Genomic DNA, 144,179 nt, shown 5'->3' with positions numbered 1-144,179 from the left:
CTGCAGACTGCTCCACTCTTGATGGGGGGGGGTACATATTAGGAGGGGCATCTGCAGGGTCAAATATACTGGGGACAATTTTACTGCTGCACTTTTGCAATGTAACATTAGTGCTTTAAAAAAAATTATAAAATGTGAGCTAGGGAAAGAAACAATCACTATAAAAATTTGAATCCATGTAATCAATGTTAAGTATTGTTGAAGACACAAAATGTGAACAATAGTTATAAAAAAATGTTTCCATACTAAATCATGTGTTACATACGGTTTATTGAGAAAAATACTTCTTCTTCTTCTTCTTCTTGGTTATTGTCCAACACCCCTTAGTAGGGGCCAAGTGGACAGGGGGTGCTCTGGTGTTATATTGCGCGGAGAGAGAAGTGTGGGATCTAGTTGCTTTGCTCCTGGGTGTACTGAAGGATTGCTGCTTTGAAGGATGTCGGTAACTGTCAATGGGATTGTGTTCCAGTCTGTGATCATTCTTGGGATGAACAAGTATTTATAGCATTTTTGTATATGGTGATTGGGATGAAACTTGTTGAAGATGATTTCCGGAGAACCCTTCGGACCGGATGCAGGACATTTTGAACTGGGATAGATAGGCGACCTGCAAGCGCTTCACGGAATGTGGTAATGAGTCCTACTTTGCGTTGATGTTTCAGCAGTTCCCAGCCCATCTCACGCTTCATATTTGTTACGCTACTGTGCCTAGAGTAGTCACCTCTAACAAATTGCGCTGATCTGTTCTACACAGCTTCCAGCCTGTCTATCAAAGTCTTAGTGTTACTGAGATCATGAACATAACATTTAGTTCCATGCTGACATTTAATATCTCCTCATATGTTAGGCTTTATTGCAAAAAAAAAAAATATATGGTACGATGCTTTGTGATACAACAGACCTACACATCATATGCATCAAATATGATATCTTGAACATTTTTTAAATCACTGTTCCCAAAGGTAAACAGGGCCTTTAATCTTATCATTTCAGCTGGGTTACCTATCATCAGCTGCAAAGGAAGCAATTGCAATGGCCAGTGGAGACTTTCAGTCAGTCAGTCAGAGGATGGAGGATATTTCTCAGTCCTTGGCATCAGATCAGGGCAAAGGAGCTTCGCAAACGTTGCAGGAGAACATCCAAACCTTTGCAAAGTATGCTAATTTTTCTTCTGTATTGTTTTTGTCTCTTATACTCTGCACTTAAAATTGACTTCGTATTGATAAATTCACAGAGATGACATGTTTGTTGTTGTATTGCACAAATTATGTACAATATTACAAACACCTATAGAATTGTTCACTTTGCAAAGGAATACACCTTTTTGTTAAAAGAAAGGAAATAGCCTCTTTCAAAAACTCATTTTGCTCTATCATCCTATGGGAGTTTGAATAGAAATGTCAGCATGAGTAGTTACTTACCGGTACTGCAGGATTGATGTTTGTATCTTGAAAGCAACTTTGGCGATATGTTCAGGGATTGTAATGTAATTTTAAGGAGGATTGGATCTCCTACTACAATTGAATCATTGTGGGCCAATTGTTGTTTTTCCTGTGTGTGTTTACATGATTTAACTCCAGAATGGGCCAAATCAATGCACATCGCTATCCACAGGCAATTTCCAAATGCGCCACAAGTTTATAATGCACTATTTTCTTGACTGTAAATGGTCTGCAATAAGGGTAGGGTACAACTCTTAAATCTTTGACTCACAGTGATATAATTTGATGCCACCCAATTATGGTTCAAATTTAGGAGGACTGGTTGAATAATGTTATCTGAAAATTATGGTTTTCCCCTGAGGTGCAATGGTTGGCTTCAAACGTTGCAACAGATGCAAAGAGGAGCAATACGAGTGTCTGCAGACAATAATTCTAGTACAAGTGAAAATGACCAGGCAGAAGATCTAAACAGCAAGTAAGTATTTACTACCTTAACCCTATACATAATTTTATGTCTGTTCATATTATCAGTCATGATGTTGATGTAACAAAGCATTTCATTCACCTGCTCCCTCAAAGTTAAGTTCCTTGGTCAGGAATTCGCTTAAAGGTGCATGGTCCCGGTGTTTTAGTCAAATGCGTACGCGGGCGCACGGCGCAAGTTTCCTATAGAGACCTACGCTATCAACTTCTCTTTGGCGCTTACGCTTTGGCCCACTTTCCCGAGTCCGAATAAGTCAGATTCACTTTAGTCAGTGGTCCGATCACAGTTCGGCTCATGATTCGGCTGAGGGGGATGACAGCTTGAGCAAACTTCTTTTGTGATGTCATAATAACAAGCACATATGCACGCACCCTGGCATTACTACAGACTGCGCGATGCGCAAAGAAGACAGCAAAGGCAGCGTTACTTGGCAACATCTACGCACTTTACTCTTGATGACAGCTCAACTTCGGTGATCTTCGTATCAATGCTAATGGTGATCGGCAGCATCATCAACAGCGCCATCTACACAACCGGGACTATGCCCCTTTAATTGTTGCTAGATGGAGCAAGCCTCTGGCAAGCGTAGTGGCTGTGTGATGCAGGATAAACGCACTCACAGAATATAGAGTTACATAAACTCTACTCACTGTCTAGAAAATACATGCATGTTGATACAAATGATCTAAAAAATCAACAAACATCTTTATGAGACTCACCCTGGCTACCTAGCCTGTGCCCATAAGGAATGTACAGTAACTGGCGAGTGAATGTCTAGTTACAGAATTACGAGAATTCTGCTGGCTCCATGTTTGCAGAACCTTGTAAATTAATAACACAGCATGAAATCATAAACATATGGTCAAATTGCAAGTGGCAAAGGACATCAAAACTTTTACTGAAATCACATGCAACACAATACCACTGTTTTGGAGATTATATGTGACAGTGCACCTCAAAACGAACATAAAGTCGCACACACTGATTTTGTGTGAGAACTGAAAATAAGTGAAATGGGTCAACCTAGCCGAACTTGACTTTTTCACATTTTCTGAAAGAGCGGGTCTTCTTTTACATTATGCTAAAATTTGGTATCATAAAACGGACAGAAAAGTGTGTTTTTTAGCAGTTTATCTCGAACATTTTTGGTAAAATAGTGTGATTAGGTGTGTCTTTAGAATCCCTTTTTCATTTCTGAAAAACCTTGTCCACACTCTTCACTTTCAACTCTAATAACTTTTGAAAGGATAGTGCTACTGCTTTGAAAGTTGGCATTAATTATGAACAGAATGTTTCAATGAGGCATGCCTAATTTCAGATTAATCTGATAATCCCTTCATTGTTGTTACTCTGGTGGTTTACTCCCTGTTTTTTGTCCCATTCATCGCACAGCCAGCACGGTTTGGTATTAAGCGCTTGAATAGACACTGTACTTTAAAGCCTCTTTTCTCAGTTCACACTTTTCCTGAGTTTGTGCTTTCTTTCCAATATTTAGATAGGTTAGGAGAGTCCATTTGATTTGAGTTATACATCATTTTTAAGCTTAAAGTCTGCTCTTTCAGAATATGGTCTTAACTAAAAATGCATGTCTGGCGACTTTTTGTTTGTTTTGAGGTGCAGGGTCTCATATGTTGTAAACCAAATAAGTCGTTAAAGGGATCGTACAGTTTTGGTTGAAACCTAATTTCAGGTTTCTAACATTTTTTGGTGAGATAATGAGAAACCTCTTATAAAATATGAAAGAGCATGTAATTCTGTGAGGAATTCAACATTTATTTGATGAAAATTGGTTTTGAAATAGCTGAGATATCCAAAAAAGAGCGATTGTAATAAGTGTGGGGCCCACACTCTATTACGATCGCTTTGTTTTACTTTGTTTTTGGATGTTTCAGTCATTCCAAACCCAATTTTTATCAAATAAACTTTGAATTCCTCTTAAAATGGTATGCTCTGTACTATATCATAAGTGTTTTCTTGGTATCTTGCAAAAAGTTAAATGCCCAATTCTCATCTCCACCAATAATGTACCATTCCTTGAAACTATTCAGTGTGACAGAAGGATACACAATAGCATTAAGTTAAGAAATGCTACAAAAAGCCATAAATCCAAATTCATGCTAATTCTTTGACTAGAAATCATGCATCTTGAATTTGCTTCATGAATACATAAATGGCTAATCTTATTCTATACTCCTACTAAACGACTGATTATATACAATTAAGGTACATGTGGAATCTAAAACACTAAATGAAATTGGCAAACTAATATCCAAGAAAGTATTAACATCACCTGTCCACACTCCTTCCTTGGCTCTACTGAGTCTTATCTCGTTGCCATAGTAACAAGAGGGACTGGTCAGAGAGAGTAGGCACACAAAGTCACTGCACTCTGCACTACTATGCCCTATTACCTTCCCACACACACTGAGGTAACCAATCTCTCTCTCTCTTCCTCTCTCTCTCATCCTGTCTCTCCATCTCTCTACCAGCTTGCACTCTCCACACACATCCAAGCTTCCACCTAATCTGTATATACTTCTCCCTAATTTGCATAAGCTTCCATGTAGTAATCAGTAGGCCTACACATATAGCCCTATGAGGCAAAACATATACACACTCTCTTTCATACACACAGATACACACAGCTTAGCATCAAGCACAAACAATCCTTTGTTCTTGCATCTCAAAGTTCCTTGCAACTTAGCATGGTGTACCCTATGGGACAACTCTTTAAACTCTTCAAAAGTTTCATCAACTACATACACATACTCTACTAGCTACAAATATATATCGCATTGGCATACATTTTTCTACTACTATGTAACACACTAATATATATGACTAACACACATATTCAATTTTGTTCGCTTATACTCTAGTCATATAACACATAACTATACACAGGTTTTACAGCACATCACTCAAACTTGCATGAGTTGGAAACTTTCATCATTCATACTTGAAATGTTAAGTTGAACAAGTATACAACTTTCAGTATTCATACTCTGTTAATGGAACTGACAGATAATTAATAAAAAGATACAGAAGCATACCTTCGGGCTGCAGATTTTCTGGGCAATTTTCGAGTTTGAGGAGATGTTCTGTGGGAGATGTTCACCTTGGTAGAGCAGCTAGAACAATAGCAAATTACTGGGGTCTTTGTGCACCCACAAAGAACTCTCTAGCAGCTCTTGGCTGGCTTGGGATTAAATATGCAAATTAAGCTACTTGCAGACTGCTCCACTCTTGATGATGGGGGGGGGGGTACTTATCAGGAGGGGGCATCTGCAGGGTCAAATATACTGTGGACAACTGCTGCACTTTTGCAATGTTACAGACAGTTGTTATGGGCAACTCTGTGAACAAGGCGTGCATAGAATTTGAACACATTTCAGAAACAGTCTTCTTACCATGCTGCCTTTTAGAAAATGACTTTCAAACCTTGTTCATTCTGTTTTCTTATTTGTGATTTTTATTTTCCAGCAAACATGTTTGTACTATATTTTAATTGTTACAGGTAGGCACCCTACTTAAAGCCCTTTATGTTGTATTACCTCACTCACTGGAATCAGGCCTGCATTTCACCCAGTCTGCCACTTTGTAGTAAGATTGTACTAAATCTAATCACAATAGATGTTCAAATTCCAACTGAATGTCCACTGGTTAACGAAGCTAGAATTAAGTAATTGCAGAAAGATTGTGTCATTCTTAGGGTACGTGCAAGGGTTTGAATCTTGCACCTACTTTTCAAAAGCACAGCTGGGAACCTTTTTGGGCCACAACAGGTCTTACTGTAATCAAAATGAAGTCAAACCTGTCTAGAGAGGCCACTCTATTTATCTCTATTTGATGGCTGCTATAGACAGGTTTGACTATAAATCTGTCCCAGATTAACCCATCCATTGCAGAAATCTGCTAGACCCTTGAAAAGCCGATAGACATTTTAGAATCTTGTTCATGACAGCTTAAAAGTAGATGTTGTGCATTGCTGAAAGACAAGCTCATAGTCCAAAGGGAGCTGCTGGAGATTTGCCAAGGCAAGAGGTCACCACTAATCCACCAGTTTGCAAATTTTAAGCCTCTGGTCTCTGTGTCTATTGTTTGGAATGCTCAGGCTGGTAGCCCTTGAAGAGGAACTCCTTACTGCATCCATGAATCATGGAGTCAAGCAGCAGATTATCACAAGGTGAGATGAGATTGCTGTGCAGAGTACAGTAAAACCTGGGCCCTGTTGCATAAAACCCTTACCGCTGGACTTACCGCTCCTTTCCAGCGGTATGTATTCAAATCAGCGGTAAATTTTAGAATCCTTGATGCTGATTGGCTGTGATGCCTAATTTTGACGGTAGTTACCATTGAAATTCAATGGTAAGTTTTATGCAACAGGCCCCAGGTCATAAAGAGGTTTGATACAACAAAGCTCTCTTTACAATAAAGTGATTTTGCAGGTGACAACTCAGTATGTTTCTCTGTGTTTGTACCTTCATGTTATTATTATTATAATTATTATTATCATAATTATTGTAATAATAATGAATATGATAATAATGATAATGATAATAATAATAATGATAATAATAATAATAATAATAATAATAATAATAGTAATAATTAGTATTGTTATTATTATTATTATTATTATTATCATTATTATTATTATCATTATTATTATTATTATTATCATTATCATTATTATTGTCATTATTATAATTATTATTTGTATGGCTTCCATTACAAATATCAACCTTACGTAATACAAAATGATAACATACAATGGAGAGTTATGGGTGCGCCAAGTTGGGCAGCCTAGGTCTGGAAGGAGCAAAATAAACGACTTGGGCCCTCAGGCCATCCTAATGTAGTGAGAATCCCGATAGTATGAGGTAATTGTCATAGTTTTTTAGGTCCTCATTATAATGAGTATCCCCTGTACGAACAAAGTGGCCAAACCCACAAACGGTTTGAGTTGCCATGGAAATTGCACTTTATCATATACTGCAATTCCTTTGCTACACACTGTATAAGAAGTTGGACTCTCAAGAACATGATTTTGATCAAGATGGATGCAAAAACCTAGTGTTAAGTTGAAAGGATCTTATGAAATTCTGTATAGATGCAAAATGAAATGCAAAACGCAATTTAGAATGTGGGTTCCTTGTCCATGTCCGTCATGTCTTTTCCTTATTTTTGTTTGCCTTTTTTTCAGCGCCCAGCTCTGCAGCAGACTTTTGGAGTTGTTATTTCCACCAGCCGATGCCAATGCTGCTCCTGATGTTGATCTCAATGTCGATGTCGATGACGATGCTAAAGCTGAAGAGAAGGAGAAGAGAGCGTGGGCAGGAGAGCTGGTAGATCGACAGAGGACTCTGGCTTCAGATGTCCTGGCCCACCACGAGTGCTGCCAAACTCTTCAGGACAAGATCGACCAAAAGAAGAAAGAAATCAGAGGTGTGTGTGTATATTTGTCTGTCTGTCTGTCTGTCTACACATGTGTGTATATGCAAATGTGTGTGGGTATATGGGTGTGTTTCTGCTTTACAGCAGTGTTTCTATGCAGTGGTGGATCCAGAGGGGGGCGCACAGGGCGCGCGCCCCCTCTTTATTTATTGTTAAAAACAAAAGAAATACAAAGAAAAAATATGGGGGGGGTGGTGTGCTCCTCTTAATTTTGCAAAGGTGCCTCCCCTTTATGGAATTCCTGGATCTGCCCCTGTTATGTGTGTATACGTGTGTGCGTGAGGGTACCAGTGTTTTGTAACACTTCAAAAATCCATCCAGAAGGTTAGAATTACTGAAGTTTGTTCGCATAGCATTGATGCACTTAAAGCCAATTCTTAAACATTTGGGAGGTTGGGGCAAAGAGAAGGTGACAGATTGCTTTGTTCCTGCATGTCATAATGATGGAATATGTTTGGCGGTGCATTTTTGCATTTTTTTGAATAAAAATTGAGGAGCCCAAACGTTTTCCTGGTGTTTCTCATCTGCACATTTGTTTTGTTGTTGACATGGCAATAGTTAAATGTAGCAAAAAAAGCTGCTTAAAACTTCTTGTCCAATAAAGGCGAGCCAATGGAGTCAAATGGAGTCAAAAGGGGCCTGAGCTTTCGATCCTAGCAGAATCTTTGTCAGAGGCGAAATGACAAACAAGCAGGGAAAGCAATCACATTTATTATAAGGACTTCACACAACAAGAACAGACAGGGACAGGCTGGGTACACAGAACAAAGAAAACAAAGGAGAGGGTGGGAAGTCACAGGCAAGGAGCCCAACAGGTAAAGGGAGGGGGATTAGAGCAGGAGGGTGGACAGACAAAAGGCAGAGGAGAGCAGACAGACAAAAGGCAGAGTAGGGTCAGTAATGATCATGAGGATCAAGGGGCAACCATTGAAGGAAAGGGTGAATAGGGAGGCAGCATCAAACAAGATAAGGACACCAGAGGGATAAAGAAAGGGAAAGAGTGAAAAAGGCAACAGCAAGGGGAAGGGGGGGGGGGGGGGGGGCTGAGCAAACAGTGAGCCCTGAAAGGTGTACCAGGAGTAGGCAACAAAGGAAGTAATCAAACATATCAAAGTATATACACACACAGAGTCTACTACTATAATACTCGAAGTTGTTGTTGTTGTCGCGGCCTTATGTATTTCCTGTTTTATTTCGGCGTTGCTGGTTTGTCTATCTCCTCCCGAGCCATCGGCTCCGGGCAGCTGCGACCGGTGCCGTCGGCCGCAGGAGAGTATCCTACATCGAATGGCGCGGGTTTCGTCCCCTCTCCGCCTCCGTGTCGACATCGAGGACGAAAAAGAAAAATTAATTAGCTACATGCATAATGCATTTTTGTGCGTGACGAAAGAGCCGAGCGTTTCAATATTCACGGAACCTGCGCTGGCCTCCTGCTTTCTCGATCTTCCATCTTTTAGCTTGCAGAGACACTGGGGGATACTAAAGATGATGGTGCAGCGAAATCTCTGACATCTTCCGGCGGACGCGCACGCACACACACAATGTACCTCGCAGAACTCTACACACTCTACACTGTGTGTATAGTTCTGTGATGTACCTTTGCCTCCGCCTGTTACGTGTACTGAATGTATTGACGATGGTTACACGAATCTGTGTGTGCGTGATATGGACTACAAGGGCATTTACGTACAGTTCGCCATTATTGGCGTCCCCAAATGAAAACAACGAACGTTGTTATGTAATTGTATTTTGCACAACTGCAGAATACTATATGCAGCTCAGGTACGTCATTTAGTTTGCTCGCCGTTTGCTCTCAAGTCCGATGTCATTATACGCAGACTGTTTAGGACGCGGCTAAATATATTTGCCGATCGTACCCTTCCATATCAGATTACACGCGCAGCTGTGTCCATTCGTTTACTGCAGAGCTGCTGTAATCATACATATTCATAAGATGAGCGGACGTAGAGGAAAACCTCGCTTTGCCGACCGCCTATTTTTAAAATTGCAAGTGGAAATAGAATGTGTGGTTCTATGGTCTATCAAACCAAGTTTTGGTGACAAAAAAAAAGAGGGAGCAAATGAAGACGAATGCAGTGATGTATATATTCTTCTGTCTTCCATAACATGGGAAAAATATTAAAGAAAAAAAATACGAGGTCGTGAGACCCTACTCCCACGGGTGCCTATTAAACCTGATGACTATGATCTCCCCCTCCCCAAATAATAACAATGATAATAATAATAATGATAATAATAATAATGATAATAATAATAATAATTATAATAATAATAATAATAACAATAATAATAATAATAATAATAATAATAATAATAATAATAATAAGGATAATGATAATAATAATATAATAATAACTATAATAGGAGCAATAATTGTAGGCCTAATATTGATTATGATAATGTACAGTCTGAAGCAGATGTAGTTCTATATGATATATCAAGCCAAGTTTTGGTGATCAAAAACAAAAAGGAGGGAGCAAAATTATGAAGACGAAAATATCTTATTTTTCTCTCATAACGTGGGGAAAAGAAACATGAAAAAAAAAACCACAAAACAAACCGAGGCCTTGAGACCAGCCGTGGATTCCCGCGGGTGCCCGCGTGGATGCAAGAGCAGGGGGTAATCAAAGTCATTGTGTTAATATCTTCCCGTTTCGACGGGAACAACCTGTGGGCAGAACTTTCGGGGAATCTCATTTGCATTTTTGGTAATTTTTCCCTGAATGTTTTTGTTTTTTGCCCTGCGGAGGTGGAAATGTGTGTGTGCGTGAGGGGGGGGGGGGGAAGGGGTGAGGGGCAACAAGACAACTGTTGGACTTCAACGGGTGCAAATAACCCCTTGAAACTCAAGTTCTATAATAAAAGCAAGTAGTGGCGGGAATGATCCATACCAATGGACCGGATCGCCGGGCATATACTACAAAAATGTACTATAAAATTTCTGGGAAGGGTGGTCATTTAGAAGACAGCACAATTAACGAAAGAATGAGAAGACTTTTCTTTTTATTTCTTCAATAAAAATGTGCAAAATCGTATTATGAGAAAAAAAAAATAAAACCCCTCAGACCCGTGGATTTCCACGGGTGCTGCTAGTAATGATAATAATGACAGTGAAATAACAGTAATGAAAAAGATATTTAGCAAGACTTGCTTCATTTTCTACCAGTTTGTCAAGATGCCACTTCATGATAATCTCAACCTTTACAGACTTGCAGGCTTCCAATGTGGAGTTGATGACAAGATTACAGAGTATGGAAAAACAGCAGCAGGACAGTAGAATTGGCACTTCTAGCCGGTCCCTGCAAGAACAGTGAGTTCTTTCTGTGGTGTGGTGTTCATGGTTTAGTAAATGTTTTTGGTTGAAGTTTATTGGAAGTTTTCATGATTGTGTTACCTGAGGGGATGTACTTTCTGGGGTTCTCTTTTCTGATGTGCAGTTGTTGCAAGGACTACATACACATGGTCTTGCCACAAACCTCTCTTCCACAGTTTACATCTTTCTGCAAACTTAAAAAGAAAACACACAAGTAGAGCTCTTTTAGCTAATAGAAAATCTCTGTTGTAATCATGTTCACGAATCGAGATTGTAATCTTGATTTGAAATTTGGAGGTTCAAGCTTCCTGCTTGTCAATCAAACTCACAGTCTGCACTAACTACTACAAAGCAGGCAAATCACATTACATTTCACATGGTCTGTGAATGAAAGTAAATTTAGGATCGAGCTGTTAAAAAGCTGTGCCTCCTCAATCATGTTTTGGAGTGACATGACGTCAGGTAATGTAGTTCTACAATTTCACAGCTGCCATTAGGGCAAGAATGGAATAATGTGTATTCATTTAGACATTATGAAATAAATATTACCATGTCTATTGTGGTATAACACTTGACTGGTAGTCCCTGGGAGTTATATTTTCCCTCAGCGAGTGCTTCAAGAAAATATATTTTCTTGGAGAAAGTTTAAGTCCTGCGAGGATGTCAAGTGCACGATTTCACCTCTGAACAAGCATTATCTGAATAATGTTTCCCTCCAATGATTCCATCATTCCCCAGACAGGAGAAGCTTGACAACCTCATCTCCCACATCACCATGGAGAGGGGTATCCTCCAGGGATTGGTCATCGGGAGTGGTGTCAATTGGGCAAAGGACGAGCACCTCCGAAAAGTTGTCATAGGCCTCGGTAAACCCCTCCAGTTGGATTGAAGACAAGCTGGCGTAAACTTCCCTTTTAGAAGACAGTCAGTCCAGAAACTTATTTCAGAAATTGGACTCCCTGTGGTGTCTGTACATGTACATGTACATGGCACACCGTGTTCAAGTGTGTGGTGGACTTTAAAAATTCATGCAGGAATGGGAGACTGTTGGAGGGACAGACAGTTGGACTGCAATTTACCAGAGATGTGGTCAAATGATTTGATGAACTTTGAGAACTGGTCGAGGATTCATTGCTGAAGTGTTGTGGGAGGATTTTTTTCTATGTAAAGTGTGGTTAAGGATTCATCCCAGAATTGCTGAAGGAGGATCTTTTGATATAAAGTGTGATGATGCAGTACTGTACAAAGCCTTTGTGATGTGGACAATTTGGAGAATAAAAAGATGAGATAACGGTCAGAGGAAGTGATATTTTGGCCTGCAAGAGAGTCGTGTTGTGAAATGAGTACAGTGGAACCTTGTTATGAAGAGGTCAGATATATCAAACCCTCATATAATAGTAGTAATAATAATAATATTAATGATGATGATAATAATAATAATAATAATAATAATAATAATAATAATAATAATAATAATAAATGTTTTTGTTAATATTATTATTACCATTATCATTATTTTTATTTTTATTATTTTTATTGACAGTGCTTATATAATTTAGATCAAAATCGCATGAAACTTAAGGAAGTTATGGCATTTTAAAGTTTTGCTGTTTTGGGGGGAAACAATTCTTGAATGGTCAATATGAATATGCAAATAGAAAAGTGAGCATGTCATACCCTCACAACTTACCATATACAAATGTAGTTTGTACATTTACAGTTTTTCATTCAAACACAATTATGCCCGAGGCTCAGATCCTTGTATATTCTAATTGATTACTATTCTGAAGTAATTCAACCAGGATAACGTCATGCTTCAGACAATTCAATGACAGAAAAATTGAAATTTCTTCATTTTATTGTACACGATCAATGGAAAATTGTAAGGGTATGACTAGCCTTTTGTCAAGGCCCTCTCGCTATAATGGGCGAGCAAAGCGAGCCCAGCCGAGCGCGCCAGCGCGAGGGCCTTTTGAGATCTGCTTCACACATTATTATTCATGACATGTGAACCCTTCTGAATACTCATTTTAACGGGTTCCGGTCAACCAATGGAATGGCGCGCTTCCCGAATCCTCAGTCTTGGTGTTGTCATGCCTGTTTGCATGCATCACTGACCACCCGCAGAGGTCTGCCACAGAACTCTACACTCTGCGTGTAGAGTTCTGTGAGGTCTGCGGCATGCATTCGCTCCATTCAAATCGGGTTCGCGCAGACAGACACGCTGATTGGTCGACTTTTGCTCCCGAAATCGGGGAGCAAAAGTCGGTAATTCAAAGGGCTAACAAAAGGATGCGAAGCAGATCTCAAAAGGCCCCCGCGCAACCCCACTCAGCTGGGCTCTCTTCACCGTACAGCGAGAGGGCCTTGACAAAAGGCTAGGGTATGACATGGTTAGCTCATTCATTTGCATATTCATATCCACTGTACAAGAACTGTTTTGCAGAAATAAAATTAGCAAAACTTCAAAATGTCATAACTTCCTTAATTTTCATCCACTTTCAGTCAAATTTTTACCATTGAAGTCCTAAGATTTTACCCTTTTTTTATCAGACTAACTCACATTTGGACTGGATTTCCCCTTTAAGTCGTTGGTGCAGAAAGTCATTACCAATGCACACAGACACACACAATCATTCATACTCAACTACATATAACATGCATGAACTCACACACTTGGGCACAACATTCACAGTTCTGTTGACATAAGTAACTCTTCAATAGGAAACAAACACCCTTGCGATATATTTGAATATATTCTTTATAATCAATGAAACATAAATACATTGTATCAGAACTGAGAAAAATAAACACCAGCAAAGTCATATATTCAAAGCAAAAATATGCACAATATGTCCACCCTATTTTGTATATAAAAAAACATTTATATAAACTTGTATAAAATATGCTGTCTATGACTGAAAAATAAACCTACCAAATTGTACATGAATCCAAGCATGAGATTTTGGCCTCAGTTGATTACTGTAAAGAGCTATAAGTGCATGCTTACTGTATTTACTCATGTATCAACCACACTTTCTTTTGTTTCTCAAAACAGGGATTTGTCCTTAAAACCCCAGATTTAGCTGAATTACAAGAAATTTTATACTGACTTTTGCAGTTTACTTTTAGCATTTCACAATCTCGCAGCATGAAAGAATTTAATGTATATTGCTGGCACCACATCATGTGTTCTTTTTACCTGAAACTCCAGTTAAAACAATGAGAAAGTGAGAAGTGGCATATTGCACACAAGCACATATAAGAATACAAAAGACAATGCCACTTCTAGAATCTACAGTTAAAAAGCCCAAATAGAAATGTGGATTGAGTGAAGGCGGCATTATTAGAAGACCACTTCAGAGAAAGATTGAGAAAAAATTTGACAATCTGTTAAAAAATTAGGGATTTTGAATATTAAGTTCCATCACTGCTGAATAAGGAGACTACTAAAACTTAATATCATTTTGGAAAATGTACAGAAAATACATTTGTATAAGGAGAATTCCTTGAAAATTCATTTCTTGTGTAAAGTACATGTTCAAATGACTTGCTACTCACATACACTGTATGTAAATGGTAATATTATCCCCCCTGCTTTATTAAAGAGGTAAGCCAGGTGCTCTTTCATTATGCTAGAAACTGAAAATATGTTGAATTTTCTCTAAACTTTCTTTCTACTGTTGTCCATAATGATGTCATGGAGTGTAGTAGTCTCCTTATCCAGCGATGAAGGCACCAAAAATTTTAAAATTCATAACTTGAACAAATTGTACAATTTTCTTCAAAATTTCACTGATGTGTTCTATAAATACTACATGTAATACTCTCACTCAATCTACACTTATATTCAAGCTTTGGTTTCCTTTACAGTTGATCGATATGGTGCATGTAAATGTACTTTTGGTACCAAATAGAGATTACACGAATATTAGTCTGGGGCAGGTCCATAGCTTATGACTGTAACAAATGCTGCACGAGGTAGAATGTATTCATCAAACTTCATGACATCATCCTGTGAGACTTGGTAATAAATTTGTGATTAACTCTGTGTGCCACATTCACACACTTCATGACTGTGTGACATGTAAAATGTAAACATGCAATACATGTTTCTCACAAACTTTGTATAAGAGCAGTTAAACGCAACAACATCTAAGTTTTTTAAAAAAATTGTCACTCATTTGTGTCAGGAATATATCTTAGGTTAATTTCCTTTAAAAAAAAAGAAGAAAATAGCCCTGTTGTAATTTTCTTGGCCACCCAATGTGCTCTATCTCCATATTAGATACATGTACTGTAAAAGCTGTTATTTTCACAAACAGATATTTTCACAAATGAGGACATTTTTGTGATTATCATTTTACACTAAGGTTATCATTAGTGCACTAATGCCTGTCTGTTCACTCCAACACTTTGTGCGATCAAGATCAGGAGATATTATTTTCACGTGTTAAATTTGCAGCCTAACAGAGATAAATTAATTAAAGTTAAGCCTTCGCAAAAATACAGCTTTTAAAGTTCACTAATATCGAAGCCCTCATTATGCAATTGAATTGTTTTACTCTCTTCTATAAAAAAAACCCAAACAACAATCAAAATCTTACACAAGGAGTTGTTAGGGTTTAGAGATACTCTACTACCTCACAGACCACTGAGTAAGACTGAACAGTACTGTCATTATTTCTTCTGTTTGCACTAGTCACATTTTATCACTACACCTGTACTACAGTGGACTCCTATAAAGAACACCGATATAACAAATTCTTATTATAAAACGATTTTCTCTTGCCCCAAGTGCAGTTGTCTCTGCACTCTGTTGCCTTTTCAAGCCACTGAAAAAGGTTTAATACAAGCAATTTATTGCATCCCAATTAGGATATTTTTAATGAGAATTCACTCCCACAAAGGCAAGTAACAAATCACTGAATTCCACTACAATGCACCCCCGTCATAACGAACACGGATATAACGAAATTCCGGTTACAACGAAGTAAAAATTCAGGCCACAACTTAATTGGCTCTATGTTTTTTATTGTCTATGTGTTCCGTTATAATGAAATTTCGATATAACGAAGTAAATCTGTCAGTCCAGAGGACTTTGTTATAATGGGAGTCCACTATACATGTGATGAAATTCAGAGAATACCAGACACTACTATCAATACGAGCCAACATAATCATATCTCTCAGATCCATCAGATTACTCTTATAGCGGTTCCAGTAACAAATTTCAGTAGGATGAAAAGGTCAAGTTCTTTCTCAGTAAGGCTTATGAGCACTTATTTTTTTTTCATTTTGTACTGATCAAGACCACCATCCTGCAAAAGTTGCTCCCATCTTATTTTCTCGACAGACTTAGGGTTGTAATAGGGTTTTAGATTTAGTTTGATGTGAGGATCAGGATTAGGGTTGGGGTTATGTTTGTAGATATAATTTATGTTTGGCTAATCGTGCAGATATTTTAGATGGGAGCAACTGTCACAGGAGCAGTGTCATGGAACCAGTATTAAACACAGCTGAGAGACTGGATTGTTCCCCATAGGTAAAAGGTGTTCCACATACACCATGAATACCTGTGACAGGTGATAAATTAAGTTGTCTAAATAGATGCTGTGTTTGTTCCAGAGTTCCATGACAGAAGTCAACACACACACTGAGCAGACTCAAAATTAAAGGGAAGCACCATGTCACCTCAGGGAATTTCTGCTCGATAAATAAGCATTATCAGGAGTCAGGATCTGGGTTAACGATTGTCGGCCAACATAGAGAAATTATTTCCACCACCTCCTACATATCATTAAAGTATAGCATTTTTCTCTTCATTCATGGCATTTTGGTTGTCTTGTGTGCTGTAGAAGGCTTCCCCTGAAGTAAACATCTTTACACTCTATGGCATGTGCAAGTTACAATCAGATTTCTGATCATTTTCCTTAAAAAAAGAAAGCAAGAAATCGGAGGACTCATTGTTTTCATACTAAAAAAACCTCTATACACCAGCTGCCCAAATGAAACCACTTCACTCCCCAAACTGTATGCTATACTCTCTTTAATTCCCGCCACAAATGCTTACCGGTACATAATTTTACACCAGAGATAATGACTTGTCTTCAATACACCTTACACACAGACCATCGACACAGGACCTACATGTACTAGAGAGGTAAAGTCTCTGTGCGACCTGAGCCTGTGAGCTGGTACGAGCTGTATGGGGCGCCAAGTGTCGCATGGCCTCTTTCGTTACAAAATCAGTCATTTCGTAATGAAATGTCATTTTGTTACAAAATGATCATTTCCTTAACGAAATGACTGATTTTGTAACGAAATAGAACATGCTACACTTGGCGCCCCATACAGCTCGCACCAGCTCGCACGTTCAGGTCGCACAGTGGGCATTCGGCTTATAAAGAGAGTTCACTGCTTTTTTAGTGGCTGCATGTCCAGTGCCTACTGTCATCAGTATTCCCAGCCAAGCTTTCCAGTGGGTGGCAAGGGTTGACTGCAGCATGATTTCATGTCTTCTAGTGGCACTGGTCCTGTAGAAGACACTGTGAAAGAAATGATGGACAAACAAGAGAGACACATATCAAAGGGATGGTACAGTATTATATTGGTGGAGATGAGAATTGGGCTTTTAACGTTTTGCGACATACCAAGAAAACACTTATGATATAGTACAGAGCATACCATTTTAAGAGGAATTCAAAGTTTATTTGATGAAAATCGGGTTTGGAATGACTGAAACATCCAAAAACAAAGTAAAACAAAGCGATAGTAATAAAGTGTGGGTCCTACACTTATTAGAATCGCTCTGTTTTGGATATCTCGGCCACTTCAAACCCAATTTTCATGAACGTTAAATTCCTCATGGAATTACATGCTCTTTCATATTTCATAAGAGATTTTTCAATATCTCACCAAAAATGTTAGAAACCTGAAATTAGGTCTCAACTAAAACTATATGATCCCTTTAAGATTCATTTATCAGCTTGATCACTGGCACACGAAAGCCCTAATCCAACAAACATGATGATGATGATGATGATCCACAGCATTTGTATAGCACCATACATCTGTTTCAGAAACATTCAAAGGCATAGATATCATAGACGGTTTAAACTGAGATGTCCAAACTAACTTTATTGCTGCTACTTTACAGTTAATTGCAAAACAATTGAAAATAAAAGGTCCTAATAGGTTGACAGATGCTGCAGACAAGAGTCAAATATAATTACTTTACCGACAAGCTACTAATGGATGTGTTGCTAAGCTTTTCTATCCTTAATCTATAGTTCTACCAAAGAGGAAAATATGTCAACTGGATATTTCTTACAGAAGAATGCTTAAAAATTGTTCTAGTCCATAATATAGGCTGGAAGGAGAGTGGGATCACTCTATTTCCTGACCACTTCACAAGACAGGGGCGGATCCAGGAATTCTGTACAGGGGAGGCGCCTTTACAAAATTAAAGGGGGGCGCACGTGCCCCCAATTTTTTCATTTTATTTCTTTTGTTTGAAAAATTAATAAAAAGGGGGCACGCGCGCGCCTGGTGCGCCCCTCTCTGGATCCGCCACTGAATGAAGCGTGGCAAGTCCTACATGTAACAGTATCACGTAAGTGCAATAAAGTCAGTTTACAGAACTTTGCAAAATGCTGAGAAATGTCTATTTCCAATGACAAAATCTGGTGACATTATGCATCATTACACAGTGGGATTATACAACCAGGGAAGCTATGAAAAGGACATAGAAACATGTATTGAACATTAATCAGACAAACATACTCCCATTGCCTTATGAAAGCCAGAGACATTTTAGTGACTGCCACTGTATGGATAATGTATCAGACAAGCATAACAATGTCATTTTGCCTCTGATGAAGATTCTGCTAAGATCGAAAGCTCAGCATAAAAGCATAAAAATGCTATGTGACAGACACAGCCTACCTTTTTCTTCCTTGGACAGTAACAGCATGCCCTGAAGAAGGAAGGGGAAAAGTATGGTCCAAAATAATATTATTCACAGGCATTGACATTAAAGGTTCCGAGCAATTGTAAATCAGAGCTGAAATTTGTGTGTTTAGTATTCGGAAGACAGCCACAGCCCTTAACTCACTGAGGACTAGTCACAAGTATACTCAGGCAGGTGTTTATGGAAAATGCATGTTGCAGCAAACTCAGTCCGTCCTCAATGGGTTAACAGCTTTGAGGCACATACCAGTACTATGGAAAACATTCACTGGTATGCACTATGACAAATTACACCAAATTCACTCCTGCTACAAGACTAGCAAACACGCAGAGAACTACTTTTAACATATTTACCATTCTTGAGATTAAAGATACAAATAATTTTGCATATTAGGTATAAAAAGTAAAACTTTCAAACACTTTTACTTTATTGCACTAATTTCATGTCACACAAAATGTGTGAAAATTTCCACACAACAGAAAATTACCAATTGTACAGTAATTAATGGATCACCCGATCAAGTGTCTTTACACCACACAACCCAATCTTTCTACTATGCCCCGTCCCTTCCCACTGCAAACAATTGTCTCACCATGTCGGCTGGTGTCCCATCACGTATGGTGCAGTCTCATGGTCCTTGTGACAGTGCTCCTTGCAGGAGCGGCATATCCCTGCAGAGAGAAAAGGATTAGCATGGATGTGTTAAAGGGACTGTACAGTACTGGTTGAGGTGAGGATTCAGCTTGTAACGTTTTGTGACATATATAAAAACCACTCTATGAAATTTTAGAGAGCATACCATTCTAAGAGGAGTTAAAAGTTGTTTTGATGATAATCAGTTTTGAAATGGCTGAGATATCCTAAAACAAAGAGGTCCTAATAAAAGGCGAGACCCACCTTTTATTAGGGTCACTTTGTTTTACTTTGTTTTTAGATGTCTCGGCCATTTCAAAACTGATTTTCATCAAATAATCATTGAATTCCTCTAGAATGGTATGCTCTTCGATATCTCATAAAAGTGGTTTTTGATTATCTCCAAAATGTTAAAGCCTGAGTCCCATCTCAACCAAAACTATACTATCCCTTTCACCCTGTTTCTACCAAACTCTCAAATCGTGAAAGACTTTTGGCAGCATTCATTGATTTCCCATAGACAAAGGATTACACAAGATATCTTCTGGAGAATCCCACTAGAATACAAAAGGGAGGAAATCATTAAAGGAAACCAAAACCTAAAGAGAAACATAGATTGAGTGAAAGCAGCAACATTAGTAGAACACATCAGTGAAAGTTTGAGGAAAATCGGACAATCCGTTCAAATGTTATGAATTTTTAAAGTTTTGGTGTTGGAACTGCTGGATGAGGAGACTACTAGAGGTTATGATGTCATGTGTGGACAACAATATAAAGAAAATATAAAGGGAATTCCACAAAAATTCACTTTTCTAGCATAATGACAGAGCACTTGACTAACCGCTTTCAGAAAGTAGGGGGAAGAATTGCTACCCTTAACATATGTCAGTATCAAGTTGATGGAATAAGTAATTTTCATGAACAATGAATTTTTGTGGAATTCCCTTTATATTTTCTTTATATTGTTGTCCACACATGACGTCATAACCTCTAGTAGTCTCCTCATCCAGCGGTTCCAACACCAAAACTTCAAAAATTAATAACTTTTGCATCCATTGTCCGATTTTCCTCAAACTTTCACTGATGTGTTTTACTAATGTTGCTGCTTTCACTCAATCCACATTTCTCTTTGGATTTTGGTTTCCTTTAAATGGAACAAAATTTCCTACATACTGATACAGAGGGGTCCAAACCATGTAAACAGCACTGCAGTATTCTCAAGGCTAAAAAGACAATTTTTTGTGTGGAAAAACAGTATTTTCACCTTTCATGCAATAAACATGTGGTATGCAATCTGGGGAAAACAGCATTTCCTCAGAAACCAGCAAGTATTTATGGCTTTAAAAAATGCAAAATAGGGAAAAAAGGTTAAGAGTTGTCATCTCTGCATATACGCCATATGCTATTTACTCTTAGAACTACGAGATGAACTTTTGTGCTACCAATGTTCCTGCAACCAAGACATTGTAAGTTGTCTCACTTAAATGGTGTTGACAGTTAAACCTTCCTGAATTCAAATATGATCTCTAAAATGCTTGCCAAAGACTACTCCATATCAAAAATTGAAGTAAAGACAGAATTTTATCACCAATATAATCCAGGGTAAGATATCCTAGGCCATAATAAAGATATCTGGGAACTGCTGCATGACAAACTCTCGGGGTCAGAAAAGCAGTATTGACTAGTGTGATAACCAACTTACCTGTAAAAGGTATGAACTATGTTAGTTTTGAGTTATAGCTGTACTTGATTATCATCACATATAATTGCACACATTCTTCATCAATTAGAAGAGATAACCCAAAACAAACTGTCAGCAAAATAGACTTTGTATTCACCTAGTTCCTTTCATATCCAAATGGTCTTTTCATGGGAATGGCACAATTCTTATAACTGACAGGGTTTTGCAATTTTTTTCTTTGCCAAAGGTCTAAAGGCAGAGGAAACTGAGGATTGAAACAACTAGCTCTATAAATGACTAATAATTTGTTATTGTAGTCATGGTTGTACTACATCTGGAATTGTTGTACATCTTTGTACTTAGTGTAAATGCCATTGTTTTGTCATCTGTTATGCTTGTATGTGCAGGGCCCCCAAGAAGAACAGTATATGCCTACTGAGGGGGCTACCTTGTTGAAATAAGACTGAATGACTGAATTACTGAATGAATAAATGAATGGATGGATGAATGGATGGATGAATGAATGAATGAATGAATGAATGAATGAATGAATGAATGAATGAATGAATGAATGAATGAATGAATGAATGATTGAATGAATGAATAAATAAATGATTGAATGAATGAATGAATGAATGATTGAATGAATGAATAAATAAATAAATAGATGAATAAATAAATGAATAAATAAATAAATAGATGAACAAATAAATAAATAAATAAATAAATAAACAAACAAACAAATATCAAGCATCCATTACTTACAGTTGAATTTGCACTCTTTGCAGGAGAAGTAGTCCGTCTTCTCTTCACCCTCCTCAAAGAGAAATGCAAAACACGGCTTCGGAAGCTCACTGGAAAATGGAAATCATATCAGACATTTCAATTCCTGGTGTGGGAGTTGTGGTAAAAGCTGAGAAAGATGCCTAGAATATACTAATTACTCTGACATTGGGTGGCCATTTCAAACAGTGCATTGTGTTCAAGCGGGATACTGTTTACAGTAAGTAAATTCACTCACACTCCCTAACACTACAAGTATACTACAGTATAGATAGAAGATTGATAGGTTTTAATATCAACGTAATATTCATTTATTTAGATTATTTAGGTCCGTGCAGCAAAATGACATTAAGCTCTTGTAACACAGTAAAATACAGTTTGTGCGCTCAACAATGATTTCTTATCATCACCATTACAACCCATAGCGCAGAGAATTGGACCTTCATCTCCACTGTACATTAATTTTGACTTGTACAATGTCCATGCATTCTTTTATGTTGATTTAGAACGAATGACTAATGAGTCTATGAAATCTCATTAGAGTTTATCATCTCGTGCATTCCTCCCCCCTGAGAATTCAACATTTCTGCGGTACCTGCGCAGCTTGACATCCCCAAAGATGACGATGTGGCTGCCTGGCTGGATGCTGTACTCTAAGACAGGGATACTATCCTTGGATAAGAGGCAGACGAGATCCGAGGGGTCACTGGAGTATGGATTCGGTCTGCTCAGTAGCGTGGCCACCAGGGCTTCGTCCACCATGATGTGACCCCTGGCGTATGGTCTGGGGAACCATGGGAGGGGGTGGGGGGGGGGAAGAAAAACCAAGCAGCTGTTTCTTAACAATTCACACAGAAAGCTGGAAGAAGCTCATGCATGTACATGTATATCATTCAAGCACTGTACTTGCATTTGTAACCTTTAATGATATGAACCAAACTAGGATCGTTTGTGGTTTTGTTTATTTTAGAACATGAACAGGGAAACCATCTCACATTCAATTTCCTATCGTTACAATACACATAAAAGTTTAGGCAACCGTATTTGACCACAAACTACCATTCCAAGTTGTCCAGTCGAGAATGGTATGTTTCCTGATTAACTAGACTACTGATATAATGATGGTCACATAAATCCAGCCAAAAATATTCAAATTATTTTGTTGAAAGACTGATTCTATCCCATAAAAAAATAACGGGAACATACACGCTGTTTCATCATCATCATCATCATTATCATATGAAATCAAATTGACATAGCGAATATATTTTCCACTACCTGTTTAATTCCTTTCACACAATATCAGCTTTCTGACCACATGCAGTAGAAAGAACAGAGAGAAGACAATGGTATTTTACGAAGACCCAAATTTGCTTGGCTTTGTGACATGATTCTCACAACAAATCATGTATGGAGTGAATCAGCCATGCCTTGGGAACTCAAACAATTAGTAGCAATCTGCATATGCATCCAATCTGAATGTTTAGTGATCTGTAGGTAGAATCAAGCTGTGCATCACACCTCATATCTGCAAATGCTTGGATATTCTCGCAAATAGCAGTTTATCACAGTTTTTGCAATTGGCAACTTCACACTTTGTAATCTTCTCATCATAGTGATATGAAAAAGAAACGCAAACATTCAGAAGAAAGTGTGAATTTTCAAACAAACCATTTTGTTCAAACATTGCTTGAAATGAGATCAAATCACTACCTATATGTCTATGGCACAGAGCTCTACTACTAGTAGTCACTTGATATTGCAGCACTAGTGTGCTGGTCTAAGATAGTGCATGCGGGACATGTTTTTGTTTCCATTGTTGTCATTATTTTTGCAATCAGAATTAAAAAATCAACATTCCAGTCATACACAGTACTGCACAGCTTGGCTCCTTGTGAAATGATTTTACCTGATGAGGAGGTAATGGACGTTCTCATCCTTGTACACAGCCACTCGGTCTTGCTTCTCTCTGACCTTCATGAACAAGTCCTGTTTGATGGATGACAGACTGACACACACACAGACACACATACAAGGAGAGAGAGTAAAAATCATTAGAAATAATAAAAGGATCGGTGCAATGCTAATTCACATCAATTTGTATTCATTTATAATACCCCAATCATCACTTATATATGGTCAAAGTGATATCTAAATATGTGTTATACATTTTATAATTTGGAACCTATTTTTCTGCAGATTACTTGAATATGCAAAAAAAAGACCTTCCAAGCCAAGATTCTGTCAATGACATCATCTGTCAATCACTGCTAACACAAAAGACATAAACATGCACCTTTCCCTTTTGTTATTAGTGACATAGAAACATGCAAGTTATGCTCAATCTAGGGAAAGGTGCATTCTAATATTAATTTCACTACTAGACTCGAGTTAAATCAGACGTTCAAATGAAGAAAAAAAATAATGTATTCAGTCATTTTGAACTATGTTGTAATACAGACTGTCATAATAAGATGTGTCTGGAAGCTATGGTCATCTCACCTAGCATGTGGCTGAATGACCATGTCGCCAAGGGTCAAGCTTTTGCCGTACAGGCGGAAGAAGATGGTGACGGGCAGTGTGCCGAGGGTTGGTAGATGGTCAGTGAGGTACCTTTAGGGGGCAGAGAGGGAGAGAGAAACAAGGGTACTATGACACAAGCATGTACCAACAAATCTGCACATTCTGCTAAGTTTAGATCCCTTCCCTGCCTCACATACATCAGTCTTTATACAAATGTGTGTATACAAATGCAAAACCTATCAGATAATTTTGCCGATGTCTGAGCATGAAAAAACAGTTTCTACATGCACTTGCACACATAAACCCACTTTTTTTCCCAATGGTGTTTATTCAATTCCATTAAAATAGTACAAAGACAGTAACGTAAATTGGTATTACTGTACACAATAACAGAATTGCACAATTTGGGTACAATTAACAAAAATATTTTCTTTCTTGTGTTTTTCTCTTTGTTTACACTGTAGAAGTAGAAATAAATAGGTGATAATAACCACACACACACACACACACACACACACAAACTATAGTATACAACCTTGCAAAGGATGTGATACACAAAATCTCAGTGAAAAGTGATCAAAATCTTTCACTGTCAGGACTGGATCATAGGTAAGATATACAGTCAAACCTGCTTCAGTGGCCACCTGTCTACAGTGGCCACCTGTCGTATACAGGCACTCTTTGTTTCTCGCTTGAGTGGCAGACAGGTTTAACTGTCAATACAATACATGAACAATTCACGGCAGATGCACAATCTAGGAAGATGCACAATCTAGGAACATACACCCAATCTCAAATCCATGTTCTGACCATGGTCAGCCTATGTGTCTGTTATTAATAGCCTCACCACTGGTCAACAGCCTCATCAGTGGTCAATATGTGGAGGCATTTTGACACATACACACAAAAAATGATACTGAGAGAGAAATATTTTGCACCAATTTCCAGACACACAACTATAATTAGTCAAAAACTATTAAACTTAAGGTTAACAACTGACACAGAAAAAATAAGGAACAATGAGAGACCAGGAGCCTGTTTCATTAAGAGTTGCGATTGATCTTACGCTTGATTTATTGAGCGCAACTCAGAAAATCAAGCGTAAGTTCAATATTCAGCGTAAGTCCTGTTTCATAACAATACTTAGGCTTGATATAAAGAAAAATCAAGCGTAACTTACAGTAGATTGAGCGTCACTTGCAATCGATCACAAGTTGTTTATGAAACGCAATGTGCGATTGATCCGCGACTTACGCTCAATCTTATGAAGCAGGCCCAAGTCATGCTCATCATCATAGAATCAAAAGAAAAACTAGATATATCGCTACGGCGACTGATATGCCTCCGCCATAATGCATGGTTCTCCTAACAGGTGTATAGTACAATGTCTTGACAATGTGTGATGACAGTTTCACACAATTGGCAAAATATTAAAATGACAGGTTTGACACAAATGTGCTGAATGTTCACTTTCCTAGAACTAGGTTCAATTGGATGAATGATTAAAATGTCAGAGTGCAGGTATTTGGGGAACTGATGATTTTTACTTGACTTTTGACCCTTTTATAAGTTTATGCATTGAGTAATTTTCAAGGTAAAGAGAAAAAGTATAATTTCAGTATCAAATGGGAAAATAGCATTATCTAAACCTTTCGTTTGACGTTTGACCTCACAGTTCCACAGAGAATCACTGTTAGGTAGAACATGCATAAATATGTAAGTTTCATGATGATACCTTGAGTTACTTTCGAGATATGGAGGAAAAAGTGCAATTTAGCACTTTCACTTGACCTTTTACCTTTTGACCTTTGACCTTTTGGCAAGAAACTTCCCCCAAAATATATATTGGGTAATACATGCCATACATCAAGTTTAAAAAAAAAAACCTTCAGGCATATTGCATTTTAAGGAAAGTAGTGATATTTTGAGGGGTTGACCTTGACCTTTGACCCCCCTGACCTTTGACCCATGACCCCCAACTTCCCTAGATAATCACTGCCCATCGGTACAAGCATATATACTAAGTTCCATGGAGATACCTTGAACCATTTGCGAGATATGGAGAAAAACATGAAATTTCAAATTTTTTTTTCACAAAATAACCTGTGACCTTTGACCTTTGACCCTGTGACCCTAAAATCCACACAAAGTATTATCCCCCAAGGATATACCCTCATACCAAGTTTGATGTAAAACCACCACACGGTTCTTGAGATATCGACAAAAACAAAACGGGACGGACGGACGGACGGACGTACAGACGGACGGACGGACGTACAGACGGACGGACGGATGACCCGAAAACATAATGCCTCCGGCCACTTCGTTGCGGAGGCATAATGAATGACTTGTCGTGAATCTCTATCTTGTGGAAGCTGCTCTTACTTGTCGTATGTCTTCGCCAAAAGTTTGACGCATCTCTCGAACTCCTCTTTCAATTCTTGCCTCTTCATCAGCCATGAATTTTCTGTTCGAGCCAAAGAAAATACAGCAAAACAAGAAAAATATCAAACGATGAAGGGCTCCTCTGAGGGCAGATAGCAAAATTCCGGGTCAAGATCTTATTTACCACAGGGCGCTTTCATTCTTGTGGAATATAAAATCTACAACAAAAAAATGTGCATATGATGATATGACAATGGCTTATGAAATCTCAGCTGTACAGCGGTTGCCTTTGACTGAATGATGTGGATGAAATTTACAACAAAATTTTTCATGAAGTTTGAGAGTTGAACTTTGTTCATATTTCCCTTCAAAGTTATTTGTGTGTGCATGCTGAACACTCCATACCCTTCACCTCCCTTATATCTAATTTCAAATTGTGAACAGCACAGTACAACGATGAAGTCAAAGTACACTTTAATGTACTTTCCAATATATTTTCAACATCTCAAAAATAAGCAATCACCAAACAATATCCGTAGGACTTACTTTATCTATGATCTAATCCCACGACCTAAAATTTCTCAATGTTTGAACAATCTTTTGTTTTTTGGTCTTCAAGGCAAACAACTATTTAGAAAGACACTGCCACAAGAATCGACACTATGGGCGACATTTGCCACTTGTGATGATGCTACAGTGATTAACCTGTTGAGCTGAGCTCATTTTGCTGTAACACGCATTTCCTTTGTGTACATGGGACTAGTCTTCAACAAATTAATCTTGGGCAAATCTTACTTTCTGCAATGGCCGCCTCGTCCGTCGCATTTTCTAGTTGTCTGATCTCCATCTGTGCGTTCTCGAGCTGCCGCTCAAACTGGCGCTTCAGCTTACGGTAGTACCTCTCATGCTCGACAATCCCTATGCGTATGTGCTCTGGAAAATGGAACAAAGTAGGCAGGGTATTTTATTCATTTTAAACACCTGAGGATTTTTCAATGTTTGTGATCGAAGTACATGTACAATCAGGCGCGCATGTTACGTCAAAACCAAGTACTGTAAAAGTGGATATTTTCACGCGACTTATTTTTCGCGCTTGGCCAGGTCAGAAGAGTTTCGCGTTTTTTTAATTCCGCGGAATCAAGACGTCAAGCACAGGAACATTATGGCAAGCAAAAGTATTCGCGGGCTTTTATTTTCGCGCTAGTTTCTGGTTGTGCGAAATGCGCGAAAATTTCAACACCGCAAAATTTTCCACTTTTACAGTACTGGAAAGTTGATGAAAATTTTTGTACTTCAAGAAAACAAAACATAGTCACTTGTAGAATGAAATGGCATTACTTAGTGCATGCTCTCGATGCTAAAAATTACATCACAAGTAAGCATGTATACATGCAGATAGGTGATACTGTGGCAAATTAATAATGCATACAAAAAATGTGTGTTTCATTTAAAATTGTTCTGGACTTTACTCAAGGTACAGCATGCATACATGTTATAATGCTGAAACAAATCACTATGTGTGCTTAAGTTCAAAATCTTCAAAAGAAACTAACAATGTCACATGTGATTTGACTGCACAAACAATTTAACGGCCATCAAAGAAATAATTTTAACAAACATTCAGCAAATGTGTTGATTGCCTCCCCCTTGCTACTTTGGAATATTACTCTTAAAGCAGAAAAAATTCTCCAGAATTAACATCAATTGAACATGAAAAAAAAATTGCTCTGAATTGTTCTGTGCAAAGGTAGGTAAAGTGCGTATAATTCAGGTTTTCTGTGAATGGGTAATTTGAAAGGCCACTGTCAAACATGTCAAAGAAAGAAACATTGCCAAACATATAAAAAGAGACAGCCATCATTAATAAGCACTAAATACTCACTTTGTAAGATCTCTTCAACAGGAGACAGCTGTCGTTCACTCTTCTTAGGAATGTCATCATCCATGTCTTCTGTGTGTGACACAAAAAAAGGACAAAAAAATCATAACTGACAGCTGTTTCATCAAAACAACAAATTACATAAATTCCACACAGTAATTTAGCAGCCATGATGAACAGTACCAATAGTGGTCAATATAATGGAATAAACTGTGCATTTTTCTTTTCGTACCACTAACATGGTAGATTCTGATGTGTTTGTAATGCAGCAATTTTTCGTCTTTCATGAAATTGCTCAAACCTGGCATCCACTGGGGATTGGACAAGACATAGAGTGCATATTTACAGCTTATAGTAAAGACATATGACTGCTAACAGGCATACGAGAAAAATCCAAAGTTGGTGTAGAATTTTTAACTCTGTATCATTTCCTTATTTTGTCTGCCCTGATATCTAAACAGTTGTCAGAAAGTCATCCTGATTGTCCCAGTCCATGATTTTAGCATTCCTGGTGTGATCCCAAATGTGTCTGCTCTTTCCAGCTACAATCAGCATTTTGCTCAACAATTGTGCCCTGAACAACTGATTCCTTGAAAACTTCAAGGTATGTCTGTAGTCAGTGCGCAGTGATTCATAGTAATGTCCCATGAAAAAAAATGACTCGCCCACTTTTTCTGTGTCTAAAACAGAAGGATGCAAAAATGACATAATTTGCTTCCGCAATCTTTCCTAATCTTTTCAGTGCTCTTAGTGGATGCTAGCCCCTAGAAAGAGTGACAATATATTCTGATATCATCAGCATAGCAGCAAGAGCAAATTTTCTGAGATTTGCATGATTAAAAATGTGTAACCACATCCTAGTTCTGAACAAACACATTTATCAGTACACAGATATTAACTATACAGTATGTCCCAAAAAAATGACAATAGGATTTTTGCATCGATAACTTCCAATAGGATTAAACTGTCTGAATGCTATTTCAGGGTATAAAAATACAACATCTTACCTACATTTTGCAGAAAACACCACTCAATTGGTTAAGTGGTAACAGAGAAATATGAATCACTGTGAAGCATGTCGTGAATGTGATTCTTCCAAGTTTAGCACTTGGATGCTCTTGGAACGGCATAATAATGTGTGAACACAATAGACAGAACTTGGAGGGAAGGGGTTCCTGACATGCTCTACAAAAATCCTCATTTCTCTTTGACCACTGAAGTGAATCGGATGGGGTTTTCTGCAAGACGTGGGTAATAGTTTCATACCCTAAAATTGTATTTGGATTGATTCACTATTTTTAAAGTTATCATCGCGGAGGTTCCCGTTGTAATTTTTTTTTTTTTTTTTTTGGGGGGGGGGGGGGGGGGGGACAAACGGCACACATGTACAGACTTTCCTTAGTTTCTTCATGTCACCGGCTTGGCACGCAACATCAAAAATAAAATAGCATGGGAAGAAATGGACACTTTGCACAGAAGCTGGTGAGTGCTTTTTGTACCACCACCTGGACAAAAGACTTCTCCTATCCTGACAAAGTAATTTTCACCCCTTACCACTCTGAACAAATGATGCTGGAGCACCTGCTGATGTCCCCTCCCCATCAGAGCTGGGGTTGCACTTCTCGATGAGACTGGTGAAATACGCCTCCTCCGCCCGATCTCGTTCCTTCGTGATCACGCTGACTAACCCATCGAATCCCGTGTCTCGGACCAGACCGCTGATCTTGACCACTGCATTACAGCACGGGCATCGGTGCCTAAAATTGACGAGTTAACATTGAAATGGTATTGGGTTTTTTATTCATTTTCAAATTGTACTCTTCCATACTCAAGACAAAAACAACAAGCAATATTATATCCAATAAGCACTAAGACATACTATAGCATAATACTAATGGCCATTTTTACAATCAGTGGTGTAAAACACGGTTTTGGCACTAATTGGTGTATAACTTTCTTATACACTGACAGATATGCATTATTTTTTCTCATAAACTTACCACCCACAATGTCTACCTTGGGTACCTTAATGAACTTTCCTCTCTTTTTCTTTCAGATGTGGCATGCACTTACATGCTTGAAATCCAACACTTTTGGTGTATGCACTCTGACATGGTTTTTTTGTCAGACCTAGCATATTAAATTGTTTATTCCTTTTCATTATTTTTGTTGTTGTGGTGATAGACAGGTATCCAACATTAAGAGCTATTATGTTTACCAGGTTCTGCTTTGTCTTCTTTAAAGACTGAAATTGTCCAAACTTTATGTTTCGGAGGTGACATTTTCCGTTAACAATTAACCCCTCTTTTGAGTTAGCTCTTGCTCACAATTATAAAATTCAACTTTGCTAATTTCCATCAAAACAGAATAGTAATCAATCTGACTTAACTTCAATCCAAAGATTATTTGATTCAAATAGCTTATTATTTTTTGGTGAGTGTTTATAAATTTATGCAACTTTTCCGTTAACTTTTCTGTCACCTCCGAGACAACAGATTTATGTATTTGATTTTTTTATTCTTGACATCAGTTATACATTACATAAATACAAAAATGTAACATATCCCCTCACATAATCTCTGAAGGAAGGTAGTAGAAATATAGCCTGTTGTTTTCATTTCGGAGCAATTTACAATTTTCCGTTAACACTTGTCACCTCCGAAACAATCGTCACCTCCGAAACAACAAGTGTATTATATTTGATAATTTCTCGAAGACAAAGCAATTTTGTTTGATTCTGTCCAATTGACAGGAATCTCTTTTGGATGAAAATAGTAATATGGCAACAGGAAGTGAGAATTTTCTAGAGATTAATAAAAGATCTAATAAAAACTAAGAATTACTGTTTCGGAGGTGACAAAACACTGTTAACAAGAGTTTTTGCTCATTTCTATTGAAGAGAAACCATATCATGTACACCAATGGTTTCATTTATTTTAGTAACATAAGTCTCAAAGTGGAGAAATCAACTAACACACTCTCACTCTTATTTTTATTACTATACTGTACGTTTTAGGGCAAATTTACATTTTTTCACTTTTTTAACAAAGAGAATGCACAAAATACACCCATCTGTTGTATATATAATATTGTAATCAAGATCAATTCTCCTGCTTTAGTTAAGTAAACATATAGATGCTTTCATCTTACAAGCTTGATTTCCAATTTAAGCAATTTAGTTGTGAAGATTTACCAATCACAGCTTTCCATGTAGGTTGCTTTTTCTTGTGTTTCGGAGGTGACATTGTTTGTTAACACCATATTGTTATGTGATAGTGAAAGGCAAGACTTCAGCTCCTTTTCACTATCTATTAACATTTTCAAATACATTTAATATCTACAAAATCATCACAATAGAAGTGACTTTTGTAGATATACCTAGCTCACCAGAATTCCCTTGATACCAAAGTGATACATGTGGCAGTTCATGCATGCCCTAGTCCACAATCTTAAAAAAATCATAAAATAATCAAACTCCACAAAAAGGCCACATGCCTATAGCTGGTGCACAACTTGTTCTTGAATTCTTAGTTGTTGTTTTTCCATGTACAACGTGGTAATCATAAACAAAATTATGTGATTTTTTTTTTTAATATGACAATAATTATTACATTTTCCAAGTTGAACCAACTGTTTATGACATTGTATTTTTTAAGATTATTGAAGTTATCTGACAACTAAAGTGAACAGAGGAACAAGTCCCCAGGAATGGAAAGGGAAAGATCCAAAAAAAAAAAAGATTTGTAGTTCTATCTCAATATAATTTTGATGACGTGTTTACCTTGTTTTGTTATTATGTTTTATCTTAGAATTTGGCTTTAAGTACTGGAATTTCAAGGAAAAGAAAATGGTTTCTTAAAGGACAAGTCCACCTTCATATACATGTGGATTGAGTGAATGCAACAACATTAGTAGAACACATCATTGAAAGTTTGGGAAATTGGACAATCCATTCAAAAGTTATGTTTTTTTTTAAGTATCTATGCAATCACTGCTGGATGAGACGACTACGACAGTGTATGATGTCACATGCATACAACGATATAAAGAAAATATAAATGAATTTCACAAAACTTTACTTTTTGAAAAAAAGTGCACATTTCTTCAACTTGCTGCTGATGTATGTTAGGGCAATATTATTCACAATGCCTTCCAAAAGAGGGAAGTCAAGTGTTCTTTTGTTACATGTATGCAAGAAAGTGAAAATATGTTGAATTTTCTTGATACTTTCTCTATATCCTTCTACACGTGTGACATCACAAGCTATAGAAGTCTTCTCATTCAGCTTTGACTGAGCAGAAACTTCAAAAATTCATAACTCTGGAACAGATTGCCTTATTTTCCTCAAACTCTCACTGATGTGTTTTACTAATATTGCTGTATTTACTCAACCCTCGTGTCTATTGAGGTGAACTTGTCCTTTTTCGGTCCCTTATAGGGTTATTTGAGACCAGTTTGTGTCCGGGACCTTCTGAGAAGTTGATGGGTAAAATAACTTAACAAAAAAAAAAAATCCCCATAAGTTCACACAAAAGCATTATGCTGCTCTCTTCAACTGGGAAACACAAACTGTTGTCTTAACCAAACTGTAAAAACTTGCTAAAGATTAGTATGAATTACAATCTAAAACAAAATATGAGCTGGTATCCACTATCATGAAAGAGAATAACTAAACAAAATAACAAGTAAGAACTGAAAGAAAGAGCTTATATTTGAAAATTAAAGCCATGAGGAAAGACATGAATGTTCACAATATATTAGTTAACACCTGAGAAGTTGGGTTGTCTCTGTGTTGTGTCACCTCCAAAACAATAAAATGATTTTTTCTTATCTTATACTTTTTACTCTCAAAAGTGACTAATATATATATGATTTGCTGGTAATTTTCAAGCAATTCAGAAAGATACATAAAATACATTTTAGTAATGTCAATAGTTTAAATGCATCTGGTATTATAGAAAATTTATCCCAGATGAACAAAACACCTTTCACCAGTATTATAACATTTGTATGGTGGCTATCAAGAATGATGAAGAATTCATGAACATCCTTGAATTAATCTATTTATAATACTATGTGCAAACAAAAACATAATACAAGTCAAATAAGAATTTTTGCTGTTGGCATTCATAACCTATGTCCCCACCAAAAAATTACAATGGTACCCTCCACAACGATAACTTTAAAGATAGTGAATCAATCTAAAATACAATTTGAGGGATTGAAAATATAACTCATTGCCCACACATTGCAGAAAACCCCATTCAATTTGCTTCAAAGGTCAAAGAGAAATGAGAATTTTTGTAGAGCATGTCAGGAATCCCTTCCCTCCAAGTTCTGTATATTGTGTTTACACATTAATATGCAGTTCCAAGAGCATCCAAGTGCTAAACTTGGAAGAATCAGACTCCTGACATCCTTTATAACAATCCACATTTCTTTGAGACCACTTAACCAAATTGACTGGGGCTTTCTGCAAAATAGAGCTAAGATGTTATAATTTAAGACCCCAAAGTAGATTTTAGCTGATTTAATCATGTTGGGTGCTATCAATGCCAAAGTCTAATTGTAAATTTGGGGGGGGGGGGCATACACTATATGAATACTTGAACACAATGTTAACATTGAATGTCACCTCTGAAACAAAGTTATTCTTCCCTGGTGTTGTGGAATAAAATGTTCTGAGAGCAAAGAAACATTACTAAAATGATCTTACACCCTCATTTCAATCTAAGGTAGAAAATGGAAAGCCATGTTTCTTCAGGTTACAATATCTAGCTTATGTCGGTCATATTCTTACTGTAAATGAATATTTCAACACAATGTTAACATTGAATGTCACCTCCGAAACGAAGTGATTCTTCCCTGGTGTTGTGGAATAAAACGTTCTGAGAGCAAAGAAACATTACTAAAATGATCTCACACCCTCATCTCAATTTAAGGTAGAAAATGGAATGCCATGTTTCTTCAGATTACAATATTTAGCTTAAAACCTTCGTCCAAATGGAAGGCAAACTACCGGTACCCATGCTAACTAATGAAGTGTAAAAAAACACTTGTTCTGTGTGATTTATCTGCTTGAAACAGGAGTTAATTTCTTGTTCTCGAGTTATAATTATTAAAAGCATTGATAAAAAGAAGAAGTTTTGTGTTATTGTCACTTATTCTCAAAAAAACTGAGCGTTAATATTAATGTCACCTCCGAAACATTCTATTATGTTAACTGTCACCTCCGAAACATCCATGTGTGAAAAATCCAAGATTTAAAGAAATGATTGGAATTTCATTTAACCTACATAGGAAGGTAGCCCTTCTTAAAGACTTGTTATAGTATAGAGTTTGACCTGGCTTGCCCTCCAATAAATAGTTAAAATCTTAAAAATTGCATGTCAATTGGTATTTTTACCAAAAATTTATAAATCTCATGTATTTTTTTTTAAAATCACTTTATATTCAACCCCCAAATAGTTTTGATTCACAAACTATATATTGTTGTTAACCATATAAACTTTGCATGGTGAAGTTTGACTACAGAGTTTTGTCATTATGGTGCAATTCATGAAAACAAAATTTTGCTTAAATTTACTTCAGGTGCCAGGGTTTTCCTTAAATTACACCAATAACTCTTCAGCTTTAAGGTCTGAAATGTTATTTTTTCAAAAATTTGAATACTTTCCAACAGGAATCAAACAGAATAATGAAAAAATATCTCGTTTGAAATTTTGACCCCCTGAGTACAAAAGTTACACCACTGATCGTAAAAAAGGCCATAATGCAATATCAATAAAAATAAGATTTCATAAGTAAAAGATAGCATTTCCTTAGTTGGTAAATGATAAGAGACAGTGATATATAAAGTGGAACAAAAAAGCACAACAAAAAGCAATGCTTGTTGAGAATAAGATCCTCAGAGAATAATTGTACTGCAGTAATAGAGGACAGAGAAAGCACAAGAATTACTCAGAGGACTACTCTTGATTGATTATATGTTTCAGAATTTGAATGTTACTACAATGTATGTAGCAATTTTCCAGTGCACCACCACAATATCAAATAAACTGCAACCTTCTTGTGTCCTTTCTTTTAAATGATAAATGAACCTCTTCCATCACACACTGGTCTGTGTACACTACCTTGCCGCATATTTTTTAACTATTTTTTATTCTCTGCCGGATTGGGGGGATGTTTATTTGTGAGATATCTTATGATGTACATTTTTCTTTGGGGCAAATAAAAGTTGGTCATGTAAAGTCATGATTTCATTCACTATACATGGCAAAATACATGGCATTGCAATCAAATCAACTACTGTATATGCCAAATATTTCGCGAGGGCTTTATTTTTTTGCGAATTTCGCGAGTCAGGTGCTATTCGCGAAATTAAAGACATGTGAAAATATTGACTCTGCCCCCCAATGTGTATGTGACGTAAGCGTGTACACTTCTCCGTTCAGTACAGAACTCCACGATCGTGAATTTAACCACTCGCGAAATTATTGGGAATTCCCGATTCATGAAAATTTAGACTCGCGAAATATATGGCGTACACAATAACTAATTCATACTTCAAGCTTGACAAAACAGAATGTAGAGTGCAACATGCTAAGTTTGTGCTTGCTGACTGAGTGTTAACCCTTCATGACGGATCTCTCCCCCATGAGTCTGTTATAGAAGAAAGGTCTGCAACTAGAGCTGTCTCACCTTCTGTCAATCCACTCTAGGATGCAGCCCTCACAGTAACGGTGACCACATGGCGTCATCACCGTCATGTGGTAGAGACACATGCACACCGGGCAGGTAAAGAAATCCTTCAAAGGGTCCAGCTGAGGGGGTGGGGACAAGTGATAATGATAATAATAATAATAATAATAATAATAATAATAATATTAACAATAATAATAATAATAATAACAATAATAATAATAATAAGAAGAAGAAGAAGAAGAAGAATAATGATAATAACAATAATAATAATAATAATAATAATAATAATAATAATAATAATAATAATTTCTGGTTGAAAGTGGAAATAATGTAAATGTCATTGATCCACTTACTTTCAAAAGCCAGAAACGAACAGAAAGATCCACAAAGTGGAGAGAAAAGCAGCTGCACGGGCAGTTTTGCAGAGAGACGGAGAACATCAGCAGTAATGACACATGGTTATGGCTGAAGAAAGGAGAACTGAAGAAGGAGACAGAAGGACTGATCATCGCTGCCCAAGAGCAAGCACTGTCAACAAATGCTCTGAAAGCCAAGATACAGAAGAGAGATGTGGATGCCGCATGCAGGATATGCCGAGAAAGAGACGAGACAGTGCAACATATCGTATGTGGCTGTAGTAAATTGGCGCAAAAGGAGTACAAAAGATGACATGACAAACTGGCACAAGTCCTTCACTGGGAGCTTTGCAGAAAACATGAAATACCATGTGAGAGCAAATGGTATATGCACGAACCACAGAAAGTTTCTGAAAATGATCAAGTTAAAATCCTGTGGGATTTCGATGTTCAAACTGACAATGTCATCCAGCACAGGCGTCCGGATATCATCGTCGTAGAAAGGGCTCGACAGATGTGCACAATCGTCGATGTCGCGGTACCGGGAGACAGTGCATCAGAGTAGCCGAAAAGGAGAAGGAAAAGATAGAGAAGTATCAAGACCTTGCCAGAGAGCTTCTCCGCCTGTGGAATATGAGAACGAAGGTGATCCCTATTGTCGTCGGAGCACTCGGAACAACGCCAAAGCAGCTGCGACAGCACTTGGACGACGTTGGTGTGCCAGATCGAGTGCAAACGCTCCAAAAAGCAGCATTGCTGGGGACGGCACGAATCCTGAGAAAAGTACTGGAAGTCTAAGGTTCCAAGATGGAACTTGATGTGATATTAATCTCCAAGAGATATCTTGTGAAGAAAGAGATAGCAATAATAATAATAATAATAATAATAATAATAATAATAATAATAATAACAATAATAATAATAATATGATAATAATAACAATAATAATAATAATAATAATAATAATAATAACAATAATAATAATAATATAATAATAATATAATAATAATAACAATAATAATAATAATAATAGTAATATAATAATAATATAATAATAATAATAATAATATAATAATAATATAATAATAATAATAACAATAATAATAATAATAATAAAATAATAACAATGATAATAATGATAATGATAACAATAATAATAATAAGGTCTCATTTATCCAGGGTAGCCTCTTCAGTGTTGCCACTGTTCTACCAAAGGCCCCTACCATTATTATTGAATATTACCCTAGCGTTGCCAGCTACCCATTTATACACCTGGGTCGAGGGATATAGTGGGTAAAACATCTTGTCCAAGAAAGTAAGCACTGGGCGGGATTCGAAGTCGGGTCCTCTGATCGGGAGTCTGGAGTCTTATCCACTATGCCACAACGCCCCCACATATCATAACAGATAGAGAGATAAATAGGGAATATTATACAGAAAGAAAGAGGAAAGAGACAGAGCAAAGGGTTGTTGGAATACAGCAGAAGAAAATGAAGGAGAAATGTACCTGTCGGAGAAAATATTTTCATTTTGCAAATCATGCAGCAATGTACGCAATAGCAAGATTGGCCAGCTGTTGGCACTACACTGCAATTTATACTTTTTGGATCTATCTATTAATAATACACAGTCTGACCTCAATTACACGTACGGCCGTTGATTACCGGATCTCTCTATTCTCAAGACATCCACCTGCTGATTTTTTTTTTCTTATATTTTCGGTGACAAATCTCACTAAAGACAAACACACGTTCAACCCTACCTGGGAGTGATATAGATCCACAGAAATGGACGTCAAACAACAACAAATAACTAACAAATAGTAATATGATTATTAGTAACTACCTAAGTTACTTAACTAGCTAGAATCTAGTAAACTAAATCATTGTTTGTTAGCTGGGGGGAATAAAGTGGCAATAGATAATAGGCAGGCCAAGTTAAACTGGAGAGGTTGAGTAAGTTTGAACATCCAACTCCTAACGACTTTATATACTGTAATCAGTGGTAATAATATAGTGATAGACTGAGTGATACTGGATACTACTGATACAGAAGCGGAATGTCTAACATGGTGTGTACACATTCAGTCTACCTACGTACAACTACAAGTAAGAAAAATGTAGCTAGGGATCGATCTAGGCCCTACTTACAGGAACCGTAAGATTCAGATCATCGTGGCAATCCATCGTCTTTGCCTTTATTGCCGGATTTCAAGATGTTCGGACAACTTTGGGCAACTTTGTTTGAGTACGACAGCCTTGTTGATACCAAAGTTTGGGCAGTCCCACGGCCAATTCGTAGATACACACACCCGATATCCAATGCACACAACGTTTCCCTCTAGCTAGCTAGCTAGCTCTCTACGCTCGGTTGACTTCGACTGGTGAGGAACCAAGCAATGTTTTGGGTCACTGCATTACGTAATGTCCCGGAAGTTAGCAGTTTCTCTTTCAACCTATACTGGTACATTATGTGCTGTTCGGTCGGAAAAATAAAAAAATCAAGATAAACATGATGAAAACACAAAGGGACATCAACTTTAGTTATCATGCAAACTGCAACAAAACCTTTACATAGAACGTGAACCGGACAATGTGTTAGTCTTTCTTGCAAAGTAGGTAACTAAAGGTGTCAACAAATCTCCTCTTCCTCCTCCTCCTCCTCCGATGATCCTCCTCCTGAGTCATTCTTTCTTCTTCTAGGCTTCTTCCTTTTTTCTTTCTTTCTTCTTCTTCTTCTTCTTCTTCTTTTTGTTGTTCTTCTTAATTCTTCTCTGCAGTTTATTCTGCCTCCTTGATCAGTCCTAAAGATTAATCAGCTGACAAGAAAAAAAAAACCTAAACCAGTAACAATAACAACAACAATAACAATGACTTAACATTTTCTGGCGCAACTTATCGGTTAAGACCCTTATGTATTCCTGTGTAATATATGCACAAAGCAAAGCAAAGCAAAACAAAACAAAACAAAAAACAAAACAAAACAAAACGGGGGGGGGGGGGGTTGTGCCCGTGCCTTGCTAGAGTGTGACAGAAGCGACAGCTATAGCCTCTTGTAGAGTGAGCAAAAGAGAGGGGTTCACAACTAAGAGTGAAACCGTGTCCCAAATTATGCAAATAGAGCTGGAACTGAGTGAGAGAGATTTCTCAAACTAAATTGCAAAATTCTGAAAACTATGGTCCAATCTAAACCTTTTCCATTAAAAACCGGCAAATAGATAAAATTCATTCACTTCAATTTTGTTTGTCTTGTTAGTTTTCATTTTTTTTCTTTTATTTCTTTGTATAATTAGGAGCACTATACTATGTTTCTGGAGGCACCCACGGGTTGTTTGATTGTTGTTGTTGTTGTTGTTGTTGTGGTGGTGGTGGTGGTGGTGGTGGTGGTACGTGCGTGCGCGCCATATGGGTGGGGGCGTGGGGTCAATAGTAGGCCTATTCGTGGCTGGGATAATCATGGTGCCCCCTCCTTCCGAAGGATGAGGGGCAAGGTACCATTGACCATTGAGGAGAATTTGGACGGATCCCTCAGATAGTCATGAGTTTGGGTACCTGGGTAGTATCTTCCCCATTTTTCTTTTTTCTTTTTCTTTTTTTTTTTGAAGAGCCAAAGGTTAATGAGAAATACAGAGGTAATTTAAAAACTTTCATGAAGATTAGGGATAACAAGTGTGTATGGGGTGCATTGATAAAAATAAGAGAGAAAGAAGGGGAGGAAAAAGGAAAATTAAAAAGAAAATGAAAGATTAGGAGGAGGAGAGTGCCGCACTTTTGACAGAGGATAAAATCAGTGATACGAATGCCACAAGGCTATGTTGAAAAGAAATTTAAAGCTCCCCGGAATAGTTCGTCGTGGATTAAAGGTCGTTCGTTGTGCATGCCTCTATGATCCTGTCTGTGCATGGTGCTGTGTGTAGTGCAGTGTGTGTAGGGATATGTGTGTTAGTTGTCTGATGACCGTCCCGTCCGTGTGAGCGCTGGAGATAGCGACCGGTGCATGCATTTTGTAGACGAAGAGGACGATCTCATCTCAAACCTGAGCCCGTGTAAGATCAGATAAATTTCTTGATTTCCAGGAGACTCCGATGAAACGACACTGTTCACTATATTTTTGGTAAGTGATTTTGTCTCACCAAGAGAAAGCCTCATAAAGTAATTGCCAGCGGCAGTGATAATCTATGATCGCTGAGTTGAGCTGAGTATGAGATGCCATGCCATCGCTCAGGAAGCCCCCCACACACACCACTGCACTGCAGCCTTTTCCGCCCGTGTAATCTGTAGCGCGTAGCGGTAGTGGACGTAAATGTTGAACTTCGCTCCTCAATGCAGAAAGCAGCTAGCAGAGCAGAGGCGCGCTTTATTTAGCACTGCCGCATACGCATGCAGTAGCGGTAATCACTTAAGACAAATTTACTGACTACAGTGTCGTTCAAGGTTCGGATTGCACGGGGAATCCCACATCCTCAGAAACAAGTAACCACAAATGTGCATACTGAATGTAGGTAGGGCCTACGTGCGGTCTGTTCCAGCAAGCTAGCCAGGCGTTTGCAGAGACAGTGGTTGATGATGGTAAAGCAGCAGTGCAATGCAATGGCGATGGGGCAACTTCCCGTTCGCTGGAAATTAATTATTGCGCAATGTGGGGAAGGCGGAACATCACCCATCTGGCCATCAGTCATCCATCAGCAAACCAAAAGAGTGGAAAACAGAGCCTTTGAAATTATTTATGTCAGGGTCTCCCTATTTCATATAGAGCTATATTTTACTCCATAATCATGGTAATGACTAATAAACAAAGACCAGGAGTCCAGGACCATCTACAACACTCCAGTACATAGTCTAGATTCTGTCAAAGCAATATATTTTGAGACTGAGTGAGTGAGCAGTTTCAGTTGGTCTTTTGAGTTTCATACACCAACCACCAACAGTCTACTAGCTTGAGTGAGAGTGACATCATGTATGTAGACCTACTGTCTACTGCAGAAACCTAGCACAACATTTGATGTCTACTTCACCATAGTCGTGATAGTCATACACACTGCTACTAGTTTAGTGCTAACACTAGTTCCACAGAGTGAGGCTGTCACTTTACGAATTTAGGGTCGGGCAATTTAGAGCGTAAAGAGTTTGTTTAAGGCATCTGCATCTAGCATCTTAGCTGAGACCACATGACTTCCTGTTTCACTGATGCAAGGCTGGTAGTGCAGTAGTGGTATGTACGTGTACAGTGGCTGGTAGACTTCGTCGACACTAGCTAGCAATTCAGCAAGGTCTTGGTCACTACAAAGTTGGTATCACTAATCAGCCATGTAAGTTTATTGTACTGCCTGCAATTCAATCATAACTCGCATCTGCCAAAATATTACTATAATGTAACACATACCAGGTTTTTGTTTGTTTGTTTTTGTTTTTGTTTGTTTTGTTTTGTTTTTATCCCTCGTGGTGATTATTCATACTGGTAATGTAGTACTTCAGTATGCACAGATTTGATCTATTTTGGTGATAGTTACAGGTCAGTTTGTGTTTCTTTGTCATGTTTCTGTGTGAAGGTTTTCTGGAGTCCTATAGCTTTATTACCAGAGTTCAGTTATAACTTATATAAGTTTCCCTTTCTTCTCAAAACCAACTGCTTCTAGGAAAGGGCCGATTGTATTTAAAATGGCTGAAATGTTCTTCAAAATCTTCTAGATAGGGTAGGTTGACATTGTAATTGGAGTTTTAATTTTTGCATATTCATGTTTTACTGAGTGTCAGACTGTGTTCAAAAAAGTTCAAGCAGCTTGTGTAGTAGACTTCCCCTCAGCATAGTATCCCAAGTATTAAACTGCATGCGGTGTTACAATGCAACACACAACAGATACCCGGTAAAGGTTCTGTCTTGCATTCAAGATCGTCTATGGTCATGATGTTTCATTTGGTCTTATTCGGACCCGCTCCCTCCCCTCCATCTTCTCCATGACTCCTCCCACTCTTTATCCTGCATTTAGACTAAGGACCTGTCTGCATCTCTGGTACCGTCAGGAAAGAACCCCTCTTTATTCGAGAAAGAGAAGCTGTTCCTGTTGATTCTGCTATATCTCTCTCATGCCTTGGTCTTAGTAGCACAGTAGCACACACTAACAACAAACAAGGCAAATATATTATGTTACATATAGTTCTCTCTTTTTTTTTTCTTCTTTACAAATGCCTCTTTCACGAACAGGGCTCGCCAAGCATCAAGATGTCTATACCCTCCAGAGATGCCCGTCGCTGTGGCTTAAAGCGAACGTTTGCAAACAGGGATGTTGCTTCCAGAAACCCGTAAGTACTAGATTTAAGAACAATCCCCTTCCCCCACCCCACCCCCCCCCCCATCCCCAGAAAAAAAAAGATAAAATAAAATGAATTGAGTCAGATGCAAGCAACTGAATTTGAATGATATCAATAAGAATAGGGTGAGGGAAACAAAATGGGCTAAATCTCTATACAATTGTGTACATGCGAGATAGTAACACCCTGATTCAGTACAAAATGTTAATGTGTGGTTTATAATGCAGCAACTTGCAGTATTGCGTGTGCATAAGATACATTGATGGTCATCTGATCAGAAGTAAGATTATTACAGTACAAATTTTTGCAGAAGTTTGTATTAGAGATTTATTACTTCCTGTGAGAGTGTCTATCATTCTAATTTTCTATCATAGCTACCATGATGGATGGATGCCCCCTGGTAGGTCATTGAAGAGAATGGGAATACCGCTAGAAAACCACCAAATTGCCCCAGGGCCACGAAAGATGCAACGCCTGGACCATCATCGGTCTTACTCCACGTCTTCAGTGCCACCATCGTCGTCATCATCTTCACCATCCACGTCATCATCGTCATCCACTTCATCGTCATCGTCTTCACCGTCATCCTCGCACTCACCGTCAGTGCGTGACACACCACGAGAATTTACCAAAAGTGCTGCACTTAATAGCAAGAGGACAATGTCTGCATCGGAGGTCCAGGACAGAACTCGTGATTCTAAGCAGAGTGTTTCAAATAATTACAAAGGTTTGCCCAGGAGTACTGGCACTCATAAGAGATTCGATATACATGACAGCAGCGTATCCCAAACATCAGATGCAGTTGCAGCCAGTAAACTGAAGAAGAACACCAATGAGTTGAGGACGGAAGGAGCAAACCCCAAAACAGAACAGTCAAACAAGGCAGCTGGTACTAGTAGTGCTTCAAAGGCAAAATCGGATCGTTTGCACTCAGAATTGGTGAGTTTTCTATCAAAGTACTGTAAAAGTGGAAAATTTCGTGCATTTGAAAACTTTGATGTACGTCAGAAAATTTGCTGTGATAATTGAAAATTTTCAGGCTGTGTCACAGATATCGCAATTCCTTATTTGAGAGAGAATACCCTGGTACTGATGTGAAATTGTGTTGTACTTTTTGGGGAAAAAAAAGATCTGTGGAAATTAATGTTCTTGTGTAGAAAAAAAATACAGAGTGCATTGACCTCTTCTTCATTGCATAGATTGTTTTATAATATAAAGTTGTTTTATGACCTCTTCATCGAGCTGGTGCCCTTTACAAGTACACACATTATATGCAATTCCACTCTGTATTCAAGTTGTTTTTAGTAAACATGGTCACGTGGTAAAAGATTCAGTAGAATTGGCATAAGATTGAAAATGGATTTTCAAGCTTCATGCTTTTTTTTTTCAGAAAACAGTGATATCTCTCACATCCACAGGTATGCATATCAAACATATCACACAGGATGCGTGTGTCACATTGACTACCAGTAGTACACAAATCTTCTTTGAATTTACTGTTTTGACATGAAGTCCGGAAGAATTACTTGTATCCTTCAGATCAGATCATTATGACTCTGTTGAAAATCTAGTAACAATGATTCTCATGGGAGAAGATGGTGTAAGATATTTGGTCATTTTCAAACGTGAGTGACACGACAATCTGAGAGTTAGAAGGGCACATATCTTCCCACCTGGAGGTTATGAATGGATCATGACTACCATTTTAGGTTCAGTGTAGGACTGGCATGTACCATTACCAGTTGGATTTGAATTCTCCAATTAACAAGTAAATTATGATTAAAAAACGATGCGTGAGTGACACGACAAATTTCGGACATGGGTTTCTGACCATTAACGGTTACAGCTGGATTCGTGCCAAAGTAGTACTCCAAGAGAACCAAGAGTACTAGTGCATGTACATCAATAGTGTACCTATCTAACATATATTATAGTCACAATCAATCCCTCCATCTCTGCTGTAAATGGTTCACCCTTACATGCCGTGAGTGACACGACATCCAAAACGTGAGTGACACGACAAGTGCAAAAATTCCATAATTATCTCAACAATGTAACTTTTTTTGGTATTATGTTCATGGTAACTCTGCACTAATAAACAATTTCTATTCTAATGAAAACTAATGCATACATTTTTAGACTTCAACAAATGTTCAGTACATAATTTTGCACTATGAAGGATTTGTTTTACTTTATTTCTTCTACACAATCCTTTCTAGGATGAGAAAAGTCTGTTTAGAAAATTTTTGGAAGCAAACAAACCATTTGGTTTGTTTGCTTCCACATCGGCTTGAAGCTACTAAAAGTGTTTGGTTGTTGTTTTTTCTTGTTGTTGGTTCATTGTGGGAGAAGGACTACTGCTGTGACTTCATTCTGTTCTAAGAATGGCTCTCCTTCGCTGCACTCAAAGAAATTTTAATGGATTCTTGTCTTTTCAGAAATTTCATACTCCAAGCACTAGCCTCTTAACAGATCGTAAAATCTGACCACAGTTATCACTTTTCTGGATTGCTCAAAGATCAAGGCAATAGACTGCATGGCACATGAATGTCTTTGCTTGTTCAGTACAAAATGATTTCTAAAAGTACAAAACACTTGATTCTTTTGCAAAGTAATAGTAATTCAGGACGTAAATGTTGCTTTGATACAACATTATATTTCTACAAACCAAAATACAGTTGCTAGAAGGAACAAACTGTAGACTCTGAGGAAGGGGTATTTCCAGTCACATTCCTTTTCATTTCCACATTATTTGAATGATGAAACATAAAATCATCATAATAACTGGATTGAATAGTAAATTGATAATGTCATTTGTATGCCCTTAACACAACTTGCATAGGATGTCATGTTTGAGCACATCTCTCTTATCTGACAAAATGTGTCGAGATGGCTACCAGTCATGACATGGTCAGATATTCACAATGTAAGTTGGAATGTGTTTCACAGACAAGTCAGACAGCAACTGATCATAACAGGGATGTTTCTGTTTCTCTTCTCAAACAATGTTTCAACTCACAATCTTGCCAACACAGTGTAATCACTCAGCATGATATGCTGTTGCTGTTACATACAGAGTTGTAGGTAACATCAATTGCCTGAGAGTTTCATGGTAAAAATATATCTATAGAAGATCGTAATGGATGCAGAAGATTGGTCAAAACCTTGTTGAACAGTGCACTTATTGCTGATGAAAGTCTCACATCAATGTTTAATAAATTATGCAAGGGCTCGGGCATTCATTATGACAGATATCAATATTGCAGTGTAGAATCCAAACTATTACTCTCAATCATAACTTTACCTTTAAATACTTTTTCTACGAATGTGTAATGTCTGCAGCATGGCGATGTAATGTCCATAGCACTTTTTTTTAAATTGAATTATGCAGGTTTTTAAAGAACTGTGTGGATGTGTTGTGTGATATCACACTTTCATAGCTTTGCATTTGAATTTAGAACAAAATTTGACCAAAACACTGTTTTCTACCAAAACTTGTATGTCAAAAATAGTATGGACATGGCACTTTGAAAGAGGTTGAAATTTGAATATATATATATATATATATATATATATATATATATACATTATTTTATTTTATCAGATACCAAGGATTAATCAGCTGAAAGTCATTTTATAGTGAAAATTTCTACTTCAGAAGATCTACATGCAAATTTTGCCAAATATAAATATTTTTTAGCAAAAGACACACTATTTCAATAGCTGAAAATTACTGGGTTTTTTTCTAAATTGGACCAAAAATTGTTATATCGGTTTGCTATGACCCTTCCTAAATACTATCCACTGTGAAACAAAGTTGTTTCTGGATATTTGTTTATTATTTTTGTTTTTTATTCTTGGGTTGTTTTTTCTAGTGGAATGCCTGCATGTAAAAGATACGGTGCCGATTTCAAACACAAACACGCTGTAACATGCAGATGAACTCATCATAACCAGACTATTCCTGTTGCAATGGGCAAATTTGAAAATAGATAGGAAAAGCTACAGGAGGCCTACTCTTACGAGGGATGACATTTGATTATATTCATTGTTTCCATTTAGTATAATGTTTTGATGATTAGTCACTGTCCTGATTTGTGTACATGTACAATATGATATCGTGAGTGACACAACATATCGTGAGTGACACGACATTGTGAGTGACACGACAGAACTTTGACTGTAGATTCTGGCTTTACATATTACAAATTGGACAAAGTTACTACACATGAAATAAGGTATTATGAAACTGTATTTGCTCCTGTATTGGGGTAATTTGATTTTCAAAATACACAGCTCTAGAAAACTTTTTATACAAACGTGAGTGACACGACAACCATTTTTGAAAACTTTGAAGCCCTCATTTGTTCTGAAAATGATTTCTGAGAATATGTAATGCTATTCAGGGGATAAATACAATACTAAGGTTTTATCTTATCAACAAATACTCTTCAAATACAAATATTCTATCATGATTTGCAGTATGTGAATTTCGATGCAAAAATACACATTTTATGACATTAAATTACCCAAGTACAAAATTTGCTGTATTACGAGATATAATAAATTATTTTACGTAATCTTTATGGAAGAATATGGTCTGAGATATCTAGTTTCAAAAAATATTGAAGCCTATTGATTTCTTCCAAGTTTTGATTTTCACCCTCATGTCCACTTTTGTTTGAAAATGGCCATTTACTAAATCATTAACCTGTGACATGATTTGTGTCATACTTTTGTTTACAAACCAGGGGAGTTGTGATGATATAACATAACCACCTACTAGGCAATTTGATTTATGTGTGTGATTGTTTTTAGTATTGCTGATTAATGTCCACATTGGCTGAAACTTATGATGTTCTTCTTGTTTTATTTTATTCTATTTATAATGAATCAACTATATGGAGTTACATTGCTTTCCATAGGTGACCTGTAGGCACAGGGAGACTTTGTTTTCAGTTTTGCGTCTGGAACACATACCAATGATATATCTATAGTATGATTGTATTTCTGTGAAGAAAAAAACAAAAAAAAATAGTTGGTGGCATTTATAGAATTTATCAAGTATAAACTCTGTGCATGAATTTTGTCTACTATTATGTTTGTTTTCATGGTACGCGTACATTCAGTTCATGAGATAAAAATTGTTGCGATACAGTACATGTTCAGTGTATGGTGTATCAAAAATAAAGTCCTTGCCTGGGGATACCCTTTAAAGGGATGGTACAGTATTGGTGGAGATGAGAATTGGGCTTTTAACATTTCGCAAGATACCAAGAAAACACTTTTGAAATAGTACAGAGCATACCATTTTAAGAGGAATTCAAAGTTTATTTGATGAAAATCGGGTTTGGCATGACTGAAACATCCAAAAACAAAGTAAAACAAGCAATCATAAAAAAAGTGTGGGTCCCACACTTATTGGAATCGCTCTGTTTTGGATATCTCAGCCTTTTCAAAACCAATTTTCATCAAATAAACATTGAATTCCTCATGGAATTACATGCTCTTTCATATTTCATAAGGGGTTTCTCATTATCTGACCAAAAAATGTTAGAAACCTGAAATTAGGTCTCAACCAAAACTATACGATCCCTTTAACACTTGTTGAGCAATGATAAAGCATTTATACAGCGTATGATTTTGTTTCTTCTGTCTCCAGATGTCAAACAAAATCTGGACATACTACCAGGAGAACAAGCAATCTGAACAGCAAGCAATAGCAAAAGAGTGCATGAGGAGTGAACTGGAAGCCTGCATCAGACGTCGCTTTCCGAGTGAGTCCCTTTACATGAAATTTACCTGTAAAATCATGAAATTTTAACAAACATCCAGACCAATCAATAGTGTCCTGCTCTAGATAGAGTCATCATATGGCCGATCATGTATTTAGGCTGTCAGTGAGTTACGATGGACAAGTTATTCAAGTGACGGTAAAACAGATGTGATGTTGCAGGGTGGTCCATGAGGGGTTTTAGCATGTCACTGCAACATGCTCAAATTCTTGTGCAACATCCTCTATTCTTGTGCAACATCCTCAAAAGCCAGCAACATGTTGCAACATCCTCAAGAATTTGCAACAAACTCAAAATAAAATGTATTCAAACATGTGAAAACCATGTGCAAAACATAAGAAATATCAAACTACCTGGTACTTAAGATATTTATGTGCAAAACATGAGAGAACATTGAATGTAAGTAGCACAAAAAGAGATAAGCTGCGAAATGTTGCGTACTATGTGCTTGTGATGTGCGCTCTGTGCACATACAATTTCTGCAGTATTCTCAGTTTCTGAGCTTGCAACATGCTCAATTTTAAAGTTGTGGACCACCCTGATGTTGCAGATTGTGAAATGAAAGCCATTAATACAATCGGTGTGGTGAATATTCCATAGAGTACTGCCTATTGAAAAGAATTCCTCGATTTACTTCTATAAAACAAGTCCTGCTGATTTCACTACAAGTTATGAGAGCGTCTTGTACTGTCAAGCAAACTTTTATCTGGAATGGTCAGAAAGCATCCTGTGAAAAGTAGTGATTTCTTCTCTGACTGTATGGTATGTGGATCATCAGATGTGAGCAGGGAGAGGTAAGGGCTTAGAAGGATACATCTACAGCGTGTATAAGATAAAAACTTTAATATCAAAAGGTATGTTTTGATATGATATCACATCATATTGTGTCATGTTTTCAATATTATTACTGGGCACTCATCTGTACAGTGGTGTACAATTTGACAATTTGGTGCATTTTGTCAGACAAGGCCCTCAAGTAAAAGTAGTGCTCAACTGGTAGCATTGATATAAAGTCATCCAAGGTGACATTTGATTGGCATTGTTAATTATGTTTCTTATTTGCATGGCTGTGAGGTATTTCATACAGTCTTCCTCACTATAAACATGACCACTTTTGCTTTAAACAGGGTTCCTGTGGTCATAATGGAAAACCTGGAAAAATCATGGAATTCTGAAAATGTTTCTTCAGGCATTGAAAAGTCATGAAAACTGCAGATTTAAAAATACCTAGATCATGGAAGAGTCATGGGAGTTTATAAACTTGTATATTCTTTTTTTTTCTTGTGATCTTCTTTTTTTGCAATGTTATTTTGTTTTTAAGGAAAATATTTCATAAAATAAAATTGGGCCAACTCGTCCACTACATACAGTGTGGATGTAGTACACACACCTTAACATTTTATGTGGACATTAGTTATCTAATAGCAATTTCCATTTATTTAACACCAACCACTTAGTTTCTTAAAAACATTCTCTCTGTAAAAAAGAGTCTTGGATTTCTAGACTTTTACATTGAAAAGGCATGGAAAAATCATGGAATTCAAATTTTTTTTAAAGTGCAGGAACCCTGTTGAAATGCTCCCTCCCTGAGGGATACCAGAGATGTTATGTTTTCAGGTTGTCCATCCTTGCATTCATCTTTGTTCATTTGCATATTAACCCTTTGTGTGCTTTGAATGCTGATTGGCACAGAAAACCCCATAGCATTGTACACACTGTCCAAAGTCCCTGACACAGAAAGGGTTAATCTCAATCTATCCACTCCTCTGTGTACAGACTCTGACCTAATCCTCGGCGGTTCCTCCATGAATGGATTTGGCAGCAAGTCTTGTGATGCTGACCTGTGCTTGTGCCTCTGGGATGTAAGTAGGAACAAAGACAGCGAGTTTTCATCATACCTGCCGTGCTAAAGCCAAAACCTTATCATAAACAAATAAGCCATGCACTGAGAGGCTCTAGTTCAAATTATGGATGACAAGGAAGAGGGAATAATTCAATTTCTGTGTCACCGAGAAATCCATAATTTCACTTGTTGCTTGAAATAGTGCAGGATGTATTTGTTTTATATCCCTCGAATGAAAATATGAAAAGGATAGTAAACTTGTTAAAATTGAATTGTTTACATATTGCCAGGCAAATGAAGAGTGCAATGTGGTTGACATGATTATGGAGCTCTACCTCTAAGGCCAGTACAGATAGCAATTTCATCACAATATGTATTGTCACATTTTTCTCTATCAACATTTCATCTTCAGCATTGTAGCAATGTTATGTTTGGTCACAGGGCACTATGTAGACCGGTCACTGAGCCGGATTTCATTAATGAAGGACAAAGAAATAGTGTTAATAATGTTGAATAGCAAGAACTATAATGGAAAGATACACTTCCTGAATCCACGGAAAAGTGTCTTCTGGGATATGATAAGGTATAGAAGACAAGTTTGACCTATTATTCAGACTGGTTGCTTTGAGGGGTATGATACTGAAAGCAAAAGGCCAAGGTAATGCATTATCCAGTTACGCTGCTTCTTCTTCTTCCTCTTCTTCTTCTTCTTCTTCTTCTTCTTCTTCTTCTTCTTCTTCTTCTTCTTCTTCTTCTTCTTCTTCTTTTCTCTCCTTCTCTCTCTCTGTCTATATGTAGAGCGGATGTGTTATAAAAATGTATTTTGCAGTATTTTTGTTGTTATCGATGAGAATCTGTTGTATTTTGTAATCTTTGTCGCCCATTTAAACAAAATACAGATTTCACCAAGCGCATCAAGGAGTGTCCTGCCAACGCTTAGGTCCTACTTACAGAGTAAAATGTGTAAGTATCAAAGGCTTATTTTAAATAATTACTTTACTTTGCTTTAGAAATTTTTTGTTCAAAGATAAAGGGACTAGAATGAAACATCCGTGTTGTCTTAAAAAGCCAAATGCTTTGGATGCTTTTATTTCCATGTACAGTGTGAATAATTTCTGATGTAATCTATCAAAATTATTTATTCTGCATTATTCTTTGCTAAGCTAGGCATGTCCTATGAGTGAATGACTGTGATTTATCGTGACTATGCAACTGTATAGTTTTGATTTTGCAGTGGAAGTATAATTTTTAACCCAATCTTTTTATGTTTATTGGAATGATTATGTAATCATGAGTTGCAGCATTTATTCTCTTTCTCCCTCTTTCAGTAAAAATTGCTGAAGTACGAGTCGGGTCTCCAGTACTTTTATTATAGTGTCGGCTGAGAATGATAAGGGCGCTACGTTGCCACTAAAGCCATAGTGTTCGATAATGCCCTTCTCATGCTCAGCAGACGATAGACGATAAGAAATAAACAATAGCGCTGTCTTTGAGATCAATTTTAATTTGATCTTGTATTTTATATCTGACTCCCGTCTTCCTCATGCAGCTAACGTCCTCCTAACCAACATGAAGATCATCTTTGCCAAGGTTCCTATCCTCAAGTTCAAGTATCACCACGGGTTTGTATTGAAATCTCAGATTTTCTTTTACATTACATTGCTGTAAAATGAGGAATGTTCGCATGCATTTTAATTTTGCGAATTTCGCAAGAGCCAAGATTCATGAAATTAAAGTGCATGTGAAAGTTCTTGTCTACACTATATGCATTGAATGTTAGAGGCAACTCGTGAAAATTTCATGCCGTGAAAAAGGCCATCGGCTCCAATTCACGAAAATTTCATGCCGCGAACATATCATGTTTTACAGTACTTCCCTCAGAGATGTCTCCCTTGATAGCATTTTTGTTTCATCAGTTTCATCAGAGAAACTAATTTGCAGTTTCATACTATGCTCATCTATTAAAAGGAGAATATGTAAGTCTCTCCAGTTGTAGAAATGATATGTAACACAGTAGTATCTTCCTGGTTACTGTATACGCCATTATATTTTAATAGTGAGTCTAATTTTTCGTGAGTGGTTAAATTTCCCACAGCGTAGCAGAGTAATGAATTGAGAAATGTATTTGCGTGCATCGCATTCATGTCCAGATCAGCACTGATACTTTTGTGAGATTTGTGAATAGCACCTGGCTTGCAAAATTTGCAAAAATAAAAGATGTAGAACTTACACAGTACTCTTTAGAATCTCCCTCCTTTTTAATTTTGTGGTGACATGTTACATATGGTTTGAAGAGAAATGATATCTATCTATCTATCATTCACTAATTTATCTATTTGCTGATATCTTTTTTATCATGTCTGCCTAGCTATAGTTGTGCATATATTATTTTTGAAGAGTTGTGAGGATTATTGTTTGGAAATTAAAGGACCTTAAAAGGTTGTGAGAGAGTAGTACACATCATTTAAAACCATTGATTTTTAGCTCACCTGAGCCAAAGGCTCAAGTGAGCTATTGCGATCGCCCTTCGTCCGGCGTCCGTCGTGCGTCGTCCGTCGTCCGTCGTCCGTCGTCCGTCGTGCGTCGTGCGTAAACTTTTTACATTTTCATCTTCTTCTTGAAAACCCCATGACCGATTTTCATCAAACTTGGCAGGTAGCATCCCTAGGGGGTTAGGAACTCAATTTGTTAAAATGGGCACCATTCCCCACCCAGGGGGCCCCCAGGGGGGCCCAAACCCCCCAAAATTAAGGAATCTGTAAAAAGCTTCTTCTCTAGAACCAGAAGTGATAGAGCTAAGTTAATACTATGAGTTAGTACATTGATGACTGTAGTTTCAAGTTTGTTCATGGCAGAATCAGGGGTGCCCCCCTTGGGACCCAGGGGAGGGGGGTGGGGAAGGGTTCTAATGGGGCCTAAATTGTACATTTTCATCTTCTTCTTGAGAACTCCATGACCCATTTTCACCAAACTTGGCAGGTAGCATCCCTAGGGGGTTAGGAACTCCATTTGTTAAAATGGGCACCATGACCCACCCAGGGGGCCCCCAGGGGGCCCAAACCCCCCAAAATTAAGGAATCCGCAAAAATCTTCTTCTCTAGAACCAGAAGTGATAGAGCTAGGTTAATACTATGAGTTAGCACATTGATGACTGTAGTTTCAAGTTTGTTCATGGCAGAATCAGGGGTGCCCCCCTTGGGACCCAGGGGGGGGGGGGGGTGAGGAGGGGTCCTAATGGGGCCTAAATTGTACATTTTTATCTTCTTCTTGAGAACCCCATGACCCATTTTCACCAAACTTGGCAGGTAACATCCCTAGGGGGTTAGGATCTCAATTTGTTAAAATGGGCACCATGCCCTGCCCAGGGGGCCCCCAGGGGGCCCAAACCCCCAAATGAAGGAATCTTTAAAAATCTTCTCTAGAATCAGAAGTTATAGAGCTGAGATAATACTATGAGTGAGTACATTAATGACTGTAGTTTCAAGTTTGTTCATAGGAGATCCAGGGGTGCCCCTCTTGGGGGTAGGGGGGGGGGGTGGTTGGAAGGGTCCAAATGGGGGCCTGAATTGTACATTTTCATCTTCTTCCTGAAAACCTCATGATGGATTTTTGTCAAACTTGGCAGGTAGCATCCCTAGGTGGTCAGGATCTCAATTTATCAAACTGGGCACCATGCCCCACCCAGAGGGCCCCAGGGGGCCCCAATTCCCCCAAATTAAGGAATCTTGAAAAAATTGGGCCCTTATTGTACATTTTCATCTTCCACTTGAGAATGCCTCGTCAAATTTTGGTAGAGCTGTGAATAATTTAGATTAGTGACTGCGTGAAAGGTGAACTTGCGATACTCAGGTGAGCGCTAGACCCGCGGGTCTCTTGTTACTGATGTCTGACCATTGATTGCTTCCTTAAAGTGATTCATGTATTCTGATTTGTTATTCTACAGTTCTGTTGTTCTGTCCTGTACGTTTCATTGTACAAGTTGTTCTTATTGTTTCAATGCTTTTGTTTGATTGATTAACAGGGATGTGGAGTGTGACCTCAATATCAATCACCTCACAGTGAGTATAAACAACAAAGATGACAACTGTTAGAACAATTGGTGTGTTTCTACAGAACTCCAAATTCGTGGTCTATCAGATTCTATCCGATAGGAGGGCCTATGGAAATGCACCAGTATTGGATTTTTCAGCTTCCGATAGCCACCAAAATTCTGATTATGGTAACCGCCTCATGAGGTAGTTCTTTCCGGGTGAGTTCCCCGTTTCAGCGCTGTGGAAACATGACGGGTTCAATAATCCAGTATAGCTGATGTGAGGTCATGGTATGACCCGGAAGTTTTATCTAAACTCAATCACCATTGACATGATCATGCTCCATCAGACAGTGCCAAACTAGACTGCAAAAACACCATCCAAAACGCAATTGAATCCATCAGTCGGCAAATCATAACAGCCGCCATGATGAAGGTTTATTTTCCTACAATGCACTAGACCAACTTTCCAGACATCCGGTCACATCTGCATATAGGCGTAGAATTGGATTCTAACCGATTATACGCTTTCTGTGGAAACAGGCCGGGTCTGCATTAGTGTGGTATTTAATTTAGAGTTTACAAAATTCCAGGTCTGTGATATTCTCTTGTGGAAATACACCAATTGTTACCCTTTGCATACAAGATTTCAGTGATTGCCTTCATTTGAACTGAATGTGCCATGTGTCAACCCGTTCAATACACGATCTTGATATCCCCATAGGATTTGTAAATGTCGCCTCAGGCACCCGGTAGGAGTGGGTAAAATCTTTTGAAAATTGCCCTACCTCATAGGAAGTAAGTTAACTCTGATACCAACTTCCAATTTGACCAGTTACTGTAGCAGCAACAACAATGACAGCAAAACTCCTGAAAGGAACTTGATCAAAGCCATGTTAGTTGCTGTAATGATATGGTTCTGTCTTCATACATTGGTCCCCTAGTAAAGGGTAGCTGTTTAAACAAGTCTTCAGTCAAAGTCTTTGCCATGTACCATAATGATATAATTTGCTCTGTTAGAACTTGTTGAATACAATTTTTTTTTCAGACCTAGAAATGGTTTTATGGTAGAATGTGTTCTCACTTGTTCCTTGTCTAGGGTGTTCGCAATACTGCCCTTCTTCAGTGCTACTCTAAAAGTGAGTATGAAACTATTTGTAATGACACTTATTAATTACCCCTTCATCCTTGACAGGTCTGTATTATGAGATGCTTTGCATTAATTGCAGCTGAAAAGAAAATGTGATTGCCATGGTTACAAGCCCGTCAGTAATCAATCAGCTATGACTATGAGAGTTGTTGCTATGGTACTTTTATTTTCTGTTACTTGCAAGTATGGCCAAGCATCTCATGTAATGGGTTCCCATATTTGTTGGTGAAATGTCAATTTTTGACATTTTTCAAACAGCAGGCCCTACTCGTGTTGAAGCACAGACATCAGAGTGAAATGATGCAGTTGTTGGAGCTGGGTGCTTCAAAGTGTCCTCGTCTTGGGGCAACTAATGCTCACTGTTAGGCAAGAAAAATGAATTGGCACCGAATGTCCATTTGTGCAAGTTGGAGAAACATCTTTTGTAAGACCTTGTTTAATTGTTTATAGGAAAGGGAGACATTTATCATTCCACATTTGCTTTGTTTTTATTGTTTTGTTGTCTTTTTTTGTTTCTTTAACATCATTTGTCTTTTTGCTTTCCTATACACTTGGATTGTTATTGCTACTATTATACTGGTGTCATTCATTCAGTTTTGTTGATGATGTATTGAACAATGAGATTTTTATTTCTACATATACTGGTGTCATTCATTCACTTTTGTTGTGGATGTATTGAACGATGAGATTTTTATTTCTACATATACTGGTGTCCTTCCATCATTCATTCATTGAGTCATTCTATCCAATGTTGCTCCCCAGTGGACTGGCGTGTGGCTCCCCTCATCCTCCTCATCAAGCAATGGGCCAAGAGTCGGGGGATCAACGATGCCAGCCAGGGCACGCTGTCCTCTTACTCCTATGCCCTCATGATCATCAACTACCTCCAAGGTCAGTTAATGGTCACTTCACTGCAGGCATGGCTGAATTTCTGACCATCAGAATAATGAATGGAGGTCACAGAGCTGCCAACTATTGTAAAACATGATATATTCGCGGCATGAATTTTTCGTGAATTGCAGCCGACGGCCTTTTTTGCGGCATGAAATTTTCGCAAACTGCCACTGGCATTCAATGCATATAGTGTAGACAAGAACTTTCGCGTGCATTTTAATTTCGCGAATCTTAGCGCTCGCGAAATTCGCAAAATTAGAATGCACGCGAAAATTCCTTGTTTTACAGTATTATATTTTCAGTGACCTTTTTTTTTTCATATTCAAAGTAAGATAATACAACCTTGAAATGGAAACAGAAAAATGTCTGAAATTCTGTTAGTTTGCTTGGCATTTCTTTTTTTTTGTTGAATATGTGACAGTGTTCAGTCTTCACATTTTAAACCAAGCTGCATATTTTTTCCTGAATTTTGGCTGAATTTCTGACCATGAGAATAATGAATGGAGGTCACAGAGCTGCCTAATATTATACTTTTATTTTTTTTTGTTCATATCCAAAGTAAGAAAATATGGTTTTGAAATGGAAACGAAAAATGTATGAAATACTGTTAGTTTGCTTGGTGAATAGCATTCTTTGAACATTTGACAGTATACAGTTTTCACATTGTTAACCAAAACGCAGAATTTTGTGCCTGATGTTGATGTGTGTGAATGTTCCTTGCAGCATGTCAATTAAATCTATATATACTGTATACGCCATATATTTCGCCAGTCTAAATTTTCGCGAATCGGGACTTCCCGACAATTTTGCGAGTGGTTAAATTTGCGATGGTGGAGTCCTGTACTTAACTGTCACATGTATACGCATACGTCACAATCATGTCAGCATTAGATTCAATATTTTCGCGTGTTTGTAATTTCGCGAATAGCAGCTGACTTGCAAAATGCGCGAAAATAAAAACCTCACGAAATATTCGGCGTATGCAGTAGTAGACTCTTATAAACATTCCTTTATATCTGAATGTTTCAGTAGGCAGTGGATGATGTTGTTTGTCTGTGTAGTGGCGTATTCAGTCAAGTGCTGACTATACCTGCTGCTCTGCACTCTGTATACTGGCTGTGAAGTCATTTCTGTGGCCTTGAGGTTAGAGTGTTTGATGTACACTGTAACAGTGTATTCTAAAGCTGCCATTCTGTGTTTCCTGGTTTGATTTCCAGTGGGATGCAAACCTCCTGTCCTCTCTTCACTACAGTCTGTGCAGTCGGTAAGTCTACCTCTTCTTTAGTTACGTTCAGATGGTGATCCTTAAAGGACAAGTTTACCTTCATAGACATATGGGTTGAGTGAATACAGCAATTTTAGTAGAACACATCAGTGAGAGTTTGAGCAAAATCGGACAGCCCGTTCAAAAGTTATGAATTTTTGAAGTTTCTGCGCAGTCACGGCTGGATGAAAAGACTACTATAGCTTGTGATGTCACATGAGTACAACGATATAAAGAAAGAATAAAGCAAATTCAACGTATTTCCATTTTTCTCGCATAACAAAAGAACACTCGACTTCTCTCTTTCAGAAGGCAGGGGGAATGATATTACCCTTAACATACGTCAGTAGCAAGTCGAAGAAATTTGCACTTTATTCAAAAAGTAAAGTTTTGTGAAATTCTCTTTTTATTTTCCTTATATAGTTATACGCATGTGACATCATACACTGTAGTAGTCTTCTCATCCAGCAGTGACTGCGCAGATACTTAAAATATTCGTAACTTTTGAACGTATTGTCCAATTTTCCTCAAACTTTCACTGATGTGTTCTACTAATATTGCTGCATTCTCTCAATCCTTATGTATATGAAGGTGGACTTGTCCTTTAATCTCTAGTATAGCTACAAATGTATCTTCGAGGGTAAGCTCTAGCCCCCTAACTTTGACACGTGTTCACACGTCGAAGCTTTTCTTCGAAGGTAGCTATCCTCAAGGACAGGGGCGGATCCAGGAATTCCGTAAAGAGGGGGCGCGTTTACAAAATTAAAGGGGGGCGCATGCACCCCTCCCCCATTTTTTTCTATTTATTTCTTTTGTTTCAACAAAAAATAAAGGGGGGGGGCGTGCGCCGGTTGCGGTCCTCCCTGGATCCGCCCCTGTCAAGGATACGTCCACTTTTACTGGAAATGCTTTCTGTAACATAATTATGCCAAATCACACTACTGAAAGATAGAGTCAACTTATGCTAATGTGGGTATGGCCTTCAGTGCTGTATTGTGTCCTAGTCGTCCAGATGAATCACGAAGTTGAAGACAGTATGACCTCATGTCAGCAAACATCCTCTTGAAAATCATTTCTCTTCTGTTCATCTTGTCATCGTCTAACCAGGGTGACGATCTGTTCAAGATGCCAGCAAATATACGCCACTACGTGCAGAGGCTGTACGATGGAAGGAAACCTCGCAATGCCAACCAGTCTAGGAATACTCAGGGTCTCTTCTCACTACTCAAGGTATGTCCTCATCCCCAAATCTGCAATTTCTTGGGTGGTAGGTTAGAGTTTTTGAGGATATTTAGGCTGTATCGTCACCCTTTGCTGGGATCCATACTAACTAACCATCCTGATATTCTTGACAAGTAACATTTTTATCATTAGTGTCTGTGAGCCAGAAATTTGATATAAACAAGTTTGATGAAATCTTATTGTCTGTGAATGCATATGAAAAACTTACTGTGCTGTGATTGGACAAGAAAGAACCTGACATTCTATCTGCCATTGACAAGCAATCACACACGTGCTATCTGTTGTCTAATGGATATTGGATGCAATAATCTTTTGAGTTGTATTTGCCCCTAGAGTTTATGTGTGACACCATGTTCAATTTCCTTTGCAGGATTTTTCTATCAATGAAAGACTAAGAAGTCAGTGAACTTTTCCAATTGTGATTTTGGCTCGTGGGCATTGAATATGAGATACATGTATAAACTAGAAAAGCACTCTGAGAGCAAAGACCTCCGCCGTGCAGCTACTTTCCAATGATGATCTTGCTCTTCCATAGAGATCAGTGATTTCCACCCATACGTATGCATGCTGAAAAATCGTCCGATTACCCAGTATAGAATCCTTTGTTATGTCATAAACCCTCAGCTGCATGGCACGCCTCGCCCTAGCAGAAACTAGAGCACGCACTTTAGTGCACGTATGAAAACCTTATAAATGCGCAGCTTGAACTCCCAAGTTCATTGACCCTTCCTGCCAAAATATCGAAAATCCTTCATAAAATCCATAAAAATTTCCGGATCACTACCAAAATGTAATCATCTGTTCCTTGCGTCATTCTCAACCTTTCCTGCAAGTTTCATCCAAATCCGTGCACAACTTTTTGAGTTATTTTGCACACAGACAAACAAACAAACAAACAAACCAACGGTAATGAAAACATAACCTCCTCCCTTGGCGGAGGTAATAAATTATATTTTAAGGTCAGAATTGTGAGGGAAAATGACAAAGTCCTGAAGTGCGTAAATATATTGATTACATACTAATTTTTAGACCTGAATTTTGAGTTTGTTGTTACAAAAATTTGTTATAACCATGTTCATTTCAGCACGAGTGCACTGTATACCTACATCAAGGCTCAACATCAGCGTTGGCCTGGGGCAACCAGAAGTAGTAAAGATATGTTTTGGTGGCCTGATCAGGCCACCAAATTTTATTGTCGGGCCACGAGAAGAAAAAGTTAGTGTCAAGCCTTGCCTACAGTGATCCCTTTAATCCTGGCATGAAAATGAAAATCTGCCAATATTGGGGTAGTAACAATAGCAGGGCCCTTTCCAGAAGATTTGTGTTAACACTGAAGAGACTCAACTTACAATGTAGTTGACCTATATATAAATAAGGCCATATTGATAAGTGATGTCTGAGTATCATCAGTCCGTTTGTTTGTTTGTTTGTTTGGTTTTTGACAAACCCCCTTGTGACAAAGTTTTCATTCACCTCCTCCCCTTCTTGACAGGGTTTCTTTGAATATTATGCCAAATTCCACTTTGAGAGCACAGTGATCAGCGTTCAGCAGGGCGACTGCTACTCCCGTTTTCTCATCTCGCCAGACCACCCAGGTTGGAAGCAGAGATTTATCTTCATCGAAGGTGAGCTCTCCAGGGATCCTGACTGTCTGAATTGTGACCTCACAATAGTCTTTGATGCATTTCTGTGACAACTCTCTGCCTGATTGGCCACACTGTGATTTGTTGTTGAAGATCAGTATTTGGGAGAACCAATCAAAACAGCTGATAGTCCCAAGATTTATTATTTAAAAAAAGAAGCATTGAGCACTGAGAATTAAGGGTTTCTGGGACGAACACTGAACTAGGGCTTTCTATAGCTTAGTCGGTAGAGCACCGGGCTAGCAATCCGGAGGTCTCGGGTTCTAATCCGGATGGAATCCCATTTTCTTTGCTCATTTTTCCACTAATTAAAAAAAACAAAATGAAAAACATGTCTTGTGAAAAAATGACAGTAAAGTCATATTCTGTATGTAGTGCAGTGTTGATTGCCCCTGCTATTACAATAATAACAACCACACTTATTGTCTTATGTCTTCTTTAATTTTTTTTCAATTTCAGTTTATTTTCATATTTCTCACCAATACCACAAAAAAAGTATACGATTATAATATACCGTAAAAGTGGAAATTTTCGCGGTGTTGAAATTTTCGCGCATTTCGCGCAACCAGAAACTACCGCGGAAATAAAAGCATGCGAATATTTTTGCTAGCCATATGTTCCTGTGCGTCGTGTCTTGATTCCGCGGAATTACAAACACGCAAAACTCTCCTTACCCGGCCAAGCGCGAAAAATTAGACGCACGGAAAATATCCACTTTTACAGTAGTAAAAGGCATAAATTAGATGAAACTTCAGCAGAATATACAGCATTAAAATGTCTAGCTCTAATTGAAGCCAAGTCAAAATTGGTGTAGTGTGTCTAGGATGAGCATTTGATGATGCTATTCAAGAGAGTGCTTCCTACATGTGTCAAACTGTCAGTGAATATCATCAACGAAAATATCATATCACATGACTGTAGTGTTGGATTGTGTGATATAAGAAGTTCAAGTTCATAGGATGATTATGTGTGTTCTTCAAAGTATGACAATATCACATCTTGACAGGGATGGACTTTAGTTCATCGAGTACCATGTAGAGATGGCAAGCACATTTATAACTCTTATAATGTCAGCAGACTTGATGTCAGCTTCTAAATCTAACACAATACTTGTATACAAAAACTTGTTTGAGTATTAAAATAATAACATTAGAGAGAGGGCTTTCTTCTGAATTTCTTCTCATTTGGAACCAAAAGAAGTCAAACTGTCCATCCAAAAGCTGTGAAAGTCAAATCTTGTGTTGTTTTGTATGATATGAGCAGGATGACCTCATTCGCTCAGTAGCTATTGTCAGCAGTATGGTGCTTTTTCCTAACCACTGTAAGTTTTTCAAAGCTTACTAGCAAGAATAAGATGTTTGTGTGCTTGTGAATTGTAGCAAGAGTTCGCACACTTATTGCAGTCGCAAGCGTTAGCACATTCAGCAAGCGCTTGCGCATTCAGCAGACGTTTGCACATTCAGCAAGCAGTCGTGCAACACATGAGACAAAATACAGTGTATTGCTCGGCCACCAACAACAGCAGCCTATGGGGAATCGATACATCAGCCTGTGCATTTTGTTCAGTATGCTCTTGTATTGTGCAGTGAAATTGAGCGCGCAAGGATATGCGTTTTTTTATGCACGGCTGAAATGTCCTCTAGATATAAAAATTGTATTTATGGTTCCCTCTTTTCTCCACATCTCTGTCAACACTACACAGAGCCGTTTGATGAGATCAACACGGCCCGCTCCGTCTTCGACTGGTCTCGTTTCCGTCAGATCGTGGAGGCCTTCGAGGAGACCCACAAGTTGATTCTATGCAAGTCGGACAAACTCGACATCAGCCACATCATCCACCCCAGATGATTACCGCTTCCACCCCGCCCCGCCCTGCCTCGCCCCGCCTCGCCCCACCCCTTGGCTGGTACTCCTGCAATATGCACTGAAGAGACACACCATTTTTCCCTCGCCCTTCTCTCTTGCCCCCCCCCCCCCCTCCCCAGCTGATCGTTGTGCGTCTCACAGTACGTCTGTCAGTGCGTCCGTCTCTCTGTGTGCGCCTGCCTCCCCTTCCATCTTTCTCTCTGGCTGGCTGGCTTTGTGTATGTACGTACTCTAGCATGTACACATAACGTATGTATGTATGTATGTATGTATGTATGTATGTATGTATGTATGTATGTATGTATGAATGTATATGTGTATGTGTGCATGTATGTGTGTATGTATGGATGTGTATGTATGTAGGTATACATACATCTATGTATGTATGTGTGTCAGTCTGTGTCTCCACTGTGGTTGTTACTAGAAGGACATCGTACCTTGAGGGTGAGTGCAACTCAGCTTGACAATTCTTGACTCCAGAATATTTCGTATCTTAAAGTATTTCCATTGATATGTTTTCGTGCATGTCAATCTTTTTTAAAACCAGCTTTGACAATGTGACTGCTGCTAAAACTTTGCTGTTCTGTGATTAAACTGTGAGAGACAATGCAAATTCTATCGTGGTGTGACCATATATCATGAGTCGAGATGTAGCTACAATGTATATTATCACTTTCATAGATATATGCAAATGTTTGGAATATAGAGTATTCTATAAAATGCCAAATTTTCTTCCTGTCAACGGTAGTAAGAAAAAAAACGCTGGTTGATTGTAGACTTGATAGGGGGAAATATTGGGGCAAAAGGGAAAAAACAACAGAAAAAAAAAAAAAAAACCAGAATGAATTGTGTGTTAATGTCAATGTATGTGCTGTAATAATATTCAGCTGAAATAATCTCAGAGGATGGTTTGATGTTCATGTCGATGTACGTTGTAGAGTCCTGCACAGTGCAGGGCCATGCCATGGTACGCGTCCGTAGAAATTTGAGATATGTATATTGCAAGTATGCCATGATGCCAGCGTGTGTACAGATCTTAAGAGGATTATAGAATAGATTTTGTGGGACCACTGATGAGTTGTATGCATAATGACATTCCTTGCCCTTTTGGCAAGATTCACAAATTTTCTGTTAATAGATCCATGCAGAATAATTAATATTTCTGCCCAAGTAGAAATGATTCATCCCCAGAGAAGTAACTCGGTAATGACATATTGGACTGTGCTGCAATGTATGCAGAAAATAATCAGTATTTTATATAAAAAAGACAAAGTCATACAGCTAAGATAGTCACGAGGTATTACAGGAAGATAAACAGCTGAAGAGTTTATCATCAGTGCTTTTTGATATGATAAGAATTCCTGTATTGTTTTTTTTTTTTTTTTATGGCCTAGTAGCATAAGCTTTACTTGTTGTGAGATATTTACCATTTGAAATGGTCAGTGGTGAGCACTTCCTTTTTGTATTCTTTTAGTGGAAATTTATTAGTTTACATTCTGATACTAAATAGATTATAGACTTTGAACTGACAAAAGATTTATGCCAGAGCCTTATCGCATAATATGCTAATATCCCAATTATGACGCAAGACAATTTCCTTCTTTTTTTTTACTGATATGTGAGAGCCTTATTACATGAAATCATCCAAACATCCCAATCGTGATGCAACATGATTTCCTTTCTTTTTGTTGTTGGAGAAAAAAATCATGTCATTGATTCATTACATTTAGCATTTCTGATAAACTCAGTCATAACCATTACCTCTGGCAAGCTTCCGGAATGTTGGTGTTGATAGCATTTTAGAGGGCCAATTGGTGTTTTCTTTTTTTCACCACCAAGAGCGCTTGATTTAATTTAAACAAATTGGCACTAATTCATTGTTTTGTTCGCTGCATTTCGTAACTTGCTGTGTCTCTCAATGTTGTGGCCCTTATATGTAAACCTTGCCATTTTCTATAAAATTTTGACTGAAGAAGAATGTAGGCTTGATATTAGAAATGCATGTACCTAATGTCAAATCAAAGTAACGATGCTTGTAGCAAGGAGAAGTGTGTGCTCTCCCTTCATTTCTTTTCGTCAGATGTTTCAGAAGTGTAATTCTTCTCTATATTCAAGTATAGTTCGAAGAAATAGAGTTAGATAAAGCAGAGTACAAAATTTTGGAAGTTAGATCTAAATTGGGCAATATTGTGAAAATTGATAAATTTTAAAGTTTCACCAAAATTGGACATTAAGTGAAAATTAGTAAAATTCTAAGGTTTGACATGTTTTCATGGAACAGTGATATTAGTTGCAATCAATTATGCAAATTAGCAGAGGTGATGATGTCATGGTCTGGCAATCTCCCATTGACCTCTCTACAGTCTTCACTGATTTTTATGCCTCTGCCAACGAAGTGGCCGGAGGCATTATGTTTTCGGGTCGTCCGTCCGTACGTCCGTCCCGTTTTGTTTTTGTCGATATCTCAAGAACCGTGTGGTGGTTTTACATCAAACTTGGTATGAGGGTATATCCTGGGTGGATAATACTTTGTTTGGATTTTAGGGTCACAGGGTCAAAGGTCAAAGGTCATAGGTTATTTTGTGAAAAAAAAGGTTGAAAATTCATGTTTTTCTCCATATCTCGCAAATGGTTCAAGGTATCTTCATGGAACTTAGTATATATGCTTGTTCCAATGGGCAGTGGTTATCTAGGGAAGTTAGGGGTCATGGTTCAAAGGTCAGGGGGTCAAAGGTCAAGGTCAACTCCTCAAAATATCACTACTTTCCTTATATTTATGCAATGCCTGAAGGTTTTTTGTTTTTTTTTTTAACTTGAAGTATACATGTATTACCCAATATATATTCTGTGGGAAGTTTCTTGCCAAAAGGTCAAAGGTCAAAAGGTCAAGTGAAAGTGCTGAATTGCACTTTTTCCTCCATATCTCAAAAGTAACTCAAGGTATCATCATGAAACTTACATATTTATGCATGTTCAACCTAACAGTGATTCTCTTTGGAACTGTGAGGTCAAAGGTCAAAGGCCAGGTTTAGATAATGCTATTTTCCCATTTGATACTGAAATTATACTTTTTCTCAATACCTTGAAAATTACTCAATGCATAAACTTATAAAAGGGTCAAAAGTCAAGTAAAAATCATCAGTTCCCCAAATACCTGCGCTCTGACATTTTAATCATTCATCCAATTGAACCTAGTTCTAGGAAAGTGAACATTCAGCACATTTGTGGCAAACCTGTCATTTTAATATTTTGCCAATTGTGTTGTGTGAAACTGTCGTCACACATTGTCAAGACATTGTACTATAGACCTATTAGGAGAACCATGCATCATGGCGGAGGCATATCAGTCGCCGTAGCGATATATCTAGTTTTTTTTTTATTGTTAATGAAATATTCCTGTTGGTCAGATTATTGTTATGTTGAAATAGATATTTCGTGTACAAACCAGTGGATACACAGTATGTTGTGTGGGATAATGATGTCATCACCCTGTCTGCAACTGTATGTGCCGTATATTCGGCTGGGTTTTTATATTCGCAAATTTGGCCAGTCAGGTGATATTAGCAAATTTATGAACACCCTAAAATAACTCTGATCCTCACATGAATGCGTCTTGCACATGTACATTTCTCCATACATTACTGTACTCCGTTTTCACAAATTTAACCACTCGCAAAATTGTCGGGAAGTCTTGGTTCGCAAAAATTAAACTCGCTTGATGTATGGTGTAGACAGATTACACTAAGATACATGGTAGTGACCAGTGTCACTGTTTGATGAAAACATGAAGTATTGTTATTTCGAATGCTTTTTTATTTTACCGTATTCATTAATATCCGCACGTTCATGGTCAGCAATGCACTTTCAGGAATTCTAATTTGTCTCAATGAGAGTTGATTTCAAATCCCCCAGGTGTATCCAAGAGTCTATCCATCATTCCAATTTTTTCAATATTCATGCAAAGTCCACCTCGAGAGCTATCATTCCGCACTGCACACGTCCTCTTCCGTTAAAACGACTCTCGTATGCACAATAAGTAGCTCAGTTACATAATGTGTTTGCTGTTACTTGGCATTTTGGACAAAATTTCACTACTGTTCCCTCCTTTTTACTGGTGGAATGAGGGTTGAAGAATACAGACCCTTCAATTGTAGACTCGTTTCGTTTGAAGGCTGTGTGTTAATGAGTCTTTGATTGATAGACCATGTACCCGTAGTGTGTTTTTCAGTCACTTATTTCTGTTTCTTTGTGTCAGCTTGCTCTAAGCAGGAGGAGGTGATATATGTGAATAATATGTGGTAAAGAATGCATTGTTTATGACAAATTGATTTATATAAGTATGTCTGAGAATCGCCTCTACAAAATAGGATGTGGTCAGGAGATGTTGCACATTTGCAGATGTATGAAGAGATATATCTCAAAGAGATAGATTATGATTATTTTCTATGGCACATCACCTCAGCTAACTTGCCGAAAGAGAATTATACCTGAAATATATACGCAGTATTCATCTATATCTGTAATGCAAGATATTTCAATTGTTTCTCTCCCCTGCCCACCCCCACCCCTCAAAGGGGATGAGGACATCAAGAACAATAAACAGAAAACAAAACTGAGATCAGCAAAACGTTTGTCATGTACTGCTGCTTGGAAAGATAACTCTTAGGAAATATTTTGTATACATTTAGTCAGTCAGTGACATTGCAATTTCATAGATAGACATCTCTGAGACAGATGGGTGGGTTTTGTTCATCCTTTGAAGTCGCAATGGGGGAAAAATGGGAGAAAACTAAAATAACAAAAGAGCTCAGGATGGGGTAAGTAGTGATTTGGTACATGCAGGGTGGTGAGTATTATCTCTTACCATCTTTCTGTTCATTTTCTTTGTCTTTTTTTATTGCTGTGGGTGACCAACAGTGTATAATCTCGGCTGAGAGCCAGAAATCCATTATCGCAACTTTTTTTTTTTGGGGGGGGGGGGCGGAGAGTATTGAGTTCTTGGTATCACATTGTAGATCTTGCTCTCCTTTACATAATGGTGTCAATTTTAAATCACTTTCATTTTTAGTAAAATGTTAAAAATCACTACCACAAGGGTACTATCTTACCCAATATTTGGGACATTGCTTCTAAATCTAGCCACTTATGATTGAGTAAACTTTTTGTTTCATGGAAATTGATTGTTTCATCTTTATTTATGCTCAAATCCTACAATGTGATAGCACCCTCTGATTCTCAGCTGACAATATTTCTGGTTGATAGTTACGTACTTGATCATCTCATATGAATTTTAGTGGCATCACCTTGTTTGTGTTTTTTCATTTCTTTTCATGAATTTGGTCAGGGCTAGCTCCAAGACATTCCGGACTTTTAGGCATACATGTTGTAAATTCAAGTTGTGGATCATCAGGATTTTAATGAAGGGATTGTATAGTTGTGGTGTAGACCTAACTTCAGGTTTCTAACATTTTTGGTGAGATAATGAGACACCTCTTATGAAATATGAAAGAGAATGTAATTCCTAGAGGAATTCAACGTTTGTTTGATGAAAATTGGTTTTGAAATGGCTGAGATAGCCGAAACAAAGCAATCCCAATAAAAGATGGTACCCACTTTTTATTAGGATCGCTTTGTTTTACTTTGTTTCAGCCATTCCAAAACCAATTTTCGTTTAATAAACTTTGAATTACTCTTAGAATGGAATGCTCTGTATTATTTCACAAGTGTTTTTTTTTTTTGTATCTTTCAAAAAGTTATAAGCCCAATCCTCATCCTCACCAACACTATACCATCCCTTAAGAGGCAAAAATGTGTTGTCAAATTTATTTTTTTTTGATCAAAAGAGTGAAAGGAGCCAGCAGTTTGCAGATGAAACATGATGAGATTGATCAGTAGTATTTTGTTGTTTAGTTGTTTTTATTTTTTTTTTCAGTTAAAGTTATAAGCTATGCAAATACAGGTGCCATCACTGTTGGTAACTTCACCTGTTGCACCAGCACTTCAAGTCTTGCTGACGTGAAAGTAAGAATGAAGCTGATGTTTTGCACAATTTACAATAAAGGGAGATGCAGTTAACTAGACATCTGAAGTCACAGTAGTGCACTAGTATGAGTGCAAGCAAATAGAAATCTGAAATTCAAGCTTGTAGGGAGAGTAAAAGTTATGCTCTGTGTGTCCTTACAGTCCCCAACGAAAGAAAAATGAGCTTCATCTTTTTTTTGCTGCAGGGTGAGAGAGCAGCTGATTGATGGGTTGAAAAACACTCTTTCAATTATTTTCTTGTGTATTTTTATGTTTGTATGTTTTTGTGGGCGTGTATCTGTGTGTGAGTGGGTGGGTAGTTGTGTAAACCAAAGAAATCCATATATCAGGTTGATTTATATTGTAAACCTCAAAAAGTCGATGTGCGGGTCTTGCTAGACATTTGTTGATTCCTTCTTTATACTTCAGAATAGATATTGTCAAAATTGGCTCTGCTTAAGCTGTGAGTTACAACTGTGCCAAATTGTCACATTAATCTAAAGTGGGTTGTTTGTGTATCAATGTCTCTAGATCTTGGACTACCCCCCCCCCCCCCCAATTAGATTACTACCAAATTTTAATGATCTGTTCCATGTGTCATTATTATCTTTTCCTGAAAATTTCATTTGAATCTGTTCATTTTTTTAATAGTTATTTTGCAAATAAACAGACAAACAAACCAACGCTGGCAAAATTATGACTTTTTTGAGGGAGGTACACACTGTATGTCCAAAAAAAAAATTACAACAGGACTCTCTGCAATGATAACTTTTAAAAAAAGTGAATAAACCCAAATACAATTTCAAAGTATGAAACTATAAGGTATTACCCACGTCTTGCAGAAAACCCCAGTGGTCAAAGAGAAATGAGGGTTTCTGTAGAGCACGTCAGGAATCCCTTTCCTTCAAGTTCTGTCCATTGTGTTCACACACAAATATGCAGTTCAAAGAACATCCAAGTGCTAAGCTTGGAAGATTCACATCCACGACATGCTTCACGATTCACATTTCTCTGTGACCACTTAGCCAAATTGAATGGGTTGTTTTTTAATTTTGCAAAATGTTGGTAAGATGTTCGATTTTTTGACCCTGAAATAGCATTCAGGCAGTTTAATTGTACTGGAAGCTATCAATGCAAACATCTGATTGTAATTTTGGGGGGACATACTGTTTGTAACTATAATAAGGACATGGCAATTAAATGTAGGACCATAACTGCCCCCCTGGAGATGATAGTATGCTGGCCCATAGCTGCAATGGGCCACAAACTCTCAAAATCAAGCAAATGTCCAACATTTATGGGATTTCTGGCCCATTTCCCTTTCAACCAACCAAAACCCAACCTTCCAAGACTTGTCACAGGTGCTCTATAGAAAGCTTCTGCTTCAGTTTGTTGAAAACTGTCCCTGTTGGGCACACAAATTTGTTTAATGACCCACTAGTCATAACCCATGGCATGGAATTGGCATGGAAGGGTCGAAATATTTGCATACTAGTTTATGCAATGTGATGCTGGTTTAAAACTAAAGATATAGAAATATTTTGTGTTCCAGACTTTCTCAGTGTAGCCTTACACTGTCAATAGTATTGTAATTTTAACAATGCTGTATATTCCAGGGAAATTTTATGAGGGAAAGACTATCAAGGTACATATTCATAGTTTTGTTTTTGTGTTTGTTTGTTTTTTCCTTAAATGAACAGTTTACCAGTATTGGTAGACCACAAATCTTCAGCCAAGCATTGTATATGTGGCTTAAAGTGCTGAGTAAATGAAGAAAATTCTTCATGTTCAAATGTTTTTGGTTTGGTGGTTGTTGTTGGAGGAGGGGTTGGGGCGTGGAAGAGCTTTCCAGATTTTTACTCTGTCTTGCATCTTGTAGATGTAATGATGTGAATTTAACTTATATCAAAGTGCAGTGAATAATGCGTTCCCTCATTAAGGAGTTCATTAAAAACTGCACAAAATTGTGAACTTTTTCATGGTATATGTAGCTATATCTGCTCGTCAAATTCTAGTTAGGTCAAGGACAAATATCAAACCACCATGACAGTTGATAACATGAGAAAACTACTTTTATGTCTTTTTAATTCACAGAGACGAGCAGTACAGTGAACCTGCAATGCTGCTGTAGCATCAACATTTTATCCATTTTCTCATGGCATTGCAAAACAAGTACAGCTTATTTTTTTTCCCCCCATGATGGTATCAGGGAACATCAGTTTATATTCGTCAACTTCTGATATTAAAGCTTTCGTTCAATAAAACCCAAAGCAGGAGCATATGTGATAAGCCCTTTCATTTTTATTTTTACGTTATATATATTTCCCCCCCCCCCCCCCCCCCCCCCCCCCCCCGGATTGATGCGCTTAGAAACATCAGTATTAAGCGCTATATAAATGTTATTCATTTATCATTCCCCATGTGTCAATATCCGTTAAATTTTTCATTCATTCATTCTTTGTTGTCGAGTACCATGTGAGTATATTGCATGTTTTTATCTCAGTGCTACATGTACTTGCATTGAGTTTTTGCATTATGTTTTGTCTTGTTCTATCCATGCTATCTATATGAACTGGACAGAGTAATAGGCTTTAAGCAGATGATATAACAATCTATCTCTGTCTTTTTCTCAGTCTATTTATCAATCTATCAATCAATCACTCACCACAGTGAATGAATGATATTTCTTTGTCTTTTATCCTGTCTCCCCAGGATTATTTTACGACAATGTATTACCACTGTCATCCCTGCATTAAGTCTAGTCAACAGACTGAAGAATTAGCTTTAACTGCAGCGATATTCAACTTCTGTGTTAGTATATGATTTAAAGCCAAAACATAGTTCTCAGAAGGGCTCAAAATTCATTTTCCACCATTTGGAATTCGCTTGCAATACATCGAAAGGGTCTACCAAGAAACTTGTCTGGCTGATTTGATTTGCCAGTATAATAAGTTGGGATATCAGAAGTATAGAATAATTTCGACCATATGCATATGGTTTTTATTCCTGAAGTGCCCTCTTTATTCAGTGTTGGGTGGGTAGAATGTTATGTAATGATCAATTGTTCCTGAGCAATTATGTTTTCAAACAAGCTGGGTGCGATTCCTTTAAGGGCATAAAATCAGTGTATAATGCTTTGGCTGGAGTTGTCGATTATCGATAATAAGATTACGAAAAAATATGTAGCAACCACGATCGGGTATGCTCTGAGACCATAAATATTGCTGGAGAACCTCTCTGGCTGATATTTTGCATTTTCATTGTTGTCTAACTGAAATCGTGTTATTTCACCATTATTCCACACACTTCTTATGCATACATTGTATGTGTACATTTTACAACAAAATGGACAGTTCTGCAGGCATACGAGATCTATGTTTTCATTTGAACGGACACCATTCATACTTTGATCTCATGTGCTTTCGTCTCGGCTGTCTCCGCTGTCACTCAAAATGTGGCTCTTATCTACGAGGTGTGAACTTGAAAACAGAGTACATTGCAAAAATGACTGACAGATGGTATAGTTTATATTGTTGATAGTTTGTGCTTATTGAAGCAGTAATTGTTGTGGAGGTATTGTCTCCGTATGCATCGAGGTAGTAAATTATAAATAAATCTCTCTTATTGTTTCCAATGGATCATTTTAGACAGAGACCATGGTACACTATTAAAAAAGTCTCTTATGGTCTCTTTGTTGTATTATTTTGTTAATAAAAAGTTATATTTACATCATGTGGCATTGTCACTTATTGTGTGTAATTGATTTAGTCCTGATATCTGCATGTATTAGCGCATTGAGGGCAAGTCCTGAGTATACTCGGGCAGGTGTCTTTGGGAAATGCATGTTGTAGCAAAATCTGCCCGTCCTCAACCTTTTGCACAAGCTTATTGACAATCACTGAACAATCAATGCCACACGTATTGTTCATCACATGCATTGCTCACAATATAAAACTAGAAAAGCACTCTGAGAGCGCAGACCTCCGCCAAGCATGCAAATCATATCCGTTAACTACTTTTTGAGTTATTTTGCACACGGACAAACTAACTAAGTAACGAACTAACTAACAAACAAACCAACGGTAACGAAAACATAACCTCCTCCCTTGGCGGAGGTAATGAGGGGATACATCATAGCTGATGTAATAATTGTTGACATAATTCTTATCACTTTCTCTATTTTTATTTTCATCTGCTGTAAAACTTGAAATTTGCATATGCATGGGATAATTTCCCAAAATTATAATGCACACAATAGTTATTGTCCAGGGGTAGGGGTATCAAAAGTTTATTTGATGAAAATCGGTTTTGAAATAGCTGAGATATCCAAAAACAAGGTGAAACACAGATATCCTAATAAAAGGCGTGGCCTGTTGCCTTTTACTATTATCACCTGTTTTTGATATCTCAGCCACTTGAAAACCAATTTTCATCAAATAAACGTTGAATCCTTCTTAAAATTACATGCTCTTTCATATTTCATAAGACGTTTCTCATTATCTCACTTAGGAATGTTAAAACCATGGAATCCCCACCTCAACCAGTACTGTACAGTCCCTTTAATATGTAGTTTAGTTTTCTGGGTGGGGATTTGGCTCCAAGTTCTGGGTATTATGCAAGTAAGAAGACCCCCCCCCCCCCCCCCCCCCCCCCCCCCCCCCCCCCCCCCCAAAAAAAAAAAAGAAAAAAAGAAAAAAAAAGGGGGATATAGGTTTGAGAAAAAAGAGAGCAAAACAAAGAAATGGACTGTTTTACATTCACACACATACTCTTGGAAAGATGGCAAAAATGAAATGCAGAGAAGAGATCTATAATATATGTGGCATGATCTGGGACTTTTTATTCCAAACAATATTCATCCATATTTATTATATACAGTCTTCGTCACAAACTAGCTTTCCACTGACATAGCAACCAGAAGAGCTTCTGCAATCTTGGGTACAGGATTCTATAAAAACTCTCATAAATTAGTTTAAAGACACAAATCAGTCATATTCACCATGACAATCATGAGTACTATTAATCTTAACCCAAAACGGTCAACATTATGTTGCACCACATGTACTACGATAACACAACACCTGTTACTGCTTCAACAATCCCCACAACAGTATACTGCTTCCTAACAGTTCTGTGGGGTAGATTATTCCTGTGACATGTCAAACTAACTTGAGGACCACCCTTTTTATAAGACAGATAATGAAGAAAAAATCAGTAAAGGAATCACCAATACCGGCAGCTGTGTTAATTCATCCTGGAATGAGATCTCAATGCCCCTAGCTGCTATGGACCATCCAGGTGAGATGTCATTTAACTTTAATAAGAGGCTACACAAATTCAACCCCCAACTCAAGACCTCTCGCCTTTGTTGGGGACAGAGGCCTTTTCGCAAGACTCCCATTGCACTGGTGGATTCTACACCACCACACAAACTTAATCAACCTGTATGGATGCAACAACTGCTGCAAATCCATATTTACATAACATTAAGCAGTTGGCACATGCTAGTGTATGCATACACTTCTTATCACTGTCCTCGCCAAGAGCACTTCAATTCTTTTGGTTAATGTTTGAAGAAAAAAAAATCTCTTTTTCCTGAGGAATGCCATAATAAAGGCAAAATGACAGATTTTAGCATTTCATTCCCAAAGAAAACAAAACAATTATGTATATATTTCTATTGATGTATATATCAAATAGCAAGAGAAATGTATGCATGAGAGTGACAGTGGAAGAATAATTTTGGAAGAGTAATTAAGTTTCTTCTTTGAAGTGTAATGCCACACCATGTTTACATTATGTAGCTGACTTAAAACAGAATGGTTGAATTCATGCCTGATTTCAATGCAGCCTCCTCCCTTCTGTTTGTACAGATTTTACTTCACTCATCCCAGCCAACATGCACGTGGGGTGGCGCTGCACTTCAGAACAGTTTGTGAGACTAAAAACAAGTTTCCAGCAACACCATGCGATACCTCTGTCACTTTCACTGCATTCAGACGTCATCCACAGTGATATATCTGAAGTAACTATGACTTTCTTAGGATTTGACACATTCTTGGTTGCCTGCTGAATGCATGTCAAGGTTTTTGTGTGATTAAAAAAAATGTATGTAAAGCACACACACTAAAAAAACAAAAAAAAGCAAATAAGCGATAACTCCCACCAGAAAAAGATGATCACAGTATTCCAGGTGAATGCTACATACGTGTACATTAACAGCACACAGTAATTGAATGACTGATTGTAGAATACATTCCTTCTCTCATAATTCCGTCAGATCAACTTCATAGTGAAGACAACAAAAATACAAGCTCTACCAGTTTATACAATACACGCATATTACACAGTCTGCTGGTAGTGACAACCAGAACCCATCAAACTGTGGTTCACAATGACGACTGACTGGTTTGCTGACATATTCAAATTCTATGCCCATCTTTTTCAGACCACAGAATATTTAGTGACTGCAAAATTGATTCCAAAGTATTGTAATAAATTGAGTATGAAATGTGGTACAGGTACCAAGTAGGTGAAAAAGCTTGTCACAAAGTCTTCAAAGGATCCAGAAGTTTGAATACATAAATGTAAGGAAGGCAGCCGAACAGAATACGATGTTCGACACAATTACTTTTAGCATTCCCAAGGTGACTTCAGTGAATACACTATACAACAGTTGCACTTAACTCTATCTCTTTGCTTCGCAAGAATTGGTCCAGAAACAATCTCAGAACGACACGATATCAACCTGCCATTGCAGAGAGTCCAACTCTCACTCCTAGTCCTAGAACTGTTTTCTGAAGATACTCCTGCTCTCCCGCTCAAGTTTGAATTCCTCCCACTCTACCTGTTAGGCTCCTGCTTAAAGGAATGGTATAGTAATGGTGGAGATAGGATTGGGCTTTTAACTTTTTGCGAGATACCCAAAAACCACATATGAAATAATACAGAGCATACCATCATAAGAGGAATTCAAAGTTTATTAGATGAAAATCGGTTTTAGAATGGCTAAGACATCCAAAAACAAAGTAAAACAAAGCAATGATAATAAAAGGTGGGTCTCACCCTTTATTCGTTTTGGATATCTTAGTCATTTCAAACCCATTTTTTTATCAAATAAATTTTGAATTCCTCTTATAACTATATGCGCTTTCATATTTCATAAGAGGTTTCTCATTACCTAAAAAATAAAAAATCATCAAAAAAGTTAGAAACCCGCATTCCCATCTCACCCAAGACTATACAGTCCCTTTAAGACGTAGTTTCTAATACATAAACTTTAACAGTCTCCCATTCAACTTTGATTTTGCCAAACAGATTCAACAATAAGGACAAGATAGCACCAGATATCATCTGCATAACCCCAGAGCAGCGCTTCTCAACTAGTGGGCCCTGCAGCTCTCACAGATGGGCCACGATGTTTCCGCAAAATGAAAATAAAGAAGATTTATACTCAATCTACACATGTAACTGGGTCTCTAAAAACTTTGCAGGAGCCAAAGTGGGCCTTGGATTAAAAAAGGTTGATAAGCGTGGCCCTAGAGATTGAAGGGCCCCTAAGTGGGCACTGGACCCCACAGCGAGGGGCACGACACTTTGCATGTGCCATAATTCGCCCCATCGGAGTCTCCGGTTTGCTAGGGGGTCAGATTTCAGAATCTCACATTTAATGGATGCTTAACCCGTTGAAGACTAGTCCCAAGTATACTCAAGCAGGTGTCTATGGGATATGTGTGTTATAGGAAAATCAGCTCATCCTCAACGGGGTTAAAGTTGGAGTCTCTGCCATCGGCGGCACAAACCAAATTTGAAAGCCACAGTGAATACTTCTAGATCATTTCGCACGAGCTTTGTATGTATGTACATATGATATCATCATTTATCATGATATCATCACATTTTTAGGGGGAAATAATGCACATCATCGCTATTTCTTGCAATAAATAAATCAGATGACTCGATGTTTACACTTGAACAGTTAAAACAAACATTACATGATTATATATGGCACCACACACATCAAACAAGGATATACAAACAAAAAAAATACTTCCAAGAAAAAACGAATTCTATTAACGGGCAACATTTCATGCTATCGTTAAATTATAGAAGGTCTTTCAAGCAGTAACTAGCATTCTTTTCCTACTATTTTGCCTATGGGTTGGGGGAACTTTTATGACAAACACTCCAGCAAACATGTTTGTTTGCGTAGGAGGTCTGTGTCATTTAAAAACAAAGAAAGAGCCGACATGGAAGTAGAGATAGTGTAAGGCCCTATCAACACAACACATCCGCTTCTCTTTCTCGTAATCATCTGCCTTGCAACCAAATTCCAGACACAGCTTGGAACAACAAATAATTACAAATTCTTGGCACAACCTCTTTAGGGCAAACATTAATTTCTACAGCGTCACATTAAATAATATTCTTTCTTTTGTCTTTTCTTTGCAATGATAGACATGAATAGGGGTATAAAATGCTCCTGAACTCCACATCCCCTCCCCAACCTCCACCACTGCCAAAATGCAGAACCGGTGGCTTATAAAACCTTTTGCTTGCACCATCTAAAATACTGTAAAACGAGGAATGTTCGCGTGCATTTTAATTTCGCGAATTTCGCGAACGCCAAGATTCGCGAAATTAAAATGCACGCGAAAATTCTTGTCTACACTACTAGTATATGCATTGAGTGCCAGTGGCATTTCGCGAAAATTTCATGCCCCCCAAAAAAGCCATCAGCTCCAATTCGCGAAAAATTCATGCCGCGAATATATCATGTTTTACAGTACAATGACAGACATGAAATGTATGACAATCTTTGTGAAGGGGCAAAGATTAACCCTTTCTGTGTCAGGGACTTTGGACAGTGTGTACAAGGCTATAAGGCTGTAAGTACCAATCGGCACAAAAAATGCGCAAAGAGAAACACGTTTGTGAATCACACCTTTTCATGCATTAAACAAGAAAGCATGTTTAAAAACCAATGATGTTTTTGACCACAACTACCTTTTATAAGCAAATATAAAGCTAGAAACATCATGGTTTCAAAATCATTTTTCTTGCCAGAAAATGTTGCTATAAACGCACCCTATGACAACCATGCTTGCACGTTCGACTGGTGTTGAAATTAACGAGGAACGTGTGCTTGCCGAATCACGTGTAGGGGTACGAACATCCACTGTGCTAACCGCCTCCGTACTCATTTATTTAATAGTGTCTATGGACAGTGGCATGACTGCAAAAATATATATATATATATGAAGAGTTTGTTCGCAAAAACCGATAAGTCCATTTTTGAAGATTTTGAAGTACGGTCTCTGTCATAAAGTACAAAATAATACCTTTTAAATGATACATTGGTCACTACATATAAAGGTACATTTTTGAAGTTATGGTCAAAAGAAGCAAAAATTTTCTTATTATTCTCTTTATTTTTCTTGACCTTTAATCGCAAATATCTCCATTTGGCAAATATGGACTTATCGGTTTTTGCGAACAAGCTCTACATATATATAAATTATATAAATAAACAAATAAAAAGAAGTGGCTTGGTTCAGTAGACAACGTGATTAAGCGAGAGAGCAATGGCATGCACGAATGCACACTCACGAGACATGAAACATCCTTGGTATATACAAATGGGCTTTTTTTGTTTGCATGTTGTATGTACGTCCGTGTTTGTGTGGGAGGGGGTGTTGTTTGTTTGTTTGTTTTTTCTTCTTCCTTTTTAGGGGAGGGTCTTTTTTTATGACAGACCCAGTACTGATTAACCGTCCTTTTAAAAATGTTTAGTCATGTCTGTGGTGATACAGAATGATAGCCTGTTCCTAGCACTCTGCCTACAAGACCGTGTCCCTATAGAACATCAGCTGTCTGTCAATAACCGAGGCCAATATCTTATTTCCTTGTTTATGTGTTGTTTTTAAACAATAAATTCATTGTTCTTTTCCCTCTCTATCCATGACTAGATATCAATATACAAGTACATCAGCCTTAGTTTAATGTTTGTGTCGGAAGCAGAATATTCATGTTCTCCTATCTGCCTTACATGCCAAATGAAAGAACGGTTATGAGAATAAGCCAGTTCGGAGTTAGCTCATGAGCACATTGGTATGAATGACCTTCCTTTTTCTCAGTCAGTTAGGGGCACTGCACTCGTTTTCAGTGCATAAGCTTTACGTAACAATTTATGGGATTCATCAATCCTGTTCAAACAAAGAATGAACTTGTGTAGACCAGATGGCCAGAATGATCGTCAGATACAATGTAACACTTGGAAAAGCATCCATTTCATTACTTTTTGACTGAATGTATCAACAATCTCTTTCTATTGATATTGCCAAATACCAATTTTCTGTCAGGTGGATGTGCTAGCAAGCACCATTTATAAGGATTGCATAAATAATTATTCTATCACAAATGCTTATCTCAGTGAATTTAAACACCAACACACCTGTTGGTACGAATGACCTTTTTCTGCTCATGCGCAAAGTGGAACTGCAAACTGGCTTATTAGAGAGGGGCAAACATGATGTGGCAAGAAGAAAGAGAAGGGAAGGAGAAGAATCAGAAGAAAAGATGTCAGAGAGGAGGATCTCGAGGAGGAGGAGGAGGAGGAGGAGGGAAGGAGTGAAGAACTACAATGTACCTTCAATGATTACATTGCATAAAATTTTGCACAAGGGGTCATTATGTAAAGAAAACATACATTTTGTTAGCACCACCACAAGTAGTGCAAAGATGGACACTGATAGAGAAAAGACAGACAGGCAGACAGACAGACACACAGACAGAAAAAAAGAAAGACAGACAGAGAGACAGAGAGACATACATTGTGTAGACAGACACGCACACAGAGACAGAGAGATAGACAGACAGACAGATAGACAGGGTCAGAAAGAGGCGAGGAGAAACCGGCATTAATAAATAGTACACATTTATGGAATGCACTTCATGCGCAAAGAATCCCATATCAGACTGTGTCCATACACAGGATTCATACAGTATTGTTTCTTTTGGGAGTGGGGTTTCTTCATTTTCATAGTCATGGAATGACCAAACTTATCATTGTGCTAAATCTTTTGGGGTACTTTTTCCATCTCATTCTTGCTGCTTTTCTACAAGTCATTACTTTAAATTGTTCAATTGATTTTGTCATACACATTGTATTTCCCATGATCAAACCATTAAAATGGCTACTGAGGCTGATGTGTGATGTGAACACAAGATCATGTGACTATTATTTTGACCATTCAATGTTTTGGTCATAGAAAGACACTTTGCTCAGGTGGTCTGTGGTAAATACTAAAAGACAGCACCATTTCTGGTAAATAAACACAACTAAATCTGAACGAAATTATGACGTAGTGGAATCTGCATCAGTCAAAAGTCAAACTACGACTGCACCTGATTTCATTTCTTTTTTTCAAAAGACACTACGATACATTTGTAAATTACAGCACCACACAGCAGTATCTAGAATACATGGGACTACAGTAGTCATGATCTTCCAGTCAATTGACTGATACAAAAATTACAGCAATGCTCTGTTGAAGAAGCAAATATATACACATTACAATCAAGCTACAAAAGCATCATTCCCAAACAAGGAACATATAAAAACATTCTGCAAATATACAATACACATATATTTCTGTGTGTATATAATATATAAAACATATCTCTGATATATTACATCAACTCATTAGAATGGAATGCTAAGAAAAAATACATAAGGATAGTGAAAGCCATTATCTTGAACTAGGAACTACAACCCCCTACCCAACACCCAACCCCCAACTCTCCCAGCCCCCCCCCCCCCCCCCCCCCCCCTTAAAAAACACTCAAAAAAAAAACCCCCAGAAATGGTCAAAAAATGAATGTGAATATGAACTTTTGTATTTAAAAAAAAACTAAAACAAACAAAGAAGACACTGCAAATGATAACATCCATGGTAATTCACCATTAACAATTTCTGACAGAGATTACAGCAAGGTGTGTAATTTCTCTCTACAATGGATGGTTTTCTTAAACCAGTTCAATACTAGTGTAGCCTGGGTATACAGTGCTGCATGGGTTGTGGTGGCACAGCCACTAGGCCTTCCAGATACACGCAAGCACAATGTATTACTGCATTCTATCATTCATTTCTATAATAAAGCAAAGCAAAAACTTGGACCAACAGAACGGCTTTCTTCCATCGACACATCCTGCCATTTCATGATAAGAAGAAAACCAATAACATGCCTGGTTAATGATTGGGCAAAGCCAGGGGAGCTTTTACAACAAAAAGCATAAAATTCTACATTTTAAGTTTGTGTGTCCCTTTGCAACTCTAAAAATCATACTTCTTTTTAAGCTGGTATATTGCAGAGGTACGTATTTCAGACCTTTCCTCCAAACAATGAAACTGGAAACTTCCTTAAAGGACAAGTTCACCTTTATAAACATAAGGATTGAGAGAATGTAGCAATATTAGTAGAACACATCATTGAAAGTTTGAGGAAAATCAGACGATCCGTTCAAAAGTTATGAATTTTTAAAATTTTTGTGCAGTAACCGCTGGACGAGAAGACTACTGCAGTGTATGAATAACTTGCGTACAACAATATAAGGAAAATATAAAGAGAATTTCACAAAATTCCATCTTTTGAAAAAAGTACACATTCCCCTGACTCGTTACCGACAAATGTTATGGGCAATATTATTCCCCCTGCCTTTAGAAAGAGGCAAGTCAAGAGCTCTTTTATTATGCGAAAAAAGTGAAAATATGTTGAATTTTCTTTTACATTTTCTTTATACTGTTGTACGCATATGACTCACAAGCTGTAGTAGTCTCCTCATCCAGCAATTCCAACACAAAAATTTTAAAAATTCATAACTTTTGCATCGATTGTCCAATTTTCCTCAAACTTTCACTGATGTGTTCTACTAATAGTGTTGCATTCTCTCAATCCTTATGTTTATGAAGGTGAACTTGTCCTTTAAGATAGGGGGAGGGGGGGGGGAATAATACTACAAATTTCAAGTGACTTTTAGTATTCAGACAAAAAACAAACAAACAAAAAGTTATTCTCAGTACAAAAGGGAGCATATTATTGAGTGGCATGGGCTTAGGTTTTTCATTATTTTAGGTGTATTGCCATAAGATTTCAGACATGATGTTGAGATACACTATTTTTCAACCATGCAAAATTTTGTGATGTTTGCAAAAGGATAAATGACCTTTAATCTTGTAAGATGGATCTACTCTTGACTTTGAGATGCAGAGAGGATATAATATCTAGAAGGAAGAGGAGAGAGGAAGATGATACCATGAATGGTATGCAAAAATTGACTACAAGATGGACAATACTGTGCTGCAGAAAAACAGTACAGCCATTCAAATCAACAAAATAACCTTACATAATAATAATAATAATAATGATAATAATAATATGAAATAGTGATTGCACGAAAAGTCAAGGATGATAGCATTCAGGCCACCGCATACAAAGAAAAAGGCAAAGTAAAAGTAACTATTCATTGGGGAAACCACACATGCCCTAGAGGGTAACTTGACTATAAAGCTCTAAGCTTATATGGTAAACCAAGGTTCTTGAATAAAGATGGATCAGGAAGAAGAGGACAGTGTACTGCTTAAACACATTTTATATACCTTTTAAAGGGATAGTACAGTATTGGTGGAGATGAAAATTGGGCTTTAACTTTTTTGCGAGATAGCAAGAAAACACTTATGAAATAGTACAGATCATACCATCTTAAGAGGAATTCAAAGTTTATTTCATGAAAATCGGTTTTGGAATAGCTGAAACATCCAAAAACAAAGTAAAACAAAATGATCATAATAAAATGTGGGTCCCACACTTTATTAGGATCACTCTGTTTTGGATATCTCAGCTATTTCAAAATCAATTTTCATCAAATAAATGTTGAAATCTTCATGGAATTACATGCTTTTTCATATTTCATAAGAGGTTTCTCACTATCTCACCAAAAAATGATAAAAACCTGAAGTTAAGTCTCAACCAAAACTGTACGATCCCTTTAACTCCATGAATCAAACATAAAGAAACCCAATTTTCCTTCACATGCAGGAAGCATGACGAAGTCATAGACATTTTCGCGAGATGTTGTTTTCGCAAATCGACACCGACGCTTACGTTAATGCTCTATTAACAAAGCACATGGAGACATTTTCGTGTGTTGTAAATTCGCGATCCACCTGTGATTTGCAAAATTCGCAAAAATTAAATCCTCGCGAAAATAACAGCTTATACAGTATTAGCATATGGTTGCTGTCATACTTGTTTGTTTGTTTGTTAGGTATTCCCTTTCTTTAGGCTTTTCTTGTGCTGAGAAAGAAGGGGGTATACATGTGCTTCTAGGAAATGAGTGGGGAAACAAGAGTATGTTGCATATCATAATATTTCTTTCTCTTTTCCTTACCAAATACGGTGTATCTTAATCAAATTTACCAGCTTAAACTGAAAACATGGACAAACGAACCAGGAATAGCATAAATCATTGATCACAACAAAGCTGTGACCTTCTTCCAATCTCTCAACTTTCCTCTTTTATAAAACATTTATCCCACATCTCCATCCTACCCCCCCCCCCCCCAAATGGTCATACATAAGCAGTTTGAAGCAATAATGTTACATGATCTCCCTTTTATCATGCCTGAGCTGTGAGTGAGGGAATTTTAAGAAGTAACGATCAAGTAGGATATTTTGCTGTAATCTTTCACACTGTGATAGATTACAGAACTTGTTCCTATAGAGATGCCTTTCGGGTAAACTCTGGAAATTCTTCTGCGTGAGATCATGACTTACACTATCACTTCTGCCTGTCCAACAACCACACATTTACCTTTGAAAAGCGCTATGGAACCAATTTGTGTAAGAGCACTGTGTAAATGAATATATCATACTATCAGTCTTATCGTCGTCGTTGTCGTTGTCATCGTCGTCATCATGACCACTATCATTTTCATCATCATGTATGAGGGAAGCTATACTGTATATTGATGAGTTTGTCTTCACAACATAAATGCAGCATGACATTCTAATGAGAAAAGGCAATGTGATAAAAAAAAAGAATAATGATAAATAATATCAAACAAAATCACCATGATCTCAAGCAGTACTGAGCAGTAGGAATACACACATGAAATTCATTACAATTTAGAATGATATAAATCTACAGCTCTGTCACAAATCCTTGTGCCAGACATCAATTCTGCAAGCAGTCTGCAAAAATGTTGCCAAAATTACAAAAATTAGGTGAATACACACTTTCTCATCCTATGAGCAGGTTGAATTGTATGCACAGTAGAATATCTCAAGTTTTTCAGAATACCTACTGTTCACATTAATACCAATGTAATTATCACTCTTTCAATCTAACTTGGACACATTTTTCTCGCCTGCTTTTTAAAGGACCTATTTAAATGAACATGTCTGATCTCAGTTTGCTTTCACTATGCATCCAAGTTCCAAGTTCATATCTGGTACTTGCTGCTACTTTTGAATACACACATCTACTTGCACTTTAAGGGAGACAAAATGACTGAACCAATTGCAATTGCACTAGATATAATCAAAGAAAAAAAAAATCAGTACTTTACAGTTTTTAACTTGATACTGCCTATAGCATTGCTTTTGACAACACATCTTCTATTTCATTTCATCATATCTCTGATATTTCACAGTACCAGCATGCCATGATAGACACAACTAGTAAAAAAAGAAGAAAAAGAGAGAGAATAATAGCACACTGCATGTCGCATGTGCACAACCACAGAATACAGCACAGGGAATGCTCAAAGAATTAGCCATAGGTACAATGTACCTCTGCCTCCTCACATGATTGGTGAACTTGATGTTTGGGTTGATGAGGGACGAATTGCACCAACAAGATGGTCAAATCACTGGCACTTTGATAAAGATATAGCAGGCAAAAAACAAATCTCAGATTGCTTCTAAAACCTGCACATTCACCACAAGTTTCTCGCACCAAGAAATGAAGGAGACACAGTACTCTTAGAACACTATTTCTCTGACAAATCAAGCATTATACCAAAAGGCGCTTCGCCACAGGACATGAAATCCACACGCAGTGGTGGTAATTATCACCCGAGGATCTTAATCACGTGATGCAGGGCATACCGTCCAGGAATGCTGGCGCTTCGCGACATGGGTGCTGCGACAAATCGGGCCCAGCATCTTGCACAAATGACACCACTCGCTGTCCAAAGGTTGACTCCTGGACACGCCCCTCCAGTATCGCTCATCTGGACGCGCAGCAGAACATTTCTATTATCTGAATCTGGCTAGCCGTTCCCACTACTATTGGCGAGTGGCGAGAAGAGTCGGGGGCATGCGTAAGGCATTACCAACTGTAGTCTTGGGGCAGCTAGCGTTCTACCCTTCAAAAAAACTGTACGGCCAGATCAAGCATGAGCCAGAGAAAACTTGAGAAATCCCCCATTGTGGCACAGGATTGTCAGATTATCTAAACAGTGTTGTTTTGATAACTTCCGTTGCTTGTCCCGAATTCCCACACAAGCCTGATCCAAGATCACAACGATGTTGTCGGTACACCATTCTGAAACAAAAATTATGTAAATGTCACAACTCTTCAATCTATTCTATTTTCTTTTTGGCTGATAGTGCAATGGTTTGGTAAGTGTTGTCAGGAGAATATATGAAACATGATAGTCAGTGATTCAATGTATAGTTACACAGCAATCAATGCAAATGCTTAGCATTTTCATGTTCAGTTTATAGTTTAACTGCACTAAAATTGCAGTTGCATTTACTCTTTATATAAAACTCATCTTTCAAAACATCTATTTCAGTCTTGTACAAATGCATCTAATCACTACATCATAATAACAAACAGACTTTTTAACAGTTTCACAACTCAAAATAAGTACTGTAATGCCTTGATCATAAGTGACCCGCTACAACAAAAGGATCCTAAAGTCGCTGACGGCTGAGCCGAGAAAATTGAGTTTGAAGTCACACCATCAAACTTGGTCAAAACAATCGTATTTCTGTTTTTGGCATATACTTTTGTTGTCTAATGTTTTGTTTATCATCTGCCGAAATTTCAAAGCTAAATGATCAAAGGAAAGGCAAGAAATCAGCATTTTTCTGGGCCATGATTTTCTGACTTAAGTAACAGGAACGTGTCCGAAGATTTGGATTTAGCGCCGCAGCTAGACTACGCTCCTAGCAACGAGGGAGTGATCTTATTGGTCAGTGCGTGGCATCCTGATTACTGATTGGTCGTGCGTAGACCGCTGGCACTAAGCTTGAATGAACATCGCAGAGGTCGCTAGGAGCATAAAGAGGTGAAAACTGTCTCGCCTCCCCTTGATCATGATAGCGTCGGAAGGAAAACTTTGAAGGCGTTTTACTCAAAACTCTGATTTCCACAACCACTTGACATGCGCTAATAAAATCATCGATATCTCCGGAACCGAGTACATTTATGAGTTGTACTATATATGAAATTAAAGAAGAAGAGTAAAGAAATAATGTCATGCCACTTTCAGAAAATTGTCCTCCCCGACTTTCGGATCCTTTTGTTGTAACTGGTCACATATCGGTTATTGATCCCAATAACTGTGGTATGATGTGATAAAACAGAGGCAACTGTTGGTTTGACTGTGAGCTGGTTTCTGGTTTACTTCTACAGTGTACCTTTGCCCAAAATAATTTCATACTGAATCATTCATTAGGCCTTGCTCACTGTTTCTCGTAATATTGAACAAAACAAAATGAGAAATGATTGCTCATTATCTTCAACTGACTCAGTACAAGGTGGTTCATAAAAAATGCAAGCAATACTGAATGGTTTGAAGGCCAGCCCACTGTCTAGAAAGAGAGATTGGTGAAAGCCCGCTTACAATTTCATGCGTCGATGTCAACTCCAGCTGTTCGAGAGCCTCTTGCGACAGTCTTTGGATCTCTTCCAACTCTAATTTCAGCTGGGCCTCATCGTCTGCATCTGTGATCATCAAGACAAAAAAAAATAATCACCGCAATGCACTGCTACATGCCAAGGCCATTCCCCATCTTGCCTCAATAAGATACTGTAAAGGCTGTTAATTTCATGTACAGGTATTTCCGTGAATGAGGAGGTCATTAAAAACAGTTTCGCAAGATGTTGTTTTTGCGATTTTGACACCGAGCCTATCGTAAGTGCACTAAATGCTTGTCTGTTCACAACATTTTCATCGGTTCTCATATATGTGGCTCAAATGTAATTCACAAAATTCATGAAAAATTACATAGGGCTGATTAAATTTAAAAAAAAAAAATCTTGAAATAAGAAGAGAATGAACATAAATTTGACAATTTGAGACAGACACAATGAATGTGTTGCCAGTCTAAGGAATAGAAATACACTGAAATATTCGGAGGTTTCTGCAAATTTTGCAACTAAATCAAGACACTGACATAATGGCCAAAATACAGCTCAAATGAAGGTGAATTTTTCATCTATCCAGTGAAATACTAGCAGAAATGATAAAAAATCATTATACAGTAGTAATAGTCACGGAATTGAACCCCACTGGAGTATGTATGCTCACATTTTTTTTTTTTTTTTTCATCATGGCTATTATTCAAAACACTGAATATTTGGTGCTTACTTACATCGATGAAGAGTAATTTGTCAATCGGGACACCATAATTTTTCTAAAACTAAAGACAACTCACTGTTGTTTGTTGATGGAGAAACACCCTCCGGAACATCAGAAGGTCCTTCCATCGTAGGGTCACCATCTTCCCCTTCCTCTTCCTCCTCCTCCTCCTCCTCTTCCTCCTCCACCTCGTCCTCCTCAGGATCAAAAGCTGGGTTGGTGATGCCCTTCATACCATCACCTCTTGCCCCCGTCTCCCTGGCCTCTTCTCCTATTTCAATGTCAAAGGACCCTCTGGGTGGGTGACCCGACACCTGAGTTGTACCTGTGCCACACAGATCAAGTCAGCTGTAATCACATGCCATGCTAAATCTAATGATATAAATGCAGTCATTACCTATTCACTGACAACATGGTCAAGCTCACTTGCAGTGGTAGAAGGAAATATTACACAATTCACCGTCAGAACATCAGCATCTGATTGGTTCACTAATGAATAACAAAATCTTCTCTTGGCTCTGTGGAAGATACAGTGTAAATTAGGTAATATAAATTATTTACTTTTCAAGATGTTGTTTGTGCACCTATGATGTAATCTAAACTCTGAATCGGCACAATCCATTCAAACTCTTTGTTCTGCACAGCTTGATTGTACTCTCTTGTACAGAGAAAGATAGAAACAGAAAGAGATATAGAGACAGAGAAAGATAGGAGCAGAAAGAGAAATAGAGACAGAGAAAGATAGAAATAGAAAGAGATATAGAGACAGAGAAAGATAGAAGCAGAAAGAGAAATAGAGACAGAGAAAGATAGAAATAGAAAGAGATATAGAGACAGAGAATGATAGAAGTTGAAAGAGATATAGAGACAGAGAAAGATAGAAATAGAAAGAGATATAGAGACAGAGAATGATAGAAGCAGAAAGAGATATAGAGACAGAGAAAGATAAAAACAGAAAGAGATATAGAGACAGAGAGAGATAGAAACAGAAAGAGATATAGAGACAGAGAAAGATAGAAACAGAAAGAGATATAGAGACAGAGAAAGATAGAAACAGAAAGAGATATAGAGACAGAGAAAGATAGAAACAGAAAGAGATATAGAGACAGAGAAAGATAGAAACAGAAAGATATATAGAGACAGAGAAAGATAGAAACAGAAAGAGATATAGAGACAGAGAAAGATAGATATAGAAAGAGATATAGAGACAGAGAAAGATAGAAGCAGAAAGAGATACAGAGACAGAGAAAGATAGATATAGAGACAGAGAAAGATAGAAGCAGAAAGAGATACAGAGACAGAGAAAGATAGAAACAGAAAGAGATAAAGAGACAGAGAAATATAGAAATAGAAAGAGATATAGAGACAGAGAAAGATAGAAACAGAAAGAGATATAGAAACAGAGAAAGATAGAAACAGAAAGAGATATAGAGACAGAGAAATATAGAAACAGAAAGAGATATAGAGACAGAGAAAGATAGAAACAGAAAGAGATATAACGACGGAGAAAGATAGAAACAGAAAGAGATATAGAGACAGAGAAAGATTGAAATAGAAGGAGATATAGAGACAGAGAAAGATAGAAACAGAAAGAGATATAGAGACAGAGAAAGATAGAAACAGAAAGAGATATAGAGACAGAGAAAGATAGAAACAGAAAGAGATATAGAGACAGAGAAAGATAGAAACAGAAAGAGATCTAGAGACAGAGAAAGATAGAAACAGAAAGAGATCTAGAGACAGAGAAAGATAGAAACAGAAAGAGATATAGAGACAGAGAAAGATAGAAGCAGAAAGAGATATAGAGACAGAGAAAGATATAGAAAGAGATATAGAGACAGAGAAAGATAGAAGCAGAAAGAGATATAGAGACAGAGAAAGATAGAAACAGAAAGAAATATAGAGACAGAGAAAGATAGATATAGAAAGAGATATAGAGACAGAGAAAGATAGAAGCAGAAAGAGATATAGAGACAGAGAAAGATAGAAACAGAAAGAGATATAGAGACAGAGAAATATGGAAATAGAAAGAGATATAGAGGCAGAGAAAGATAGAAAGAGAAAGAGATATAGAGACAGAGAAAGATAGAAACAGAAAGAGTTATAGAGACAGAGAAAGATAGAAACAGAAAGAGATATAGAGACAGAGAAAGATAGAAACAGAAAGAGATAAAGAGACAGAGAAAGATAGAAACAGAAAGAGATATAGAGACAGAGAAAGATAGAAACACAAAGAGATAAAGAGACAGAGAAAGATAGAAACAGAGATATAGAGACAGAGAAAGATAGAAACACAAAGAGATAAAGAGACAGAGAAAGATAGAAACAGAAAGAGATATAGAGACAGAGAAAGATAGAAACAGAAAGAGATAAAGAGACAGAGAAAGATAGAAACAGAAAGAGATATAGAGACAGAGAAAGATAGAAACAGAAAGAGATATAGAGACAGAGAAAGATACAAACAGAAAGAGATAAAGAGACAGAGAAAGATAGAAACAGAAAGAGATATAGAGACAGAGAAAGATAGAAACACAAAGAGATAAAGAGACAGAGAAAGATAGAAACAGAGATATAGAGACAGAGAAAGATAGAAACACAAAGAGATAAAGAGACAGAGAAAGATAGAAACAGAAAGAGATATAGAGACAGAGAAAGATAGAAACAGAAAGAGATGGAGTTAAAAAGCAGAGACAGAGGGAGACATATGAAGAGAGAGATGGAAAAAGACAGACATACAGACAGACAGAAGATGGAGAGATTCTCACTTAAAACATTTTGATGGGCGGGGCTCCTCCCTGCTGAGGTGGAGGCTAGCGAGGACGGGGAGTGGCCCTGGTGCGCCCCTTGTGCCCCTGTGCCACCCCCTCCTATCGTGGGTACCCTCTCCCTCTGGTCCCCCTCTGAAATCAGCTCAAGATTAGCTATTGCACTGGCTAAGGATGATTCTACATATGGAGACCGGCAAGGAGATGCAAAGAAGAGGGGGAAAAAATGAACAACTGGTGATTAAAACGGTGCGTAATTGCATCCAGAGCTGGGGCAAATGTAGTGATAAAAATATCATTAAATCCGAAAATGGCAGATGGAGTTGTCTTGATTGTCAACCACTTGGAAAGACTTTCAGCCCACACACACAGGACATGTTAGATGGATGATATAGAATTCATCATCACTTGATGGTACAAAGATGATACCCAAATGGCTTTGCTTCATTTCTTAGCCACATACATGAAGAAATACATCGGTTTTCTTTCTAACAAAAACAACCTCATAAGCAGTGTCTGCCCAGTTTCCACATTCAATATCTTTTCTACTTTCATAGCTACATATTCAGGATTAGATCTCCATTTACCAAAAAAAAAAAAATATATGAAGGGCATCACTAAGGAAAGAAAACCCTTTCAAGTGACGAGACAGAAAGAACAAAGTAGATTTTAATCTCAATCACATTTCTTTACGAAATTTGATACTTTCTAAACTGTAAATGCATGCAAATTACATAAAAACAGAACTTTTAGGAAAATAATAACAAATACGAAACTTGTGTGTGAAAGATCTTGAATGGACCTAATTTGTACATTTTGTTTCCTGTTGATTATTATTTGTTCACCGTGACATAACCTAAGCTGAGCAATTGTTCATTCTTGACACTACCTCCATTGACAAATTGTCACTCTGGACATTACATGTACCTGGACTGACCAATTAGAATTGTTTACTCTGGACAGTATATGAGATGACCAATTGATTACTCTAGACATTACCCAAGTTGACCAACTGTTCACTCTGGACATTACCTGAGTTGACCAATTATTCCCTCTGGACATTACCTGAGTTGACCCTGTCATTGACCCTGACGGTATCAGCCTTGTCAAAGTCTACAGCTATCGTGTAGCGATGCCGGTAGTCTGGGGGGAACATCATCTTGGGTGAGTCCGGCTCTAGGTTGTGCTGCCTCAGAAAGTCTCGCAAGTGTGCTATCTCTTTCTGCAAGGGTTGGGGGTGGGGGGGGGGGGGGGTAGGGAGGGAGGAGAAAGGGGGACATGAATCTCAGTCAAGCACAGGTTGGAAAAATCCTATGCATTTTACCTCATAACTGGGATGCATCTTTGAGGGGGAGGTAAGTGCAGATTCCAGAAATATTAATTACATTGCCAGAATACAAAAGTTTTATCAATTTTCACAGGAAAATGAGTGATCTCACACCTTGGCCACGCTACAAAATGCATTCGTGTTATGGCAGGATACAGTATAGTTTCAAAAATATCAGTGTAATTACAGCATTTTGAAAAGACACTGTGAAATGAACTGCAATTCAACAATTTAGAGTGCTTTTCATACAAAAACAGGGCTCTAGCATAGTGAGAAAAGAAGATCAAGTACATTTGTAATCTTCATAGAAACACAGCAACTATCCAAATAGGGAAAATCACATAACTGGACACGGTCACTCACAAGTTGCTGGTCACACTGAGATTGCAAGGCATCTGCTTGGACTTCGGCCTGGTTGCGGGCATATTTGACCGTCTGAAGCTCCGCTATTGCCCCTTCCCTGGCCTTGTTCACACCAGCTGTTGACAGGTTGACAAAATACCAAAGTACAGCTGGATGAAATTAGAACTGGCGCAGGAGCAGCATCTGATATCAATGTTTGCATTGTCTGCATTCGTTTATCATTCCTGCATTGCTGAATTTCACAGCAAGTACATGATGGTACGTACCATGTATGACATACAAGTATGTACAATTAAAGACTGGGCCCCAGTAACCCACCCATCCATATTTCCTTAAGACGTTTTAAGGAAATGTTTTCAGCTGAGAAAAAAGAAGGGCGATATCACGTTCTAAGATTTGAGCGTAAATGAAATGTAATGATCAATTTTCATGAAATACAAAGTCTATTTATTAAAAGTGAGTAGATTTATAAGCATTGTTCCAAATATGGGATAAAATGGTCTTTGTAGATCTGATTTTTTACATTTTACTGAAAATGAAAATAACCTATTAAGATTGAATATACCAAAATGTAGAGACCAAGTTCTACTCTGAGATAGCAAATAATTCAATACCCAAATTGCAATAATGCCCTTCTGGCTCTCAGCCGACAATTAAAAGCAAATGCATGTTAACTTGCGTTGGTACATGACACCTTCAAAAGTGACAATCAGGGTTATATGATTGAAATAGAAGTCAAAATGCATTTGAATCCCATACCAGTGGTCCCTTTAAGACAGTGGTCTGACATGTGCAATAAGTGATATGTGTTTTACGTATATGTGCATAGCCTAATATTTGGTCTGCTTGTGTGAAAGTGAAATTCTTCTCAGACCACGTATTACAAAAATGATAAACCAAATAAATATAAAATATAAAAGGTTGAGATATCGGTGGCACCAACAACAAAAAAAACAACTACAAAATAATGTGACGTGGGTAAGAAATTACGAAATGTGATATTTACTCACAAGTCCACATAATCATATCTATATTACTTCCTGTCTACGTTTCAAAGTCTAGAAATGTTCTACAGTCGAATTTCGCCTGCTTTCATAAGGCATGTTTACTAAGGAAGTGTCTTGAATTAACCCTTTGTGTGTAATCACAAACCAAAGCTCCTGCAAACTTAATTCCATTAAATCCTTCAAAGCTAACTTTCCTAAATCTCTGCTAATCCAGTTGCTGGCTTTATCTCACTTTGTAAAAAAAGATGTTTTTTTTTAATTATTTGAATGAATGACATAAGAAAAATGATACATCCTAATAGAAGCTTAGAACATGGGAGAGTTAAAGATCAAATAATTACTAGGAAATTGATGTTTGTCAATCTTTATGGTGACAGGTCACTATGTGTAGGCCTAATCCCAAATGGACATTCAGATTGCATCAGCACATTGCGGGTACAAACATGTAGTACCACCCAGATAAAGTTCAGTGGTGGAGCCTGAACAAATCCGGTCTGGTCTGTTTGATTAAATGTGACTCAACATTATTATTGGTCGGTCTCTTCTGTTTAATGGCTGACGAGATCAAGATATACTTTAACATCCTGACTCTGATATGTGTAATTATCTACAGGATCACAGATTTCTCTAATAAAAAATACAGTAATAATAATAATAACTAATGTATATGATGTAAACATGCATAATATGTGTCTGTTACAGGGGATCTTGCATGTTGACAGTTATCATGTTTTATGTATTTTAAGAAATATGCCTGTAAAATGTGTCTTTGCTTTTAAAGGGATGGTATGATTTTTGTTGAGAAGGGGGAAATTCAGATTTTATCATTTTGTGAGATAATTAGAAACCACTTACATGTATGATGATATATCAAGGCATACAATTCTGAGAGGAATTTTAAATTTATTGGATGAAAAGCGGTTTTGAAATGGCCGAGATAAGAAATTATCTCAGCAAAAAAAAAAAAAATCTTATCTCAGCCATTTCAAAACCGATTTTCATCCAATAAACTTTAAATTCCTCTTACAGAATTGTATGTCTTAATATATCATCATACATGTATGGTTTCTAATTATCTCGCAAAATGTTAAAATCTTAATTCCCCCTTCTCAACCAATACTATACTATCCCTTTAAACATCTACAATGCTAGGGACCTAACACTAGTCTCTCATCAACATACATGTACCATGACAGCATCATTGCTGAATTATGAGGAAACAAAGGCTTGGTATTCAAAAGTCAAGTGGCATCAGAATTGATCCGGGTTATATGGTCTGCACTTTAACTCTATAAATGCATTATGTGAAATGTTCTTTCCAAATAGCAAATACAGCACATAGTAAGTGAGGCTATTATTCAATCATGCTAACCATTAAAATTTGATATACGATGGCACATGCTGACATAGAAAAAAAAAACTCAGTATTATAAAGCAAAGGAATGTACAAATTCCAAGAAGGATTATCCAGTATCTCCATGAGGATTAAAAAACAAAAAAACAAAAAAAACAGCCCTCCATTCCAGGTAGGTCTGTTTTTCCTTCTCCTTCTGCTTCTGTTCTGCTTAATAACAAACTTGCCTGATGATTTCATGCAATAACCATTTGTTGCGTCACTCTGGCACAATGCCCTAGATATAATTGATGTGAAAAAAAAAATAATGCATGAAGAATGAATGCCTTCAGCGTGAAAAATACATGTTTATGTATGGATAATAACATAAGTAGACAAATGACTGAATGATTGAGGAAATAGAAACTAATGTATGAGTGAAAAAAGGAACAAATAATGAATAAATGAATGTTTTTCAGTCAAAAGTAAGGAAATTACTTTAATACGTTAGGCAACTAAACAAAGATTTACATTTTATAGATTGCAAAACTAATTGAATGACCAGATAGTATTTTAGAGTAATTCATTTACACACTGTTTAGTGGAAAAGAAAAAAGGTAGAAAAATAAAGCTCAGTTCTTCACAAAAAGATAAAAAAACAGAAAGAAAATGTTTAGCAAAGAAGATATAGACCAGAATACAAAACACACAAGTATCACAGCTATACAACATTACACCTGTCACTTCATGTCAGTGAGTATCGCTCAATACAGGATTGTTTTAAGCCTTGCCAATTAAGGACGATGAGCTATACAAGCACCGAACAACAGTGACTTAGTCAGAAACAGGGAGAAAAAAAAAAATAAGAGAGGAGAAATGAATAACACTTCTGAGAAAAATCCTCCAAAATATCTTCCCACCTCTCCCTCGAGCAAATGCTGATGAACCCTAAGCACCCAAGTAGGTCACTTTGTCGAGCAAGATCACGTTGCAAATACAGCCAACAGAGAAACAACTTTTGGGAACTTTTTATTGCAACAGGTGCAATTTATTCATTTTAGTCACTTGGTAAAATTTCATTCATTTTAACATGCTGACGGACAGAGAACTGTAGAAAGGCAAGAAATGTTTGCGGCATGAAATTTTTGCAAATTGAGGCCAATGGCCTTTTCGGCTCAATAAAATTTTCACAAATTTCCACTGGCACTCAATGTATATAGTGCAGACTAACATTTTCAAGCGCATTTGAAATACGCAAATCTTGGCTCTCGCAAAATTTGCGAAATTAAAAGGCACACAAACATTTCTGGTTTTACAGTCACTCATTCATAGTCTAAGTTGGACTGTTATGGGGGTATCAGTGACTCTTTTTACAACCATGAAATTTACCCGACGCCCCCCCCCCCCCCCCCCCCCCACCACTAAAGACACTCTATGGCCCGTGTGTTTTCTATGTTACAAAACAGAAATGAATGCCAACTATACAGTGGTGGATGCATCTTTATTTATTGTTAAAACAAAAAAAAAAATTATTGTCAAAATAAAACAAAAGAAAAAAATGGGGGCAGCATCCCCCCCTTTAATTTTGTAAAGGCGCCTCCCCTTTATGGAATTCCTGGATCCACCCCTGCTACAGAAGAGCTGCCAATTATAGCTATACTTGTCACCCTGTATTTCTCCTGGGCCTCGTTGCATAGAAGATGCAATCAAACATAGGTCAGGTATCAGCCAATCAGAATTGAGTAGTCAGAGACTGTTAGATTTTGTGTCATATATTTGATCCCAACTTTTATGCAAAAGGCCCTAGTCATATCCTCTCTTGGCGCTCATCATGAATTGATTTTTTCTTTTTACAGTCAGAAGCAACTTTTGCTACCGGGACACGCTTAGAATTTGAAACTGATAACAACACTGATCTACGACCAGTCCGTGCCATCATCTTTGACTTACTTGCATATATGCCGAAAACTCTCCATAACCTCAGGGATATGATGTAGGTGGTAGCCTTACACCAAGGCTTACTGTCCTCCACGTTGCTCGCCAGGAGCACGAGGTCGATGACGAAGGTGACGGCGACCACGATGATATCGAAGAGCTGGTGGGTGAGAGGGGAAGAGAAAACAAAGAAGAGGAAGACAGCTTTATTTAGTGAGCGATCAGATTAAAAATTGATGACATACATGTACGTAGCAAACTGGTGCAAGCACTCTGGATGTCCCTAAAATATCTCATCCACATGATGCTAATTGTCATCAGGGTGAAGTGGGTATTTCATAGGCTTGAAGACTACGTTATGACCTGGTAGCAATGCGAGTCTGGCTGATTGAAGAATTGTCAGGCATACTAGCCTGGTCTTTGGTAGTTGTAAGAGGATCGAACTAATTTTAATTTTTCAAAGACTTTCTCCAGTCTCCAGCTGATCTTCGAGACATCTCCTTAGTCGCAACATAGTCGCAAAGACTAATTTGTTTGCGATGTCTCTAAGACATCCGAGATCTTGCAGAGAAGTCTCCTCCAGTGAGATCTGCCCTTTTGATTGAATGCCCTTTTGATCATAATGCCCTTTTGCATCAAATTTTATCTGAACTTTGACCCATTACAAGAACACTAAATCAAGAAAGAGAATTGTATTTCCTCTGACGATCATTCCTTGCTTTTTCTTTCTTTTGCACAAAGGATGCCTTTCCCTCAAAGTTAGAAGATAAAACATTTCACTTTTTTTTTACAATTTAGAAGGCAAAGCAATTCAACAATCGATTAGAAAGCAAGAATTATTTGCTTTTACAGTGTATCTTTTTTTTTTCTCTCAAAATCTGTCACTACTTCATGCTTTTGAGTCTATTCTCTGATAAAGACAAAGAAGCTGTACACACACATTGCCAATAAGAATTAATAGCCGTGGGAAAGGAAGCCATGCATACCCTTTCAATTCCATAAGATGTTATTTGAAAAACAGTATATGGCATTACATCAATAAATTCCACATCTATCTGATCCAAACAGGCCCTGTCTTCTATAGGATTCCAGTTACGGCAAAGTCAGATTATACAACATTTTTTTTTAATATAATTCTTTATTCAAATTTCGTTCAATTTCATCTCACAGAAACAACATGCACTCAAACAACAACAAACTGGCAAGATACCATTACAAGCTTTTACCTTAACTCACTTTATTTATCAGTCTGTCTTCTTTGTATCATGAACATAACATTTCCACATACTACTGATATCACTCATATAAAGATAAGAATTAGGTACTGTATGCTCATGTAGTCTAAAAAAGATTATAAATCATTACTTTTAACAGTACTGGGCATTTAAACTGCAATGCAGAAGGAATTGAAGTGCCCTTTATTACACGCAAAATTGAAAGCATAGACTGCCCCATGGATTCACATTGAGGATGGTGTGAGGTCTTTTTGAGCATGTGGTTTCAATGGCCGTCGAAAGTATATCCTTGCACCTTCACAATCCTCAAAGTCATGGTCGAACTTGGCAAACAAAATACTGCACACCTACAAAGGTACACACACACGCAAACCGCTCTAATGCTATTGAAAAGCACTGAGTGAAATATCGCGATGCATGTGTACGCTGCATATTGGCAAGGTGGTGTCAATCGCTCATGAGAACAAATATCACAAGTACCGTATTTGCATACCAAAAGGGCAGCCAATGCGGTAACATCCCAATAAAGAAGAGGGGGATTCAAATCTTGTCAGTTGCACCTCCAGGTCGTATTTCAAGAAACTCTTGTTCAACCAATGTAAGTTCACCCAATATAAGTCAACACTATTCATGAAGTTGCCATGGCAACAGCTACACATTGGCCAATCAGCCCCTCAGTGGTTGTTTCAGTTGCTGCAGGCACTTCAACATAAAACACTGCCAGATGTCTTCGTGAAACTGGGCCCAGCACTAATGAGTGACATATTAACCAAGGAGTGTCCTACACAAAGAAATTTTGCTTGAATAAGAAAACCAATAATCATGACAATGAAAGGAATGATGACTGGCATATATTCCATGTACCAGGCATTAGGATTGAATGAGGTTTCAGTACAGTTTGGGTAATGACAGTGTCTCAAATGATTGACGATTGATTCAAGTATATTAAAGTTATGAAAGTTTCAAGGAGAATGAAATCAAGATATAATTTTATCATGTGAATTGAGAGAATGCAGTGTTATATTAGTAGAACATATCAGCAAAGTTTGAGAAAAATCAGATGATTCATTCAAAAGTTATGAATTTCCAAAGTTTTGGTGCTGCCATTACTTGATGAAAGGACTAAAACACTTTGTGGTGTCATGTATGGAAATCATACAAAGAAAATATAAAGAATATTTTCACTTTTCTGGCATAATGAAAAAGCACTTGATTAAACCTCTTTCAGAAAGCAGGGGGAATACCATTGACATTGTACATAGTGTGTATTACCCTTATCATACATCAGTAATAAGTCGCAGGAATGTGTACTTTTCATTAAAATTAAATTTTGTGGAATTCTCTTTATACATTTCCTTATATCGTTCACATACAAGACATCACAAACTGCAGAAGTCCCAACACGATTGTGACATGCCGACTTACATACATGTACTGGTATGCAGAACACAGTTCATGAACACAAGGTATTAATTGCTGTACTCCACACTCGCACAAACTGAACCGCTCGAGAATTTGTTGGGAGTCCCGCTCGTGAGAAATTAGACTCGCTAGTATACATGGCGTATACAGCATAGCACCCTGGTATGTGAAACCCCTCTTTACATACATTTCAGCAGTAACCCAATCCTCATGGTCTCAAAACCACTTCAAATTGAGTGCATTGCTATCGGAAGACGTAGGTTAGTGTCCTGATGACTGTTAGGCATTCATAATTAGGGCAAGCGATCGCCGAGACGTTTCGACTATCTAATGGATCAATTATGTTGCCCCACAACCCCATCCAAACGTTTACACATGTAACAATCAAAACATTTCCCCCGCATTAGCAGTGACCTCGGCCAATCTCACAGGTCTAGTACAGGGGCAGAAGACAGCTCCCCCCCCCCCCCACCACCACCAGAGGGGACTGTTGGTGAATTCAGTGGAAAGATGATAATATTAAGTCATTACCCAAACTTAAAGGGAAAGTTTCAACAAACCACTACGAGCAAAGCCGTCCTGATGCTGCCATCCAAGGTAAGCACAAAATGAAAAAAAAAAAATTCCAACATTTTTCAGCAATTTCTACATTTTTTCTCCCATTTCTCCATGACACACTGTACAACTTCTTTGGTATTTGCTGGTTGTTGGGCTTTCTTTTTTCCAATATCATACCTACGATGCACTTAAACATAGGTAAAGTGAAAACAATGTTTAATATTGACTCTTTCCATATTATACGTGTACACTGTATGAAACACAAACATGTACTGTGTTTGCACATTTTCTCCTCTTTCGTTTTCATCATGTTTTGTTCTTCTTTTTTTCTTTTGGTCCTCTCTAATGCAGACAGTCCTTGGGGGCACTTTCGTGCAAATTCCCCCTACCCAACACACACACAAAAAGAGAAAAATCTCTCTTATTTTATGCAGTACTCGCTTCACAATGCATGGCTTCCATCTATCCACTCATTTTCCTATCTACAAAATAATCATTTCCTCCCTTTTTTAATCACATTCATATTTATTGGCAATGTTCAAAGGAGCCAGCCAGTACCAAGTACAGCTTCCCTTTACACAAAAGTCATTCAGTCCCCAACCACACATTGTGCAATTAACGCAAAACTATGTCTATGGAGATGACACTATTTTTTGTTTGCACACGATGATGCCAGCTATCTATCATTAATGTAATGATAAAACAAACATCATGCACAAAAATGTACACAAAGGTACATTTATTATGCACTTTGACCAACACACACAATGTATGCTGGCACACAGCCTGCAGCCATTCAAGCACTGAAACAATAGTTTGAACATCCTGAACACAAATATTGGTATGTACATATATTTGGACCAAGCTTTAAAGAGACATGGTGCACTTTATCCCACATACATGTATCCAGTCAAACAAGACTCTAAACCCTTCAAGTTCTTAGAATTCGCAGGCCTGCTTCCTATCAGACAGAAACATGGAATTTCCAGCAGTTCCACTTGATTGATCATTTATTGTTAAATTTCAGCACTTTTTGGCAAATTCTATGGTACATGATTATCATACAGCTGCATAAAATTTCAGTCTACTTCTGCTTTCAGATTCATAATAAGCTACAACTGTAGGAAAAAAAAAACTTTAGAAATAGGCATATAGAGAAAGATCAACATTTGCATAGTCATGCAAGCACAATCTGTCAGTTGTGGAGGACAGAACTTGCCATTCATTTCAGAGCCCCAAGGTGAGAATGCACAAACATCTGTCAAGTTGTGTGAGCCAACGGTCAAGTTGTGTACAGCCAACGGTCAATAAATCAATCAATCAAACATTCCAGTCTTGACCGAATGACAATATTGTGATCTCATTCTGTGGTATAAAAACACAAACATCTCAAGCTCTGTGTTTGTTCCTACTTCATCAACATGACAGACCACTCCCAAAGTGCTTCATCATTGACAGTGCTACAACCATCAATCCTTAGACCACTTGTAAAGTTTTGGTTTATAAAGCTAAGCAAAATTTACAAAAGTTCTATCACTAAGTAAAAATCACTTTGTTTCCCCTGTCATCACAGAACTGCCAGATTTGCATTACAGCATCATCTAGCAATCTGCAATATTAGTAGTATTGTACTCGGTAAGCTGCATTCTTTTATTATTTTTTTGGTGGAGATTTGGGGGCAAAAGTTATAACAAGGCAAGTGCCATAATGTGTCTCGCCCATTCGCATACAAGAAATTGTACGCGAATGGGATATAACAGATAAAAAGAGATACAAAAGGGTAAAAATTTAAGGCAAAAAAGAAACGTGCCATAAAAACTTAACATTGGGCCCTTAAAGTTTGTTGACCCCTGCCTGTGACCTTTGACCTTGTGGTGACCATCCACTCCCCAAGGGACATCTACCATCCAAGTTTGGTCACAAACGGACCTATGGATCAAAAGTTATGACCCATAATAGAAACGCGCCATAAAAACTTAACATTGGGCCCTAAAGTTCATTGACCCCTGTCTGTGAGCTTTGACCTTGAGGTGACCTTCATATATGGTAAAATGTGAAACTTTGTATGACCCCTCTTCCCTCGAAGTTTGATTGCAATTGAAGCCCAGAGTAAAGAGTTATTGAAGTTTTTGTAGCGTTACGGACGATGGACGGACAGACGCCGCAGGCGATCCCTTAGTCTCCCCGCACCTCCGGTGGGCTCGACAAAAACACACTGTCTTACATATTCAAGTGTTGGGGGAGGGGTAAAGGGTCAATTGTACCCCCCCCCCCCCAATCTCTGGGTAGAACCCTTGGTTTTGTTGCGTGTGGGGGGGGGTCTGTTCTTTTGCCCGTTTCACTATTCACTTTTTTTTTTTCTTCTAAAAGCCCCCAGTGTGTGTGTGTGTGTGTGTGTGTGTGTGTGTGTGGGAGGGGGGATTAAGCTCTTCAAACCTGCCCCCTCCCTCCCCCGTAGCCCCAACTATCCACATTAGCACAGTTTCAAAGCTGGAAATTTGTCGACCCAACTTTCTACTCCAAACAGTCACATACATCCAACCATCCAATTAATGTATACATGATATCTGTTATCTACTTTTATGTATCAGTCTTTCTGTCTGTTCATCTATATCTAGCATAATTGATATGAAAATTTGTGACATCGGACACAGCAGAGGAACAAATGCTGGAGTACATACACACACAGAGGTATAGACCACTTAGGATCAATGCCGCTAAACTCATGCAAGTGGAATGCTCCCAACAAAGGCCTCAGTACACTAGAGTAGATCAGGATAATATTTGTGACTGATATGCCTCCAGTTGGCAACACTCCCTACTACACTGCACCTGTGAACACACATCAACCTACTTCTGTTAAGTAAATGGACCTATATTTTCAAGGTCAGTAAAGAATGAACAAAAATAAGTAAATTAATTAATAAGATATTTATAAATGTCATTTTGGGACGATTTCAAGTTTATGGCAATGCAGATGAAATAAATTTGAATCTGAATTTGAATTCAAGGATTAAGTTTAAATCTATACATGTTATGTATTAAAGTTTGGAATGACACAGTTGTTTAAATAACAATAATAGACACTACAGCTGTATCATATCAACAGACAAAGAAAAAGCTAAAGTCTAGGGCTACACAATTAATCAGGTTTCTATTCTTAGCTTGTGTAATTCAGTTTCATAATTCCCCTTTTGAATGTATATATGAATTGCATATCAATTATGCAAGTGTACACCACGTTTGGGGAAATGCACCCTACAAGCAATGCTTTTAAATAGCATTCTTCCCCATCTAAGCATTTTTTCATATCGATACTCAAAATGTCTTTGTTTGTTTTTTTAATCTTCATTATCAAAACTATGTACTTATGAATTTTATCTATTGTATATCGTAATGTCAATACATGCACTTTATTCTGTACACATTGATATCTTACATTGGTTTCTGTCGGAAAGGCAAAAGAAAAAATAAATGAATAAAATAGAGACAATTACTATGAATTTCAATCCAAATCACCATGCTGCTGTTCATCTTCCACTGAATAGCCAGCAATGGTTTTGATCCCTTATTGAAGCACAAACAGCATATTTATAAATTTAAATCAAAGAATCTTGTGTAGAGTTGTCCATCGCAACTGAATGACAAATGCCTAGCAATCAGGACGTCACGGGTTCGAATCACACCCAGGTATGTATGCCAATGTTTTTTACCATGGCTATAACTCAACAACACTGGAAAATCAGTGTTTGTTTGTTGTTGTTGTCGTTGCTTTTATATTGATAAAGAGTAATTTGTCAATCAGCTGCAATAAAACTACATCTATACTTAAGAATCATTACTTTGAACACTGCAGCCCTTCAGCATCACTGTAAATATGTATGACTCAGGGTCATTTAAAGTAGGCATTTTGAAACTTTCTCCTCAATTTGAGAGTATTTCTTTCCTGTGACTGGTCGATTTGGAAATTATGCTGATGACCACACAATTTGGACATTCGAAACCTTCAATTAAAAGTCAGTGTGAAGGTACGTATGTGTATCTTTGTAGCAGACTTATGTGGACTAAATAGTGTTGTGCAGTATATGGTGTACAGGGTAGAAAACCAATCATGTCTTTTTCATATAATGATATTTCAGAATAATAAGATAAGAAACTGCACGTGCTGCACGTCCTAACACACACTACACTAGGCAAAATATTGAGGGTTTGAAAAAAAAAATTAAATGATCTGATTTAGACTTTAATCATGATGCAGATCGTGGTAGGTCATGATAGTCAATGATCTTTTGTATCCACAAATGAGAACCAATTCTTGCAATGCATTACAAAAATTTGTTTTTGAAGACCATTAAAGGTCCTGTTTACCTTTGGGAGCAGTGATTTAAAAAATTTTCAAGATCACATTTGATGCATATGTGTACAACGCAGGTCTGTTGTATCACAAAACATCCCACCATATGAAATTTTTACAATAAAGCCTAAAATATACAGAGATATCAGTATTTTTCTTAATAAACCATAACTGTATCTACGGTTCAGTCTGGAAACAATTTCATAAAGTTGTTCACATTTTGTGTAATTAACACTACTTGATACGGATTCAAACTTTAGCAGTAGTGTTTGTATCCCTAACTCACATTTTAGAACTATTTTGAAGCACTAATGCTGGGTTTTTGTTTCATCTGCAAATGGTAAATCATGCCTTTAATACATGTATCTGGTGAGTGTGAACGAGAGTATTGCCTGAAGAAGACATGGACTATCAGGCCAACGTCTTCCAGCTTCCCTGTTCCTGTCTGACCTTCCAAGAGTCAATTAATCAATTATTCCCAATTTCTGCATTCATTGGAGGGGGCAGCCCCATATGTGCTGGGCTAATAAGACCTGAATTAGTAATCACCGAACTGAAGTTCCACAAAAGCGATAGCAGTGTTTGGGCCCAACGGGCGGGCAATTTTACAAGACACTGCGTAATAATTGACTTTACCACCTTAATAGCTTGTATCAAATTAAACGGCTTACATTGTACACTGCGTGGAAGCTCTTATGGTTACAAACACAATGCATAAAATTGTAATTAAGCAAGCACACACACACACACACACACACACACACACACGCATACACACAAACACATCCATGCACACACACACACATTCACTCCTAAATATGCTAACTTGACTTGGGGTATGTTTATGCTCAATTTGCGAAGGCAGAATCAGCGTTTTGAAACGCTGATTCAAAACGCTGATTCAAAACGCCGTTCACGGGAGCACTGTTTCTGCTCACTTTCTTCGAGCCTTGGAAAGAGCGTTTGCCATTGCTTCGCTGACCTCAGCAGAGACAGGTCAAATTGGGGCACACGTTTTTTGAAAGTTCTGGCCTGAGTGTGTGCATTGTTCATGTTCCGTAGCATATCTAATATAATTTCGATTGCTTATCTAACATGAACTGTAGACAGTGATGGAAATACGAGTTTCTATTTCATTGACAAATTGTTGACAACGTCGGAATGTATGATAATAGTGAGCTCTTCATGCATTAATTCATAGTTTTGTCTGTCACCATGTACAGTAATGTACAACAGGGAGCTCGAAGGATCAGCACACTGCAAAATGTGTGGCACAACAAGTAGAGTTATCGAAAGGTCAACTGGCCTGGCGCGCTCATTTTCAAGTGAACCGCAAAGGCGATGGAGATGACGTCATTTAAACGCGTTTGTGATGTGAGTTGCGTTTATGCTTCCCCATCAAACGTGATTAGTCAGAAACGCTGATTGTAAACGCACCTTTTTGTGCCTTTTAGATCGGCGTTTTGAATCAGTGTTTTTATCGAAATGAGCATGAACGCAACCGCGTTTTGCACTAATCACGTTTCAAAAGCCTGTTTTTGGCCCCCAAAATGGAAGCACAAACGCACCCTTGTACACACTTGTGGATTACAAGAATAGCAACATGACTGCCTGTGCAAAATTCGCGAAAATAAAAAGCTCGCCAGAATATTGTGTATTAAAGAGCAAAGAGTGAAAAACAGTCATTTGCTATTTTAATGTGTTTCTTTTTTTTTTGATTATCACCATGCTTTGCATTCAAAAGGACTGCCCAATGCACAAACACAACCTAAGAATATCTGCAGACATAGAAGAATATCTGCAAAAGTCTTGAGGCAAGGCTATTTGGAATACTGAACAGGTGAATTTGGTGATAAGTGCATTCTGACATTATCAATCATGCACACACACATAGCATCATATTCAAAGTGCACTCTGAGAGCTATTTTTACAGGCAAGACATACTAAACTGGTACTCTGGGAAAGTCGCTGAAAGTTCAGATCGCTCCACAGCTGCCCTTCTACATAACCTCACTGCCTAACTATAGAAGGATTTACCCCAAAAAGAAGCTCTCTGCAATAAAAGGTAACAATCCATAAAAAACATCATATGTGAAATTGAACCAATTAATGGCTTAAATGGCCTTAAAAAGTTAACGAGGCACCACAAGGGTGCCAAAACATCCCATTCAAGTATTAATGGGGAGATGACCAGACATTTCTTGTCTGATAGTGATACTATTCAATGTCACTGTGCCCAAAAAAAGCCAGATTTTTTTTTTTTTTTTTTTTTTTTTTTTTTGGGGGGGGGGGTTTCTCCTGAAGAAAAAGAAATTGATGGTCAGCATAGTGGATGACGTGTAACATAAGAACAGAGTGTCCCTGAGATTTCTGAAGTGGAGGCCTCATGAAGGATGTTTCTTGGGAGAAAATATGAAATCAGAGACACTGTGGGCTGCAGACAATTATTAAATATCACAGTCAGGAACCACTGTGTACATTTGATATGTCTGCTTTTGATGCATTACTAACACTTATAAACATGACATATTTCACAGTATTGGAATGGTCATGAATTTCAAACCCCACAGCAGAAATATGGCGACAAAAAAAAAAAAAACACCCAACAAACATGCAACTATTTTTAGCGACATCAAATAATGTTCGAACATGTACTCTTACTGCCAAAAATTATAAACAAGCAAAATTCACCGATATCTGCCTCTCCCTCACATGCTACTTTCCACATACAGTGTAGGCCCTACATGTATGTACAACTGTAAAACCAGCAATTTTTGCATGCAGTTTAATTTCATGAATTTTGCAAAAACCAAGATTTCTAAAATTACAATGCATGCAAAAGTTCTCTATTACACTATACAGTTTGCATTGAATGCCAGTAACAATTCGCCAAAAAAAAAAAAAAAATGTCATGCCGCGAAAAAGGCTGTTGACTCCAAATTGTGTGAATTTCAGGCCACAAATATTTCTTGCAATACAGTATCTTATGGTCAAAATGTCCACTGTACAATGTATGTCCACTGATTATATAATGAGTCATATTCCTACGTTTCTTTTTGTGTTTTTATTTTCTTCACTCTTTCTGGAGCAAACATTGGATTAATTGAGAATATAGCTCGTTATTTCTCATTTTGGATGATCAAGTAAGAACTGTATTTCATATTCAAAGCAAATTATTTAGCAACTCGGAAATGAGCATTACCTAGCCCATTCAAATGTGTGGGAGTTACAAAGTGCCAGCACATGATTTTTCTTTTAACCCACTATAAAAACAAAAGAGCCTTTTTCTTTTAACAAGCCAATATTGCAACTCAAACCCCCTGAAAGTGAGTTTAATCATAGATTTTGAAAGACTTTAAGACAAATACAGTAACAAACAACATTCCAATCATTATCTAGGGGTTTTTCCCAAACAATATGCACCGCAACTAGCAAATACATAAGACAAAAGCTCTTGAACATGCTGCCATGCTTTTGCCCACAATGTATAACTCTGTTGTTTACTAGAAAGATGAATGAATGCTTAGGCACAAACAACTGAAACTTTGCTTAAAGCTATTCATCTCATTCTCCTTTCAAACTTAAAACAGAGCCAACTATGCACTTCCAAGATTAAAATCTCTTTGATAATCATCAATACACTGCATCTCCTTTGATCTAGCAAATGACAAGCACTCAACTGAGGCAAGACACTGTGCACGGACCTTTTTGTGCGAGGGTTCAAATAACATGCATACTTCCTGTTTGAGGACATTTTAAATGACTGAAATCTTGCTGAGTTTCCAATGATATCTGCCTTTCACAGTAAACAAAAATCTTGTTTACTGCTCTGATATAAATTCTGTGCATTCTTCCTTACTACACATTATAGCTTCATTACCTACACTATGCCCCAAGGCTTGCCTGGCCAAGCAACAAACCGATGTACACAAATCAGCTTTTAACTTCTTGAATGGAATTTGAAGTCCAAAGGGAACATGTAGTCCCATGCACAGCTGACTACCCGGTACTGTACTCAGAAATATCCGTACATAAGTTTTAATACTGTATCAGACAAGTCTATAGATACAGTAATAATGATAATGATAATAATAATAATAATAATAATAATAATAATAATAATAATAATAATAATAATAATAATAATAATAACAATAATAATAATAATAACAATAATAATAACAATAACAATAATAATAGAATAATAAAATAATAATAATAATAAAATGATAAAATAATGAAATAATAAAATAATAATAATGATGATAATAATAATAATAATAATAATAATAATAATAATAATAATAATAATAAAATAAAATAATAATAATAAAAATAATAATAATAATAATAATGTATTACAACTTGTATTTATCAAGGGAAGCCTCTTCAGTGTTGCCTGGCTTTTAGTGGTCACCTGTCTGTCATACTGGCAGCTACTACTGTAATACAGTGACCACATACGGTGTACATCGATCATTTTAAACACAGTCAAGTTAGTTTTCATAGACAATCTGTAACTTCTGCACACAGGTTTTTATGGGATGCCCTATCTTCAGTAGCTGACGTGCAAAATGTAGTGGACCTAAAATAACTTGAAACTTACTCAAATACTTGATTACGACCAGATTAGTAGTAATTGACATGATGAATCATGGCTTAATGGTCATGAATATTTAATAATCCCCCCCCCCCCCATGATACTAAGCAAAATGAGTTAAGACACAATACAAATGTTCTCCTCTTAACTGCAAAGGGGCGTTGGTAGCAGATTCTATCCAATTAAGCAGATTACGTGACTTAGGGGTGAAAACTTTTATTACATTCATTGGAAGTTTTAATTGAAATTCCACCCATAAATCAGGACTACCCCATTAACAGAGACACCACTGTACGTGGAGATTGCTGTCGGATGCTATTGCTTTCCAATACCAGAAAAAATAAGTACTAAAGCAATCTGTCAAGGTGGATTTTACATTATACCACTGCTTAGAATCTGTAGATATCATGAAATCATGAAATAACAAACACTTTTTGGCTTATCATATTTGATGATAACATTATATACAAACATTGCTTATTCAAAAGCAAGATGATATTAATTGAGTAAAACCTGTCACTCATTTTCAAGACAATGTCACCAATTCCCAATTTTTCTCAGAGAAAACATTGTCTTTTCATTTTTAATCTTGGACATAATACCCTGTACACACAGACCCAATTAGAGAAAGAAAAGTATTTTTTGGCATGATGTATAAAGCATAATCATGATATCTTTCTTTTTAACTTCACATAATTTTCTGGGCATGAATCAAAATGTTTCATCGTTTTTATAATAAGCTTGATGAATCAAAAATGTATATAGGTAGACCGTTTTTCTTCTAGATATAATGATTTGCCCAGGAGTAACAACAGTCTGTAGGCCAACTGTATGTGCCACTGAGAGAACTTCAGTATAGGCTGAGATTACCTCAACAATAACATGGAAATGCCAAAAACAACAGCATTTGAGATCACATTGTTAGATACATATATCGCATTCATGTGTCAAAGACATTTGGGCAGGAGTCCATAATGGCTTCACAAGACTGTGGGAGCCAGTGGCGTTTCTGTCGGCAGAACATGTTACCATCAATCTGCGTAATTATAATTTGTTTTCAAGAAAAGGGGAGAAACCATCATTCATTCAGCACAGTGTTTGCACAATCAACTAGCAAGCCAGCGCGGGCAAATAAAAAAAAAAAAACCACACCGCCACGGCAGCAACCTGCTAATATGTTGGGGCACGTGTCCGACTTCACCCATCCAAGCCGCAAGCATCGTTGCAGTGGTCTTTCGAGTACCAGAGTTTGGTTTATTGGGAGATCTACAAACATTGGTGTGGGCAACAAAACAGTCTCTATGATCTCTATGAACAGTTTCTGCTCCCCCCTCCCCCCCCCCCTCCTTTGTTTATCCATGGGTTGGTTGCGCAAATATCATTGGGTGTACTTTGTGTTCCTTGCCCAAGGAATTCACAGTCAATTTACATTCATATATTATGTGTAGAGTTGTAGGTTTCTTAACATAAACCATTTGTCGGGTAGCGGTATAGGAGGATTCCAAGTAAAACATTTACAAGCTTGCTTACAGGACTTATGGATTGCAAAATTGCCCATAAAGAAATTCACATTGTATCCAGTAGGCATGTATGCTTGCTTTTTCACAAAATTTTGTGGACTGCAAAAATACCATTGACGAAATTCACCTTGTATACAATGTGAAATGAGAAAAAAAAACAGCGGCAGATTAGGAACAATTTGTATACTTTTGTACTATTAGTACGCCTGCATAGAGATTACAATTTGAATTTGATTCTGAGCAACATAGGTGCTGATAAATGAAGAGAGGGACTGAAAAGGATAATGAATCAAAGCAGGAAGGGAAAAAAAAGGAAAAATATGATCATGACTCAGCAAAAGGTAACCACATTATTCTTGAAGCATTTGGCTTTTGTTTCGAATGGTGACCTGTGTAGGAGTTTTGTATGTGCTATTCATGGGAAATAATTATAGAGTAATCATGAATTCTATTGATATTTCTCAACAGCTTTTTATACCTTTTGGTTTCATATCTTTTGATAGAGAAAATACAAGGTGTTGATCAAGGACAATGCTTTCTTTAGAGATAACAAGTGGAGACCAATGACTTTGAGTTAATGACCACTGCCGATGGGGACTGAATTAAAGCATTTTGGTACAAATATTTTTTTTAAGCATCTGGCACCAACAGAACATTAACTTTCAGAAATCACAATGACATACATGCATCATGGATCCCTCAAATGCATCAAAACACGACACAGCTGCTCTTCCAGAAAAGCGTCTGATTGCGAGTTACACATCAGAATGGATACAACTTGCAGCTACCTACACAACATGCTATCATTATCTATCTCAGCGTAACACCATTCTGGCCAAAGCATGCAGAGTGCATTACCAAGCTAATATCTCAAATCAGTATTCCTAAACGCCAATGAAAACACAGTGGAGGGCCGGTGATAAAAAAACGGCCCACTGATTTTTTGTTTGGACAAGAAGCTGGAATGGACATGTATGCATTCTTTAATTGGCTTTCAAAATCAATTACTGGTACGAGTGGTAGACCAAGGAATAATGGCAGAAGGGTAGGGCGGATACAAGGAGTGTTTCCTTTCAAAATACATGAACATGCTCTGTTTGCTGATAAATTGTCATTGACGTTAAAAGTCGCCAACAATAGCTGAAAAGAATGCTCGAACAAAACACACAGTACAGTATGTAGTTTGCACACTCTGAAACATGTGAAAGGGGTGACTTTTTTAAAATCAATCTCCCACACGGCACAGCATCCAAAGGTAGAATTCATTATGGGGCAAACACATTTGATATCAACAGACATTGCCAGATCAAATATTAGGCAATGTATGTTCTTGCTTCTTCTGACGTTCTGTCTCCAATCGGCAGGGCAATAGAATTTTTCAGGGAGTTTGGTTCAAAAATTAGATAGTGAAATCTGAGAGAGAAAGAGAGAAAAATACAGTTCTGACCGCTAAATGCAGTGTGTACATGCGCCAAACAAGTTCCTCTTGGAACTACATGTAGGCCTGTATGTACTAAAAGGGAACCCAAACCCAAAGAGAAATGTGGATTGAGTGAAAGCAGCAACATTAGTAGAACACATCAGTGAAGGTTTGGGGGAAAATCAGACAATCGATGCAAAAGTTATGAATTTTTAAAGTTTTGGTGTTGGAACCGCTGGATGAAGAGACTGCTAGAGATTATGATGTATGTGTGGACAACAATATTAAAGAAAATATAAAGGGAATTCCATAAAAATTCATTTTTATGAAAATGACACATTCCATCAAATTGATACCGACATATGTTACAGGTAGCAATTATTCTCCCTGCTTTCTGAAAGAGGTTAATAGTCAAGTGCTCTGTCATTATGATAGAAAAGATAATTTTTGTGGAATTTCCTTTATATTTTCTTTATATTGTTGTCCACACACATAATAACCTCTAGAAGTCTCCTCATCCAGCGGTTCCAACACCAAAACTTTAAAAATTCATAACTTTTGCATCGATTGTCCAATTTTTCTCAAACTTTCATTGATGTGTTCTACTGATGTTGCTGCTTTCACTCAGTCCACATTGCTCTTTGGGTTTGGGTTCCCTTTCAGTCTTTCAGTACTAATGTCCATTAGCCCCTGTACAACAATAGTGACATCTTGATTGGTCTTAGGAGGGTTTAGCATGACCTTACATTACTCTATAACCATAATGTCTACCCACACACCCACACTAAAACATACACACACACCACACCTGTTGAAAGCCAACAATACTGCACCTTGGTGAGCAAACACTCAATTTGATTGCTCCAAACTTCTGGGTATGTTAAAGGTGCTGTTTACCTTTGGGAACAATTATTTTTTTTTAAATCAAGATATGACATTTAATGCATATGTGTAGGTTTGTTGTGCCACAAAACATACTATCTTATAAAATTTTTGCAATAAAGCCTAAAATATAAGGAGATGATCTGTATTTTTATCAATAAACCATAAGTGTAGACAGTTTAGTCTGGAAACATTTTTATTATAACTACACTGTAATGTTCACACTTTGCATCTATATTTAACAATTAGTTAACATCGATTTTACCAATTCAAATTTTTACAGTGGTTGTTTCTACCCACAACTCACATTTTAGAACTATTCTAAAGCACTAATGCTGGGTTTTTGTTTCATCTGCAAATGGGAAATTATGCCTTTAAATGGCACAGCATTTTAAAGGACAAGTTCACCTTCATAAACATAAGGATTGAGAGAATGTAGCAATATTAGTAGAACACATCATTGAAAGTTTGAGGAAAATCAGACAATCCGTTCAAAAGTTATGAATTTTTGAAGTTTTTTTGCAGTACCCGCTGGATGGGAAGACTACTGCAGTGTATGAATAACTTAGATGTCACATGCGTACAACAATATAAGGAAAATATAAAGAGAATTTCACAAAATTCCATCTTTTGAAAAAAGTACACATTCCCCTGACTCGTTACTGATAAATGTTAGAGGTAATATTATTCCCCCTGCCTTTAGAAAGAGGCAAGTCAATTGCTCTTTTATTATGTGAAAAAAGTGAAAATATGTTGAATTTTCTTTTATATTTTCTTTATACTGTTGTACGCATATGACTCACAAGCTGTAGTAGTCTCCTCATCCAGCGGTTCCAACACAAAAATTTAAAAAATTCATAACTTTTGCATCGATTGTCCAATTTTCCTCAAACTTTCACTGATGTGTTCTACTAATATTGTTGCATTTTCTCAATCCTTCTGTTTATGAAGGTGAACTTGTCCTTTAATATGGGTGGGTGGTGGTTTTACATGTATTCCAGCATCCAAAGTGGGACTCTTCAAAACCAAATTTCCCTTGGCACATGCTGGAATTATTACTTTAGCGAGTACAGGAAAATAAGTGAACACACTCCATGGGAATTTGAAGAAAATCACACAATACATTCAACAGCTATGAATTTCTAAAGTCTTGATTAATCTCATGTGCTGCCCTCTTTAATGTGTGAACTCAACAATAATATGTAATGTCAAAGTTGGAGAATGATATACCTGGTAATCAAAATGTACAAGGAATTTCACTTATTTTCATTTCATAAGAAAAGTACACAAGTTCTCTCGCCTTGTTCCAAAGGCCTAAAAGGGCTAATATTATTCTATATGAATCTGATCTGTGGAGAAGAAAGGTCTAGAGCTCTGTCTTTATGTCCTAGGAAAAATGATTCCACACCCCTGATATAGATCCTATCCACAAATACATCTGGTATAAATGCCAACCGCACAGAGAAACACTCTCAAGAGTCTTACACATAATGCCAAGGGCACCTGCCGGGTTACATGAAATACATGTACTGCCTTAACGTTACGTATCAGCCAATGTACTCAGAAAATATATTGCATTAACACAAAGTGTAACACATCTCTATGTGTTTAAAGGGACGCAGTCCTCACGAAATTTAAAAAAATATGTTGTTGTTGGTACCTCCAATGAACTACTTTCATCAAAAACAAACTTTCAAATTACCAGATAAGCTCGTACATTTCGGTTAAAAAAGTGTGACTCTGCAAATGAGCAAGTCTTGGCGGAGAGTCATACGTCATCGATGCACAACTCTTTCCAGCGGTGTTCTGCTCGTCATCCCTAGTTATTTATAAATACATGTTTACTATTTATTTTTATATTAATTGTATACAATATAAATAAGCTTGAAATATTTTGTTTGAAATAATAAAACCACATATTGTCACATTTTATGAAAAAATCAGATATGATCATTTTGAACACTTAAATCGGTTTTCTGAGGCACGGCTGTCAACTTGAGAGTAGGGCATCAATGACGTTGCACCTTTTGGCAGGCTCTTACACGATCACTTGGAGGAATTATTTTTTTAAAAATGGCGTACGGAGACAATTTTTGATGTCCACGCGTATAAATTGGTGAAAGGTTATATTTTTACTCTTCTTAATTATCAGTACAGTGAAAATCTCAGGACTGCTTCCCTTTAAGAAAAGTAAAGACTGTGATAGAATACAATTGTAATAGTAACAAGTTTCATACTTATATGTACTTCAAGACTGTAAAAGATGCATTTTCAAGGCAGATTGAATTTCTTGATGTTGGTAATTTGTCTTAAATTCTGAGGTAAATACAATGTAATTCCATAAAGTAGAGGCATTACATGCAAATGTTCTTTCTCCATGAAATTTGGTGCTTCTGTTTGGAACAACACTACTTGCTTTTAGAGAGGAGGTTACTTTCTGGTGCGCAGATTTGAAGTATAGTTCTAACACCCATGTCTAGCACAATTCCAAAGTTTGTGAAGTCTTTGTGCAATGTTGTGTGGAGACTACATTTCTAAGATCAGTCACCAGCTTTCTCTTTGTTTATAAACGGGATTTAGCAGTGTTGAACATTTTTTTAATGACTGTCTTTTGTGAGTATCTGTAACGTTATCATCAAGGTATGATACCGACGATGAAAATACTCTAATAATAGTAATAATTACCAGTTTAATCATGACCACTTTACTATAAATATCTTCATCATTATGATTACACACTATAATTGGCATTTATAGCATGGTTGGTTTTGACAACTATATTTGTGGTAACAATAGAAGTTACTATCAAAAACCACGCTCTTTCCTTAAATCTTGTATTCAGCTATCAAGCACGTAACAAGGTCAAACTCAGAGGTCACAGCCACCCGGCTTTGTTGTCTTGTGGTGTATTGTATGTACGTCATCGTCATGTTCACAGGAAGATTCATCACGCCGAAATGCAATTAACCCACTAATATCCAAACCAAGCCCTCATGGAAAACCCACAAAGGTGACTGGGGTTTTTTACAGAGTAGAGGCAATTAAAACGTAGCACACCTAGTTCTTTTTCACAAGTACTGCCCCTTTCTCATGAAATCTCATCTTCAAATGGCAAATTGGCATCAATATATAGCACATATCAAAAGCTGATTTCAAACTCTAATTTTTTAACTACCGGTATCTCCCAAGTTCCACAAATGAACATTTTTAAAAACGGACAGATTAATTTTTCTTCTTTTTTGTTGCTAGTATTGGAAATTATGCTCCACAGAGGATCTTCAAGATACCTAGATGAAACAGCTTCTGATTTTCTCACCAAAACAGCTTTTTTTTTAATTTAAATATGGCCTTTTTTACGATCAGTGGTGTAACTTTTGTACTCGGAGGGTCAAAATTTCAAACAAAATATTTTTTCATTATTCTGTTTGATCCCTGTTTGAAAGTATTCAAATTTTTGAAAAAATAACATTTCAGACCTTAAAGCTGAAGGGTTATTGGTGTAATTTAAGGAAAACCCTGGCACCTGAAGTAAATTTAAGCAAAATTTTGCTTTCATAAATTGCACCATATTGACAAAACTCTGTAGTCAAACTTCACCATGCAAAGTTTATATGGTTAACAACAATATATAGTTTGTGAATCAAAACTATTTGGGGGTTGAATATAAAGTGAATTTTTAAAAAAATACATGAGATTTATAAATTTTTGCTAAAAATACCAATTGACATGCAATTTCTAAGATTTTAACTATTTATTGGAGGGCAGGCCAGGTCAAACTCTTACTATAACAAGTCTTTAAGAAGGGCTACCTTCCTATGTAGGTTAAATAAAATTCCAATCATTTCTTTAAAACTTGGATTTTTCACACATGGATGTTTCGGAGGTGACAGTTAACATATTAGAATGTTTCGGAGGTGACATTAATATTAACACTCACTTTTTTTTTAGAATAAGTGACAATAACACAAAAACTTCTTCTTTTTATCAATGTTTTTAATAATTATAACTCGAGAACAAGAAATTAACTCCTGTTTCAAGCAGATAAACCACACAGAACAAGTGTTTTGTTACACTTCATTAATTAGCATGGGTACCGGTAGTGTGCCTTCCATTTGGGCGAAGGATGTAAGCTAAATATTGTAATCTGAAGAAACATGGCATTTCATTTTCTACCTTAACTTGAGATGAGGGTGTGAGATCATTTTAGTAATGTTTCTTTGCTCTCTGAACATTTTATTCCACAACACCAGGGAAGAATCACTTCGTTTCGGAGGTGACATTCAATGTTAACATTGTGTTAGAATATTAATTTACAGTAAGAATATGATGGACATAAGCTAGATATTGTAACCTGAAGAAACATGGCATTCCATGTTCTACTTTAAATTGAAATGAGGGTGTAAGATCATTTCAGTAATGTTTCTTTACTCTCAGAATATTTTATTCCACAACACCAGGGAAGAATAACTTTGTTTCGGAGGTGACATTCAATGTTAACATTGTGTTCATGTATTCATATACTATGTCCCCCCAAAAAAATTTACAATTAGACTTTTGCATTGATAGCACCCAATATGATTAAATCAACTAAATTCTACTTTGGGGTCTTAAATTATAACATCTTAGCTCTATTTTGCAGAAAGCCCCAGTCAATTTGGTTAAGTGATCTCAAAGAAATGTGGATTGTTATAAAGGATGTCAGGAGTCTGATTCTTCCAAGTTCAGCACTTGGATGCTCTTGGAACTGCATATTAATGTGTAAGCACAATATACAGAACTTGGAGGGAAGGGAATCCTCACATGCTCTACAAAAATCCTCAATTCTCTTTGACCTCTGAAGCAAAGTGAATGGGGTTTTCTGTAAGGCGTGGGCAATGAGTTATAGTTTCAATCCCTTACATTGTATTTTAGATTGATTCACTATCTTTAAAGTTATCGTTGCGGAGGGTACCACTGTAATTTTTTGGCGGGAACATACGGTATGAATACCAAAGGCAAAAATTCTTATTTGACTTGTGTACGTTTTTGTTTGCAGGTAGTTTTATAAATACATTAATTCAAGGATGTTCATGAATTCTTCATCATCCTTGATAGCCACCATACCAATGTTATGATACTGGTGAAAGGTGTTTGGTTCATCTGGGATAAATTTTCTATACACCAGATTCATTTAAACTGTTGACATTACTAAAATATATTTTACATTTTTTGAATTGATTGAAAATTACCTGCAAATCATGCATATTTAACAGTCACTTTTGAGAGTAAAAAGTATATGATAAGAAAAAACATTTTATTGTTTTTGAGGTGACACAACACAGAGACAACCCAACTTCTCAGGTGTTAAATATTTAGTGAACATTCATGTCTTTCCTCATAGCTTTAATTTTCAAATATAAGCTCTTTCTTTCAGTTTTTACTTGTTATTTTGTTTGGTTATTCTCTTTCATGATAATGGATACCAGCTCATATTTTGTTTGAGATTGTAATTCATACTAATCTTTAACAGGTTTTTACAGTTTGGTTAAGACAACAGTTTGTGTTTCCCAGCTGAAGAGAGCAGCATAATGCTTTTCTGTGAACTTGAGGGGAAAATTTGTTTTTGTTCAGTAATTTTCCCCATCAACTTCACAGAAGGTCCCGGACACAAACTGGTCTCAAATAAACCTATAAGGGACCGAAACTGGAAAAGGACAAGTTCACCTCAATAGACATAAGGGTTGAGTAAATATAGCAATATTAGTAAAACACATCAGTGAGAGTTTGAGGAAAGTAAGGCAATCCGTTCCAGAGTTATGGATTTTTGAAGTATCTGCTCAGTCAAAGCTGAATGAGAAGACTTCTATAGCTTGTGATGTCACATGTGCACAAGGATATAGAGAAAGTATCAAGAAAATTCAACATTCTGTATTTTCATTTTTCTTGCACAACAAAAGAACACATGACTTCTCTCTTTTGGAAGGCAGGGTGAATAATATTGCCCTAAAATACATCAGAAGCAAGTTCAAGAAATATGCACTTTTTTCAAAAAGTAAAGTTTTGTGAAATTCACTTATATTTTCCTTATATCGTTGTATGCATGTGACATCATACACTGTCGTAGTCGTCTCATCCAGCAGTGATTGCGCAGATACTTAAAAACCCATAACTTTTGAATGGATTGTCCAATTTCCCCCAAACTTTCAATGATATGTTTTACTGTTGAACATTTGCATTCACTCAATCCACATGTATATGAAAGTGGACTTGTCCTTTAAGAAACTATTTTCTTTTCCTTGAAATTCCAGTACTTAAAGCCAAATTCTAAGATAAAACATAATAACAAAACAAGGTAAACACCTCATCAAAAGTACTGAAATAGAACTACAAATTTTGTTTTTTTTATCTTTCCCTTTCCAGTCCTGGGGACTTGTTCCTCTGTTCACTTTAGTTGTCACATAACTTCAATAATCTTAAAAAATACAATGTCATAAACAGTTGGTTCAACTTGGAAAATGTAATAATTATTGTCATATAAAAAAAAAATCACATAATTTTGTTTATGATTACCACATTGTACATGGAAAAACAACAATTCAAGAACAAGTTGTGCACCAGCTATAGGCATGTGGCCTTTTTGTGGAGTTTGATGATTTGATGATTTTTTTTTTTTACATTCTTTTTTTTAAAGATTGTGGACTAGGGCATGCATGAACTGCCACATGTATTACTTTGGTATCAAGGGAATTATGGTGAGCTATGTATACAAAAGTCACTTCTGTTGTGATAATTTTGTAGTATATTAAATGTATTAGAAAATGTTAATAGATAGTGAAAAGGAACTGAAGTCTTGCCTTTCACTATCACATAACAATATGGTGTTAACAAACAATGTCACCTCCGAAACACAAGAAAAAGCAACCTACAAGGAAAGCTGTGATTGGTAAATCTTCACAACTAAATTGCTTGTTGGAAATCAAGCTTCTAAGATGAAAGCATCTATATGTTTACTTAACTAAAGCAGGAGAAATGATCTTGATTACAATATTATATATACAACAGATGGGTGTATTTTGTGCATTCTCATTGTTAAAAAAAGTGAAAAAATGTAAATTTGCCCTAAAACGTACAGTCTAGTAATAAAAAAAAGAGTGAGAGTGTGGTAGTTGATTTCTCCACTTTCAGACTTATGTTACTAAAATAAATGAAACCATTGGAGTACATGATATGGTTTCTCTTCAACAGAAATGAACAAAAAATCTTGTTAACAGTGTTTTGTCACCTCCGAAACAGTAATTTTTAGTTTTTATTGAATCTTTTATTAATCCCTAGAAAATTCTCACTTCCTGTTGCCATATTACTATTGTCATCCAAAAGAGATTCCTGTCAATTGGACAGAATCAAACAAAATTGCTTTGTCTTCGAGAAATTATCAAATATAATATGCCTGTTGTTTCGGAGGTGACAATTGTTTCGGAGGTGACAAGTGTTAACGGAAAATTGTAAATTGCCCGGAAATGAAAACAACAGGCTATATTTCTACTACCTTCCTTCAGAGATAATGTGAGGGGATATGTTACATTTTTGCAAATGTAATGTATAACTGATGTCAAGAATAAAAAAATTAAATATATAAATCTGTTGTCTCGGAGGTGACAGAAATGTTAACGGAAAAGTTACATAAATTTATAAACGCTCACCAAAAAATGATAAGTTATTTGAATTAAATAATCTTTGGATCAAAGTTAACTCAGATTGATTACTATTCTGTTTTGATGGAAATTAGCAAAGTTGAATTTCAGAATTGTGAACAAGAGCTAACTCAAAAGAGGGGTTAATTGTTAACGGAAAATGTCACCTCCGAAACATAAAGTTTGGACAATTTCAGTATTTAAAGAAGACAAAGCAGAACCTGGTAAACATAATAGGTCTTAATGTTGGATACCTGTCTATCACAACAGCAACAAAAATAATGAAAAGGAATAAACAATTTAATATGCTAGCTCTGACAAAAATACTATGTCAGAGTGAGTACACCAAAAGTGTTGGATTTCAAGCATGTAAGTGCCTGCCACATCTGAAAGAAAAAGAGAGGAAAGTTCATTAAGGTACCCAAGGTAGACACTGTGGGTGGTAAGTTTATGAGAAAAAATAATGCATATCTGTCAGTGTATAAGAAAGTTATACACCAATTAGTGTCAATACTGCATTTTACACCACTGATTGTAAAAATGGCCATATGTTTTATTGATTTCAACCATTGGCATACAAACTTTCATTTCTAACTATTGTATATAAATAACACAAGCAAGAAAAATAAATTTTGAGATAAAAGAAAAAGTGTTTTTTTTGCACTTGAGGATTGGTCTTGTATCATACATGTACATGTACATCGTATCTTATACCATGTACTTTCCTCTTGAACTGTTTCTGCTGCTCATATCCTGAGCAAAGGTTTGTGATCCAGTGCTACTACCTCTAAAGACAAGGACATCACTGTACCATCCTCCCATCTAATCTTCAAAGACTCTACTTCCTACATGAGCCATGATTAAAGAAGATGATCTGATCAATCTTGGGAAAAATAATATAATTTCACTGGCATAATGCTCTGGCAATCTGCAGCTTAATAGGTCTGATTACAGGGAAACTTTGATCAATCCTAAGCTGCATTTCCTCTACAACTCTCACCGGGTGCAACCAAAGACACCCTTATCCAATAAATACAATATTTCCTCCCATCACAGAGGCAGACATGTTATAAAATGATGCTGGTGCACTTCATAAACGGTGACTTTAATATTGACATGTACGTGCACAGGAAAAAATAATCCCATCACCAGTAAAGACCTTTCACAGGGCTGACAGCAATCACACATCAAAATCAGGGAAATTCAAAAAAGTTTTCAAACTAATTCCCAAGTCAAGAAGGCTTTGATATTCCACTGTGAAAGGATATCTAGGCTGTTTTCACAGGTACCAAGAGTGTGTAATTTTAATCATGATTCTAATGACACATCCAACATAATTCTGCTTCAAATTATTCATTTTTGCCGTGTCTTACAAACTGGAATTGTGAAGAGTGATTTGTATCATATTTCTAATCGTGATTCAAATGGCGGTCTGGTGGTGTCTTCCTATCATGATTCTCCAGACTAATTACGGAATGAAAGAGTCAAGTGTACAGATTGACAGGTCTCCAAATCATGTTTTGTGGGATACGGAGTTTAATACGCTGAACTTTTTGCCCACTTCCACATAAAGTCGTCCCCACGGTCCTTACGGATATCCAACCCTAAATTCAATTAACCCTATCAATCTCATGAACTCAAAATATGCTGATTACAATGTACAATTGTATGTCACTGTAAGTGGTGCTGGTAGGATAAGTATCGTGCATGGTAGTTTACATGAGTTCTACTATACATGCATGTATGTACACACATGCAACAACATGATTGCCAAAAGGGTCCATTTATACGGAAAAACCCTTCCTCACTGAAACAAAAATAGCAAAATCAAAGAAAGCACATGAAAACAGGCCTGCTTGAATCCTTAGAGCACATTCTAACTTGAGAATTCCTGTCACTTTCAGACATGAGGTGCACATTTCTTACATGTTATCATTACACAGGCAGTCACGACAGCCACAACGCGTATCGAAGGTATGCACGCGCATGTGTTACGACCAGGCGGTGTGTCGCGGATACGGCTCATAAACCGGCAGTTCTCTCAATGCATCAGCCATTTCCTCCCTACCCTAAGAACCATGTTCACTAATAAACAAACATCACAACAACAAGGAAACATACCATTAATTTTCATAGCAGTCCTGTAAGTTTAACTCAAAAAGAAGATGAAAAGAAAGTGTAAAAGTAAGAAAATGTTGGAGTCTGGAAGTTAAAGTGATGTGCAAGAGTTTAGCATCTGTGGATATGGTAATTTATACTAATTTCCTGTACATTCTCCTTTTTCCTTTTCTTTTCATTTTTTTTTTTTTTTGGGGGGGGGGGGGTGTGGAGGAGGGGGTATGGCACTGAACAGATGTGAACTCAACCCAACCCTAACTTTCTCCAAAGTTTCTTTCTTATCATGCATTGTCATTTCAAGTTTTGGTGCAATTGACCCCTTCCTCCAAGCCCTCTCCTTCTTATTCTTTCTCCTCCTTCTCTTTCTTCTTCTTTTCCATCTTCTCCTTCTTCTTTTCCTTCTTCTTCCTCTTCTCCTTCTCCTTGTCCTCCTCCTCTTTCATCTTCTTTTCAATCTTCTCTGTCTTCTTGTCCTTCTTTTTCCACTTCTACTTCTCCTATTTCTTCATAGCATTTTTTGCTCATTTTTTCTTCTTCTTTTATCCTCTATCTTCTTCTTTGCTTTGAATCTTTTTTTCTTCTATTTCTTCTTCGTCTTTAAAACTACTACTATTTTTCTTGACAGATGCCCAGGATTATTGACAGCATCCATATACAGTTGAACCTCTCGTATCCGGACAAGTCGGGACCGAGGCTCATCCGGATAAGGGATTTGGCCGGATACGGGAGACTCAATGCTTTATACATGTACATACATACACATGTACTGATGTAGCCCATTGTAGTACCACATGTAGTAATGTGTATACTGCAACCTTTTCATTGTTACATTTGGGGATGTTTGGGGATGTTGAAATGTCTGAAGGTAAGCAATTTGGAAGGAAATTTGATGTAATGTATGTTAATCATGTTGGAAGTAATATGTAATTCATGTGTGTTTGTACAGTGGAAACTCGATATAACGAGATGGTCGGGACCGAGTCATTTTCCTCGTTATAGCCGATATCTCGTTATATCAGTAGGCATAAAAGACAGCATAACATAAAGATATTAATTTGCACATGTGGGACTATCCATCATCTTTCAATCAATACTGATAACTTGATAATGTATGTGAGGGAATTACTCACCTTTATTTGTAAGAAGATGTTTTTCGCTAATGAAATCCATTATCAAGAATATGTTTCTTATAAATTGTAGATGTTTGAATTTGTAAATTATATACACGTGTAGCTTGCGATTGTGTCAAGATCGTCTGTGGATTAGTATGTGGTTATGGTATGGGTGTGTGGAATATGGTCTGCACAATGCTGTGTGTGTATGTGACACATTCTGTATGTACATTATGACTGCGTGTGTGTGAAGATGGGGAATTCCCTACCTAGAAAGCCAATCACAGCAATCAGATTGCATCACACCTGCTAAACGTCATGATGATGTCATGTATACATTATGGCCGTCCCACCACATTTTCTGCATGTATCAGTGTGCGCGCACACACACACATACACGTACAACATGCGGTGTTAGCTGGAGTGCACTGAAGAAAATATGTGTGTACAAGACAGTTTTTGGCGCATCGAGCTTTACAATCTCGGAAGGTGATAGGAAAGGCGAAGTAAAGCTTTACCCGAGGACATTTTGCTTTACCTCGCTATAACAGGTTTGATTGGCTATGTTTTTCTTTGTTTGGAAGTCACAAAATTTATCTCGTTATAGCAGTTATTTCGTTATAGCCGATCTCGCTATAAGAGTAGCATTTTACATAGACTTGTGTGGAAGGAAATTTGGGACCGGGAAAATTTCCTCGTAATAACCGATATCTCGTTATAGCAGTATTCGTTATACCGAGTTTCCCCTGTATAGGAGTTCTCAAGGAGTTGGGAATCCCCCTTTCCTCCCGTAATTATTAAAACAAGTCACGGCGAGATTGCGTCCGTATAATAGAGAGATCCGGATAAAGGGAGGCCGGATAAGAGAGGTTCAACTGTATCTGTTGTCAGAGGTGCCGCTGCTCAGCCTCATCGGTCAATCTCATCCTTTGACCACAAGGCTCAGCAGTGACAGGAGTGTTTGTCTTGTTTCAGCAGAGAGAATATGCATACATTTCAAGGAGTCTCACACTGGTCTATTCCCATCCTACCTGTTCTACATGTCTGTCGTACAAGAATACACCATGAATAATTGCCCTAAGTATACTTTTTGCCCATTTTCATTTATTCAACAAAATATAATTACAGTTTGATCATTAATGAAAGAAACAAAGAAAAAAAAACATGGCATGCAGCAAGAAATATATTGTGTAAAGTATGATACATGAACCTTCAATGTGAAATCACAGATCAATGACCACCTAACAGTAATGTGCTCGTATACAATATCAGAGCAAAATCTGCACTGTATGCCCTGTTGTGCAATATATACATGTATGAAAAGGGAAATAGCGAACACCTTAAAGGGTGACTAGTATTGACAACAGCTGAATGACTTTTCACACCTAGATGTCTTCTCTTCTTGTTTTGTTTTGTTCTAAATGTGTTTGGAATGCAACCCTGGACAGCTGCACAGGTCAGATGGTCAAACCACTAACACCACAAAGAGAGCCAGACTGGACACTTGTCAAGACAATTCACATAAGCTATGTCTCAATGTTTTGTTTTCGCTCCCCTGCCCAGAGAATGTGAAAAAAAAGAAGTACACAACAAAAATCCTTGCTGCTGAAATACACCAGTCCCACCTATCTCTTTCAGAGGCATTTGCCCATTTGCTGTTTGTTCACTTCACTGCCGCATTAATTGTGTAGTACCCAGCTCCCAGCAGCTTCCCTGCCCACTCCACTGTACAGGGCGAGCAGGCACGACATTTTATTCTGGTTCCAAGGATATCTGCATCTAGTTTTTTTTTTTTATTAACTCTCTTTTCTAATGATGTGTTAGCAGAGTGTAGAACAGCTTCATTTGCATGACAAAGCCATTAGACAACATCCAATCTGTTTCAAAGGAACTAATCTCTGCCTTGGACACTTTCCTACATGTACTGTACATCACTTTATCGGCTGACTATGCACAGGTACATGATTGTACAATTGTGTTGGTTACCATTTTTGTCATGTGACATATAGAGAACACCACACAAGCCGTGACGGTGACTAATTGCAGGATGCAAAACAATTAATTCATCAAAGAAAAAGTCAAAACTTACCACATGTTGTGTAACATTTCTTCATACTATCTTTTAAAATCTGCAGGTCTGTTTCCTCTCAATTACACCCTTTTCATGGGAATTCCTCAATGCTTGGTACCATTTACATTGAAATTTAAAAACTGGTGATGTTTGCTAAAAACTGACATTTTTCATTGAACGCACAACTCTCCAAGTCTAGTGTAATTGTTTCGGCTCTTGTGGCACTGTGCCATCTGGAGCAATAATTTTATCTATTACGGCATTTTTATCAAAATTCAGACAAGCCATGTTGGAGTCAGCTATTTACTGCATTTTGGTTGGCAATTGATTGCTCAGCTGTGTGTTAGGGAGTCTGCAAAGTGACAGTGAAATATTTGCGCACTCTAGCTTGTACATCTGCCAATTTTAATGTCATGAGATAAAACTCTGAATAACCTGTAGTCAATTATCCACCTGATATCCACTAAAAAGCATTAATGATATGTACACCCTAAGACCAACTGGGCAAGACTTTCGCTGTTCATCACAGCTTCACTTCACCTCGGCGAACCTATTCAGGAACATTTTCCATCACTTTTTCTGTCATTTTCTGCATGCTCCTGAAGTTTTAGATCTGTTGCAACAACTGCTGCGTACCTAAGTTGCTGCTTGATCAAACAGGCTCCCCGACGAAACTCTAGGATTGCAATGAGTAAGCCCTCCTGTGGTTTCATGCATGCAATTTGACTACATTGTCACAAAGGTGGAGTATTTTTAGCACAATGTTCAGCTTTTCCTACTCAGTGCTCATGTTCTAATGTACAAAACTGCAGAACAAACTATGGAAACCACACCCTAATCCTTTTGTCTTCACACACATGCACACACACACCCCTTTCTTCTACTTTTCCAATTTCTGGCACCGATGAAAGGCATCATTACCCACAGCTGGCCTTAGAGCACACATTGTAAGCCAGGGCAGCATTACTCGGCACAATGGACTCCCCTCTTTGACAGGGACGAGGACCAGGAAATGAGGCAAAATGTCAAACAAGATGAGCTACCGATTCTGGATTCCACTGAGCCGGTAACATGAGGACATTGGCACGAGAAACTGCGTCATGGGGTGCAATTATACCCCTCATCACCCCCCCCCCCCCCCCCCCCCCCCCCCGCCATCAAGCTTGGATGACTGACATCAGATGGGTGCTTTTTATCCACACGCTTCACATGAACATGCATGGGAACGTTCGACTATGGTCTCACCAGAGTTCAAAACCCCATGATTTATTATTCGAAAGCATGGCATCAAGTTCATGTTGTACAATAGAACAGTTTGCCATCATGTCCAAATCCAAGGTAATGAATCCAGAGCTGCTTTAAACTTTAAAAAAAAAATGGAATTAAGTTGCAAATAATTTGAAATTGTGTTTGCTTGATGACAGACAGACATATTTGATGAGAGCAGGGAAAATGGAAATTATATTTATTTTTTTTAAATTGAATGCACATGTAGGTACAATTGTAAATGGATAGATGAATAGACTAGAGGATAAATTGGAATACTGAAACTTCCAGAAGGTAGTTTCTACCTTTAAGAATGTGAAGTCATGGTTTTCTAATTCACTTACCTCTAATTTCTGCTGCTTGATTTTTAATAATCCCAGACTGAGTACTCTTACTGTGACCTGAAGGATACAAAAAACAAAAAACAAAGAAAATAGCTCAGCATTTTCAGTTAACATGATCAAAGCTGATTATATCATAATTAGGCTGCATTAATCAACTTTCCAAAGTTTGAAACGTGTTTCAATACCCACTATCAAAATGCATTTACAAGCGCCTTTCAGATCAAGTTCCTAAAGTTACTGTATGCTGTTATTTTTGCGTACAGATATTTTGGCGAATGAGGAGGTCATGTAAATTTTCGCGAGATGTTGTTTTCATGAATTGAAACAGAGGCCTTCATAAGCGCACTATTACATTAGTGCATGGTGACATTTTTGCGTGTTGTTAAATTCGCGGTCCAAATGTGATTCGCAAAATTCGTGAAAATCAAACCCTCACGAAAATAACAGTTTATACAGTATTGCATTCATCAACTCCATCCGTGAATCGATTGGGGGAGGCCTTGTCACAGTGCAGCTCCACTGCGCTGTTTGACTCGAGGAGTGGAGATGTGCAGTGTACTGTACTGTAAATGGCAGTAGTTGGCGTGGGCAGGACCAAGCTACTGTATTAACATGTTTCAAAACAACTTTGCACTTATCAACTCTACAGAAACATATTTCTGGCTCAAATGCATTTATCAACTCTACGGAAATGTGTTTCTGGCTCTCACTTTTTTGCCATTTCAGAAACCTATTTCAACCCCATAATCAAAACAGCTTTGCATATCAACGGCTCAAAACTCCCTGAAAGTTGTTTGGAAACCTTAATTCTGCGTCAGAAGTGAGTTGATAAATGCACCCTTACACACCTCCAAATTATTGGTAAATTCTCATGGATACATATATGGCATATCATTATCTAACACACACACACAACAAAAGTGTGGTACTGGTAGCCATGGGTGTATCTTTTCTTTTTTCCCAAGTGCTAACAACAAATAATTTCCTCTTCCATATACAACAAACCAATTTGTTTAAAATACATTATTCATTAAACTTTCCTTTCCAAGTACACACAACAAACATCCAGACACACAAACACACAAACACACATACACATGCCCATACACACACACACAGATTGTTTTATCTAAAAGCTATCTCAACTTTGATATGACCATGTGAGAAACCTTATTTGGTACTTACTGTATGTACACAGCTGCTATTAACAAGCATGAATATGTTTGTTGAAAATGTTCTTAAAATCATAACAAAGTCCTCAATCATTGCTACAGACACGGTAAACATGTCCACCCAGGTAAAAATCTACAAACATAAGCTGCGTTTTATCATCTTTCCCATGTTTGAAACATGTTTCAATCAGAATACCCACTACCAAATCGTGTTTGCACAGGCCTTTCAGATCATGTTTCTCTAGTTGTCTCTGCTGGTTTAATTCGTGAAAATATCTTGCTTCACGGTATACTACAGTTGAGACTTACTGAACAGGTAGAGAAATTTCAACAAGATCAAAACTTTTTACTTTCATCAAACATTTTTCAAAATCTTATAAGTTAGTCACATTATGTTCAGATTTCATCTACAACACGCACTACAAGGGCTGCGTTTATCATCTTTCCCCAGTTTGATAACGGCTTTCCATACCCACTATCAAAAGTAGTTTCCAAAGCCCTTTGCAAACGGCTTCCAAAAGAGGTTGCAGTTATCAACTCATTGCCAACACGAAAACCGGCCTTGTCACTGCGCAGCTGCATTGCGCCGTTTGACCCAAGGCGAAGGGGTCTTACATACAGTGTGTGCAGTAGGCTACATAGCTGTTTCAAAACAGCTTTGCGTTTATCTCGCTTCTTGAAACACGTTTTTCGCTGAAACCTGTTTCGGAAAGCAGAAATTTGTGGTTTTCAAAAAGGCTTTCTAAACCCCATAATCAAAACAGTTTTGCGTTTATCATCTCTAAAAAAATCCCTGAAAGCCATTTGGAAAACCTGTTTCTGCCCAAAAATAGAGTTGATAAATGCACCCAAGGTGACTGATGGTAGTACTGTTTGGATCACCATGAAATTACTATCAAGCAACAGTAGCATTCAGAGAGCTGAAAAAACATTATTTCTCATTCCCATGTTTGCCTGTGATGTGTATTCTCTGATACCGCCATGAAAAAACAGATCTATGCAAAAAGGGCCTGGAAGAAAACGCCACGATTGAATGTCTGCACGAATAAGTCCTCAACCCCATGACCAGAATGAGGCTTTTGTGTCCCGCTACATTCAAATCCATGCATCGCTGAAGAACTAAAAGGTTATTGTATACAATTGCCAATGTGTTTTAGTCTAGTGGTTTGTATGCTTGACTGGTAACCAAAAAGTTGTACATGCTTGCCACCCCCCCCCCCCCCCCCCCCCCCCCACCATTCCCACTTTATGTAGCTGAGCCTGGGCCATGACAATTGAGACCTTACAGCTCAGGAAACACTGACAAAAACTTTTGCAAAAATTTTAATCTATTTCATGATCATTAGCAAGGCTGCTTCCAAGCATGCAATCACATAGATTACTAAAGAAGTTATAACCAAAGTCTGGAAAAGAATATAGCATATTGTAATTTGCATAGTCCCACATGTACACAATTGTTGTGTGACTGTCGTGGAAATGCAGGCAAACGGAGTCAGAGTGAAGTTTGTTACAACAATTAATGCATACATATATTCATGCTCCTTCAAAAAGGTCAACCCCAATAATAACATATTTCTTAAAAAATTTTGAGCTTTTCAAGAGAGAATTCTGCCATATCGTATCTTTGATGACATACTATCACTATTTAAACTTTACTGCAGCTGCAAAGCAACAACAATTGAACAACATCCACTTTTTTTTCTCCTTCTGCATGTTGTGGTAGTAGTCTTGCAAGGTGTATAATATGCCTGAATGATCTTGACCTAGCCCAGGCGAGCTGAGGAGAATCAAAAACTAGGAAGTAGAGGGTAGATTGTTCCATGGACCTAGGTCCATGATTGAATCTCAGTAATAAGAGTGTAGGAAGCAGTTTATGTCCTGTAATCGCAACCCAGAGTCTTTAAAGGTCCTGTTTACCTTTGGGAGCAGAGATTTTAAAAATGTTCAAGATATCACTTTTGATGCATATAGTGTAGGTCAGTTGTATCACAAAACATCCTACCATTTTATCATTGCACGAAAGCCTAAAATATAAGGAGATATCACTATTTTTCTCATTAAACCATAACTGTAGACGGTTTATAGTCTGGAAACATCTTTATTATTCACATTTTGTATAGGACCCTATTTAAAAATACTTTGATTATACAACATCGATTATACTTGTTCAAATTTTTACATTGGTTGCTTCTATCCCTAACTCACATTTTAGAACTATTTTGAAGCACTCATGTTGGGCTTTTGTTTTATCTGCAAATGGTATACTATGCCTTCAAACCCTATCAGTAACTCTACCACCCTGAAATACCAGGAGCAGTCTACTAGAGGTCATTGTACCTCCGTTCCACCAATAACCCTGCTCACAACAGACAAACAGTTGTCGCCTGAGCTGCTGGACTGAGCACGCTTGCATCAAAGTTGACACCACACTTTCAGAGGCAACGGCATTGTGAATTCTAGGGCGGAGTTCCGTGAGGGCGGAATCGTGTGCGGGCGGCTGCCTCCGAGAGGGGGTGGGGCAGACTTAGCGGCCACAGAAACGGTTCCATTCCAAAAGTTTGCTTCCTTTCCTCAGACTGCTAACCTCTTGACTCCAAATGAAAAGATGGGGGGGGGGGGAGGTGGTATTCATAGGGGAGGTCCATCATATTGTTCGTATTATCTCTTTCTGTGAATTTTGGCGACAAGGATGGACGAAAGAATGTCTGATCCAAAACAGACTGCTCTCTTCCATTCACTGCCAAGGTCTACATGAGACGTATGAACTCTGGGTGAAATCTGCATGATAACGAAAGGAATTTGCCCTAAACTTAACCTTTGATTCAATTTAGACCCAAGGCCAGCATGCAAATATTAACAAATATGCTCGACTGCTGGCACCTACATCCCCAAAAATAAGGACATCTATTATTCTATCATAAATAATCGCCACAGTGGATTCTTCCCTTGATGCAAATGCTATGTAAAACTCATTTTCAGTTCAAACCATGTCATCTGGGTTTTAGTAAGAAATGAGTTCTGTGTTTGAGTCCAAGAGCATATTTTATAACAATATCGGATCATTAACGATAACGATAGCCCCGACACTGTACAGGCATGCTAACCTGGAAACATTGAACTGCACATTACTTGAATATGAGACCATTCTGAAGCAGATAATTTTCACACAATAGATATATAATGTACTCTTAAATGAATCCAACAAGGATTGGAACAAGCATCCCCCAGCATTCCCACTGATTCCCACTGATCAGTTACTAGCCATCCCCTTTAAAATCAATTCTCCATCAGCTTTCCTGATTTTGGAATATTGATCAAAATGACTATGTACTATTTGGAAGAGAAAATGGATACTAGAATAACAGATTTTGTCTAGAATTGCCTCACTACATTCATGCTTCATTCAACAACAACAAAAGAATGAAATGGAAAATACATTGTAGGTTATATGTTTGAATTGTTATTCCATACTTGCTGTACTACATACATTGTAGTCACAGCAGTCCAATGGTTTTTATTTACATGCATACGCACACACGCAATCCACAATTCACCTGAGATAACCTTTTATTTGTGGCTTATTTATTTGTCGCGTGTTTCATGTTGGTTTGTTTGAGAGTTCATGAACTTCACTTCACTGCTTTCATGATGGTACAACACAAATATGGGCTTGGATGCTAAAAAAGTCTGGCACTACGCCTTTAGGGCTCACAAAGCCGATTATTTGTTATTCATTCAAGTTCCTCATTCAGCAACCTAAACAGCATTTATCAAGCTCTTTTATTAATGGTTATTTGAAGGTTTACAACAACAACAAAAATCCACACAAAGTTAAATCTCTGCAGCAAACATTTTGCCAGCATGCACATTAGTTTTGATACTAGTAAATATCTTAAAATCTATCCCCAAGTTTATACACAACAGAGATGCTCATGGCAGGTTAGTGCATGTTCAGAAATTTTTTCATTCAGTCGACATACTAATCTCTTCTCATTTATCATTTCACTATATTCATTCATACATTCACTAGAAATGCAGTGACACCCCCCCCCCCCCCATTTCCGCAATTCTTTATGAGGATTGGGCAAGTAGAGGACAAAACAGGGTAAAAAGTGCCAATAAAACTTCAATACAAGTAAGAAGCACACATAAAATCTGAAAGCAAGGGTAGAGATCCCTAGATCTAGATGTCTCAAAGAAAATTGATGAATAAAGAGTAAATGTGTATCAAGTAAACGTTGGGTTTTTTATTTACTATTCTGTTTTTCTGTTAAATAATTTTCGTTTTCACCTCCGCCAAGGAAGGAGGTTAATAAGTGATCATCAGCCTCGGTTTGTCTGTTTGTTTGTATTTTTTGGTGCCTACAAATCAAGAGGGCATCCCATATATCTATTCAAGCATGTTCAACTTTACAGCTCCAGATCAGTAAACACTGATAAAATGAACAGAACATTGTAAATAAAAATCTGCCTGTCAACTAATTTGGTGAAGTGTTAATTCTCTTTCAACATGCTAAGTGTAAACTACGTTGTATAATACTGCAAAGCAAGATATATTTTCGTGGCATTAAATTTTCACAAATTGGAGCCAACAGCCTTTTTTTTTTTTTTTTGCGGCACAACATTTTAGTGAATTGCAACTGACATTCAATGCATATCTTGTAGACAAGAACATTGCATGCATTTTAATTTCATGAATCTTGGCTCTTGCAAAATTTGTAAATTTTAAATGCACATGAACATTTCTGATTTAACAGTATCCTATTGACCGATTCGGGTTCGTTGAGGGCAGCAGACATTTTACGGCACAGGGCGCAGCCATAGTGGGTGCATCAGCCGACCCCCCCTGCTCTCCCCCACCCCGGGGCAACATGTTTATCACGCACTTGTGACAAAGGTTCGCGCACTAGCAAGCATTCGCGCACTCAGTACGAGACGCCCATTGGCTAAAGCAGTTTTTCATTCTGCGCACGTGCTAATGTAGGGAGAGGGGTGGGGGAGTGCGGAGGGGGGGTCGGCTGATACACCCACTATGGCTGCACCAATGCCAAAAATACACATAGCGCGTCACAGAATCGGTCAATAAACACAATTATAAAATGGGTTCAAGAATGTAGCCAATAGGAAGCGCTGAAATGAGACACACCTCCTTCCTTTACTTCAGTACAACTGCACTGCCTGTAATCCTATGGTAGATTGCCGATCGTCTTTGCGCGCGGCGGCTCCTTTGATGAATTGCATGCATACGCGTACGCGCTGTCAATCCTGTAAACAACTTCTAGTTCGGGCTGCCGGCCGGCCGGCCTGTCTTCCCTTGTGCATAACATATTATGTGGCGTACGTACGTATACTGTACTATACGTACACTTTGTACAGTACAGTAGACCAAGCGTTATGGGACCGGACGCGTACATGGTGTCACTTTGAAGAGCAAATCCAACGATTTAGCAGGTTAATTCTCACGCCGTTTTCAGAGTATGTTGTCTAGTAGGCCTATATGAGGAGTCTATATCAAGTCTTTAAGGTAAAGGGTGCATATTCTATGTAAAATAAGTAAGTTTTCATGCGGGTGTCCGGAAACCCAACCCCCCATTATACTTATACACACTGTACTGTATGTGCGGGACTTCCGCGAGTGCGACGTGCGTAAAAGTTTGGGACGAACATCTTCGGACGTCTTGACCCACAAAGGTACGTGAAAAACGCTGAAAAATGATGTTAGTTTTCGAATTTTCGACCCATTTTATAAAACAAATGATGCACAGGATTATTTCGTGGCGTTAGTGTAGGCGTAGTGCACTCGAGGGTATTTACAATTGTGAAACATGCACGAGGCGAAGCCGAGTGCATGTTGCACTACATTGTAAATACCCGAGAGTGCACTACGCCTACACTAACGCCACGAAATAATCCTGTGCATCATTTGTATAATATTATGTCTTTTGCTCCTGGCCTGGCCACTGGACTGCCTGAAGAGCCCCTCACTACATTTTGTAGCTCACTGCAGGACTGTACTGTAACAACAGCTATAATTAGCAATTTAAAAGGGCGCAGCTGCTGTGGTATGTGAAAAAAAAAAGGCATCTGAAAAAAAAATATATCCATTCTTTTACAACAGAGAATACACACACACACAAACATATAAACACACACGCGCACATTGACTTTCTCACATTTGATTTTCTGAAGAACAGATTTTCTAAGTGACTGCACAAAACATTTCATCCTTGATCTAATTTTGAGAAAAATCAAGAAAACAAAATTACTATGAGAAGAAATGGTTGACAAATGAAAAAAAAAAGGTAAAAGAAATCTTAATCACAAGAACGTCCTTTCGGCATACTCATTCGACTAGATTTCAGGTGACTTGTTCATTCCATTTGAAAACTACATTTGCAATCTCTCTTACCACAAAAGGTGTCTGACTAATCAGTTACGCTTGTTTCATTGTCTTCATTCAGTCAAGTCAATGCCTTGTACATCGTGTTAAATTTCCTTGTGCATGGCATTCAACTGCCGAGTCCACATTGTACCCCATGGTCAATCCCAAGTCATGGCTGACTGACATTTGTCATTGAAACACACCTAATCCACACAGCAAGTCAAGTGTGGACTGCCTAATCTTTTTTGAGTCTGTTTCAATGTTCCCTTGATCTCTTTCCCCTCACCTCGGTCCCTCCCTCACCCAACCCCAACCCCCTCCACACCCCCCCCCCCCCCCATAATGACTGAGTTTTAAAGGGAGGCAGTCCTCACGAAATTAAAAAAAATATGTTGTTGTTGGTACCTCCAATGAACTACTTTCATCAAAAACAAACTTTCAAATCACCAAATAAGCTCGTACATTTCGGTTAAAAAAGTGTGACTCTGCAAATGAGCAAGTCTTGGCGGAGAGTCATACGTCATCGATGCACAACTCTTTCCAGCGGTGTTCTGCTCGTCATCCCTAGTTATTTATAAATACATGTTTACTGTTTATTTTTATATTAATTGTATACATAAATAAGCTTGAAATATTTTTTTTTTAATAATAAAACCACATATTGTCACATTTTATGAAAAAAATCAGATATGATCATTTTGAACACTTAAATTGGTTTTCTGAGGCACGGCTGTCAACTTGAGAGTAGGGCATCAATGACGTTGCACCTTTTGGCAGGCTCTTACACGATCGCTTGCAGGAATTATTTTTTTTAAATCGCGTACGGAGACAATTTTTGATGTCCATGCGTATAAGTTGGTGAAAGGTTATATTTTTTACTCTTCTTACTTATCAGTACAGTGAAAATCTCAAGACTGCTTCCCTTTAAAGAATACTGTCACACTATGCATTGCCAAGAGGGAACGGACAAGAACAAGAATTTTCAGAGCCAGCTTTGAGGTTTTCCTGACAACGTTCCAGCCCCACGGGCCAACTTTTCAGGGGCTCCATTAATACATGACCACAAGTCAATTTCAGATCTACTGTTGATACACAGACATGGTCAATAAAAGAAAAAAAAAATCAAAATTCTATATATCTCCTGTAATCTAGAGTATTCACTTCTCATTCCACCAGTATCTAAGTCCATCTTCAGAGAGTGTATTAAACACTTGTATTCTTCTTTTAAGTTTTTCTTTTAAGGATTTGAAAAAGAATGCCAAATAATGAAATTACATTTAAGAAAGAATGCTATGTGATTTTTATTTTAATGATTAAGTCCTATTGAGACATAAACCTGGATTTTCACACTGAGAAAATGACTTGGGAGAAATTGTTCAAGGCATTTTTATTTTGCTTTGTGGAGCGAGATCAAACCATTCCAAACTTGCTTCTTTCCACCTGTGCAGATTTACAGTATGATTTGTTTTTTTCCAAGTCGCATACCCTCACACACACACACACACACCCTCATACACACACCCTCACACACACACACATACACACACACACACACACACACATACACACAAAGAATCAGTCCAAACAAATCTCGATCACATCTCACTGCACGAGTACCCTTTTGACATCTTTACACAACTATTCTCATAAAAATAAAATGCCAAAAATTAATATCTGACCTGGCAGCCAGCTTAATACTTTTAAAAGTATGATTCATTGGCACTTATTGACCTACGAATGTAACAATCAAAGCCGACCGCATACCACGTCAAATGCATCTCTTGTGTTCCAGTGCTAAAAATAGAACTGTTTGAGCCCTTAATGATGATAGTGAGTGTGAGTGGGGGATTTTTCATCGACAAAACTGATGTCTCATGCAACACATTGTTCCATCTCAACATCAGCAAGAGCTTTAATAATATGTAGGAACCATAGACTAGATTTCGATGTAAAAACGATAACAAATAAAATCAAAAGAAAACAGAGAATTTCAAGTGATAATCTACAAAGTCTCATTTTTCAGGACAGATGCTTGATGATACTTTCAATACAATACCAAAAACACTTGTTCTCTTTCTTTTTTTTTTTCTTTTTTTTTTTGGTTGAAACTCAGATCTATGACTTTACCTTCTTTCCACATCTTTCTTCTCAAGGCAATCATCCTTCACCACCAACTCTATCACAAAATTTATCTACATACACCTTAAACTCTCTTTAGACTGCTGTCTTAAAGGTCGTAGATCCCTTTTGCAAAAAACACACAATTTTGCATGCTTGAAGAATAATGTCTCAAAACATTGAGTCTGAAATCGTTGGGTAATACACCCCAGAGTTTTTGAAGAAAAAAACTACAAACCCAACGTCACTCGAGAATACACGCCTTTTTTGTACCAAGAATAACAATCTGAATTTTTTCGAGGCCGAATGTATTAAATGGGAATCTATAGTATTTAGTCCCTCTCACAAAGAAGTTTCCAGTTTTAGTGAGGAAAGGTCTAAATTGCCTACCTCTACAATATACCAGCTCATGAAAGGAATCTTATTTTCAGGGTTGCAAAAGGGACACATCACTGACATAATCAAGGTGGTATGCAACAGTTGTTGTCAGAAGTCATGACAAAAATAAGTCTCTACATGGCGCTACAACAGGTGTTAACCACAAAAATGGTTCAGTTTGTGACGAATTGAACGGAGCACCTACCTCAACTAAAAACAGGGCAAGAAAGGCTAAAGTTGTTGCAGACAGGGCTGTCTTGACTTCTTCTCTTTTCGCTGCAATAAATGAGACAGCATAATGCAGTAACAAGCAAGTATAAAGCATCAAAACAAAACAAAAACAACAATTTCATCAGACAAGGATACAGTTTCTTCATTCACATACTAGAGTACATTTGTGCCTTCTTTCTCTTCCTCAATCTTAACTTTCACTTCACCATTCCCTGCAACATTGAGTATTTAACTTAATCCTGTCCTTTAACAGAAAATAAACAAAAATATAAAAAATGTGGATAAGTCAGAGTAAGGCACAGCACCGATAACAAGGATTGAATAGAGTTGAACTCAGACTAGAAGTCTATTTGAATTACCACGGATCTCGGTCTACCGACTTATACCCCTTTTCCGCTGAAGGAAATCTTCCCCGGGTGCACCCGGGTGCACCAGGGTAACCTCGCAGTATGAAACGAAACTCAGTTGAAACCTAGGGGAAGCCCACAAAGTTGTAGGTGAAACACCGATTAAATTTTGGGCAATTTTTACCCTAGAAGCGTCCTGGGTAAACACCGATACTTCAACGGGAAACCACCGGTGGTTCACCTACATGTAGGAACGCCCAGCGTGAAAGGTCGTCGCGGTGAAACACCGTCGTGGTGAAACACCGGGCGAAATATGCATTATGCATACAGCATATGCATGTTTTGTTTCTGATCATGCACACGTTTTTCGCTAGCTAGCTCACGCTCCCAAATTAATCCACACGTAATGCATGTGGGCAATTCCGCAGTTAGGTGGACATGACATGGAGAAAAGAAATGTGCCTCTTTATCTTACTCTTTAATTTAGGTATCAACTAATGCCATGGATGTTCACCAATCACTAAGGTCTTTCAAATTCAGTGGATTTTATTTTTCATATTCATTGATTTTGCGAGATCTAAAACCATCATTTAAAATGTACATGTGGGACTGGGGATGCTGAAATTCACTTAAATGCAAATTACAGTGGGTTGCTTTGAAATTTTTTCCTCAAATTTTTGCTAAAAGGTAAAAGATGAATACATTTAAATACTCCAGAAGTCATGTGACATTTTGTTGATTACAAAAGGGTGAAATTACCTGCGGAATTACTCCGGACAAATGTAACGTTACTAACCGTAACGTTACTAACCATGCATTTGGGGTCTAGCTAATAAATCATCGGTCGAACTGCTAAAAATATTTGTGTGAACATTTGTCATGACGCAATAATTGAAATTAATGCAACACTTTGTTTTAAGTAACTTGAAATTTTGCACACTTTTTGTTTCAAGACATTGATTTTTTTGTCATGTCCTTTTTTCGTAACGTTACTAACCAGCCCTTTTAGTTGCCATAGCAATTCTAATATTTATTGGATTGTACTCATTCTTTTCTATATCATAGACCTAGGAAGGATGAACATGTTTTAAAATGATTTTGACTTGAAATGAATAAATGGTGATTTAGTAGTAAAAATAAATATCTAAATTTCTTTAAATGTAACGTTACTAACCGCGGAATTGCCCATGTATGTAAACATACACACGACTAATATGTCGGTCGTGTGACGTACACCGGCATTGTATTGGATCGTGGCGTAATGTACGCATGCCGTATACAAATAAGTGCGGCGCAAAACTGAGATTAGTACTTGACTTGCAGTGTCGTTTGTCCTGTTGAATTAACTATTTTGGAGTTAAGTTCTGTGAGGTAGAGAATTACGAGTACGAACCACTAGTAAAGTATCACGTTCAAATTAGTGCACGAAATGTCACGCCATATTACACAATTCCGCTGGAATCGGCCGCGGTGCAAGCAGAAAACACGTCTAGGGGAAAGTTGCAAACACATTCACTGAGAGCATCGTCGTAGGTGTGAAAAGACGGCACTGAAAATTTCACCAAAGGTTCCCCTGTGAATTCACCGGGAAATTCGAAGGCGGTTCACCAAGAGTGGCAGCGGGAAAGGGGTATAAGACTTGGTGAGTACAGCCTTGTGCAGAAAACAAATTGGGTTAAATTTCATTTTCTAAAAGGTTCAGATTATGTCAAAATTTAGTTTGTGTGGCAAGCATCTATTGGACATCACAAATGGAATCAGCCCTCATTTTTGTTTTATCAGTGCCATGTTAATCACTTATTCACAAGAGTTTGCAAACAACAGTTGCCAAAGACACAATCTCTGTTGACCAACAGTTTGATAATCACATCATGGATACACCATGTGCTGAACAAAGTGTACACAGGTGTTTGGTGTGAGAAAAGAAGGCATTGAATATATTCAGCGTTGAAAAAGTCCCCCTCACAACCTACACTCAATACAACACAACGGAGCAGTTGCATTTTACCTTGTACATATTGCATTCAACCTTGTGAAATCAAACGTTAACCAATGTCTATCTTATAATGTGTGCAACAGTAGGTATGAGGAACTGCTCAGGCTTCATAGTTTTATTAACATTTGGTTGACTATCATGTTATGAACAATGCAGCATATCAAACCATTGATCAAACTGTGTATGAAAGTGAGGCTACTGCATATAATCTAAATCAGGATAACAATACTCCATCGCCCAGTCCAAATATAAATCAAATTCTAATGACAAATTAAATTTGCAGACAGTTAAAAGTGTTCTTTAATTACTCATGAATAGAAAGGAACTACACAATGCAAATGCATGATGACTTGTAACAAATCATGGTACCCTCAACGGCACCTCTATGGCTAAATGAATATCTAATTACTATGTGCCATGATGATATTACATAAAATTGTTCAAAATTTCTCAAAATGCATATCAATACAAACATCACAACATATAAGTTTCAATTTTAAAGGGGAAGGCTAGTAACTGATCAGTGGGAATCAGTGGAAATGCTGGGAGATGATCGTTCCAATCCTTATGGGATTCATTCAAGAGTTCATTGTATATCTATTGTTGTGTGAAAATGATTTGCTTCAGAACGGTTTCATATTCAAGTAATGTGCAGATTAATGCCCCGTCACTGACCAGGGACGTAAACCTGGAAGCATTAAACTGCACATTACTTGAATATGAGACCATTCTGAAGCAAATCATTTTCACACAACAATAGATATACAATGAACTCTTGAATGAATCCCATAAGGATTGGAACAATCATCTCCCAGCATTTCCACTGATTCCCACTGATCAGTTACTAGCCTTCCCCTTTAAGGTCTCAATGAATGGATTTCACGTATGTAGACACAAGATGTCTGCACCTCACATCCTAAACATTCAGAAAAGTTCGGTCAAGAGCTTACCATCGTCTGTCATTAAGCATTCATTCAGGGATATTAGCAGCTCTACAGAGACGATGATGCAGATGAAGAGGACCAGAATAACGATGACAGATAAAAAGACAGCCCCGTTGATGACTGAGTCTAAGTACTGGTGGAATCTGACCAAAGAAGATACAGAGATATTTGCTTTTATACATGAATTAATCCTTTACTTCTGACATTTTGTAATTCCTCATACAGTCAAAACATGGCACACACACTTCTACTGCAATGTACATATTGTATGTCATGGGTTAATCATGAACAGTTTGATATCAAAGTATACACATTTTAAAGCAAATGTATCCCAAACAGCTGTGGAAGTAAACAAGATTGCAAATATTTTTTCATGCAATGCATTTTATTAATCATAGCATAAAATAATCTGATCTAGTTCATCAATACAAGATATTTTTAACACACACAAACCAACAAAACTTCTACAATATCTACTGCGAATAAAGTACATCATTATGCTAATCCTGAAAGCAAATCAAATCTCGAAATTGAAATATTGTATTGAATCTAGTCAGTCACACATTTTTATTACTTGTCCGAGATCTTATCAATCATTCAGTTTAGGAAAAATAATATGCCATAAACACTATAATCTCAAGTAATCTACAGATAATTGAAATAAATTGCCTACATATAGGATTGGTACTTGATGAGTCCAGTATGAATTCTTAGCATCTCTTTTAGGGGGCAGGTTGAACTGGTTATGATTTTTCTCTCTTTTTTTTTTGTGTGTGTGTGTGATCTACTGGCACGTCTACTGTTTCTCATATTAAAGAATAGACACTGCACATTTCTCCAGCAGAAATATAGAAGATTATCCACATATGAATTCAAATGACTGTATTGTCTGGAAGCCATATCTGCCAAACTACACTGTACTATAAAACCAATGCATCACAGCCACTCACAAACACAGCAAAGTGTATGCTTCGTTTACACTGGATGATACTTACGATTTAGCTGAGTTTTCTGCATCCATGGACCCAAGTGCATCCCCACCCGGGATCTCTGACTTGAAGCTACTCAGGCTTCGGAGGGGGGAGTCTTTTGATCTAAAAAATGCAAGACAAAAACATATTTTGTAAGAGCCAGTTGCCAAACATATATATGTAAATTCATTTTCTGAAGCAGTACTGGAAATAACAGCAACCACCATAGCAGTAAGAAATTTGGAAATTCAATTTCTGTAATTGTCATTGTGGTTTTAAAAATTCAAATTTCAAGTTTATAAGCTTGTCTGACACAAACACACACTTACAATTCCCACATATAAACACACACATCCAAAAACAACAAATTAACATGAATATAAACATGTAAATCAGTGAAGACGGTATAAAGCACCAGGCTGTTCTGTGGGCGATAGAACTGATCAAAAAATGTTCAAGTTATGCCTATAACATACGATGTATCTCATGACTGATTGTCAATCTTGAATGATATGCTACAGAAATAGAAGCAAATCAAATTCCCAGATTTCTCATCACCAGTAGTTGCTGCTGTTAAGTATTACTTCAGAAAATATTAATCGAATAGCTGCAACAAACTTGCAATCATTACTCAGACACACTCACTATAAGACAAACACACTGTCATTTAATATATATTACTGACATACATGTACATGTACACTTGTATCTCATCCACAAATTACACAAACTGTAATAACAGTACCGTCGTTGGCCCTTACATTTGTCCATACAAATTTGAAATGAAAGGATGTAGAGGATGACACTGCACAAATTTCTCATCATTCATTTCTGGTTCTACTATTTGTGTTATAATTTTTTGTCAGCAACAATTACAAATAGCAACTTATGACCCTAATTACACATATTAAAGTCGCATGTTTGTTCACACACGATGGCTATCGCAACCAGATTAAGCAGGCAGTGCAGACAGAGTGTAAACAGTCCTAGAATCTCTGGCTGTATGACATGTAAGCAGGAGTGATGGCAAAGCCTGATACACTTCAACACGAAGGCATTAGGCCGCTGGTCTGTATGTACCGGTACTGTCAACATCTCTCACAGCCTGAATGACATTTGTGTTAAATCATAGAGGAGTAAGTTCCCTTCTTGCTCGTTTATATACAACCCTTTCGGTGCCAGGGACTATGGACTATGTGTACAAGGCTATGGAGTTCTCTGTGCCGATCAGCACTCAAAGAATACAAAGGGTTTAAATGTACAATGTCGATACAGAACAATTTAGTAAATGGGCATGCATGTCTTCCCCAGCCAGCTGCTCCACAATTTGCTGCCCTAAGTAATACATGTATATATTGTACACTAACAACTAGTTCATATTCTGCATCATTTCTCCCAGAGCCTAAGCAGATATTTTTATAACGCTCCGAAGTTTCACAGCACAGCCCCTCAAGATACAGATGGACAGCCGTGTAGATGACAAAGACTTATTTATGAATTCTCTTCTCTTCATAGACCACTGCACACTCGTCTCTGAAAAGCGCAAGCCATGTGGTGTCTTCCGCACTTTGGGCAACCCCCAACTGTCACAAGGTTGTAACTTCATTATGCTCGCAAACGCGAAGAATCCTTTCGCAAACATTATTGTGAGGCAGACATCCTGTTAGATGCACTTTACTCTTTGCTGATGCGATGGGGAAAAAGAAATACAAGAAGTCCTTATCTCATTCCTAGAATTCTCTCCCCAAATCATCCTGCCTGAAATCCGATTTTCTGTCACATGAAACCTTCTCAAAGCTCTTAACATGTGTGCAGTAACTGATCTTGAGCATCATAATGCCCATGAGCATTTGATATGGTTGCGTCAAAAAAATTCTGTCTGATAGCCAGAGACATCAATACAATGCAAATAGTTGAGTTTTGCTTTTAATTTCATACTATACCTTTTACAAGCTTTGGTGTTTTCTCCAATATAATATGAGAGCTTCTGACTGGTCAGCCCAACAGGATTTTTATTTTTCTTCAATGAACTAATGGTACAAAATTCAATCATTCAGCACACAAGAGTCATGACACCAAGGTAGCAGCAGAGGATGTCGCAGTACATGACTTTAGTAAACCTGATAATTACCCCAATACTGGCTACCTAAAAGGGGGGGGGGCAGAGGGAAGTAATATTGATTGCACCTTGTTCATATACTTGTACACTGTACGAAAAACACACAACTGTATACCAATACAACAAAATCTTGTTAGAGTAGGGTACCAATGACCCGCAGTCCACCCTTCCACTAAAAAAAACAAAAAACAAAAAAAATCCATGGTCCCTAACCTAGTTGTGAATATTCGTTCTACACAAAATGTACAAAGTACTAAATGTGAAATCCAGCAAGTCTTTATTTTTTTAATTTTGTCGGAATGAACATAGTACCAGTAGGTTGACTGAATTGTGGCCGTTTCAAAATGAATGTCTCGTCAAAGTGAGAGGATCTCAATCCGTAACATTTCCTTTAAAAAAAAAAAAGTTTCCTATTCTGACAGATACACAAGGCCAGGGCCCTGTTTTATCAATTTAATATATAATCGATTTTAAATTTCCTTTCCACACAGGCTGCCATAGACTTAGCATTGAAATCAACTATGATAATCAATTATAACTCTTCATAAAACAGGGCCCAGGCCTATCAAAAATTAGTACCCCCGGTACCTTAACGATCTTCTCGTAAATTCACACAGAAATCTTTTTCTCAATATTTGTTATCTAGCAGAATTTTCCTATCGTAGAAATTGAGCCTGGGCTATCATACCAGTAAATTCAACATTCACCACATGAGTTTCCAGGATAACAAATCAAAATAAAACATTACTTTCGAATATTACACTCCACACTAATTTTGCCATGTAACCGCTCTATCAACTACCCTACCCTTGTCCGTTAACACACTGCAATGCACACTGCCCCCCCCCCCCCCACCACCACTTGCCAAATCTGC

At 37.5% G+C, this 144,179-nt stretch overlaps 4 protein-coding genes across 4 annotated transcripts; 2 read left to right on the top strand and 2 right to left on the bottom strand.

Annotated features, from left to right (window-relative positions):
• The first annotated feature begins 1,032 nt into the window (after positions 1-1,032).
• LOC139716343 (uncharacterized) lies at positions 1,033-11,606 on the top strand. The gene is made up of 5 exons (XM_071627891.1): positions 1,033-1,154; positions 6,041-6,112; positions 7,133-7,374; positions 10,612-10,714; positions 11,456-11,606. The coding sequence occupies exons 1-5, from the start codon at positions 1,033-1,035 to the stop codon at positions 11,604-11,606; spliced, it is 690 nt and encodes a 229-aa protein (XP_071483992.1).
• Positions 11,607-18,507: 6,901 nt separating this feature from the next.
• On the bottom strand, positions 18,508-38,927 carry LOC139716315 (uncharacterized). Its single transcript, XM_071627874.1, has 12 exons — positions 38,784-38,927; positions 36,275-36,396; positions 30,128-30,330; positions 28,577-28,645; positions 27,490-27,627; positions 26,695-26,776; positions 24,289-24,399; positions 23,696-23,794; positions 22,382-22,570; positions 21,769-21,857; positions 19,282-19,360; positions 18,508-18,695 (listed from the first exon to the last, which is right to left on the bottom strand). Exons 1-12 carry the CDS (start codon positions 38,817-38,819, stop codon positions 18,581-18,583), a joined length of 1,332 nt encoding a protein of 443 aa, XP_071483975.1. The 5' UTR covers positions 38,820-38,927; the 3' UTR covers positions 18,508-18,580.
• Positions 38,928-40,628: 1,701 nt separating this feature from the next.
• LOC139716342 (poly(A) RNA polymerase GLD2-like) lies at positions 40,629-62,650 on the top strand. Its single transcript, XM_071627890.1, has 15 exons — positions 40,629-40,746; positions 42,835-42,932; positions 43,316-43,880; positions 48,604-48,718; positions 50,513-50,598; positions 50,689-50,694; positions 51,479-51,542; positions 52,129-52,195; positions 54,592-54,637; positions 55,709-55,748; positions 56,522-56,650; positions 57,871-57,917; positions 59,025-59,147; positions 60,652-60,784; positions 62,505-62,650. The coding sequence occupies exons 2-15, from the start codon at positions 42,853-42,855 to the stop codon at positions 62,648-62,650; spliced, it is 1,647 nt and encodes a 548-aa protein (XP_071483991.1). The 5' UTR covers positions 40,629-40,746; positions 42,835-42,852.
• Positions 62,651-84,109: 21,459 nt separating this feature from the next.
• Positions 84,110-141,541, bottom strand: LOC139716313 (uncharacterized). The gene is made up of 11 exons (XM_071627873.1): positions 141,211-141,541; positions 140,222-140,358; positions 136,903-136,973; positions 126,648-126,704; positions 96,091-96,235; positions 91,801-91,916; positions 91,176-91,332; positions 90,111-90,290; positions 87,422-87,670; positions 86,608-86,708; positions 84,110-85,298 (listed from the first exon to the last, which is right to left on the bottom strand). The coding sequence occupies exons 1-11, from the start codon at positions 141,411-141,413 to the stop codon at positions 85,272-85,274; spliced, it is 1,443 nt and encodes a 480-aa protein (XP_071483974.1). The 5' UTR covers positions 141,414-141,541; the 3' UTR covers positions 84,110-85,271.
• Between the last annotated feature and the right edge of the window lie 2,638 nt (positions 141,542-144,179).

The sequence above is a fragment of the Diadema antillarum genome, unplaced genomic scaffold (genome assembly GCF_040938485.1).
Source record: "Diadema antillarum isolate AM-2024a unplaced genomic scaffold, OU_Dant_1.0 scf00000064, whole genome shotgun sequence".
Taxonomy (NCBI): Eukaryota; Metazoa; Echinodermata; class Echinoidea; order Diadematoida; family Diadematidae; genus Diadema; species Diadema antillarum.
The sequence above is the reverse complement of the archived record's forward strand: the minus strand, read 5'-3'. Positions and strand labels throughout refer to the sequence as shown.

Bases quoted from the DNA above. Each gene is read 5' to 3' on its own strand.
- LOC139716343 (XM_071627891.1), top strand. From the start codon at position 1,033: ATGGCCAGTGGAGACTTTCAGTCAGTCAGTCAGAGGATGGAGGATATT. The intron at 1,155-6,040 runs GTATGCTAATTT...TGGAATGCTCAG, and splicing joins AACATCCAAACCTTTGCAAA to GCTGGTAGCCCTTGAAGAGG. The intron at 10,715-11,455 runs GTGAGTTCTTTC...ATCATTCCCCAG, and splicing joins AGCCGGTCCCTGCAAGAACA to ACAGGAGAAGCTTGACAACC.
- LOC139716315 (XM_071627874.1), bottom strand. From the start codon at position 38,819: ATGGATTGCCACGATGATCTGAATCTTACGGTTCCT. The intron at 28,646-30,127 runs GTAAGGGGTGAA...TGTCACACACAG, and splicing joins AGCATCATTTGTTCAGAGTG to AAGACATGGATGATGACATT. The intron at 19,361-21,768 runs GTAAGTAATGGA...TTCTCTCTGCAG, and splicing joins CAAAGAGTGCAAATTCAACT to GGATATGCCGCTCCTGCAAG.
- LOC139716342 (XM_071627890.1), top strand. From the start codon at position 42,853: ATGTCTATACCCTCCAGAGATGCCCGTCGCTGTGGCTTAAAGCGAACG. The intron at 51,543-52,128 runs GTAAGTATCAAA...TTCCTCATGCAG, and splicing joins CTACTTACAGAGTAAAATGT to CTAACGTCCTCCTAACCAAC. The intron at 54,638-55,708 runs GTGAGTATAAAC...TTCCTTGTCTAG, and splicing joins TCAATATCAATCACCTCACA to GGTGTTCGCAATACTGCCCT.
- LOC139716313 (XM_071627873.1), bottom strand. From the start codon at position 141,413: ATGGTGGTTGCTGTTATTTCCAGTACTGCTTCAGAAAATGAATTTACA. The intron at 136,974-140,221 runs GTAAGCTCTTGA...CATTTATTGCAG, and splicing joins ATGCTTAATGACAGACGATG to CGAAAAGAGAAGAAGTCAAG. The intron at 90,291-91,175 runs GTAATGTCCAGA...CTCCATATGTAG, and splicing joins CAATGACAGGGTCAACTCAG to AATCATCCTTAGCCAGTGCA.